At 38.6% G+C, this 112,776-nt stretch overlaps 6 protein-coding genes across 12 annotated transcripts; 4 read left to right on the top strand and 2 right to left on the bottom strand.

Moving 5' to 3' along the window:
- The first annotated feature begins 311 nt into the window (after nt 1-311).
- Nucleotides 312-4,928, top strand: PDCD5 (programmed cell death 5). Its single transcript, XM_065640963.1, has 6 exons — nt 312-405; nt 1,430-1,470; nt 2,646-2,707; nt 3,161-3,252; nt 3,474-3,545; nt 3,941-4,928. The coding sequence occupies exons 1-6, from the start codon at nt 340-342 to the stop codon at nt 3,986-3,988; spliced, it is 381 nt and encodes a 126-aa protein (XP_065497035.1). The 5' UTR covers nt 312-339; the 3' UTR covers nt 3,989-4,928.
- A 1,594-nt stretch (nt 4,929-6,522) lies between these two features.
- ANKRD27 (ankyrin repeat domain 27) lies at nt 6,523-60,753 on the bottom strand. 7 transcript variants are annotated; one of them, XM_065640957.1, is made up of 29 exons: nt 60,689-60,753; nt 40,521-40,648; nt 39,293-39,403; nt 37,874-38,030; nt 36,190-36,344; nt 35,820-35,879; nt 35,668-35,721; nt 35,507-35,572; nt 35,353-35,429; nt 34,874-34,995; nt 33,842-33,920; nt 32,853-32,985; nt 27,909-28,001; nt 26,952-27,079; nt 26,407-26,489; nt 25,505-25,620; nt 24,632-24,724; nt 24,062-24,259; nt 23,691-23,750; nt 23,479-23,598; nt 20,314-20,358; nt 16,111-16,233; nt 14,462-14,659; nt 13,297-13,416; nt 12,538-12,699; nt 11,533-11,641; nt 10,425-10,506; nt 9,803-9,875; nt 6,523-8,488 (listed from the first exon to the last, which is right to left on the bottom strand). In XM_065640957.1, the coding sequence occupies exons 2-29, from the start codon at nt 40,620-40,622 to the stop codon at nt 8,216-8,218; spliced, it is 3,192 nt and encodes a 1,063-aa protein (XP_065497029.1). In that variant the 5' UTR covers nt 40,623-40,648; nt 60,689-60,753; the 3' UTR covers nt 6,523-8,215. The 7 variants fall into 7 exon arrangements, with proteins under 7 accessions (XP_065497029.1, XP_065497028.1, XP_065497027.1 ...); XM_065640956.1 differs by lacking the exon at nt 60,689-60,753 and adding an exon at nt 49,368-49,426; XM_065640955.1 differs by lacking the exon at nt 60,689-60,753 and adding an exon at nt 49,276-49,350.
- RGS9BP (regulator of G protein signaling 9 binding protein) lies at nt 49,542-56,916 on the top strand. The gene is made up of 2 exons (XM_065640962.1): nt 49,542-55,203; nt 55,573-56,916. Exon 1 carries the CDS (start codon nt 50,093-50,095, stop codon nt 50,804-50,806), a length of 714 nt encoding a protein of 237 aa, XP_065497034.1. The 5' UTR covers nt 49,542-50,092; the 3' UTR covers nt 50,807-55,203; nt 55,573-56,916.
- A 117-nt stretch (nt 60,754-60,870) lies between the features above and the next one.
- NUDT19 (nudix hydrolase 19) lies at nt 60,871-65,718 on the top strand. Its single transcript, XM_065641054.1, has 3 exons — nt 60,871-61,630; nt 63,081-63,288; nt 64,403-65,718. Exons 1-3 carry the CDS (start codon nt 60,932-60,934, stop codon nt 64,627-64,629), a joined length of 1,134 nt encoding a protein of 377 aa, XP_065497126.1. The 5' UTR covers nt 60,871-60,931; the 3' UTR covers nt 64,630-65,718.
- A 5,022-nt stretch (nt 65,719-70,740) lies between these two features.
- TDRD12 (tudor domain containing 12) lies at nt 70,741-98,295 on the top strand. Its single transcript, XM_065640954.1, has 28 exons — nt 70,741-70,761; nt 71,967-72,128; nt 72,441-72,577; nt 74,024-74,143; nt 75,515-75,570; nt 76,586-76,671; nt 77,725-77,896; nt 78,512-78,588; nt 80,102-80,206; nt 80,592-80,777; nt 81,471-81,624; nt 83,724-83,851; nt 85,742-85,933; nt 86,982-87,110; nt 88,530-88,647; nt 89,406-89,539; nt 89,636-89,856; nt 90,618-90,717; nt 92,664-92,851; nt 93,161-93,371; nt 93,900-93,992; nt 95,142-95,311; nt 95,670-95,791; nt 96,807-96,861; nt 97,281-97,394; nt 97,480-97,633; nt 97,726-97,792; nt 98,137-98,295. Exons 1-28 carry the CDS (start codon nt 70,741-70,743, stop codon nt 98,220-98,222), a joined length of 3,558 nt encoding a protein of 1,185 aa, XP_065497026.1. The 3' UTR covers nt 98,223-98,295.
- Nucleotides 98,296-101,197: 2,902 nt separating this feature from the next.
- Nucleotides 101,198-112,011, bottom strand: SLC7A9 (solute carrier family 7 member 9). Its single transcript, XM_065641092.1, has 12 exons — nt 111,907-112,011; nt 110,623-110,770; nt 109,422-109,664; nt 108,696-108,821; nt 108,358-108,457; nt 107,123-107,167; nt 106,672-106,795; nt 104,838-104,941; nt 103,950-104,046; nt 102,978-103,127; nt 102,210-102,384; nt 101,198-101,262 (listed from the first exon to the last, which is right to left on the bottom strand). Exons 1-12 carry the CDS (start codon nt 112,009-112,011, stop codon nt 101,198-101,200), a joined length of 1,482 nt encoding a protein of 493 aa, XP_065497164.1.
- Between the last annotated feature and the right edge of the window lie 765 nt (nt 112,012-112,776).

The raw sequence follows: 112,776 nt of genomic DNA, 5'->3' as shown, positions 1-112,776 counted from the left end.
CGTCACCGCTGCGGTCGCCGCGCTGGAGACACCGAGCTGCGTGCGGGGTCACCGACCTGGCACAGCCGGCTGCCGCAGGGAAGAAACAAGCTCCTGGGCCAGAAGTTTGGACGACACCATGAACTACTGCACGGAGCGGGGCTGAGAAGACGCGGGGGTGAGGGGACACCCGGCAGCGCCGCCAGCTGCCCTCGGCCGCTCCTGCGGCCTCGAGGGGGCGGCGGCTGCGCCATGAGGCGGCACCAGGCGCGAGGGCAGCCGCACCCCGCGCTCGGCGGTGGATTGGCAGCGCCTGGCCCGGCCGCGCAGGCGCGGCGGGTGCGCGGCCGCCCCTCAGCCATGGCGGACGAGGAGCTGGAGGCTCTGCGGCAGCAGCGGCTGGCCGAGCTGCAGGCCAAGCACGGGGTGAGGCGCCTCCCTCGGCCGTGCGCGGCGGGGACGCGGGAGGGGGAGCGCGGGAGAGGAGGGGGCGCGCCCTGCGCGGGCCTCTGGGTGAATAAAGGCTTCGGGTCGAGGCCGGGGGAGCGACCCGGCCGCCCCGGGGCTTTGGCTGGAAACGTCGCCGACTGCGGGCTCGGTGACGGGCACCCGGACGGGGGTGGGAAGGTGAGGCCCGGCCGGGCCCCCACGGCCGCGTCCTCTCCCGCTGCAGTCGCGGCCACCGCGCCAGGGCCCGGCCCCGCCGGCCCGGCTGCCGCCGCGGGCAGTTCAGCACCCACTGTCCCTCCCCCGACCTCCTCCGTGCCGCTCGTTGTGGATTCCCGTCATCAGTCTTCTCGGTCGTCGCCGTTTTCAGAGCTGCAGTGTATCAGTCTGTTCCCGTGAAGGGCTCTCCCATACCCGCCATCAGCCTCGTTTACTTTCTCTGTGGTTTCCCGTTCTGCTTTCACACTTTGAAATGTGACCCGTAAAATCTGAGATGCAGATTCAACATAAAGTTCAGCTTGGTCCTCTTGTTTTGTTATTTGCTTCTGAGTAGTCATCTCAGCTGCCTGTGTTAGTTCCAAAATACCATGTTAGGATTGTGGGGCTTTTTTCTGTATTGATAAATACAAAGTGTTAGATTTAATTTAATTTGTTCTTAGCTTACTTTAACGAGTTTAAAATATTTTCATCTGTTTTCTGGGCTTTGGGAAAGTTCGTTATCTTAGACCTAATGGGAAGGCCTTTTAATGTCCAAACCTACAACGTGTGGATAGATCCAGTAGCTCTAGTCATCACACTGGTTTGCGTTTCTGCTTTGTGAGGAAAGCACAGTGTGGCGTATTTATTTGCTAGGGCAGCAGAATCTTATTTTCAGGATCTCGTCCGTGGCCATGCAGTTTAGCAGGCAGGTTTAGCTTACATTGACTCTGCTGGAATATTTACATTTACTGTCCTGTATGTAATGTTTTTGGATGAGTGTATTTATTCTAATCTCATTCTCTAGGATCCTTCCAGTGATCAGTCTCAACAAGAAGCAAAACAGAGGTATAAATGAGAACTATTCTCTTTTGGTCTTACATTTAATCATTGTGAACCTTTTTTTTTTTTTTTTTGAGCATTGAATTTCTTTGAAATACCCACATGATTTTTTGTTGTTGTTGTAAAAAACGACTGACAAAGCAGCTGAGAAGTCAAAGACTTAATCCAAGGGTAGCTAAAATGTGACTGATGCAGATGTGGCCTATACTGGCTGATCTCCAGCAGAGCTGTCAGACAGTCCGAACCCTGACTGGAGTGGGAAGGAGTGGAGGAAAACAGCAGGAGCAGCTCGTTTTTACTTTGGGACTCTGCTGAGTGCAGTAACCTCACGACCCTTAGTGATACAATATGATGGTTTTGGGAAGCATCACCATTCCCATTCTCCTCTGCTTCGGGAACTCGGAAGCCTGGGTTTTTCAGGATTGGTGAGAGTTGGTCATATGAAAATCTTGAGGGCTGGCAGAACTCTTCCCAAACTGGAGTTTTGTCTGAGTGATGAGTAGGGGTTTGGCTCTGTTGGTGCAATGGGAACATACTTTCCTAGTTGATTTGATTTTTTTTCCAGGACATCTGTTGCAGTTAAAAACATGAAACAAAATGATTCATGTCAGAGCTTAGTGCAGAAACAGCATTTTGTATTTGCACTAAGTAGAAAATGAAAAATTTTTAAAGAGCTAGACTTGGCATACAAAGTTTGTATTAACCAAAATGCATAAACTAAAATGCCAGTTTTGCAAATACTTAATCCAATGTTTTAAGTACATGAAGACTAACCGAAAAATTGTAAATAAAGAATGAGCTTTGCTTCTGCCTTGCAATTGCATGGACTGTTCCTTATGCCCACTCTGCCACACACGGCCTTTGGTGAAATCCCCCGTGCCAGATCTTCACCGTGGGTAGTGTGGCTTTTGTCTGTAAGATGTCCTAACAAACAGTAGGAAGGTGTACGTAGTAAAATCCATCTAGATTTCTTGGAAGATGTCAGCTCTGTCACTTTGTCCACATATACAGAGCTACTCATGATAAAAAAAAATGCTGTCAAAGAAATTATGTAGAGTTTGAAGGGACCTCAGTAAGCCACTTAACGTGAATTGAAAGTCTTCTGTAGTTTGCTGTCTTGTGCTTATTGGTTTAGGTATGTGACATCCCACTTTTAATGTGTGGTTTATTTTTAATTACAGGGAAGCAGAGATAAGAAATACTATTTTAGCTCAAGTTCTTGATCAGGCAGCTCGTGCAAGATGTAAGTATTCTGGTAACTTTCTAATAAAAAATTCTCACCTGGTATACTCCACTGCTGACCAAATCAAGCATGTATGTGCTTGTATGGAGGCCAGACTAGAAAAATATTGCTGTTGAGGGGAAGATAAAACTATTACAGCTTTTCAGTTGGTGATGTCAGTGATTGGAGGGGAGCGGTTTACTGACATCTGAATTAAGTTAATTTTTTTTTTTTTATTAATAGTAGGAAGTGTAGTGAGAGTCAAAATTAGTTAATCTAATTCAGAACAAATATTTAAAAGTAAGAAATAAATTGAAAAAGCCATTTTCATTTATATAAAGATACAAGATAGTTATTTCATGACCCTGGCATGAAGAAGGTGGTTTCACAGGAGCATTTGTCACTTTTTAGTTACTAGTGAAAGTATTTGATTATGTTTTGAAACAAAATGAACAGAACCTGTTTTTGTTGCAGTAAGCAATTTAGCACTTGTGAAACCAGACAAAGCAAAAGCAGTAGAGAATTACCTTATACAGATGGCAAGATTTGGACAGATACCTGGAAAGGTGAGTTATGTTTTTCTTTCTCACATATATTCATTTTCAAACCTAATTCACTCAAAAAAAAAGCATGTTTCTAATATCTGTAAATTAAACAACTGGAAAAGGCAATTGAGAGCCTCTAAATACAATTTTATATACACCTTTTGTAAGAAGGGGAAGTGTGATTCAGTTGCTTGATACTAAGCATCTCTCAGAATGCATTTATCTGGCTCTTCCTTTCCTAGGTAACAGAACAAGGTTTGATAGAAATACTTGAAAAAGTGAGTCAGCAAACAGAGAAGAAAACAACAGTTAAGGTAGGCTTTGTTTCCTAAATGTGATTTTAATTTGTTATAAAATAGAGCAGAAAAATTGCATGTATTTGGCCATTTCAGTTCAGGGTAGAATTTAACTTCGTATTTACCACCTCTCTTACCTACACTGGTAAGTGCTGGGATTAAATCTCAGCAGTTCTTATGAACAGTGTAATTTGTAGATAGCAGCAGTGGGGTGTTGGTGCTGAGACAACTGCCCTGTGTCTGTGCTCTTGTGCCAAGCAGGGACTTGGTGGGGGGTGGGTTGTGATGGGGTAAATGTTCTGCACCCATGTAACATAATGTGTTCATTTATCAAACACGTGGAGTTGGAAAGGCTTGCTCTATGTTGGATTTACTGTGACGCTTCACTTTTCACATCATGCATTTCGTTTTAGTTCAACAGAAGGAAAGTGTTGGATTCTGATGAAGAGGATGATTATTGATACTACTCTAAAACTGTCTGCCAAACAAAAGGCCTGGAGAAAGGCAACATACTGTTACCAGGCAGGATGCAAGATCTGAAAATGTTTACGCTTCTTTTACTTCATTTTGTTCTGTTTTATAAAAAGGCCAACAAATGAACTTGTCTTGTAAAATGAATCTGAGGATTTTATAACTTAAACTTTTGTAGTATAAAAGGCCTGAGCAGTGTGGGGGGTCCCTCCTGCTTCATTAGCATGAACTTTTTGTTGCCCTCTACTCAGTGTGTAAGTGATGCTTTCAGCAACTGCACACGTTTAACTGGCTGCTTGTTGGAGATGCCACAACATGAGGAGCTGTAAGTGTAAAGCTGGGAACAGCCACTCCCCTCCAGGAGTTTTAAGACTTGGCTCCAGGCTCTGAATCACAGGAGTGTTAGGAGATGTCCTGAGCCTGAGGGAAGGAGCCTGTTCTAGCAGCTCACTGGAAATTTATAAAATAAAGTGAAAATATCAAAGTAGTGTTTGGATCAGAGGACTTCATATCAGGCAGTCTGTGTAAAGAAATTGTAACCAACATGCAGTTGAACTGTTCCCCTACGAAATAATCAAGCTATCTCCAAAAAAGCAAGTTAACTGTAAAACAGCACTGTTCAGACACTTGGTATCGTATTTTTCTTAAAACTACCTCCACTTTTATCAAATGGCTGGAGTGTTTCTTACCTTGCAAAAAAGACAGTTTTCCTAAACTTTCTGAAACTCCTGCATGCATAAAGTAAAACGGAACTTGTGCTATATGTTTATTCCAAAATATGGTTATGGAAATAAGTAGGATAAATACTGTAATGTGCTGATAAACACTCTAACACCACAAAACCCTTTTCTGACATAATATAACAAGAACATGGTATGATGCCAACTGCAGTGGTTTTTGGAACAGAATAAAATTGTGCACTTAAATTGAGTACTAGTGGGTGGTTTTCCTTTTGTATGAATGTGGTTAAAAAGTATTTAAACAGTTATTTTTGTTTCATTTGGACTAGACTGGGCATTTTGCTTGTCTCTGTCATGTTTTGGATTTATTTTAACTTACAACCTTTTGGAGATTAATCTGGACTGCATGGTAGCATGTTTTGCAGACAACTAGTGTCACGAGATTGACTTCAGTCTATTTGCACTACAGACTGCTGGGGGAAGCTTCCAGGGGTACTCCCTTCAAATCCTATTCCAGTTTAGCCCTTGATCATCATATCTTTGAATATTAAGGTGTTTTTTAATTACAAGCTTGGTTAAGCATGTCAAAGGAAACTCGCAAACTATTTCATCTACCTAAATAATTTGTTACTCGTTATCTTTTCATAATTTAGATGATCGTGGAATTGTTTGGCATTTAAGTGCTTTTTTTTTAATACATACGCTACCCATCCAAAATGTCTGGAAATAAGCTTTATCCTAGACTGAACACTGAATAAAACTGAAGCCTGGCTCAGTCACCGGTTCACAAGGACAACTGTTCTGATACTGTAATAGAAAACTCAGGTTAATGCTAATAAATTTGTACTTTTTTCTATAAAACTCTAAAGAAAAAAATATATTCTCCTGTTAGATGTCTTAAAATACAGATTTTGTTAAAAATACAGTAGGCAAGATGCACCAAGTCTGCATTAAGTTGCCTTAGTAAGCTACTACTTTTTTTTTTTGTTTTCTTGCAGATGTTTTATTTTACTGGAGAGGGGAGAAGTTTTTCAAAGGCATGTGCTACATTAACACTTGGCCAATTCTTAAATTTTAGGAGTCAAATTAACCAATAATTATATAACCATTCATATCAAGGCTGAAACTTGGGAGTGTTGCAGCTGTCTCACCACTTGCATGGAATACAACAAAATACTTCTACGCTGAAAATAAAACGGTATTGAACAAGCTGTTTTCAATAACCTGTTGTATTCAAAATTTGCTTTTAATAGGAAAAAAAAAGCAAGTAACTAAATAACGAGTTCACATCCTGACACTTATCTCTAACCCTTTTCAAAGTTATTTAATGAGCTATTTTAAAATCTGTTTCCAAAGCTCTTTAAACACACTGTGCCTATTATTAAGAATTAAGAAAAAAGACTTGATACTGAACACCTGGTGTCATTGTTCTAACTCCTGGTCTGTAGTGGCAACAGGATATTCTGTACTTACACTCTGTAGCATACTATCACCAGTATTAAAAAGCTTATAAATTGATTTTTCTAATCCATATTGTCAAGGAGGTTTAAGAATCATGTAGTTAAATGCATAGTATAATGAGAACACAAGCAAAAAATCTCATTATGTAGTTTGGACATCAGATCTATGAAAGTTTACTTGTATCTTAAACTCTCTAAGTAACATCTAGGGTAAGTGGCTTACTCTAGGTCATTGTTATAGTGTCACAAGAGGGAAAAAAACTAGTTCATGTCTTTTTCCTCTTGGTCTTCTGGCTTGTAATAGCTGAACATCCATCCTTTTTTTTTTTTTTTTAATGGGAATGTACAGCTGGAGAAGTTAGGTGAAAAGGTTCAGTTTCACTATATGGTACAGCTCTATGCCTTAAATCCAAAACCACACAACCTAATAACAGTAACCCATGAATTTGGGAGGAAGAAGGTCATATTGAACTTGAGAGTAAATTCCAACAGATCTCTCAATTTAGACATACACATAAGGTGACTTCAATTGCCTACAAAAACAAAAGCAAGGAAATGACATAAAAAACTCAACGCTTCGAAAAAATCGCTCAAGGAAAACTGCATTTTCAAGAGTTATTTTACTAGTTTTTTCTTTCAATCATTTGGCACAAATCCAAGGCACATTAGAAAATCAGGTGAACTCATAAATTATTAGAAAAATAAACCCATGACCCTCATCTCCACATGTCCATATGTGCACTTATTGCACATTTTACCTCTTGAATTAAAAAGTTACTTCAAAAAATCACCAGTATGTATTTCAGCCTTGTACTTTGCCAGGCAGCTTCCTAATACCACAGTTAAATACCATTATTCATACTAATAGTTTATGAAATAAAATGCAAGCTGGATGTGATGAGCCAAGAATAAAGAATACTGCACTTAGAAACCTGGCTTGTGCTATTTACGCTTCTCTTACCGTAACTGAACAGTAGAAAATGAAGTCTGAATCTAAGCAGCCATCTCGTAGTAACTTACAAACTTTCAGTTCTTCAGTTATCACCTCTAGGAATGGAGTAATATTTGGCCTATTGCAACAAATGCTTACCCATGTGAGAAGTACTTCTCATAATTGGAATTTCACCTTTTTAAAGAAGTCCAGAGCCACCTCCTAAGCAGTTTTGTCTGCAGATGTTGCCCAGGTTCAGAATCATGAATATTTGTGCATTTTTGCATTACTTGCTTTAGAGGAAGGGAGGAAAAAAAAAACATGCCAGCTTAAAACAATTTGGTGTATCCTTACACATGCTCACTTCTGCTTTTTTTTTTTATTTAGCTGTGAACAGCGAGTCCAAAGTTCAGCTTTGTCAAGGGCTCTGTACTTTTTCCCCAGTATTTTGGCTCCTGTATAAGAACTTGCTCTTGCAGATCCAATACAGGGGAGCATTGCAAAGACGTTAGCAAGGATTACATCCCTTCACATTAATAGCATGTGTACATTTCTAATGCAGCGTCACACATGTTATGGACTATTGTTTTCCCAGCTACTGAAATATACAGAAATATATACTATAAGGGTTTGTAACATTACAATAAAAATAGAGACATTTCAATTACCTCTGGCAATAAATACCTTGTTATCCAATATATCTTTATATATATATAAATATATATATTTATATACTTATCCAATGTAGTGATAAAAACTGAAAAAGCAAAAATTATTCAAAGACTTTTAAAAACAAAGTGGGTAGCTGAAAAATACAATACAGGGTTTCATTTGGTTTACTGTTACATATAATTTTTTAGTAAGTGCTAAGTAAAATAGGAAAGTAATTTTGCTGCCAACATCTCAGTACGTCCCTGTTTGTTGAGATCAGTAACGATCCGGCTGTGCAGTTACCTCCAACATAAACAGAGGATTCAGTCTTTGAAAGTGCCAGAACATTCTGTTTCTGCTGAAGAGTCGCCCTGTGTTCCGCGCTGAAGGCAGACTTGCACGTGTCAACTGAATTCTTCGATATACAGTGAAGGGTTATTGAAAATTACCACCACCTCCCTCCTCAGCTTTTGACACCAAATTTGCACTTCCTTGTCAATGTTTTGAAAGCAAGTCATTGCAGCAGTCTCTTGATTGTGAAATACTTGGATTTCCAGGGCTGGATAAAATATTATCGCCAATGTTCTCTGCTGAAAGTGGCACATTAACAGTGTGTCTTCGGTGCATTAATTTGCTCCTGTGAGGAACTTCTGTCACGTCACTATGTTTCACAAACTCACCGCTGCATCCTGTGTCAATCTTAACTTTGCTCTGGTCCAGCGTTTCAACAGATTTTAACTTGGTTTTATCAAAGCTTTTAATAGCTAGCTGTGAGGATAGAAAAATGGTACGTTAAAAGTACTGCCCACTTTCTCCTTTACAAAGAAGTAAAATGAATATAGTGTTTCTTGAATAGAACTATCCCAAAATTATACTGAGAACACAGCCAACAAAAGTAGCACACTCTGTAGGACAGTAATTATATTTGGTCTACATATGAGGAAACGAGAAGAGGCCAACCTGCCCCAGGCGGCACATAAATCAGCACCAGAACTGAAAAGATAACGAAGGCATCCCAAAACTTCTTGTCACTGGACTATCCTGAATATCATCCTAACTCTTCTGAACACCTTCTGTAACACAAGTCTCGAGGTACTTGAACTGAACAGCCATTTCTTTTACTGTTAAGAACATGCAAGTATTAGTAGAGCCAGGCTCAAGCAGGCACGGCTGAAGGCAAAGGCAGGAACTCCCCGATTCCAGATCTCATCTGCCAGGGCAGGGACACCCGCCCTCCACAGCCCCCCTTCAAGATTCTTTTTGGTCATTCCAACTATTCCTGTCTTCCAGATCTGCTCCTGATTTTTCCTTTTCAGAGTGGGTGGCTCTCCTTGATTACTGACCACTCTGCAAATGTTAAAATAACTAAGAGATAAAAATAAAAAATCCAAGGATGCTAACGGCAGATTTTCTAAGAGAAGAACTAAAGGCAGAAATCAACTACAATACCCTTTCACTGAAATAATGGCAATCTAGAAAATGTTTCAGACTGAGATTATACATGTTTAAACCCACTAACAATTTAAAGCTGTATAACCTGTATATTCACAAAGCCATGACAGTCACACATGATTTAAGTGCTATATATCACGGTCACATATTATATTTTTGACACCTGCTGTACGTGCATGACATACCTTACCTTCAGTGATCCACAATTACAAAATCTAAATCCTATGTTTAATTAAACAAGCAGATTTATCATGCAAACCCCAATTTTAATCTGGAAAATTTCTCTCTTGTACATGCATCTCTGTTTGGCTATCGCTTTGATAAGCTGTAGAGGTTTTCAAGCCTTAGTATAACGCAGATTCTGCTAGACGTGACACAGAAAACAAGACAGTAAGAGGCTTAAGAGGTTTAAAAGTAAGAATAAGATGCTTAAAAGGTGTTATAGAAGCACCATTGAAGTTTGAACAATGATGAAACATTAACAATTTAGCAAATGGGTCAGAACTTTGGAGATTCACTGACCACCACTAATAAAAAAACTTTCCTGTTATATGCATCTATATTAATGGCAGACAAAACAAACAGATTCGCTCTATTATACAAATAGTTCAAGCAACTATTTCCACTTACCTGATGCAATAACTGATAGTCAAAATTAGGGACACTTTTATCTCTTGTTATTGTTCTCCGTAAATGTTTTGCTCTAAAAAATATTTTAAAGAAATTAAATTTAACCACATAAGCCTTTTCACAAAATTCTCAATCACAACAAATCCACAAGGCGGCACTATCTCAACAGAGAAGGCTGTTATCTGACAGCTCAGAATGACAGCCTGCTAGTATTTCCTGTTATTTTATCACAGAGTAGACATTAATGTTTAAAAAGATCACAGGAAAACCCAACCACTGACTGAAGCGCTAAGATAATATTTTACGGCAGTCTGGCTCTGAAATTCCGGATTTATGGCACACCAAGTATTAGTGCCAATGAAATTTTAAATACGTTTGCCTGTCCTCCTTCCCCACCAGCCTTTCCCTCCTGCTGCCCAGCACGTCACTGCTGTTCGCCCCAAAGAACCCCTGCCTGGGGATCTGCACGTGCTCACCTCGCAGGATTCACATCTACTCTCAAATTAGTCACATGTGATTCATTAACAATGCCTGACCCACTGCTGGGCTTTATTAATAGTTGTATTTCTTGTTTGCTTATGGGAAACAATAAACGTACTTTGGAGGAATCTTCTATGCTTACTTGTTAAATCTGTTAATTGATTGGACCAGTTGAAGTTGTCTGCTTATGGGATCATCGGCTTTCTCACATGGCTTAGAATTCACTAGGGGTTTAAAAGAACAGGCAGCTAAAATTACGACTGAGTCACACTTAAGAATTAAAAAAACTCCACAGTTCTGAATTAAAGGAGGTATCTACTAACATTAGATTTTAAATCCTACAGTAAAACTATAATAGTAATAACTTGAATCAGAGTCCCAATTCATCTTTGGAAATTTTAAAGCATTTTAAGTCGCAGGAGTAAGCACTCATCAGATTAGCACAACTGGCCAAGCTTCTGAAGAGACCATGTAATTCTGGACTTTGAGGTCCTTAACTCCAATTTTTACAAGCCTGAACTAAGTACCACACAGATACTGTACCACCTCTTCATTAATATTACTTACTCATGTCTTCTGTTGTTCTTTTAGAACTAGTCTCATGATATCTGAAAGGACTGTATCAGTCTTTGGCATCGGCATACTGTGATTAATTTTGGTTTTGTATTAATGAAACATTCACAATCTTTTCTAGGGAAGCAGGCAAGAGTTACTTTGAAAAGCCTGACTAGAACTCTCGGATGTTGAATGAGCACCCCTGCTCCTCATCCGCCCCAACTCCCGCTTAATGGTTCAGACTGTTACCTTTGTAGCTCTTATTTCTGTCCCGTAATACAAGAGACAGTAACTAATGGATGTGTCACTCCCTAACCTGTTTTAGGGCAATGTAAATGACAACTAGAGGTGATTTAAATTAATCTGGTTTACTTTGCACTCAAATGGACAATTATTACATGGTTAATTACATTATCTCAAATGTAGCAAGTTTTTTAAACTTTAAATGGTTTTGCATATAAAATTCACACACACCCCCTCCCAAAAAAAAGTGAAAACTGAGTTTGTGGAAATATCATTAATATAACACAAAGTCTGCTGCATTTAGTTGTAGTGTTTTAGGAGTTACCTGTAATAAATTTGCAAAACAGTTGTTTGTTCTTTAATTATATGTAAATCTATTACATAAAATATTTGATGCAGTCACACATGAACTCCTAAGTCCCTTTTTATTCATACCAGCAGAAATGACGTACCTTTTTTTCTTATCTTGATAGTAGCATGCTGCTCACACTCCTTTCCTCTCTCTGCTGATATAGGCGCACAGCTGGGTGCTGTTTCCAGCAACTTAATGATATTTGAATTCTTAATTTTAAAAGTTTCCGTTTTCACCATTATTAAAGAAAAAGAAGAACATCAGTACAATTTAAGATTCTAGTCTATGCAAAGTGTGTTAATCAATTGCTTTTCAAATTAATGTAACTGTTAAGTAACGCACACAAAAATACCTCATTATAAATACAAACTTTAAATTGTATCATTTTGAGTAGGGACAAGATCAGTGTTCCACAAGTTGCACTGTACCAGAGTGATGGTTTTGTGGTCTTCACCTATTATTTTAAACTTTATTATTTATAGTTAAGCTAATTTCAGTTTAAATGGTAATACATATACTAAAATTGATTCAGTACAGAATTTTGTGGTCATTATGCTACATCTCAGAGGCCATTTAAGCGCATCAAGATAGGGACCATACATCAAATAATTTAAAGAGTAAAATAATTCTTTATAATTTAATTTACATGTTATGTTACTGCTGTTATTAAAGGGGAAGGTCAGAGTTATTGATGACAAGATAAAGCATATCAAATGGCATGAAGGGCAAAAGAGAGTGGGTGGAACAAAGAAGACTGCTGTCACTCTAACTGATTAGCAGGTGTTCATTTTCCTACATTCAACATTTCTTCTGCTCTCTGTCATTATTAGCATAGATTTTAATGTCATTTTCATTCACATATGTGCTTTCATTCTTTCTAGACTCATCCTTTTTGTCTAGAATAATCTGTTTTAGAAACACAACAGGTTTCACATACAACAGGTATCATAGGGTATGTTGTACAGCAAACAGGCATCTTAGTCTACATCATGTATAACTGTTAAATACAGACATCTTGACAGATACTGTTGTGATAAACAGTTATATTTGTCTTCTTTCCCAGGTCATGCATGTGGAAGTTTAGAAACGAGCTCTGTGCACTCACGGGCTCGGCGCAGTCGGCAGGGGTGCAGTTCCTGTCGTTCCTGACGTGCGTCACGGCGCCGCTCCGCAGCAGCAGCTCCACCAGCGCCTCGTGCTTCCCCAGCACCGCCTCGTGCAGCGCCGTGTTTCCCTTGGCATTGCAGAGGTTAACAGAAGCTCCATGCTGGACAACAAGAGAAAATGAAGTTATAAAGACGGAGTAGCAGGAAATGGAGACAGGACATTGCTGTTCTGTTTTTCTCGCCTTCTATTTTTAATGTATGGATGAGAAAAATGCAACAGAAGCCTTGTAGCTGTATACAAATGCAGAAAGCGTACATTAGCAATCACCAGTTCAACAATAAGCCACCTGATCATATTAGTTCCTCCTCTCAGCCACAGTTTCACAGATCAGCTTATTTCATTTCTGCGTGTATCTACTGCACATTCCAAGAGATATTATTAAAAAAAACCCCAAAAAACAAAACAAAAAAATGCAAAAAACCCTACGTGATAGAATCATAAGCAGGAAAACCTAGCACCTGCCACAAAAACGTTCCATAAAAACAGCTAGCTGTACAACAGTAAAATAATATTTATCTAAATAAAAAAAACATGAGGGGAAGGGATTGAAAGGAGTTAGATAACAAATACTCTTATTTGTCCGCAAGTAGTTTTGAAAGAGAAATGCACAACTAAAAATACTAATCCTGAGTACTGGGTAAGCACAGATATCACATAAGAAATACTATTCTGAGCGTTCTGTTTTCAGTGATCTTACCTGCAACAACAAGGCAGTAGTCTCATACTGGCCATTCAAGCATGCATAAATTAAAGGAGTATTCCCATATATATCCTTTTTATTTTGTTTAGCATTGTAATCCATCAGACACTTTACCACCTATTGAAAGAAGTAACAAGTCTTTAATTTAAGATACCAGCTAACCATAACCACGCAGTGACAGCTTTTTTTTTTTTTAAAGAACTTTCTTTTTTTACGTCTAGAATGAAAAAGAGACGGAAGAAAAAAGGATGGAGAAAACAAGTCTCATCTTTGCCAAACAGACGATAACCACAAGCATGTCTTCCTATCATACTAATTTTCATATTTTACCACACACTTTTTAAAAAACCTTAAGCAACTGGAAGAAAGGCCAGAAAACAAAACTCTAAGTATGTAAAACACATACATAATCAATAACTTCAAACGTCAAAAACAACCCCCCACAGCAGCAGTATCCTTTCCCCCTTTTGAAACTCATCAGAACACTTGGCAGCTCTTTATGTTGTAAACACCTTGTGAAATAACCTCCATTAACCTACAAGTTTGAGTTGTATTCTCATTTTCGTCTTGCTTCCCTAGTGCTTTGTCTCCCTATCATCTTCACAATTCTCTCCATTTTTCCTCTTGCACTCCTCAGCTCCTTATTCTTAAAAACCATTTTCCACATTTCAGCATATTCCCATTTGCCTCTCTGCCGCTGCTTTTTCATGATCATTATTTTCCCCTCTCATTTACTCTCCCTCCTGTATTAATATCCTGCCCTCCCTTGCTCGTGCTGCTCCTTCACTGCTGACACTTCGCTGACTTGAAGTCAGGGCTGAGGTTTTCAGCTGCCCTCAGAGCTGCACTTGGCTTGAAATCGACTTAATGAGTGACTCTGTTGAAGATACAGAGGAAGATTCAGCTGCACGGGGTATTTTTAAAGTGTTTGATGTACGACAGTAGCTATTCACCTTTCATTAAACCATTATTCTAGGTAATTTAGGAAAGAAAAGGTGCCTACTGAAACTGTTCCAGTCGAAAGATCCCCTTTCTGTCTGGAGATTTCAGACATTGAAAAAAAAAAAAAACCAGAATCATCAAATTAATTTTCCCTGTTACTGGTCTGGTCTCGTTGGTAAATTGTTGATAATAGCTGGCATTTATGAAGAGGCTCAGTTACCTGGAAGTGACCTTTCTGGCAGGCCAGATGGAGGGGAACGGCGTGTTTTGCGTTCCTGGCACTGATCCGGGCTCCGTGCTTCAGCAAGAGCGAGACGAGCTCCGAGTGTCCGTGCAACGCTGCCATATGCAACGGTGTAAAACCATCCTGGTTTGAAACATTGACTCCAAGCCCATTAGCAGAGATCCTTCCAAACTTCTGTTCAGGAAAACACACAATAAAACTGTATCGTTAAACACGCTACCTTCTGTTGACCAAAAAACAGCCAAATACCTGCTAAGCATACACAAAACGGGTAGATGGAGATTACAAGAGCTGCTGCTCCAGAGCCTCATTTGAGACCTTCAGGAAAAGAGTCAGTAAACCAGAGCAGCTGGGTAGTATTTTTCAACAAAAAAATGAGTTATTTTTTCCCTCTTCTCTTCCAACATGACAGCTTTATATAGAGAAATTCCAGGCAAAGTACTCATTATATTAAAAACAGGCTAAAGCAGCACAGGATGAGACAGAAGTAAAACTCTACAGCTGTTAGGATGCTCTTACATATGGGGAGTGTTAATACTATAAGTTCCTTTCATTTATACAGACATTTATGCTCTTGGAGACAGACACTACACACCTATTTTACTGCTACATGCTCGAGGTAATGAGGATACAAAACTAAAATTAATTTTATCCATGTGGAAATAACACTGGCCCAGAGAACAGACTCCCCATGAGGAATCAAGATAAGGAACCCACCTGGAACACACCTCACACAGAACATCCTTTTTCACTCCTTGCAAGCTGCATAGTTGCCTAACACAGCAGCAGACAATCTCTCTTTCTGCCTGTCTTCAACGAGCTTTTAAATGTGTGCCTACCTAATACAGGAGTTAAGATTAGTTAACAAATTCCTACTATTTTTCATTCAGGAGGCAAATCCCACAGAAAATGCCATTCCTTCCCCTGTTATCAATAAAATGCACTTAATGGCCTCAGGCTCTGGCACCTTCAGCACGTGATCTCCGTGCACAGGGTACACGGACACACGTCATCAGAGAATAAAGCACGGTGTGAATGTGAAGCATTTAAGGACAAGCAGCATACTCTCAGGGAAAGGAAAAGGGAAAGGAAAAGGAAGCCTTTGCAACTGTACTTAATCTCTGAAGAGGTTTTAGATATAGCTTGTATGAAAGATGTCACGCAATCTAAAAAATACTTTATAAGCATTATATTGATTATAGGATTAGCAGGCACCCCTTGCTAAACTGATTACTAAGGAGATACTCTGTGATAGTTAGCAAAATAAACTAAAAAAGAGAACGAGGAGAAACTGAGGCTTACAAAAAGATTTTTCCCATCTTTCAAAGTTGTCCAAGCCTTAATAACAGCAGTCCACATATTCTAAAATCAAACTGCACATTTATTTCACTCCATTAAGATACTGAGCAAGTCTTTGAACACTGTTGCTGTATCCAAAATTTTCTACAGTTCAACTAAAAAGAGAACAATTTCATGACAACAGATGAACTCTGTTATGATCTATATACATTTGGTTTTTTAGACAGAGATACAGAGGTGTTGGGCAATATAAATGCTATTTCCCTAGAGCTAAAATTACATTACAAGAACATAAATTATTTCTTTTACAGAATGAACATTCCAACCTTTTGTGCTGGCCCACATTTTGAGCACTGGCATAATGGATGGCAGAATTCTGGTTTCGACATACTGACTGTGTCATCCTCATCTTCTAAGTCTTCTTCCATCCATTCCAAGAGATAACGTACCTGGAATAAAAAGCAAGTCCTCCTTTACAAAGTCCAAAGGTTCCGTGTCCCAATAGATTTCCATATGTAGACAAGTAAGATTTTACAAACACAGACTTGTGAATATCTTGGGGAGAGTACACAGCTACCTCCTGGCAACCGCTGCCCACAGGCCAAATTAAAAAATGTTGTTGACAAAGCAGCCAGAAAGTTCACCAAGTAGAGCAGTGAAGTAAATTATAATTGACTTTCTGCTGCCTAATCAAGACTTCAGTGTTCACCCATTCTGAAGCCCTCCAAATCCTTTCAGCTCAGATGATTTGTGCTAGCTCATATCAATGTGAATTTTGTTTCATCTTTTGCTTTAACGAACGTAAGAAGTGACAAGGACGACGACATTTAACCGATATACAGAACTATGCAGGGGCATTGCCTTCTCTGAGGTCTGTCACTTCCCAGGAGTTTGAGTTTCACTCGTTCCTCAATGTACGATGCCTCGTTTTTGAGGAAGAGAGCGGCCCTTCAATGAAGATTGTCTTAGTACTCAGAGCATTCATGTGCAATTTGCAAAGAAGGGTGCTTACTGCATGTTAATTTGACACTAAATTCTATGCAACAAAGAAAAGCTGTTTAAGAAATACATTTTTACCTTGAAATTCATTAATCCACTGTAAACTAAAGACATCTTAGAATTAGCAGTGACTGTATTAAGTCTCCATTATTGCACCACCCGGCAACGTTAAGCCTGACATCTATCTAGTGTATCATTCTGAGCTTGCATTATGGTCAATGAGACAAGTCCTTCAGAAACTCAAGGCAGAAGTGGGAATTAAATTGGTCTCATCATGCCAGGGACAATACGTTACCGGTCACCTTTCTGTAGGTGTGTGAAAAGGGCTGAGATCACGGCACTCAGAAACCAAGACAGACACACACTGAAGCATCTCAGGAAATTGTCCATAATCTCCCTTTGCCAGATAACTTGTCATCTAAAACCTTCTTTACATTGCAGAGTAACACACTTCCAGGAACATCTAGGAGAGCACTCCAGGAGCACTGTACCCTGTATGCCAGACTTTTCACTGCTCCACAGGATTTATTTTATACAAGAGATTCGTTTGTTTGTTTCGTTGGTTGATTTTTTTGTGGTGGATTTGCACATACCCATTCCAGCAGAACAGTCAAGACTAGTTGGGTGGAAGGAATTTCAGAAGAGTGCCCAATCCACTATTCTACACTGAGACTATGTCAGTTCTTCCTTAATACTGTTGGCAGAAGTTTGACCAATCTTTTCTCAAATACTTTTAACAGAAGAGGTTCTGTAACCTTCCAGGTCTGTTCTAGCGTTATCCCACTCTGATAATAAAAGGGGTTTTTTAAATTGGCTTGGGTTTTTTTTTAAATCTAAGTATCTTTGTTGAAAGTCGAATGGTTCATCCATCACAAAGGGGCCATGGTGTACACTTGACCACCAAATCCAGTCACTGAGAATTGATGTTAAGCAGCGTCGACTACTTGTACACCATCCTTTACTGACTTAGAGCCACCTAAAGGCTTTGTTCAAAGCAATACACAATGGGCTAAAACAATTCTTAACAGTCTCCACCACGAACGGAGCTACAATCATCTTCTACCAATTCAGCAAACACTAAACATGTCAAAATACACTTAGGGAACCTCTCTCAAAAAGGCTTCTGCATAACTCTGAAACGTATTTTGGGAATAAAGCTTAATATTTTCTATACAGATATTCCCTCCACACTGCCCAAAATACTTCTTTCTCACTACAGACATCGAAAATTTACCAAAGGGGGCTAAATTTTATTTTCAAAATGTAGAATTAGTTGCCATTGAATCAGCTAATTAAAATAACTCGCTGATTAACACCATTCTCTCCAATCTAAAGCATACTTGCTTTTGAAGTTTGCAGGTGCTACGATGATGACAACGGTTGTTTTCTGGCTTCCTGAACAATCACAGCATAATATTTTTTTTTCAAATCTTCCAGTTTCATAGCACTTTTTTTCAGTGCTTCCTCTTGCAAAGCTCAATTGGCTGTCACAGCGGGAATCTACCAGAGCACTAATGACCCTACTGCTGCTTCTGTTCCTATGGAGACAGAACTCAGGCTGTCAGAGTAAGACAAAGTGTTTTTAAATAACCGTGGTTTTTTAATAGATAAGCAAGCTGTAACTTTTGCCATCCAACTGGACAATTCTCTTTATAAATGAACAGTTTTACATGAACTTGAGTAATGTGGCAAGTAAAGCCACAAAAATAAGGTGATTCTGTCATCTGAATGCACAGATTAGATTTCTATATGCTTTTCATCATTGGTATCTGTTGACCCGTGCTAGATGCTAATTTTTCATCAAAGTATAGCACTATATTTAATTTTCATCAAATGTTTTCATGATGCAGTTTAGATTTTAACACAGTCTACGAAAAGTTAATTGTAACACATTCAGGTTTACTGCTTGCCAGGAAGATGGTAAATACCACCATCGTATGTATTGCTGCTTCTTAAAATGACTTAAGGGCTGACCTGGAAATAATTACTAAGGTTAAGTTATACTGTAAAATAGGACAATGATATTTACTTAACAAATGAGCTGTTCATTCCTCTATCACTTAATAAATTGTTTCTATCATCTAATTGGAATAAAACACGAGAGAATCACCATTAACATGGTACGTATATTGTGATGCACATTATCTATTTTATTCTGACTGTGTGATGCTTCATTAGCATCTGTAACTCCTTGTACACATCACCTGAACACAGTTTTCAGAACACGTGTCCAGCAGAGAAATCCTGCATTCTCACATGGGTTCATGATCTGGTTCTGCGAACTACCAAACAACTAAGACATGTACAGCCTTAGACATCTTTCCAAAGACAAAACTTCTAAAGATTTCTGTGTCGTCTTCCAATTTTTCAGTAGAACGACATTGCAAGCACCTTATTGTTCACATTTTCAGGAATAAAGGGAAACAGTAACTTCATGTCAAGTCAGGTGGTAAGTATCATAAATTACAGTACATCAACTGTGAAACTGGTGTTATTGTAGCCATCAGCTATCTATTTGAAGGGAAATCCAAATTACAGGGAAGTTCTATGCCCATAGGATAACTTCTCTGTACTGACCGGCATCACCTAACTTTCCTCTCTATATGAAATATTAATAGAAAAGTATCACGACAAAAAAATAAGAGCCCATTTTTCATTTATAGTACCTATGCACAATTATTACATGCAGTAAACACACAATAAAGAGTAGACGATATTCAAAGCACTAGAGAACCTGGCAATTTAGGAATCAAAAAGCATTTGTGGATTTAAAAACACTATTACTGGAATACCAGGACAAAAAACCACAAACCATAAATCCTACCATTCCGTTTCCAGAACGGGTGCACAGCACGGCCACTTGAGCACAGGCTTCAATTCACATACGAGAAAAGATAGCACGTACTTCTGTGACGCAGGAACAAGCAACTGGGAATAATAACACTTTCTATTGGATTTGCTGTCAAAAACCAGGTTTACCTGAAAACTCACCTATTTTGCCTTTTTGTTGTTGTTGTTTTGTGCTGACTGCATATCCAGTCCAATATTGTGACATCAGTACATTATCTTTTTACAGTTCTGCAACGCACCATGATCTTTATCTAACAACGGCATTTGACAGTGCAGCTTGAGCATCTGCAAACAAATAAATTGCTCCTTCCCACAATACTTCTTTTCAATGTGTCTGCCCTGTATGTTGTTCTTCCCAAGTTCTCTGCATCTTCTAGAGGTGACTTTGCATACATATCTACATGATAGGCCTTCACAAAGGAATTATTCAATTTAAAGTAATTTCTTTAGTGCGAGGTGTCATGGAAATGTCAAAATAATGGGCCTTAAAGCACTGTGGATAAAATAATTCGGGGACATGGAGTGAATATTCTTTACAGAAATTCAGCTGAATTTGTTCGTTGCCAAAAGAAAGTATTACCTAAAGCATTCTTCATTTAACATTATTTACAAATAACTTCATCAATTTGAATGAGGTAAATTGGAATCCAATCATATTCAACAGCCATGCTAAGACTCACCATTTCCAGATCTCCATCAGCAACTGCTCTTAGGAGTTTTTCCACCTATGTATGAAGAAAACAATTTATTTGCTTTGTTAGCATTGATATTAAGCTGTACACAGAAAATCCTGTGTTTTTTACTAACCTCCTAAGATCACGTGGTAGAATTACTGCTGGCCCATTCCGTATTTATTGATATAAAGGAAAAACCTTCTTCCTTTACGAAGTACAAAAGCTGTGCGATGCCTGTGGCCATTTGATGATCTCTGACTCGCTTAAAGATAAACGGTATTACCTAAATAGAGGACATGTAGTCCACACATAAACAAAGCCAGGTAAGCTTACATAAGTTATGATGCCGCTTCAGCAGCAGCTGACCACGCATTTCTGTTGTGAACCTAACCTTAAAAATCCCTGCTCGAGACAAATTCCTACTCTTATAAGCACTGTTTGGACTCTTGCTGAGCTACTACAGGCTACCAGAAGCACTAAGGACGGTACGTTTTATTTTGCTATTGAAGAAACAACAGTTTAAAATGAAAAAATGTGCTTTCCAATTGTTCACATCTGCAGATTTATTTATCACATCTGCAGGTTTATTCCTATGTTAAAAACCCAAACATTTACAAATCTAATTTGATTCTAAGTACGAAATTTGGTTTCTTTCTTAAAATCTGAAAATATATAAATATCAAAATAGCAAAAATCGGGTCTCCCCAACTCTCAAACATTTTGCAAGTTGCAGATTTCATGGACTAACAGCTACAGTCACATTTTAATCTTTATCTGCAAATGACTATCTTGCTGATTGTGACAGCAGCGCTTGGTAAAGCAAACAAGGAAGCATGAGACTAAAAAGAGGTTGTGTTTTACTGGTCTGGTCTCTTCAGGGTTTTAACAGAAGAACAGGACACATCTACAGGTGAAAGATCAGAGGCTAGATTAAATCCCTCCATCCATTTTAATCTCTCTTTAGTTTTATTTTATTACTACTATTTTATCACTACCTTTCTAACACAAGGTGAGGCTCGTTGAAGTCATGCAAGGCACTCAAGGCAGGATTCCTCTTGTCTAACTTCGAATGTCTAGAAGTGAACTGGCTAAATCTAAGCCAGTCATTTAAACTCCCTCTCTGTTAACCACCAAACAGAATGCAGTCAACAAATGACACTCAAATGCAACTCGGGTCTAACTAAGCATGTTTGAAATTAATTTCTCTCCAGAGGTACCGATTTCTCGCCACTGACTGAGGGAAAAATACATGTCTAAAGTTAAGACAATTGTCTTTCATACATCTGAAGTTAGGTAAACCAAATCCCAATCTCCACACATATACATCTAAAATGGACTATATATAGAAGGGAGATCTGTGCCTCCTCTCAATTTTCCCTAATCACACAGGGTAATGTCACCGGAGAACGTAAAGGTCTTGATTTTCAGTAGCCAGTCTTATCACACACAAGATGCCTCACAGTAACTGCAAGCGGCCCACAAGCTCTGATCATTTCTTTCCAGAAGGAACACCTTCCCTACAGTTTTAAGAGCTGCCTCAGGCCCTAGGAGTGGAGAGGCATACAACATCTGTTATGCAGCTTACAGGTCATTTATTAAGAATACTTAGGGCAAAATGTCTGCTACATGAATTTCACAACTTGCCAGTTTTCTTTCTCACTCCTCCATGGAACAGAAGGACAGAATCCAAAAACAGATGAAACAAATTACTGCAATTAACTCAGAGGCTCAGTTTTTCTGTTGCTGAACAGAAACTGGGCAAGGAGTTACCAGTTCCAACAGAGGAAGCTGCAAATTTACACACCCAGCTCTTTTATGCTCTCTGCTCTAAGTTGTAGACAAGTCAGATACAAGACATACACCATGACTGGCTCATTTAAGCGAAGAGTTTAATTCATCAGCAGTATTGATTAATAAACATCTAACTGCATCCCCACGGTCTAAGCCCTGAAGTCTGGAAAACTGGTCCTACCATCTTCCCATCACTTCCAGAAGCGTTCCCTTCCCTGAGCTCGCTCAGGCCGAGGCCCTGGCCCCTGTGCTTAGGAATAACCAGAGCCGGGAGCACACGTGAAACTGGGCAAACAGCAACGGACTAAAGCCGGATTACAGGACAAGGTCATTCACCCCAACAATCTAAGGTGTAAGCTGCTCGTAATCTTCTTGCCTGGTTTGAACTACAGTCTTAGCTCTTGGGTGTGATAAATTTGTTCCTTCAAAGAAAAATAAATCCTCAATCTATGAGGTGAACTTTTACGTTCATGTAACTCTATGTTAAGACTTTACTTGGAGTGCTTGACTCTGTACAAACAGGGAGGCACACTCCTATGTTGAGGCTCTCGTAGAGTAACTGATAATGAAGTCTGAGGTAATACTTTCCAGTCAAACTTCACATCTTTAAGCTTCTTGAACAGTTTTAGAAACCATAAACTTTTGGTAGGAGAATAATCTTTTAAAAATAGCAGAAAAAATAATTTGAATGTAGAGGTGATATAGAAACAAATATACTAGGGAAGTCAGTTTGGAAAAAATGGAGGAGCAGGACTGGATAAAAATAGAGAAGCATCAGAAGGAGTGATGATACCACAGTCTTAAATGGAAAGTATGGATCTGAGGTCCCACTTGAAAAAAAATTCAGAGGATGGCATCTTGGTTGGTATGGACAGAGCAAAATCAGCAAACACATGTGCAAGATACTTAGTATAAAGTGTGTAGTTCTTCACATGTTACAAAATTGATTTCCTATGCCTATTTTGAAAGCTTGTCTTAACATTCTAGTTTGTTGTTTGCAGTATGCCTACACTAGTCTCTTTTCCCTGACAAATTTTGTAACCTAACAGTGGCATTTAATTCCTGGACAGGACAGCAAAGCACTGATTAATATTATAACTTTGTAAACCTCAAATTATGTAGTTAATTGAAGTAAATCTGAACAACTACTCCAAATACGCTTTCAATTCTTCTCCAGAACTAACCAACAGAGCAGTTGATACTACACAAAAATCAGGGTTTAGATACTAAGATGACAAGCACCTGAGGACAGCAGCATACAATTTTCCAAAGCAGACAGAAGGTTATTGCTGAAGAAGCAGTTTAAAGCAGTGTTGCAAAATATCACTCTTCTAGCTTCCTTCACTTCGCTTATTGTCAAACTTATAACCTCAGTCTTACCTCTTTATAACTATTTTTTACTTCTTCTTGCCTAATTTCAGTTGATGCTGATGACAGGCTTGAGACAGACGATCCTCTGCTGAAGGTTTCTGCTGAGCACTGAGGAGACCTAAGCGGTGACTTGAAGTTGGGGTGGGAAAAAAAGTTATCTATCAGATTAAGCAGGTTAAACATAGGCAAAAAAAGCTTAGCAACTTGCACTGGTTGTTTACCTCGGAAGCACACTGTCCTCTTTCAAACGTTAGATAGTTTAATTCCATCAATGACAAAATCTGCATAAAAATATTAATAAAAACAACCAATGTAACTTCACTTAAAGAAAAATCTACTGACTGAGACACAACCTAATATTAGTAACAGATTATGACTGAGCAGATTAAAAGCATGCATTTACAAGTTTATGTTCTATACCACAGGCTGTATTCATGCTGTTACATTCAAAACATGACCATTCTTCCTTAAAGGCAAACATACATTTTCATTTTAATAGTACCAGACCCCAAACTCCTATTAGCAGGTAAGCCTCTACACTTCTGTGGAATTGTATCAGAGAGAAACCAGGCTGGAAGACAAAGAGGCATACCTTGGAATTTAATGCACACTGTAGGGAAGTCTCTTTCATGCGGTTTTGAATTTCTGGATTTGCCCCATTTTGCAAAAGCACTTCTATGATCCCTTGATAGCCCCAACGAGCAGCTATATGGAGAGGAGTATCTCCCTTTTCATTACCAATATCTAGCCTGCAGGAATGCACATCATAGTAGACTAAAGCTTTGACGCACTGGAAAGAAAAGGAAAGTTATCAATAAATTCTAGTATTGTCTCTCAATTCATAAAACAAGTGCAATCCTAAAAAGTTTTTTCATTGCTGGCTCATATAATCCATTGCCTAAAGAGCAGGCTTTCACATTTCAGTGTCATCGAAGAGTTAAACAACTCAACTAAAATTGCATAATACTAGTATCTTTAACGTGAATACATAATAAAAATTGCTATGAACTACTGAACAAAGTCCTCATTTACAGTGTTAAATATCCTCCAAGTCTTTTTTTATTTACTTTTAAAAATATGTAAGTTTAGTACAGATTTGCATCACAGTTTAATTCCGTTCCATTAGAATGTCCATTTAGTTTGTTACACAACAACTACTTACATCCTCATGACCGTAAGTGCAGGCTAAATGAAGTGGAGTATTTCCATTATTGTCCTGAACATCAGCACTTGCCTTATAGTGCAACAAGAGAAGCTTAAAAGAAAAATGAAAGTAGACATTTAAGTAACTAAAAAATTAATGGACAAACAATTGTTACTCTGTGGATTCCTTTAGGTTTGTAGCATGACGAAGCACTTAATGAAAAACTAGCTATGTCTCTCCTGTTTCAGACACTACCCTCTTCGCATTACAGGACCATTTTTTCCCTGCTCTAAGAACCAAATAAAAGCTGCTTCTTACATATTCAGAGTTGTCAGTGAAAAAATGAATCATCTACTGCAGCAAACACTGCAATACATATACTACGTGATAACTTATCCCATATTTTAAGAGCCTATGTAAGTGAAGAACAGCTTGATTTCAACAATGCTAATCAATGCACCTCGCATATACAAAATTCAAGTACACAATAATTAATGTAGTTACAAAGTCCATCCTAAACACAATGTGAAGTCATTTCATTCATTCCAATGACTGCAATGGTTCTTAAGAGCAGATATGTCAACAGGCTCTCCATTTGTACTGTGTATTAGAGATTTGTATTAACAAAATAGATTAATTATCAGGCATACACAGCTGTCAATTGCTTGGTTATTAGAAAGGGCCGAAAACCTTGCAGTATAGGAAAAAATAAAATATCATGCAAACTACAATGATAAAAGAGCCACAACTCTGTCAATGTACACAGTACTGGTAAAAGCTTCTCAGAAGACCTAAATGAGAGTAATAGTAGAACAGCTTAGTAAGAGTCCTATAATTATCATTTAGGTTAAGTATTGCTTTTTCTTTCTAATGAAGCCTTTTGGTGCTTACCGTAACATTTTGATATCCCTTCTGACAGGCAAGATGAAGCGGAGTTGAACCGTGGTAATCCGTAGCATTGACAACGGCTCCTTTGGCTACCAGTAAATCCACTAATGATGCTTGCCCTTGGAAAATACACAGACATTAAAAGAAAGAAGTAAACTTTGCACAAGAACATAGCTAATTTTCAAATTCAAACACGAACTACAAACCAAGATACCCTGTGTTTCTGCGTACTATGTTTCTATATACTGTATATTCACTTCATTAGTATTTGGGGTTTTTTTGTTACAGATTACTCAAGGTTAAAGCTCCATAAAAGAACCTCCAGCTGAAAGCAAGCTACGCTTCTATCTTATGAGTAAGAAAATAATAGAAAATAAAGCCGTGCCACACAAAGCACTCTCCTACTAAGATTCAAGATAATAATTAAAAAAGGAGATTATTAAAAAAAACACACTAAGAAAATTAATACCATCTTCTAATAAATGTAAGATCAGTAGCATAATGAACATTACAAGACAGGAGCTGGTACAGGTCTACCATGCACAGCCAGGTACAGGAGAGAGATAAGATTCATTTCTCAATATGCTGGTTCTTTAAAACAAGACTAGTTTCTGATGACACACCTTTAATTTTTTCACAGCTGAAGAAAAAACTACTGTGGTAAACACTAAGGCAAGAGCAAACAGCCAGGAAACAAATAAACAATAACTTAGGCATAAGAAACCCAGCTTAAAAGAATATACAATAACTTCAGTCTGCGCCAAGATATCAGTTTACATAGGAAATAAGAAGAACACAATTTAATGTAAAATTCACTCTTTAATGCAAAAATTGGAAAACACGCTAACATAAAAATAAGGAACATAAGGACAGTAAACACTGGTGAAAAAACCAACACCACTCACCACAAATAGCAGCTATATGAAGTGGTGTGTATCCTCGGTCATCTCGGGAAAAGGGAGTGATAATAGAAGGATCATTCAGTTTCCTTTAAAACACAATGGTTTAAAAGCAGCTCAGTTACCTACGCAGCAGTGGTAAGGAGGAGAGAAAGAGAAAAATTGCCAAGGCCGACACAAAATGGATTCTGGAACTTTTTATCCTTTATCCTTTTCTCGTTGACAAATTATTCTACACAGAGTTTTACATTTTGTTAAGAGACATGGTTTTGTCCAAGATGTGTAAGTCAGGTTCAAGAGAAGTAACATTCCACACCACATTTGCCCAAGGACATGCAGCCTCCACCACAAAACTGGCTGGTTCCAAGGCATTCAGTATTCTCCCAATATTTCTTGTGCTCTTTCAAAGCACACAAACGTACACTCTCTACTACATCCCAAAGTGCTACCTATTTCCTCTATAACCAGAAGCAGCTTACTTTCTAAAGCAAACCTTGGATGAGAACTTTTACATAGCTTTTTATGTATTTGTGGAGATGAAGAGTGCTTACCCAGAAACTAGCTTCTCACATTTGTCGCAGTAACAGAGCGGGTGACACATTTTCTGTACAGTGTCCTTATCACTGTCACCTTGACTTAGTAATCGCTCCACTTCCTCCTGGTTACCCGAAGCAATATGCTACAAGAAGCCAAGAGAAGAGAATGAGAAACCAATTAAAAAGCCTCTTTTTAAGAAGAAATTAAAAAACCAAAAACACCTCCCCCCCCAATACACACCACAAAAAAGAGTAATTTTCTGAAGCACAAAACGAAAGGAACTGATTATAAAAGATGTGTATTCAAGCATTAGAAAGCAGAAATGAACAATGTCACAGCACAAAACCCCATAATGGGCATTCAGTATTAAAAAGAATCTGTTCTTGGCTTACTTCACTTTCTATAAAAAATTAAAACAATTCCTATTGTTCTCTTTAGACTCAGTCATGAAATTGAGCTCCCTCTGTTCAAAAACATTTCTTAAAATTACTAAGTCTCTAGCCATAAGCTGTGAACACATATAATTAGAAGTCCTGCTTTGTGTCCTTGTATAGGCAAAATTCTTTTAGAATGACAATATAAGATTAATACACAATATGAAGGAGCTGTCAGGTGATCACATTTAAATTATTTCAGAAACTCTTTCAATGTCAAGTCCTAAAAGCTGAGAGAGACAACCAGATAATATCACATCTGTGCATTAAACAGGCAAATCAACACCAGCAGCATTTAATCCTCATTTGCTTCTGTATTCCTTACAACATGTGCTGAATTCCGTAAGATTATATTAACTTGGTAACGTTTTGGCATAGAAATGCACTAGATTCAAAACACTTTCAGCATCTACTGAAATACATTTCACAGTACTAATGTAATTAACACTGCATTACATTTCAGAAAATTGCTGAAAGGAAGAGATACAGACATGTGGTATGTAAGTACATGCGTATTCTGCCATAAAAGTTGTTAACCTTAAATAAGCAGTCTATTGGAGTAGCAGACATCTGGGACAACAAGTTCATCCTTTGTCTTAAAAGTAGCTTGTCACACAGTCTCTCAGATTCCTGATAATAAAATAAATAGATCAATTATTTACATGCTCATTTACAGGCAAAAGTAAAGTACCTTAACAGTGGAATTTACTTTAAAAATATTAGACACTGCATTTTCCACTTATGAATCATCGGATGCACATAAAACCTAAATCAGTTTCACATTTAGGACTCTGAGACTTGAAGGGCCACACACCTGCTGTTCAAAGATGTAACAAGTAGATGTTCACTAGAATATCCCTTTACTGTAATTCTCCATGAACTGAGCCTTAATGAAATTATGGTTGTACCATCTAAACAAAGAATACAGCAAAACTAGAAAAGACGTTAAAAAGACAGCAAGAACTATAAGATGTGCAATGCAGCTTTCTTATGAGGAGAAATTAGGATTCTTCACTCTGGAAAAGATTTCGCTGTGCTACAGTGGGTCTATAAAAATCACAAAAAGTCCAAAGCAAACATGCAAAGAATGAATATTCGCTGTTCCTCAAAATATAAGAACCAGGATGCCCAACAAATCATCACGCATTAGGTCTGGAGAGGGAATAGGGAGAAAAGAGGGAAGAAAAGACGTTATTGTAGAACTCATTGCCATAGGGTGTTGCCAAAGCCAAAAGTATAAAGGAACCCAAAGAGGCATTAGACAAATTAGTTGAAGACACGTGTACTGGGGAGTATTAAAAGAGATGACCCAGATGCAACTCTGACTCAAAGACTCCGCCGAACTCTTTGTTACTTGCTGGCAAATAGAAGATTGAAACAGGTAAAGCATCACATTGAACATCACAGGAAATAAAACAACGACCTAAAGAAAACGCTTTCTAAGAAAGTAGATGGAAACGCACACAGTTGATTCTGATCAACCACTGCTACAGTTGGCAGTATCATTTCTTCAGATGTTACTTTTGGGTAGCGACCATCTCCCTAGAAATGGAAGGACTCCCAAAATCCATCAAACTGAAGACCACTGCATTTAAGATAGATGCCTACGTATCAGATAAACTTTGATGGTTTAATATCTGGGCTGTAGCTTCTGCAATTAAGTCTGTAAAGACCAGATATGAATAAGTAAAAAAAAGTCCAACTCACTCTTAATATTAGTAAGTCATCATGAAGTTTAAAAACTTGGTGAACTACAAATAAACAAGATCACTTGAACACCAAAAATAAAGGGTTCAGATTTTCTAGAAATTGGATCACTTGTTCCAAAATCACCACAGATGGACTCATAAAGCTCTCTCAGAAAAACTCCATTGTATAGCAAACAGTGTCATTAAAAACATGTTTGTGAAGTCTAGAGATAAAAATTTGGATCTGTACTTCAAAGTAAGCTGTTTATATCTAGATACATGAAGATGATATTCACCCATCTTTTCAAACTGACGTACTCTAGCTAAAGGTATGCATGCATATCTTTCCAGAATTACAAGGCACGTTACACCAGTCCCCTTGGATAGATTCTTCAGCGTGATGAGTAATAACTTCCCTAAGAAATATTTGATCAAAAATTTTATTAACTAGAAAAAACATGTTAGAGCTTTACTGCTGATACAAGTTTCTGTAGTCTAATCAGAACTTCTAATATGAACACTCACAGCTTTATTCATTCACTATGAAAAAAATCTAAGTGACCATGAGCAAAAGACCTAGTGTAGTTTTGTACTGTTCCTTCCACAGTGTATTTTACAGGAAAAGTGTTCCCCAGGAAGAAAAATTATTTTAAAGAGCCACTTGAGACAGTGATCAATATGCAGAGGTATTATATTATTTATTATATAAATCAGAAAAGTGTCCATCCCAGATGAAACTACATATCTTCAAACATGAAATACAGAATGGCAGAAGAATCAGGTATGGGCTGAAGTATATGAACACTTTTGGGCCTTTCAAATACAAAAGTCACTTGTGCCAGCTTTACTTGCACTCCAGATATTTGAAAAAAATAAATTGGTTTGAGGGGGACTCTTGGGTATTTTAAATCTATGTTGTCTGGAAGAATAAACAACCAAACATTAACAATCTTTTCATCTAACACTACTCTACTATAGCAGAGAAATGCAATATCTGTATCTGTAAGGATGTATCTGTATAATGACCTATCCAAGGTGATTTTCAAAGATTACAACTGATGACTTGGTGAAATTACCTCCATTTCCTCCACGCCCCCCCCCCACTTTATTATCCCCAGTTTCTGTTCAAATCTTCCTTTCCAGCTTCTCCCACCTGCCCTTTCTCTGGCTTCATTGCCACCTGCAGCTCTTTCCATACAAGAACCAAACACCTGTTCCCCAGTGGCTGGCTCCAACTCCTACGGGTACCTACTTCAACCCTCGGAACTAGAGGGTCTTACTACACATTAGTTATGCATAGGAACATAACTAAGGTCCAACACTTGTTAACTGGACTTCTAATTAAATAAGGTTGACAACTCCCAGAAAATAAAAATGGAATTTCTCATGCTATCAGTGACATGTTCCTCTTCTTCCCACATCAAAAAAATCCCTCTAAGCCTTGCATGACCTTGGGTGAAGGGATTTGGCAGGTGCCTCCTATGTGCAATTTTCCCACTGCCATAAGGGTGATGATAAGCCCATTATCCCACAGGGTACAATAGTTTCCTGCTGAGTTTTCTTTATATATTTAGCTTCATTAGGGATTGGACAACAGCATTACTCAGCTGCCAGAAACTCCATTTGAAGCCAGCTATAAAATTAAGTGTAGCCACATGAGGGGCTGTAATGAAGCCCCAGGGCACAGCAATGTTCCTGCTCACTTCAATCCCACAACCCCTTCCAGTGCCATCTGGAAAAGGAAACCATGGGACATCAATGTGACAGCTGCTGTTGCTTTGAACAGAAAGATTATTTCCTTTTACCAGAAAAAAAAAAATCCCTTTACCAGAGAACAAAGGAAATAACTGAGTTCACAAAGGGAGAATAGTGCTAGCCTACCAGAAATTCCTACCATGCTCCTCCAGCTCATCACTACCTCCTTCCAATTCCTCTTCATTGTGTGCCACCTTCTCCCTTACCCTAGACTAAAGGGTGGTCTAGTTCTTTCCTTTACAGCTGTGCTAAAGGGCTAGACTTCCTTGTCTTCAAGGTTCTGCTCTTGTCCCATCTCAGGGTGCTGCCTTCAAGCCACAATGACTCCTATGAAAGGCCACGTAGAAGAAAGTTCCTGCTGCACACTCACTGTATGCACAAAGTGAGAAATGTAGAGGCTGGCATGCAAGGGCTGGAGCTGATCCAGCTGAGATATGGATAGAAACACTTATCGCTTGCTCTTATATTTGTGCAGACACTACCGTGAGCAGTACAGGACCATCCTCAATTAGCCTTCTCAAATATGGAGTTCATCTTTCAAGACAGATACTATATTTATTTCTTTGGGAGATATCTTAATAGCAGTGGCACTTAAGTTATAACCCCCCTTGAAGGAAATCACAGTATAAAAAAAACCTGCTATCCTTAGCTATAAAAGGAGGGATAGGACCAGACATTTAATAGGAAACAGTTTTTATTCTGGAAATTTAAGAACAGGTTTTTTTCCAGCTTGCTGGCATTGTTGTGGAAGACAATTCTACTTTGTTTCCAGTTCTCCATGCAGCCTCCCGGCATTGCTGCTTGTGTATCAATTGTTTACGATAGCCAAGTGACTGCAGGAAGTAAAACTGTTTGGCAGGTTGTTTTCCTTTTTAGCATTTATTTTTTTAACATAATTCAATACAGCATTACAGACAAGAAATACCACAGTCTCTTTACACAAAAAGTGTCTTTTTTTCATCTCAAGTGCACAAAAACTTATGCATGACAGGTTCGTGGAAACATCATAGAGAAGGAAAAAACCCCCAAAATATCAAAAGGCTAAAATGTTACTTTAAGTGCTTCTTTAAGATCGTGCCCCAGGTTGTCCCATCCCAAGCCCTGCACACTGAGCCATTATTCTGGCCCCTGCAATTAGATTCCAGTGCTTTGCAGTTGGGCAGACTGAGACACGTTGAATTCACTTTGGTTCCACGCTCACTCCTTTTGATTTCCACATCAGATCAGGAAAACCTAATTTTGCAACAGTAGAAAGTTTTGTAGGAGCAGTAAGACTGGATTACTTTAGTAAATAAGCTACAAAGTTCTTAAATCATAGAAGTGTCTGAAGTCACACCAATATCATCCCTGACTGGCCTGCAGGGATTTGACCTGACTGACAGAAGGTCTAGTTGCTCTGAATGAAATAATTCATGCATCCACAAACTTCCTGCCCCTGCCAGGTTAGAGATCCCGAGAGCCAAATTTGACCTTCACACACCACCGTATCATAGTCCTGCACTCCCATTCAACTATCAGCTTGGTGCAACGTAGTACTCTGCACTGTAAACACATGGAATTTTCAGAGTACAAAGATTTAGTGAGTCATTAAGTTACAGTGCAATCTCCATTCTGCTAGCACAGCTAAGCTTTTTAAAATTAAAGAAAAATCTGTTTAAGCTGTGCCTGTTCTCAAGTACTGCATTGCTTTACAGCCATGACAGAACAAGTAGAAGAGATATTAAGCTTACTGAAGACTCAGCTGCTGAAAACAGCACTGTCATTATTCTTTTAACCATATGAAGAGGCAGACTTGACATTTAGCTACTTGCTCAAGGACTTCACAATAAGCAAGTATTGCTACAGGATTAAGACTTTGTTGTAATCATTTAGATCATTTTAGCATTTGCTTCAGGTATAGTTACCCCAGCTCATTTCTTTAAGTGCAAAGAAGGAACTCTTACATGTTTGTATACTCTGCTTGCATTTACTCCTACAGTTGTACACAATACTACAAGCTTATCAAATACACATTTGACAGACTTTAAGAGTATCTTACTGTTGATCTGTCAGAGAGGTTGCCTTGTCGTATGTATTCTATTGCAGCCTCAATTGAGGTTAGACAGTATCCCAATTCATCCTTCACTGAACTGCAAAGTCTGAAGTTTTTAATGTAACTCAAGTTGGCCATCCTGAAATAAAAAGTATAAGCCATGAACCACTAACAATAAGATGACACTAGCATGCACTATTTTAATACTGCAACTCGTCTTAGGCAATCCAGGCAGAAAATAGGTGTGCGTTAAGAAAAAGCTTCTAGCAAAACTATGGCTGTTCTGAGCTTTGTAGATGGATCAGAACTATCTTTTAACTATTCCATGAAAAGCTATTAATTGGATATAAAGAATACGAAGGACAGGGTAAGGACAGCAGCAGGAGATTGTTTCGCATGTTCCAAACATGTTAATGCTTCAAGTACCTTAAGCACCAGTGTAATGTGATAGCTACAAATTAGAGAAAAATGCTAATCTCCAAGATACATGATACACCAACATCAAAATTCAGTTCAGGCTCAAGTTGAAGGCTTAGATATAGCAATACTGATGAGAGAAACACAACAGCATAGTCTAGCAGCAAGCAATTAAGCATTCAAATCTGGTTTCTCTATATGAAATGGATCAAATATTTCAAACATTTAGAAGCTGCACAAGATTTCACAGCTCCAGACACAGATGGGGAAGGACCAGTCTGTAAAGTCCATATTGAACATACAGATTTGGTACACATATGGCCTCCCATTACAACTTTTTTCTTAGACTGGGAATCAAAACAATAACACAGCACTTAAATTCCTGATAGGTCCTTAATTTAGTCACACTTGGAATATATGTTTGCTGTTTGTCCTACTAAAAATAGTTTTCTGCATTACATCAGCCCCTCTTACACTTCCAGTAAGTTATTACTACATGTTCAGAAACATTTGCTCTTACAGCAGCATTACGTATAAGATATGATGGATCTCTGTACAGTCAAAGTATAGTTACATACCAGTTTGGGATTTCTGTTTTTACAAGTAAATACAGCAAAACAGAGAGAAGATCATCTGCACACATGGTTTCCATGTTAACTAAAAAAAGAATTTACATCTGATGTTAGTCATGTCATGGTTCAAATCAAGAGCAATACCTATAAATGGAGTTCTGCTTCCTAAGACTAAGGGCCAGCTCTGCTAGTAGAAAATGCATTGAGTAACTAAGGCAGCCCTTCAAATGTTCCCAATCTCCCTCTAAAATGGGCTGCCAGAAGCCAAAAAAAGAAAAATATATAGTTTGTACTGTACGAATTGCAATATTTTACTAATATCCCCTCCTTCATATACAGAAAGAGCCAGAGCACTAGACCTCAAGATTTCCAAAATTCTTGAGGGCAAAAACCAGCCCCTAAGTTGAAACACTTTTCCATAACCCAGAAGTCTTCCTATAGAAAGGAAGATACGAAGTAGGAAAAGCACAAGTTCACTGTGCTGCTCCATTTGCTTAGTGGAAGTATCTTTTCTCTCCAGGCTAAATAAAATAAATACCAGCTTAAGAGGTCCATGCTGTCCTATCACAGAATCATTTCTGTAATCCATGGTAGCACTTTGAATGCAGCATACAGAAGGTTTGCTTGTCATCCACCAACACTGCATTTTGCAAAAGATGCATCTCAAGCATATTGATTTCAAGAACGTCAAGGAGCATGGACAAATAGACAAGAATGATCTAGCAGCAATCCTCAGTGTTTAAAATGGATCACCCTCAGTTCTTCTGCATGAGAACATCCTAGCACACGCAAGCTTCTCACAGGCACTAGCTAAAACACATATAAGCTAATCAAGTACCCCACCTCGCCCCATGAGAAACAATGCTGAAGTACCTATCTTGTCTCCATTTTGCTTTGTTTAGATACTTGCAAGACAGACTCTAGTCTGTGTTTAACCCACAAGTTCTATTCAAACAGCTGTTTATATACTGAAGTGCTTTGTGTGTACTGGTTCAGGAAAAAGTTTAAAACTAATTTATTAATTCACTAGTTACTGACCTCTTTGGCTAGGAGATTGCATAATAATTTGTACCACTTTTCGTAGACAAAGTAGCTTCTGTTGAGGGGAAGTACACTTGTTCAGCTGACCCAGTTCTCGCTTTGCACGTGGTATATTAAAACTGTGAAATAATTTGAGAGAAATTATTAGCACACAGTTCTCATGCAGGATGTCCAAAAAACAAGTTTTAACTTGTTCAGAGCTGAAATGGAGAACGTTATTAAAATATTTCCATCTCTGCTCCAGGCACACTTGCATTTCTGTACCCTGTAGATGGAGAGGGAAACGTAAGAATATAAAAGCAAAGGAGATAATGATTTCTAAGACTGCCATAAAACGACACTTGCAATGCGTTACTTTTCCATCTCAAAAGTATGAAGAAAAACTTGCTGTTCTCTGACAAAAGATAAATTGGTATGAGGCCAACCAAAAAGTAAGATCTCAGTGACTCCTCAAAGAGTCCACAATCACTTCTCACCTGAACTCAGGCTTTATTCCAATGTCTTTTTGCTGCAGGTCTTGAAGGCTCCTCGTGATTTTGTTAAAAGCAGCATCCTAATCAATAGAAAGGCAACAGTTGTGGGGTTTTTTTTAATGCATTAATGTAACTGAACTTCAGTAATCGAACTTACCTCACTTGCCTCAATAATACCCACATATTTAAAGACTAGATCATAAATAGCATGGTGGATATACATCTGTCGAAAAAAAGAAAAACACGACAGTACTTTAGGCATGAAAGGGAAAGTTAAAAATAGCTTGCTAATTATTTTCCTTCATTTCAGATGCTTACTTCAACTGCTTGTTTAATCAGATTCATCTGCTCCTCTTGCTTTGCAAGCATCTTCTAGAAAAAGGAAAGCCATACAAATGGTGAAAGAAAGTTAGATAATCTATTGCTTAAGTAACACTGTGTGCTATGTATTTAGTGGAATAAGTGTTTACCAAGTGTGAATCTCTCAAAAGATGCTGGAGACATTTGGTATAAAGTGCATTGACAGAATCCTGGTGGAGAAGAAAAAAAAAAACCAAAAGGCATTCAGGTTAATCTGACTTGAAGCAACAAACCATGAATAAGCAAAGAAAGGAAGTCTTCCCTGCCTTAGAAGTGCGCACAATGATAAGATTCTAAGCTAGAAAATTTGCCTTTACTATTAGATAAGCTATGGTAATTCACAATTAAGAATACTGCTTTCTCTCTTCCCACCTTCCTCAACTCCAGACTACTCTGACATAGCTCAATAAGACAAAGATAACCAAAGCAGTGAAGTGAATTATACTTAGTGAATTAAATACCAAGAAGCAAGATACTGACTATGTAGTGGCGGAGACTTTTCCTTTCATGTTCTTTAAATGTTCTATAGAAAGATCCTATGTATTTATCAAATCTCTCACAGTGCCTTCCCAAGAATTCTCTAACATCTTCAATATTTTTAAGACAATAGGAGTTTGATGAAGCTGTAGATTCACCTAAAATAAAAGAATTAACACATAGATTTAATATGTATGCATGGTAAAGTACTCTGTCCCTACATACACAACCAGCTTGTGTGCAACAGAACACCAATTCAGCTTACCAGACCTTTAACTGAAAGTATCACTTAATTAGAACAATTTAATGCATCACATCTAGAGTAAGCTCTCTTGCCTTTTATGTCAAGTATTTATTTCATATAGCTAAAACTGATTTCACGTGCTTTTTTTATCCTGGAGTAATTTATTGCCACATACACAACTCATAATCTGAGTACAAGTCGAGCTTGAAAGTAGAAGAAAAGCACATTACAGTATTGACTGAATGCCCGTGCAGGAAGTCTGTGTGCTGCAAGTGAGCTGTAAAAATCCCATCTCAGATTTTTACATAACCTATTATTTATTTAGATGCACTTTCTCTGAATGGGAGAGCAAGGTTGCTTCATGTAAACATTAAACCAAATCCACTTTCCTTCTAAATAACACAATTGGATCCTTCACTTAAAATTCATATTGCTTTTCCAAAACTTTTTCTAGGCAAGTCTTTCATTTGCAAAAACAGCCAACTAATAACAGGCTTAGATCTCATTCATTTCAAATTACTTTTGAAATTACAAGTTACCTCACTTCTGAAAGACTGCTATATAACTACATTAAGTGATGGCCAAAAAAAGAACAACGGAAGAATAATTTTTTAGATTTTGACTAATATTTTTTAGATTTTGACTAATATTTATAGAATTTAAGCCTATATGTATGTCAGCTATCTTTTTCTCCAGAACAACTTTCATACTTCCCTCAGAGTACTATTTTCATACTACCCTAGTATTACTTCACTTTGTCTTTTTTTCCCCCCCTCCAAAGAGATATGTATTTATGAAGACTAGATGTTTTTATTTCAGAAAAAGCCTATGTTTCAAAAAGCTTCTGTTCCTTTTAATTAGTAAACACAGATTGATATGCAAATTTACAAGAAAATCCTGTTACATTCACAGCTTTAATAGTAGCCTTGGAAAGTGTTCCAGCCTTACCAAGAGCACTTGCAGTACTAGGACAAAAATTAACACATTCAACTTAATGACACAGGCTACCACCCACCAGAAGAGCTTCTACATAACTCTGCTACACAAACTCCAACCACCAATGAAGTCATCATGAAAGAATTAGCCGCTCCAGTTTTCTGTGCATCCACCTTGTATCTCAAGACATGTCACATTTAAGACTAAATCCCTTTAAGCAGTCAGCACTAAACTCAGCATTGCTAAAAAAGAAATCATGCTGGATCAAGTGTTCTGCAGATGTTTAGTGCTGAGACTGGGGCACAGACCCTAGAGAACTAAGTTTGCCTGGCAGCAATTTAATATTTCTCTCCAGCAGCACACCAACATCCACCCCAGCAGGTTAGTAAATGCCAAGAGCTTTCAACCAAGCCAACGCTTTTCAGAATGAGGAAGCGCATTAAGCACAAACCTACTAACTTGCTCCCTGTGCAAACAAGACCACAAAGTTAACAGTTCGATACATACTTGAGCTTTCTGTTTCTTCCAATGGGTGAGCTATGCACAATATACTAAAGCTTTCTTCTTTTTCATTGTAAAATGTTTCCTCAAAAAGAACAGGTACTGAGAGGTGATAATTAAAACCAGTTCCTAAAATGATGAGGTTTCCTTGTATGAAGATCTCCTGAAACGAAACAAAAAACACATCAAATGTAGAACTCTGCCAGAATAAAGTTACTCTCTGGCTTCTACACTGTATTGTTACATTTCCAGGAAAGGACAGAATCTTGCAAGACAAGAAAGCCCCACATTCAAGAGATTTCATGTTCTCCTGCTGTATTGGCACTAAAACAAAGACTCCTTCAGTCTACAATGGCTAAACCTCACTTATACCTACTTTCCTTACAAGTCTACTACTAGAGGAGGTTTCAGACAACCTGCAAGGTCAAAGTGACTAATTTGCAGATTTTAAAGCACTTTCAATAGAATGGAAATGGTAAAACAACTCAGAATTGGGGCGTAAGTCCAGCTTCCGAAAAACACCACACATCTTGTCTCCATTTCTCACGCTCACCTTTATCTTCTCAAGCAACTCAAGTGAAGACACCTGCAGTAGGAAGATGTAGAGCAGGGGTGTCAGACTCATTGTCACCGGGGGCCGCATCAGCCTCGTGGTTGCCTTCGAAGGGCCGAATGTAATTTTAGGACTGTATAAATGTAACTACTACTACGTTTATACAGTCCTAACATTACATTTGGCACTTCGAAGGCAGCCGCGAGGCTGATGCGGCCCCCGGTGACAATGAGTCTGACACCCCTGCTCTAGATGACAGCCTGCAAATGGGTGCAGGATCCCAGACTACTGCAAAAGCACAAGTGAAAAAACCATGACCCTATGCAGTTAGCGCTGGTATCAGGGCTCAATGCTACATTAGGCAGTTTCTACTCACTGAACTAAATTAATACATCAGGCCTGTTACAACCTGATATCATCATAATTTTGTCTTAAGCCCTGATGAACTCACATCTGCATACAATATGGGCAGACTATTATTTGCCTGAAAGCTAGAGACACAGTTCTTAACCAAGTGATAAAGGCCCTTCTGACACAAAACAAAATTGCTCACAGCCACAAAACAGATAAATTGACAAAGTTGCTTTGCCAAAGTAGTAAGTTGAAATCAGTGGCAGTGTTACCATCTGAACAGAACAACTACTGTTGTGTACATGCCAAAAATCAGCTCTTTCTATATGTAAGCAGTATATCCCTGAAAACCTTGGCTTAGATGGGCAACATACTACTTCTGCCAGTTAGCGCTAACTCCTGGTGACCTCTCCTGTAACCACACTGTCACAGTCACCAACCGCAGTTCACACCACCAGTCACCAACCACAGCAAATCACTTGAGTGTCCCCAAGCTACATTCAGATATCAAACAGAAATACCTTTCCATTTAAGGTCTGAAAGTTTTCTTCTAGCGGCTTCAGAACATAAGATTCAAACTGGCAGGCAGGCAGACTGCTGCTTGAAAGGCTCCCTTTGCATGGAACTAAGACCTAAAAGAGTCAGATCACGCTTTAGAGAGAAATGCCATGTATGACCAGCTACACCCCAGTAGCTTTTGCCCTTTAGAGGCAAGCAATTTAATCTGGTTTATGAACATTTACTTGCAAATGTATAGCAACTATTAGTGCTTTTGTTTTAATAAATAAAAAGGAAAGGCCATTCATAGACACAGTCTAGTGATTAACCTAGAAGTTTCATTTAGTGACTTATCTGAAAAAAGATGGCAGACGTAACTGAAGCAAACCATACTAAGATGAGGTGAAATCTTAAAGTTACTTAGCACCAGTCACCTGAATGACTTAAAATTAGGTAGAAAGAAAAAAAAAACCTAAGATACAAACATCTTGGGTCTACTGCATGCCAACAAAATGGCAGTTTGAGACAAATTCTTAATTATAAAGCAATACATTATGAATACAACAAACTGTATACATGCTGTAAAGAAATACATCTCATTGTCAAGGGAGAAGCATGAAGCAAGTGGTTCTTTCAGTACCCAGCCGCTTTCAGAAATGGTGTTAGAATATAGACAGAACCAGTGAACAGATATTAGCATTTCAGCTGATCACATCATAAGAAATACACAATTGAAAGAACACTGTCCAATTTAAGGCTTAATCTTACAATCAGGTAACAATCTCTGAATTGAATGGAGTCTCCACACACTGCATTTTGGATGAAAACTAACGGCAGAATAACCAGATCGTAAGTCTTAAGGACTGGAGTTTTTATTCCAGCTCAGTTTAATGGCTTTATTCTGCTACATAAAATGCTGTCAGAAATGAGTAGTTGTCTGTCCACCAAGGATTTCAAACAGTTAATCCCATTTTAAGTTACAGCAAGTGGGAGAATATGTAACTTTAGTTCACAGCAAATAAGCTTCCTGTGAAGTTTAGAAACAACAGCAACTTTGGCCTTTCATTGCCATGCAATATATCAGAGGTCCATGACAGTAAGCAACAAGCAAATTCAACTAAAAGTTGCTGTGCTTCACTTCCAAGTTTTGTAGGCTTGCACTAATCTTCAAGTGTCATAGCAGTCTCATGGCTTAAACTTGTACAGCTACTATTTATTAAGCAGCTTTTAAATTTAGTTATTTATACTTACAATACCATGGAGTTCTGCAACTTTGCTGCATAGATCAGGACGCCGCTTCTGAATGGCCAAATAAAAGGGATTTTTCAAGATATCTTCATCATACATAGCCATATGGACTTCAGATATTCCAAGATTTTCTAAAATATATATGGAAAACTGTTAGTATATCATACATGGTATCTGTTGAAATATACTATATTTGGGAGTATCTAGGGGCAGTTTGATTGTCTAAAAGAAAAAAGCAGTTTCAAGTCTTGATGTAAGCAGCCAATGGCACGCTGAACTAATAAGGCAACTACAGTTACTCAGAAGTTATTTGGAAAGATTATTTTCTGACCATGCACTTCCAGTTACATAATCATCCTCATAACATCTCCACAGGCCTTCCAGGTTTTAGAGTCTAACAACACACGGTATGTTTGGCCAAAACTTAGAGGAAGAGGAGAGACGATTACATTATCACTGCTTTGATATACAAGCTAACTTACACTGCTAAGGTCTAAAACAAGAGACACAAATTAGCAGCTTCTTTACAGCAGATTCTACCACACCACAGCACAGCACTCAGGCAAGTCTGCAGACTCACCTGTGTAAGGGTTACTGACCAACACACACCAAGGAGACACCCAGAGAGTGTAACAGGAATCCTTCTGTAAGGCAATCCCCAACTTTCCAGGGAAAGTTACAGGAAACAGTTACACTAAGGAGATATGAATACCCATGTCATAATTAAAAAGCCAGCGTGAAATGCACCATTTGCAGTTATCTGCTCCCATGGAAAAAGTCTCAGTGACCTGAGGCCAGGCTGAAGCATAACATTTGGCAAAACACCGAGCGAAAAAAGTGACTGGAGACAGAAAGCCTAACCTGTAGGCATTGGAAAAGCTGTCACTAGGTGTGTCACAGGGAGATGATCTCTAGAGCCACCAGAGCCTCGACTGCTTGCTTCCTCAGTTCTAATTCTCTATTAAAAACTGACACATCCTAGACACGAAGGCAGCACACACACCAATAGGTCCATTCTGGAATAATTCCATAATTATTTTATTCAGAAGAATTTAGATTAATAGGCTTACAAGTGCTTAGTTAACTAGTCTGTTCTATGTCTTTTGCCCTCATCCAGCTTCCCTTAGGAATCAACAGAAGTTGCACAATTTCCTCAAGCAATTTCATCTATATGCCCTAGGAAAGGGTAAGAACAGCAGCAGAACTTTAATGAGAGCAAGCCACCCTTACACAATCAGTATTCCCCGTTTTCTTAAATGTAGAATTATATCTGGCACATTATTTGCTCAGGGTGAGCTTCTTATGCTTGTTCTGCAGCACTTGTAGTATCTTACTACCTGGTGCTGTACGGGTACTAAAAACACCTTTGGAAGAGACATGAAACCACTGTACGGCAGCTTAATAGAAAAACACACCCCCAGCTCCCACCAATTTTTAGATAGCCTTTGAGTTTCAGCTGTGCTGTTAACTGATCTACCAGTCTGGTAACTGATCTACAGTCTGGCCCCTCCTTATAATTAAGCACAAGCAGAACACCCTTAGCTAAACACAAACACGATCAGCTAAAGCTGCAAGCTATTTCCACTCTAAAGTTATCACCAGTTACTTACAGCTTGGACAACCTCAGCCCAAACCACTGAAGTCTGGCAGCAGCAGCAAACTGCCTCAAGCAGAGTTTTCCTGTGAAGTTCCAGATAAAACAGTTCATCCGCTTTCAGAACATACAATAAAACTAAAAATACTAATTCAGCAGACCCAAACCAGTCTTCTTTGGAGCATGGATCTTAAATTTGCTTACACAAAGGGAAAGAAAATATTTGCTCATTGACACCTTCAAAAGACTAGTCAAGTTCAGTAATTACGAGACTTCAAGCCTAGAAGTACAGCTTTGCTCCAGGTCTGTCCCACCACAGTGCCTGGGTAACCAGGCTGATCACCAGTAACTCCACCACTGCTGACCGCTGTAAACATTTCCTGCAATCCAAGTTCAAGCTGTGGGTTCCCTCAGCCATGGGGGGGAGGAGAAAAGGCAACACAAGCCTATCTCATCACTGATCCATAGAAAAACAGGGCTAAGACAAACCATAATAAGCAGGACTAATTAGCTACAAAACAAATAAACAAACCTGCCTGCTGAACTGCTGGCTAGGCCATAATTCCAAGGAGGATCTTAAGTGACCACAGCTTACAGTCTAAACATGAATTGGTACCAATTTATTATATATAGTAAGTCAAGCACCAAACGGGGTTGTATTATTGGGGTCCTACATCCTTTTTTGGGTGCTGCATTTCAGAGGAGATGAACTGACCACAAGAGAATCTTAAGCGAGAAAGGTGAGAAAGCTCCGGAAGCAGAATCCAAAACATGAAATGCAGTGATGTTGTTTATGCTGAAGAAATTGCATGGAGCAAGTAAGAATTTTCTCCCCAGACAGATCAAGCTCTCGGTTAAGGGCTTTTTTCCCACATTTGTAGAAGAAACAAGCCTTAGCTGAAGAACAGAGACTTAAATTACAGATCAGGAACACCTTTCAGAAGAGAAGATAAACACATTTGCTTGGCAAAGATCAAGTCTCTCACATAGTAAATCTTTAAGAACCTGTGAGACAAACCTCTACCAGAGGTGAAAAGGAGGCTAGGGGACTAGATTATATGGTATCTCAAGGTACTTTCCAAATCAAGCTTTTGAATGTAGTTGGCGCACTCAGGCATCTTCATTTGCCTTTTTATTTGGTGAATTCATGTTCAGCATCTGGTCAAGTGGTAGATGAGATTACGACCCTTCCCACAGCAGCAATGGAAAAGGTGTTGCATACCATGTCCTGTGTCAGGGCAAAGAGCATGTTGACATAAGAAGGCAATCAAGCATGAGACTGCAGAGAAAAGCTGCAGTGCACAAGTGTTTCCAATTACTATAGCTATATTGCCATTTTTTCAGCTGGACAAATCTTTAGAAGTTCAAAGAGTTCTTTCCATAATAGGAAGGGGGAAAGGAACACATTCCACAAATCCTCCTTGCCTAGAAACCTCTATCTCACCATCAAAAAAAACCCCCACCACAAACTACCAACCACACACCAACTGATAAGGTTTGTCTACAAATGAATTAAAAACATTTCATCCCCTGGCAAAACAGGTAGAAGAGATCTACGGGAGGAGGAGAGCTCCCACAGAAAACCTGAGCTTATGAAGTTCACTGTCTATACAACTGCTGTAGCTCTTAAATCATCACCTGCACTTGAAAATAAAAACACAAGCAACTAGAATACTTTAAGAATAATTTCAATCAACTGATTATCACAGGAAGAGCTTGAAATTATAATTTTCAATTCCTGGCTCAGGAGTTAAACACCACAAATAACTGGTTTTAAAACACTCAGTGGCAGCCATGTAGATTCTTTTACTACAGAACTACTGACGGGGCTGAATCACACTTGAGAGCTCCAGCAAGAAGTGAAAAGAAACCACATTCAAATATTGAACTCTGGCACTTCAGCTGCTGTAACACAACATCCACATGCTGTACCTCAATAAGGAAGCTAAAACCTCTAGTTCACACGGGTATTTGTCAGCCACCTTGACCAGAAGCAGACTGAATTCCGAACTGCTCACCACAGGCATGTTCTTCCACAGCAGGAAATTGCCACCAGCAGCTAAATCGGTACTGGTTTGAGAATCACAATTCTGAATTTCCTTCCCTTTTCTCTCTCCCTTACCCTTTCATCTGCTCAGTGCTGCATTAGCGGATGGCTGTTGCATCTGATTAAAATAAGGCTATTAAAAAAAAGGGTAGAATACTTACTAATCAAAACAGTTACATTAATATATTCACTTGAACCTCCTTCACCTATCCACAGCATTAGTCAGAGAGACAACTGTGGATGTATAAACCATCTACAGTTTAAGTAATTACAGAAAAACAAAGGACTTTATACTAAACTAAATAGATTAAGTTTACAGAATCAGAGTACATTAAAGCTTCCACAAATTTTGGCTCAGTCATTTTTGAGATGAAGTCAATTTCTCTTGCACCCCAAAACATTAAATACATCTGAAAATACTGGCTAACACATTGCTGTAATTCTAGGAACACATTAAGAATACTCTGGTTTTGCTGCCAGAACACAACATCCAACTTCAACCTAATTTAACTGGGGGGGTGGCACTAGGTGGATACAGACTTATAGTTGCACCTTGGACAGCTTTAGATTTACTAACACTAAACTGAAAGTGTACAAAACCTTATATACATTGCCAGATTTGTTAATGCTTAACAGAGACCCACTAAAAATTGTCATAAGCCATATTCACTAAATTCTATCATGCTGAGCTGTTCAAGTAATACTCAAGTACTACTGTTATATAAAAAGGTTTAAATGGAATCACTTAAGTGTGTGGCTTCGTGCCTGTAAACACAGAAATAGCTCGAATTGCTGGAAGAAGAGAAGCTAGCTGATCAGAGAATCTAATAAGCATTACATTACCGTTTTCAAAAAACAGAATCATAACCTCAAAACAGCCAAATCCTTTCTAGATTAAGAGGAGAGAGATAATTCTGATGATACAACTCATTGTACAAGAGACAGCTAAAGCGAAACACATACCGTGGAATTTAAGCACGTTACCGTTTTCTCCAAAACACTGGAAATGAAGACTTATGACCTTTGGTACTAAAAACAATGAGCCGGATTTAACTGACAGTTTATCATTGATGATGTTTTTCTTTAGAGATGGGTCAAGTGGGGTACCTTTGACAGACCTATCAGGTTTCAGTTCCTTTTAAGAAGCATTTTGAAATTTAGACAAACAGCAACTGAAGTAGAAGATGTCATTTTATTTGCATTGTTACTTGGCAGTTACATCATGTCCACATTCAAATTATACACTATTTACTCAATTCTTTGGCACATCATTTTCTGAATGTCCTGCTATACCACTAAAGACCTAACAAAACATACTGCAGAGAAAATGCCCTTCCTAACAGAATTAGGGATTCTGTATACAAACTTCATATTCAGTGTTCAACAGTGTAAGATTTTGTATTCTCACATAAGCATTTTAGTAATACTGTGGCAGAGCAAAGACAGTAAAACAGCTACCACGGTTGGTAAAGATTATTAGCCTAGCTCAGTAACCTGAAATCTCTGCAGGAGAGCCAGTTGGGATATCGCACTGGGATGCTAACATCCAGTACATCAGCATCCTCTCTGCAAAAGTCCCACTACAAAGAAGCAGAATGCCACATTCTCCAAAAACTTCAACACCAGATCCATTAGCATGTCACATTCAAGCAGCACAAATTCACTGAATTTTACTTGCGTAGCAATGTTGTGAAGTTTCACACATCATCAATTTCACCTCAGCCTGCAGACTCTACAACAGTAGAAACTACAGCTTAGTATCCCAGTAACTAGAATACCTCTTGCTGAAATGGTCAAAATAATGACAGAATCAGAACAAGCAGCAACTTAGTCAACTAAAAGATGCTTAGCTCAGAGTAGCAGACAAACATTTCTGATAAAGTTTGTACGTATCTTTGTCACACTAGCAAACTGTAGAGCTCTGCAGAATAAGAGGAAGCAATTGTTCCCCAGTTCTAAATGACTTAATTTTTTTTTTCAGCTGAAGCTAAGCACATCTTTGCAAGCAAACCGGAATCTAAGAGCGGAATTTAACTAGTCTCAGTTCAAATAAAAATCTAGTTACCACTTCAGCCAGTTTTACCTGCACTATTACTCCTCAATAACCCCATTTCTGGGTAAAAGCTACAAAAGCCGAAAGTGAGCCCTCAAATCAGCATTCACATCAAAATAAAACACAGAAGATCCTTTTCTGTTTCCGAGTGCAAAAAGAAACCTTGTTCCCTCCCCTAAGGGATGAACACTGAGCATCTTATGAACAACAGCTCTGAGACATGTTCCAGGGCACTTCGCTCACCACAGGGGTGCAAAGGAGGAAATAATATATTTCTGTGCCTCTTCAACACAAGCTGCAGCTGAATCTATTTCATGAAAGTGAAGTATGTCAGAGTAACACCTCTGAATTATTATAGAGTGCTGAACGTGCATCAGTCAGCTCCAGGCTCCCTAGCAACCAGAAAAAACAACCTAAGTTTTATGAACCCAGAACATCAGCCTGACAGCAATGGAACCAGCTCTGGAAAGGAGGGGCCAGCAACATTCCAGGAAGATCCTAATTTCTCTCAACCCCTCCCCTTCAGACACACATTTCTTCCAGTGAAGGTTTAAGAGCTGGCATGGGATCTCACAATTTTGGGTCTGTCTCTGCCCAGCATGCCCACAGGCTCATTTTAGGCCCAGCAACTCTGGCCGTCCTGCCGCTGCTCCCGCCCTTGTCAGACAGGCCTCTCCAAACCCCCAGCGGCTGCACACCAGGGAGCCACCGCGCAGACCGCTCCTGTCAGCTCCTCACACGGCTCCTCATTCTGAACTCCACCTCAAACCCTAAAACTGAGCACGTTCTTAAGAAGCAATACAAAGTCCACCCTTTGTATTTTAACAGTGTACTGGCACCGTAGTTTGATGTGGACACATTCCTGTCTCAGACTTGAGGCTTGATTCGCCACGGTCACTATTTCTTTCCTCCAGAGAAACTACATTTTAACAGGAGTGGCTTGTCCTTCGACAGGCAAGTCTGCTTTTATCCAGTCACTTCACTGATTTTTGAGATAATCTTGCTTGGCATTAGCCAAGTATTAGGAATAAGCTTCATTCTCCTCTTCACAGCAGAATAGAGACTAGACTGCCAATTCTCAGTTCTTGCAGGTTTAGAAATCCACCAGAGCATCTGCAAAGATTTTTCATGCTTTTGCTCACTACTATGAAAGCTACATTAAACTCTCAGATCCCTGAGCTATTCTCAAGCCAGCCCTGAAACAGAGTGCAGAGAGTGCTAATCAGTGAACCACATAAACAATTACAAGAAACACATTTAGAGGAAAAACATTAACAGAAAGTACAAAGTTCCCCAAACAGCTTCTCAAATAAGGTTACTTTCTCCAAATATTAGTGAGTTATATTTAAGGCCGCCTCCTCAGGCTTGCAGAGGCATCAGCACATGTACTTTTTGGGGGAGATGGAGCAAAAATTAAGGAGTTGAAATACAATTATAACCAGTGTTTTACTTAAGCCAACTATTCAGATCCTTCAGTTACTGAGGTACAGTGGTCTAATTCCCAAGCCTGTGCATTGAGGGTGCAGTGGGTCTGATTGTGCCACAATGAACAGTAACTTTAGTGCTATGTGGCAGACTTTAAGCACAGCTATTATACACACACAAATATGCATAATTTAGTTAACAATAAGCTTAACACTCAAGTCACACAGGTCTCCAGATTCAGACCCAGAGCTAATCCTCTTTCCACCTGACAATGATTAAGCAATTATAAGACTTCACTTATAATCAGGTCAAAATCATCCTCTGTTTCTTTATTCCTACAAGGAAACAGGAATTAGCAATTTGCTGCTTCCAGGCTACCAATACACAAGGTGGTAGAGAGCTACTCAATTTCCTCTGTAGTAACTTGGCAACCTACAGAAGCTAAAAGGAACTTTCTTCTACTGGTGGCAACCTGCAGCAGAAACTACACGTGGCTTCAATTTGGGCCAAAATTAAGGCAGAACAACAAAAGCCACTGGAGTCCAAGCTAGCAAGATCCAGAATACAGTCTAGACAGACTCTTCAGGCTGGGCTCAGCACCAGAAAGCCAGCCTGGGCTCTGCTGCTCATCGCACACACTGCACTACAGAGGTGGCATGGTAAGGGAAACGGTCACGCTCCCCCTCCTCACAGGACCGCGGCTTCACATCTTTTTCAAGTCACTATAGCATCAGAGGAAAAAAAAAAAAATTAAAAAAGAATCACTCAGTTACTACATGTGCCTCAATGTTTGTGGGTAACATATGTTATGACAAGCAAGCTCCCCAGAAGCCTGCTCTGGCAAAGACACATCACCGCCAGAGACAACATTGTTTAATTTGCTACGTAGCACTCAACATCGTGATTTCTGTTCTTCTAGAAGATTCAGACGTACATATAACCACAGACTAGTGTCTGTCACTAGTGCCTACCCTGTACTTCAGCACATTGGCAAACGCAGCCCGGGAGGCGCCGTTTCTGCCAGTGCACCCCTTCCTGCACTGTTTCGTGTAGAATTACTGGAGCCAACCGCAGACATTCTGGCTCTCACACCGGCCGCCTTAAACACCCCGTGCGAAGGTGAAACCACTACGAGCTCGTTCCGCGGCCCGGAGCGCTGCCGATGCCCCGGGACACCCGCCGCGCCCCGCAGGAGCCCGACGCGGCTGCCCGCACGGAAACACCCTGCGCGGCGGTGGGCAAACGAAGTTCAACAACGCGCTAAACGTTTCTGCGCCTTCCGCGCGGCAGAGGAGCGGGGCGGCAGGCAGGTGCCAGCGAGTCCGCGGGCACCGACAAGCGCCGCCTGTTCGTGCGGCCGGAGGTGCCGCCGAACCGCACGGGACCACGCGCGCCCCGAGCCCCCGCCGCAGCCGCAGGCCGCGCAGCCCGCGCCCGCCGCCCAGGCCGCGGCCCGCCCGCTCCGGGCACGCGAGGGCGCGCGCGCCCTGCCCCGCTCCCCGTCGCGGCGGGAGCGCCCCCGCGGCGGCTGCCCCGCGGCTCCCGAGAGCCGCAACCGCACGCTCCCTTCGGCGCCGCGGGAAGCCGTCCTGCCGCCGAGGAGCAGGCCGGGGGCGCCCGGGGCGGGAGCGCTACTTACGCCGACAACATTGTCTCCCTTCCTCCCCGGCCGCAGAGAGCCGCTGCCGGCCCACCTCCCCCCCACCGCTCCGCGCCTCCGCCAGGCCCTACCGGGATCCAGGGCGGGCCCTGCGCGGCGGCGGCGGCGCCGCACGAAGCCAATGGCCGGGCGCCGGCGGGGAGCGAGCGAGTAGGCAGGCAGCCGCCGCGGGGTCGCAGCCTGCGGAGGCGGAGCCTGCGAGGGCTTATAGGGCCGGGCCGGGCGCGCCCGGGAGGCCGCGGGCGCTCCCCGCGCGGCGCCATGTGACTGCGCGGCCGCCCAGCTGGGACGAGTTAAGCGCGTGTGGCGGCGGCGGGACACGGCAGCTGGCGGGGACAGGGACAGCGGCAGCCAGCTTCCTGGCTCTCGTTCTCGAGAGTTTTAACCGTCGCGTATTTTTTTTTTTCTCCTTCCTCCCTCCGCGGTGTTTGGCACTTTTCAAAAAGCGGTGCCCGATCGCTGGAAGTCCCCGCTGCCGTTCAGCGCGGTGCGGAATGAGCCGCCCCGGTTCTCCTGCACGGCGGCAGTAGCAGGCGGGGAGCGATGCTGCCCGCCCCCCGGCGCTCCCCGCAGCCCGCCCGGGCTCTCACAGGCGTCGGCGCCGCCTGAGCAGCCGGCGGGGACGCGAGGCGGGTGAGAAGGCGCTGAATGCAGGCGCGGCCCGAAGCTGCCGCTTGCCATGTGTGCGGGTAGTATCTGTCTCGGGCAGCTCCCTGGTGCCGGTACCGGGTAGCCGGGGCGGAGCGGCAGCCGGGCAGAGCGGCGGGGACGCGGCCCCAGCGCCGCCGCCGGGACCATGGTGAAGGAGGAGTGCAAAGCGCTGCTGGACGCGCTCAACAAGGTGACCGCCTGCTACCGGCACATGGTGCTGACCATCGGCGGCACCTCGGACTCCCAGAACCTGCGGGAGGAGCTCAAGAAAACCCGGCAGAAAGCCCAGGAGCTAGCGGTGGCCAACAGGAACAAGCTCACCACGGTCCTGAAGGACAAAACCGTGAGTAAGGAAGATAAAGCCGAGTTCGAGAGGCTATGGGTGATTTTCTCCACGTGCCTAGAGATCCTGGAGATCGACATGAGGAGAGCCCTGGAGCTGGGCCACGAGTTCCCGCTAAACGTCCCCAAAAAGCACCTGATCCAGACAGGCATGAGCGGGGGAACCTCTGGTGTGGCCGCCAGAGCGATGAGCGTCCAGAACATGAAATACGAGGCTGAGCACAATATAGACGTGGTGGATTTGAAAGACCTCGAGAACGAAATCAACCAGGTAGGAGAGATGATGTACGAGATGGAAATGAAGGTCAATGTCCCCCAGTGGACAGTAGAGGCTAAGCAAGACCCAGGGGCTGAACTAAAATCCACCATCAGCATGGGCGCTTCTTCTATTGGCATGATCTCTGTGGAGGAAAATAAATCCTTCTGCGATATCAGCAAGGTTCTAGCTGGGATTATTTTCTCCGCTGTGCTCATTATCGCTATAGTCCTGGCAGTGTGTGTGGTAAAACTCTCTTAGGGTGGTGCAGCCTCTGACAAGAGCGACCCTCCTCCATCTGTCTTTGAAGCGTTTCACGTCTCACCTTTAATTTCAAAACGGGTCACTTGGATGAGCTGAGAATTTAAACCTAGCACTTGAAAAAACAAAGCAAAACTTTTGCCTCTCAGTATCCTAAAATGCACGATTTGTTTCTTCTTGAAGAAAAGAGATGCAAATCAGCCTGCAGAATAGGATGTTTTCATCTGCTGGACTTGTAACGGTTAACTATGAAGTATCAGGGTATTATCTCTACTGGCTTTAACAGGGATTTGTCTGCTATTAATAGTTCACTGTTCTCAGAAGCCTGTATTTTTTGTTCTTGAATAGGCTCTGGTGTTTGCTGCTGGTCACTGTTTACAGTATTCGTGAGTAACACGAATTTGGAGGCTAACACAGGTATTTTGTCTGACAAAGTCAACAGAATACTTTTTATTTCATCGAATACACAAAAATTTATTTCAGTGGAGGAAAAGAGGAAGGATGAAAACTCCAATAAAAGAATGTAAACAACCCTATTTTAGATAAGTTAATGGCTGGGGAGGGAGGAGATGTGGAGGAGGATGGAGAAAACAGAACAAGCAATGTTTGATACCAAATCCTGTTTGTTGATTTAAACTGATTGTACAGAACCCGGTTGCATGGGTTGGCACAGCAAATGTGAATGACTAATCGCTTTTTAAATCCAGAGAGAAAAAACAGGGAGTTGCGTATTCAGAAAAACACCAGGAAGCCTCGTGGTTCTCATCCACATTTACCATTATTTTGTCTTCTCCTGCAGACAGGCTGGTTCTTGCCACTGGTTCAATTTTTTTTTCTTTTTTCTGTAGAAGCAAACCGCTTGCACTTCACAGTTAACTTTGAAAAGAGGAGCAATGAATCTACCCACAGCAGAAGCAGTAATTTTTGAAAATAGATTTTGGCAAACAAAAATGTCAAGTTAAAGCAGCCCTTACTAATAATCCAAAAAGAGATCCCCTCTCATGTTGACGGGCAGGGATGGATACCTGTAGTATATGTACAGTCACATTTCTGCAAGCTCTTGAATTCTTTGTAGAAATCCAGATAAAGCTAAAAATTATATCTCATTCATGTCTGATCAATCATGTGGGAAACAGGAATCAGTCCCCTTTGATACACTGCAGTTTTGGGAGGTAAATGCAAGAGCAGCACTGCTTCCCTGTAAAATTGTTAATGCTTAAATGTAAAAGTGGGGGGACGGACACTAACTTTGCAGAGAAGTTGTATAACATTTTATGAAAGGACCTATGTATTATGGTATTTATTGTGTAACTTATGGAAATGTCTTCTGTCACTGTGAACACATATTATCCATTCAAGAATGCTCAGTATGTACTTCATAGCGCCATAGGTGGAAGAGGCACTCCACAGGCAAATATAAAGACCTGTAATATTGGGGTTTTAATAAGGTATTATTCTTCTGCATTTGTTATTATGGACAAATTATCAAAGAATAACAATCGGACATGTTTTGTGAAGTTACTAGACGACAGTCTTCAGTCTTGTTAAGTAAAATTATGTTGATAACACTCAAACACCTAATATTTTTGAATTAAGAACTAAACACACTTTGAAAAACTGCAGCAAAGTTTATTCTTTGAAACTTATGAGGGCTGGATTTGAAGAGAAAAGGTGTGTGACAAATTTGAATATGGTCACTTGTATGTGAGAAAAAAAATAATGTAGGTGAGGAAAAATAGTAAGTGGAGGCCTGAATCAAGTTACAGACTGTCGTTATGTTGAAGGATAATGTGGTTCTGCACATTGATCCAGTCCAGCTCCATTCTCATGGGAATTCACCTTTTTATGAGATGACTCCACATTCCTTTCTATTGTATTTCACTCATTCCATAGGATGTGTTTCATACATAGTTAACCTAGCTTTGTAGAGATTCGCAGCAGCATTCTGACAAAATCAAGCCTGTATTTATCGGTGCTACTGTTTCAGTCTGACTAGACGAGGTGTAATCGCTTTGTGTTGACTTACATGAGATCTCCTTCACAATCATATTAACTAAACATATTTATGGAAAATACTGCAAAAGCTGCAGGAGAATGTACATATTAGGACTGCAAACACTAGTCACTAAGGATCTGCAGGTATTTTCACTTTTTGCACTCTCCTTTTCCTTAGTCTGCAGGAAGGTGGATAAGAAGTTGGACTCTGTTCTGTACTTGTTGAAAGCTCCATGTTCCTTTTGAAATCAGATCGTTTAAGCACATGTTCTGAAAATGCAAGTAATGCAAGTCTGGTTTCTGGTGGATAAGTAAAAGATGCCACCTACAGCATTCATTACCTTGGATATTGGTATCCTGAAGCAGGTATACAGTTTATCCACGGTTAGCATGTAGAAGAACTTTCAAGAATAGTTAAATCTCATCTTCAAAAGCAAGCCTCAGTGAGTTGGTGAATTGAAAATTTTCAGTCCATTGCATTTTTTGGAATTTGGATTTTTGGATATAGGACTCAAAGAATTCATATAAGTAACCTATAATTATGTAAGTCTCGCTTCATTACAAATACACAATTAGCATTTAAAGGATTGGACTTTGGAAAAATAAAGTATTTTCAAGTCTTAAGACAAAGCTAGCTGGAGATTTAGTCATCATTTGTTCATTCCTAAAAATCTGTATCATCTTATATTTAGGATACCTGAAATTAAAAGATTAAATAGAATTGTAATAGAGGATTGGCACTATCTAAATGGATAATGCTCCTGCCATTAATCATCTCCACTTGATACAAGTGCACACTCAATGTGACACACTTCAGGTGCACAAGCGCACAAAATGAAAACAACATGAACACATCACCGCCCAAAAGTGCTGATATTTCTTTTAAATTAAGAAATAAAGAGATTATGTAGATTTACAGTCTTCATTTTTTCCCCACTGGAATGCACCTGGAAGGAGACTGGAAATACTATTTTTGTAAGTGAAAAATGGGAAATCAAACTTCAAAAAACTCTATATTTAAATAGCACAAAGAAAATGCAAATACTCTCATGCTGATCAGTGAATGAGAACGTTATTGCATTTTCACTACAAAAGAGGATGGTCATTGCTTAATTTCAATGTTCTATTTCAGTTCTTTTGTCTTTATTCACAGGATATATGTTACATTTCATGTATACGAATATCTTATTCCTGACTTGAATTATACTGGTTTTGCCTGTGTACGGGTGGTATTTTTCTATACTTTGAATAATTCAAACTTGTTACTGTCACTATTTAACTTAAAATACAGTACATTCTTATAACTTACTGGTTGGCTTACAGCAATAGTTAAAACCAAATAAAAACTAGAATATTAATACAGTTTGTCAGTAAACTCTTCTAAACAAAAAGTTCCTATTTCAACTACAGGAATAAAAGTAACATGCTAAGCCCTCTCATTACAGTTTTCTTTACATAAATGCACCCTTCTCAAGCTCCCAAAGTTGAATATAGTGATATATCTTTAATTTATACTGCAAGGGAATCAGCAGTCAGAAAAGTCAAGAAATCCCTGCCTTAGGAAGCAGCTACAATAACATTTAGGATGACAGGGCTGGCGTTGCCTTCAGCACTGCTTGTTCAGTCTTCTTGAGTAAAGTACAGAGCCCTTGGCTTGGGCAGTTAAAAACTAGAGAACATATTAGACTAGAGGAATGTATTAGACCCTCGGTGTTAGGATCCAAACTCTGCCCCCTTTCAGCCAGCAAAGCTTGTACTTAACTTTAGCAAACCTAAGGAGCATGAAATTTGGTCCATTAGTATTGATAGCAACAACAATAGATGGTTGTATCAAACTATCAGAACTGAGGCTGTAAAATGAAGTAATTTGTCATTTTATTCCAGGACTTCCAGTCTATCACCATAAAAACCCTCTACACTGTTTTCTTAGTTTACTAATAAAATGGACAAAGAACCATCTCCTTATGTTGCAAACAATGTAACATCAAACTTCAGCATTATGAATATGAAATAAAATTAGTTTCAAAATTCTTCATGAAAATATTTTTACGTGAATGCACTTATTTAAGAACATACTAAATGACTGATGTCATTAGTTTTGAGATTAAAAATTAAACACATGCTTTTTTGTAGTCTGAACAGATTGGTTATGGGCTTTCTTTTCCTTCTAAGGTTTCTGTTGTTATGTAAATTTTCCAGAAATACCAAATATATAAGTGCTAATGGAACTCCTGTTCAACATATTTACCCTTCACAGATTTTCATTATGTAAAAAGTCATTCAGTAAAACCAGTGGATTACAGATCTCTAAGTGCTTTCTCTCAATACGATTATATAAGTCTTTCAATGCCGGAGGAGATCTGGACAAAACAGCAGTCTACACGTGAGCAGCATTTGCTGTGGTAAGCATACAATAAAACTGGGATTAGATAACAATGTCTTTCATATTAAATTATCTGCATGTGTTGAGGGAAGGACAAGAGAAGGAAGGAGATGGATGTATGTAGTAAATATGTCTCAGCCTATGTTAGCAAAGTATGCTTTTTGTTAAATATGATATTATAGCATCACCGTTAAACTACAGCTTCTCTGTAAGAAGGTAGCATCTTAACACCCAGTGGGACAAAGAATATAAAATATCCCTGAGTGGAACCGACTACCTGTTCTCTGAATAACTCAATACAAAATAAGAGTAAAATATTTTGATGTGCTACATGATGATATCAATTTTACAAAAGCCAACCCTTTTCTCTCTGTGTCATGCTACAAAGGACTTCCTATTGGATGAAGGTGGCCCCAGGAGGCTGGATTCTGTCACCCAGCCCAAGAGCCTCCTGCTGCAGTACTGTGATGCAACTGGAAATGCAGCTTAATCAACTGCCATGGATTAAACCTGTGGAAAGGTGAAAAGTCACATGGCATTTAAGCAGCATGAAGGCTCTTCTGCATCTTCTCATGCAGCCAAGCACAAGCATTTCAAGCTGGTAGCAATGTGACTAGAAGCCATGTAGGGAAACGCAAGTAAAATGACAGCATCTCTGAAAATCTGTCACCTACACAGGCTAGCTAGCAAAAACAATTATGTTGATTGCTCGATTCCAGTAATTTTGTCAGAATATCTACTGTGGTTTTCCCAAGTGTCAGAAATTGACTTCCTGAGCCTCCACAGGGTCAGGTGGGGTGTTTTGTTCTGGTTTGACTGATTGATTGAAGCGTATGTTTTATTTACACTGTATTGCATGACATTATCATATACTTATTAGTAACATCTCCACCAAATCACACAAACTAACATCCTCTAAAAGCTAGTTCTAATTCGAGTGCACAGAAATGTCACAATCATAGTAGAAACGTGTGGTCTGTTATTTTGGTCAGTTTTCCACTATACATTAAAATAATCACTAAGGTCTACAATCAATCAGTCAAGTCTGTCTCTTGCACACAAATATTCAAAGAACATACACACTCAAACTCATTGATATGTCACAGCATTAAGGAATTATATAGCCTAAAACACGACTTCAAAAATCGTGGGGTTTTTGTAGGAATAGTAAATGTCAGGTCATACAGCCATGTATAAATGTCTTGAGAAAAAAAAAAAACAACACAACAAAAAAACCAAAAAAAACAAATGCAATTGCTTTGCATGATCTTCAACAATTGATATATAAATAGCATAAACCTCAGGAGAAAAACAAGAGAGAAAAGTGGAAATGAGAAAAGATGACAGAAGAAAATATTTAACTATCTATACCATATAAAATGACTGAGGAGTACCTGACACACCAAACATGATACTCCCTTAGCAGCTTAATCTAATATGTTAATTGCATGTGTAACTTTATATATAAATAAACATTTGAGTTCCAGGTCCTAGAGGGAGTGGTCTGAATCATTACTCATATGAGCCATCACTACGCAGTTCAGTGAAAAATTACATGTGCAAAGACTATTCATGTAATTAAAAGCTGCAGAATTACAACCATGATTTTATTTTGCATAAAACATGTAATCCATGATGCATCTGTTGGAAGTAGAACATTTCCAGTTGTTAATACTATCTGTAACCTAGTTTTCTGATCTGCTTTGATTTGTTGGAATATTGTTTTGTTTGAAGGTGCTATAATCATAAACCTGCTTTTCCTAGATTTGATATTTATTCACATTTTGGATACAATACTTAGAAAAATATACAGTGATTAATGTATTTATTTTTTAGATTATTCATTAAGTCTATTTATTCATTGATATTATATGAGCTAAACAATGTAAAAACTTTAGAATGTCATTTTGAATTAAGCCAGTTTAAGAAGTAGTAGAGAGACGCAGTGAAATCTCTCTAAGTTTTTGATACTTGAGGTGGTAACAATTTGTTCACTATAGTAGACACTACATCTGCATGGGGACAAAACTTTTACCAGATGCATATAAATTAAACTAAGAACTTAGTATAATCATCTCCAACTCACAGGACAGCATGTAAGCCACATCAAATTGTGAAATAACGGTAGACCTTGTTTTTCAACTGAAAATTATTACAGTGATGTGATCTGCACTGATCTGTATGTGCAAAATAATGTATGTAATGATGTGAGAAAAAGGGATGAAATAGTTCTATTACTAAGTATTCTCATCACACACAAAAAACCCCAGAGAGCTAATTTTACAATCATTTCTATATATGTAGTGACCTGAATATTTTTTCTTTAAACAAACTAATGTTTTCTTTTTCTCATAAGCAGTAACCAAAGTGGAAAGATGAAGTTATCTCCACATTGCTGAAATATGATCCCATAAAGAATTATCAATGTGATAATGTTATGGTTTTTCATTTGACAGAACTTCTGCATCACTTCACAAGGGTTTATTTTTCAACACAGCACAATCTGTTTTTGAAAACAACCTGAAATACAGAAGTATTTGGGCTTTATCAGGTTAACAATTGTATGTTCTGGCATACAAGAAGCATGAACGGCAGTCAAATTCTTAATTTTTTCTCAAAAATACTTTTTATAATTATTTAATCTGGAGAGGACTTTGGACTCTCCAGCCTTCTCTCTTACACTTTACTGAGTGTCACGTATTATCTCCAGCTAATTCTTGCTATGGAGACACTTTTCTCCAAACTAAAGTCTCCTGTATTCCCAGCTCACATGCTGCTCCTTGAAGGATAATGCCAGAGCTCAGCTGAATGTAGAATGCCCTTGTGCCATAACGCTTATACTACAGTAAAGGAATAAACTAGTATGCTCAGTTTAAGATTTGCATTCCTGAGTAATAAATTTTTCACAGATTTTCCATTCTTTCTGAAACCACTCGTAACGCTGTACAAGTTTTAAGTACATGTGAGATGAGCTCTGCATTTTAGCAGAATATATGGGAACAAAAAAGTCATCTAAATTGGCAATGAAGAAATTAAACATGCTTTATAACCTTGCACCTAGTTTGGATTTAAGACATTTTCTATATTCATTTGAGCTATCTCCAGCAAGTTAGGTATAGCTTTGAGAGAGCAGATCTATGCACATTCACAGCCCTTAGCTTTTGTTTTTCCTAGTAGGAAACTGGAAGGGGGTAATACCCCCCGTTTACGCACTTGATCTTTGCTCACAGAGTTTCTGAGAGTTCATCCTTGGAACCTACTGCCACCTCTAGTCCTTACAACCAGGTCAATTAAAGGCTCATATGCTCCTGGAATTTTGCATGAGATTACTTCAGCTTCAGTGAACAGATATTGAACTACTCTGCAAAACAATAATGAAAGGAAAGATTTTAAAATTGCCATCAACAGCATGAATATGCTGACCCTTGGGTAAGGAATGTCATCCTTAAGGGGAAGAGCTGCCTTACATACAAAAATACAAACATGTGGGAAAATGCAGCAATGGGAGAATAATGTTTGTCTTAACTTGCACTTGGCTGTGTTTGGTGCCAAAGGACTGCTTCGGGTGCTGAGAACGGTCATGAACAACACTATAACCACACAACTATTTCTCTACCAACAGTGCTGGTATGCTGTGTATGTTTGAGGAAAAAAACAGCAGCACCTATGCCAGCGACACATTCGATTTCCAGCCCCCACACAAGAATGCCTGTGAAATTAGATCTGCTAAATTTAATACCTGTGGATACCACTGAAACCAGAGGAATTGTTTTCCAGGATAGTCCTGCTTTACATACTAGCAGTTGAGAGACTTTAGACTGCACTAGGTAAAAAAACCAAACAAACATCCCATTTAGAAACTTAATAATGTAATCAGCACTGTTCTCTATTATCAGATTCTCCCCAAGATGTTCTGATATAATGTTCCAGGGATGTCAGACATTGCATTTTTGTCACAGTAAGACAGTTTTGTATATGTGCTGGTATTACAACTGATTTGGAAATGATGCTGTTTGTTCTTGGTACGTGAGTACTTTCTACTTAAAATGCCTTTATGCTGAAATGATCGGACATAATGGACCTTAAATCTTTTTGATCAGCCATCAAGCTCATTGGATGTTAAGTCTTGAAAAACCTCAGTAGTTTATTAATATTTCACCAGTAAAGCAGCTTTTAGGCAATGCACATTCCTAATAAGATGTACACTAAATACAATAAAATAGGTAACTAAGACTGAAAAAGGCAAACAAATACATGGTGAACATCATGATTTTAGGTTCAAAATACCTTATATTGGGAACAGGCACATTAGTGGACCTTATGCTTCTATTGCCCAAGACAGTAATAACTGCTGAGCACTAGTGGTTAAATTACTATGAAAGAGGAGGCTAGAGTTACAAGATGTCCTGGTTTTGCTTGTCTGTTTGGTCATGAGGAAGGAAAGAAGAGGGAGAACAGACTCATATATTGTCTGGCGAGAGCACAGCTGGTGTCCCGCCCCAGTTTTAGTATAAGCAGCTGGATGGCTGACCTGCTCTCTGCCGGCTGCAGCCTCGTGCCAGGATGAACTTATGGCCCAGCTGCGTCTGCGTAGACATCGACTGAATTTTCGGTTTTGTCAGCTGAAATATTCTGGCGTCACACTGGTTAAATTGCCTCTAAACATCATTTCAGTTAAGTTGAGACACATCTCACGGGCATTAAGTACATGCTCAAATAGAAAATAAAATGGAGAAGTTATCAGAGGCATGTGCGGGTATGTGAGTGTTTGCCAAACAGAATCTAGTGAGAACGGTGACAAATAGGAGGATTCTCCATGTTACATGCAAATAATATTCTTACAAAATTTCTCAACCTGTGTCATCATCTTAAACTCCTCACAAATTGAAAAAAAATTTAAAAATCTGTTATTAAATTGGGGAATCAAAATCAAATGTTAATAAAATAAAATGGTTCCTACAGTAAAATATCTGTTCAAAGGGCTTTTTCAAGGTTTTGCTGTCTTGGCTGAATGTATCTTTTTTCCAGGTAATAGCCTCAAACCAGAAGAGCTTTGTAATAAAAATTAATTAACATTCTACATACTCCTCCCCTTTGAAGTCTACCAGAACAAATTCAAACAACTTGAAGCATGACACGGCTAATTAAAGACCTAAAATGATTTCTGCTATCGACAATACCTCGATGTGGACCTGAGATAAGGAGGTTTCTCCGAGGCCGGCTGGCGGGTCAGCAGCGCTATTAGTTGCAAGTGCCCCTGCGCTGGAACCACAGTGCCCTCGGCAGCACTCGGGAGGACTTTGGGGTCCGAGGGAGCTATTCGACATTTACCTCTTGTCTTACTGTAAATACACTCAGTGCTACGAAACCTCAGGAACTGCAAACCACTCCATAATTTTCCGAGTAAATTGAAAGTCATCGCCTCGTTTCTCTCTGCCATTCGCCCTACGCCTGTATACCCTCTGTATTTCCTTAAGCTTTTGCCCTTTGAGGACGCTACTTACCGGCTTAAGGCTGACCGGGACTGAGGCATTACCGACTGTTCCTGACAGGCCCCCATCCCACCGCGTCTCCGGGCCGGACAGGCGTTCAGCCGGCGGAGGTGCGCGATGACCGGCCCGGCCGAGCCCGCCCCGCTTTCCCGCCCAAGCGTCCGGCTGCAGTCGCTCCTCCGGGAGCCCAGGCGGCGGTGGCGCCCGGGTGGCCCCGCAGCGCGATCGCGGCCGCCGCCTCCTCCAGCCCTCACGATGAACTGGCGGCTGCGGCACTGGAGGGAAGCGGCGACGCTGCTGCTGGCGGCGGGCACACCGGCGCGGCTGCCGCGCCGCCCGCTCGGCCCCTTCGACTATGAGGTGCTGCTGCTGCAGCGGAGCTCCCGCAGCGGCTTCGTGCCCAGCGCCCACGTCTTCCCGGGCGGCCTGGTGGAGCCGGCGGATTTCTCCGCTGACTGGCTGGGGCTGCTGCCCGCCTCGCCTCAGTGCGGGCTGGGCCTCGTCAGGCCGGCGCCTCTCGGCAGCAGCCGGGCCCCGCTCTTCGCCACCGAGCGGCAGCGGCTGGGCTCGCCGCTGCCGGGGGAGGTCGCCTTCCGCATCTGCGCTATCAGGGAAACTTTCGAGGAGGCGGGCATCCTGCTGCTGGTGCCGGGGCGCGGGCCGGCGGCGGACAGCGGCCCCGCATCCCCGCTGCCCGCGGAGCGCCTGCCCCCGGCCGAGCTGAGCGAGTGGCGGCGGCGGGTGCAGGGGGACCCGGGCTGCTTCCTGCAGCTGTGCCGGCACCTGGGCTGCGTCCCCAACATTTGGGCGCTGCACGAGTGGAGCAACTGGCTGACCCCCGTGGGCAGGGCTGAGGCCGGCGGCCGGCGCTACGACACGGCTTTCTACCTGTGCTGCCTGGAGCAGCGGCCGCCCCACGCCTCGCAGGACGAGCAGGAGGTGACGGCCGTCCTGGTAAGAGCGCGGCCAGCCCGCGGTCCCGTGGCGGCGGGCGGGGGGGACCCCGGGCAGACCCTCCTCACCCCGCCTCAGGAACCGCCGGCCTGAGCCCGGGGCGAGCAGAGCTCCAGCTCTCGGGCCGTCCTCATAACGCTCCCTCAAAATGTGAGAGAAGGGGAGTTCGACCTGCACTTTAATCCCCTCCCTTGCACAGCTCTCCTTCCAGTCAGTCACCGCCGCCCCCGTTATCAGTCGTGCAGCTGGAACTGCTGGCAGAAAAGGGTGTTTCTTTAAGTTCATTTTACACGAAGTTTTGTGGCACAGGATGCGTGTCACATCAGATCATTTCCACCGTGAATTACTGTATCTTTCAAAGGTGGATGACAAGAAATCCCTTTTCACTCGTGCAGTATCAACGGAGTATTGCTGTTACACCCTTAACATTCACCACGCTTGGAGAGATCCTGGGGGCGTGTACAGTGTTCCAGGGGTGCAAGTCATTTTTGTCTTTTGTAGTTACTTGGAATATTTTAAGTAACATACTAACTTGTTGAAATAGTGTATTATTAAAAGCATTTTTGGAGCTATACTTTATTTTACTTTTTTTTTTTAATTGGAGGGGGTAAAAGTAAAAAAAACTTCATGAAGAAACTTCTTAAAGATAGCTCAGGGTCAGGCACATGAGAGTCTTCAAGTTTTTCTAGAATTTTGAAAAGTCTGAAAGCAAGTTAGCAGTAGATGCGAAAACACACAGTTCTGTAAAAGTTTACCTAACAATTTTGGTATTAGTGATGGTTTGATATTTATTTTGTAATCTATCTTGCTACAGAACTTTAAAAGTACCTGAGATCTTATCTTCAAAAAAGTTCATGTTTGTTATAATTTTTAAGTAACAGCATAAATCTACTGCAAATGCTTATGCACACGTTTATATTATGAAATTCACCATGTGAGGTGAAAAGATTAGTAATAGTTTAAACATGTAGAATAATGCAGTGTTTAAGCATAAATAGCTGGGTGTTCACGCTCTGAAAACAATGTGTGTAAGAAGCAGATGTTTAGAAGTACTTTTAATTCTTTAAGCATCAGTAGCAACCTCTGTTAACTGAGTTCACATTGAGGTTAAGGTTTTCTGTTGCTTCAGCAGACTTTTAGTCAAACCCTAAAACCAGTCTCAGTTTTAGTTTCCAAAGTTGGTATGCCTCTCTGTAAAATATAAGTTTATTTTTATAGGAAAAAAGAGTAATTTTTATCGATTGCTTTTATTATGCTTTCTCAATTTTTAAAAATTTATTTTTGTTGCTATTTTGGTGTAGTTTATACATGGTTTTTATTCTGTTCAGAATACACGGACTGTTGAAAGCTCTTTTTCTGTAAAGTCTTTCTTGCTAATGGCTTTTAAAGTTGTTTATACTTTCTATCTGCTGGTGACACTATTATTTCAAGGCTTGTTTTCATCTTACAGTGGTCATCACCTCCAGAAGCCATTGAACGCCTTAAATCTCAAGAAATATGGTTTCCTCCCCCTCAGTTCTATGAATTTTGTAGGCTGTGCAACTTCTCTTCGCTCTGTGAGTTACACAAGTTCAGCTCCGATCGAGCTCTGGAGGGGTGTGAGCGCTGGATGCCGGTGATATTAACTGCTTCTGACGGCTACATCCAGATATTGCCAGGTAAGAACACAGATCAAGGTTCTTTTAAAAATATAAAAGTTTAGGAATTGGTACATACTCAAGCCACATGACATAAACCACTTTATAACTGTAAGAAAATTACTGTTTTAAGTCAGGTTACTGCATGCTTTTTCTACTGTTTGGCTTCCTTTTTAAATACAGTTGATAATGGCTACTCTCAGAGACAAGCTGCTGAATCAGACAGCATCGTTATTTCTGTACTTACTTATCATCTCATTGTCTCGTATGGTGGATATTAATACATTTATTTGTGAAGAAATTCTAGCATTTCAATTTTGTTGGTTTGGTTTGGTTTTTTTGTTTTGTATCTGAAGGATGTACCAGAACTCCTCCTATTTAGTCATTTTCAGTGGGAATTCTCATTTACTTCAGTTACCTGTTTGTCTGTGTAAGGGCAAGTGGGTCAGGCACAGCTGCAGTATCAAATCATCACAAATGGGCAGTGATCTAAAAAGATAAAACTAATTCATTTTCCTCCTGCCCTTTCTCCTACTTAAGCCTCTCTCATTTCATAATCATCTACTTTTTTTCCTTCTCCTTATGAAAAGTTGTATCTACTATTTATTATTTTCTGCTTCTTTGATTTTCATTATGCTTTTGCCCTTTTTTTTTTTTGGTGACAATGAAGCTCTACAATTTCTGTATTGGTGGTGCATTTGCACTCTTGCACAAGAGTAACATGCATTTATATGGCAAAATACTGTTTTCTTCAACAAAACAGAACAAAGTAACTACTTTCTATTCTTAGTCCTACTGTTTTAACACTTGGAAAAGTATTGGTCTTGTTCTCTACCTATTACATAAAGTCATATCTCACCAGACTGTGATTATAGCATATTAATATTATCAGGAACACTGGAACATTCAAATCAACACCTCAAATGGGTGCTGCAGTATCACTGACAGATACTTCAGAAATTAATGGCCCTGTCTTTAAATCTGAAGATGTTTAGGGGCAATTTACTTTTGTATTATGAAATACATTCGCACTGAGTTTCAGGTCCTGATAAATATTTTTAAAATAGCTAGTGTCAATCAAAAGGGTGAAAAATTAGGTAGACAATGTATAACTAAAACCTTTTTCTGCCCCTAGGAGATGAGTTATATCCAGAAGATCCAGATTATACAGGAGAAAAGAAAATAATCATGTCAACAGATAAGAAGGCTGAAGATCTCATGAAAGAGGGTAGTGTATTTCACAGGATAGTAATAAAAAACATCAACAATCTTGCCGTCTATGTTAATATTCCAGCAAAATATAAACATATTAATCCATTGACAATAAACTCTGATTGTTCAGATTACAATAGCAAGTTATAATATCCATTTGATTTAAAGCTAGAATGTTTTTAATTACATTCACTGTGGTTTGGGTCCTTTCTAACCACTGCCAAATAGTCAGGAAAATATTCCTTTGTCCTGCCAAAGCATTTGTGTGTGCATGGTTTGAGATTTATGTGTACCTAATTCTTTGAGTCTTTGAAACTGTAGTTCTGCCAGTTACGATGTTTAGAGGCTACTGAAAATTTAACATAACCATCAACTTAATTAATAATTAACTTAAATGCAATTTGATGGTAATTATACTGAGCCATTACCACCTTATTCTGTTTACAGACTGATTGCAGAATATGCTGCAACACTGGTCCATTAGGTCACACAGGTCCTTTTCTCACTGAAAATTTAAATATATATTATGTTCAGAACAATATGTTTTGACTTGACAAATTCTTTTACTCTGTGTCCCAAAGTTATCTGTTACACAACTATAATGTGTGTCTAGGAATGAATGAAATCTCCCATTCTGTATATGCGACATCTCCCAGTCTATTCTCTTTCATTTTTGGGAAAACCAGTGTATGAATATATATTTGTTAGCTAAAATTCACTTTAAAAATTATTAAGTTAATGTTTAATATACCCAAATTCTTACTACTAATGGTATTCTATTCAAAACTTTACAATTTTCAAAGGTAGAGATAATTTAGACAAACTAAGTCATCAGATTGAGTGCGTTCTCAATGTTCTTTTTATTCATGATAATTTTTATCTTCAAGTTGTTAGCAATTTAAAAATTAGAAAAATTAATTATTTAGCTTCAAAAAGATACCAACAACTTCAGGGAATAATGTCCTACCTTGGAGACACCCACTTCCATATTTCAACATCCCACGTTTTGCTTCTCAGCTACTTTACTAAATATATCTGAGATTTAAGAACTTCAGAGGAAGCTGCTTGCTTTTTTGTTTGGGATTTTTGGTTGGTTGGTTTTGTCTTTTTTTGTGCAATAAGTGGAGTAAATGGAGCAGTGACATAAATTCTTTATCTGGAAAAAGAATGAATGATAACTTGAGATTAGCTAGTGAAGTTGTTCAGAAAGCTTTGTTTCAGCTTTTGTTCTGTATTTTAATTAAAATTTTCTGCAATATTTTCATTAAATTGAATTGGTTTGTAGCATTCATTTGGATTGGAAAAAAATGCATGTCTTTCTTCTCTCTGAACATGCTCAGACTGTTCTTGCATTTGCAGACCTTGTTGAAATTTGTATACCTCTGCTAAACGTGGATCATGTGAAGCAGTATATTATGTATACTGTATATTATGCAGTATAGTGTCTCCTTCAGAATATTCTGGCTAACTCTTCTGAACATGAAGACAACAGAAAAATCAAAACTGAGAGTAGAGGAAGCAAAGAAAGTACCTTGCATTGCTGTCTTACATGATTTTTAGCTTTTTGAGATTAACACTGGCCGCTAGTACTAGGAAGACGAGGGAAAGGCATGTTTATGATCATACTTGTGATGTCTATAGTAACAAATATCTTTGCTTCAAAATGATTCAGTTATTTATTCATAATGGGTAAAATAAGCCATCTGAGTAGTTGCTAGGCTGTTTTACAAGTTACAAGAAGATACACAAATCTACTAAGACACAGCATTGATAAAGATGTATACGTTGGGCTCTCCTTCACCTTCTGTATAGGACCAAGATTCCTTATTTTGAGCTGGCGGACAGTAATGCAGCAAGTTAAGGTTATTCTGTCAGCCCAGGAAAGGAGGACAGAGAAGCACTTGCAAAACTATTCCTATTTGATTGTTGTTTTGTAGAAACAATGGTAAGCTACTCTATTCTCCTGCAGATAGAGGCTTAAAAAAATAGCCTAGCTGCAATAACTGGTAACAGAATCACAGAATGGTTTGGTCTGGAAGGGACTTTTTAAAGATCATCTAACCCAGCACCCATGACATGGGCAGGGGCATCTTTCACTAGATTAGATTGTTCAAAACCTCATCCAGCCTGACCTTGAACACTTCCAGGGATGGAACATCCACAACTTCTCTGGGTGACCTGTTCCAGTGTCCCACCACCCTCACTGTAAAAAAATTCTTCCATATATCCAATCTAAATCTAATCTCAGTTTGAAAGCATTACCCCTTGTGCAGTCACTACAGGCCATGGTAAAAAGTCTCTCTCATCTTATAAGCCTCCTTTTAAGTACTGAAGTTCAACAACAGGGTTTCCCTAAAGCCTTCTCCAGACCAAACTTCCCAAATTCTCTCAGCCTTTCTTCACAGGAATGGTGTTCCAGCCCCCTGATCATTTTTGTGGCCTTTTTTGGACCCACCCAAGCAGGTCCATGACTTCCCTGCACTGGGAACCCCAGAGCTGGAGCCAGCACACCAGGTGGGGTCTCAACAGAGCAGAGGGGAAGAGGAGAATCACCTGCCTCAACCTGCTGGCCACGCTGCTTTTTATGTAGCCCAAGATATGGTTGGTTGGTGCCTATGTGGGATCATTTGAATCCACTTTTCTCGCTTCATGCTTTTTTACTGCTGACTTATTACTTGCTGTTTATTTTATATTTATTTTAGACTATGGCAATGATGTTAGACAAAAAGCAAATTTGAGTGATTTTCTTATTTGAGTTTGAAATGGGTCGTAAAGCAGCAGAGACAGCTCGTAACATCAGCAACACCTTTGGCCCAGGAACTGCTAATGAACATACAGGGCAGTGGTGGTTCAAGAAGTTTCACAAAGGAGACGAGAGCCTTGAAGATGAGGAGTGTAGTGGTTGCCATTGGAAGTTGACAATGACCAACTGAGAGCAATCATCGAAGCTGATCCTCTTACAACTACACGAGAAGCTGCTGAAGAATTCAATGTCGACTATTCTACGTGCGTTTGCCATTTGAAGCAAATTGGAAAGGTGAAAAAGCTCGTTAAGTGGGTACCTCATGAGATGACCAAAAAACAAAAAAAATCATTGTTTTGAAGTGTTGTCTTCTCTTATTCTACGCAACGACAACAAACTATTTCTCAATCAGATGTGATGTGTGCTGACAAGTGGATTGTATACAACAGCCAGTGATGACCAACTCAGTGGCTGGGCTGAGAAGAACCTCCAAAGCACTTCCCAAAGCCAAACTCGCACCAAAAAAAGGTCACAGCCACTGTTTGGCGATCTGCTGCTGGTCCGATCCACTACAGCTTTCTGAATCCCAGCAAAACCATTCCATCTGAGAAATCTCCTCAGCGAATTGGTGAGATGCTCTGAAAACTGCAATGCCTGCAGCTGGCAATCGTCAACAGAAAGGGCCAAATTCTTCTCCACAACAACGCCCAACCGCACATGACACAACCAATGCTTCCAAAGTTGAACAAAGTGGGCTACGAAGTTTTGCACCATTTGCCATATTCACCTGACCTCTCGCCAACCAGCTGCCACTTCTTCAAGCATCTTGACAAATTTTTGCAGGGAAAACACTTCCACAGCCAGCAGGATGCAGAAAATGCTTTCCAAGAGTTTGTCAAATCCCAAAGCATGTTTTTTCACACTACAGGAATAAACAAACTTATTTCTCTTTGGCAAAACTGCCAGCTGTAATGGCTCCTATTTTGATGAATAAAGATGTGTTTGGGCCTACTTATAATGATTTAAAATTCACAGTCCAAAACCGCCATTATTTTTGCACCAACCTAACAGTAGCTGGAAGCCTGGCAAGATCTCTTCCTCAAATGAGATATGTCTGTTGAGGCACGGGAATTGCCCCCCTGAGGCTGAACAAGTAGGGCCCAGAGGGGAGTTTCCCAAGTGCTGAGAGGTGGGACTCCAGCGATGGCGTGGTGATCATCTTGAGAATGGGAGGAGACCTCTGAAAGAACAGAGTGTAAGGGTGCATCCGAGCAATGGAAGCAGAGAGGGAATCACATGAACTGGCCCAAGGCCTTGAAGTGCATGAGCATTCCTGTTTTGGATGACATTTCTCCTGAGGTCCTTTGACTGTTCTCGCTCCTGCTTCCACCATGATGCCCTTAGTGTGGCCCAGTTTCTTAGAAGTTATTTTTCGAGGCTTTATTTGGTGTAGAGTGTCACATGTTGGAGTCTGGTTTTCATCTTTTCAAGAAAGGCTGAAAAGGACCAACCCCTTCAGTGTCTTCCAGAGAAGCTTGGGCTGCCCCGTGGCCCCGCCCCCTGGCCCCGCCCCCCGCCTTGTGGCCACGCCCCCGCCCCATGGCTCCGCCGCCGGGATTGGCTGCCCGGGCCCCATGGCCCTCCGTCTTGCTTAGAGGGGACGGAAGTTACCCAAGGCCTGATCGGCGAGCCTTGCCCTTCCGAGCCCGGAGCAGGAGCAGCACAACGGTAAGAGTCCCATTTGAGGCTCATTTGCCACAACAATACACCAAAGGAGCCGAGAGCGCGCCACCGCAGGGCTCTAAGCTCGCTCCGAGCGCCCGCTCCCGCCATCCCCTCAGCGCCGCGCGGCGCATGCGCAGCGAGCCCACGGCGCAGCCCCCGAGCGCGCACACCGCCCAATGGCAGCCCGCGGCCCGCACGTGCCGGAGCTGCGCGTGCGCGCTGCGGCGAGTCCGGCGGCGGGAGGTTCGGGCGCTTCTGGAAACTTCTGAGGAGAGCGGGGGAGGTTGTGCGGGCGCGACTGAGGTTAGAGGGGTTATTTTTATGAGGAAGATCATGAATATGAGGGAAACTGGCGGGAGGGGGGGCAGGTTGGGTGGATAAAGGAAAATATAGTTTCTTAAGAGTCTTACTCTTTACTGTGCTCTTTCCTTGTACTGTGTCTATTAGATGTGGGTTTTTAAAATGTAGTAAGACTGACTAGTAGGGGGAGGCTGGGATAGTGAGTTGGTTGATACTTGCAGGAGTGTTTGTACCAGATGTGTTGCTGGAGAGGAACCTTTTCCCTTGTGTTATGTTGTCGATGTGGCGGTTTGGAGTGAGGGTTTAGCAACATTTTGATAAATATTCTTAGAGGTGGAATTTGAGCAAATGTTTGAGTTCTCATTTAGTTCTTAGTAACAAAGCAAGCGTGTTGTTATTAGGTTTATGTGAGGAGAGCTAGTCTTTTACCTGGGTGCGCTTTATCCTTGATACTTTGACAGGTCTTTTATTGTTTTTGCACTTTTCAAACTGAGAGATTAAGAGAGGTTATTTATGTGTCGTACATTTTATTTCTGAAATAAAAGTGCACCTAAGGCGGTACTGTGTTATAGTGCACTGTTAGACACTTCCATTTAACTGGGGTGGGATGCTTGTATCATATATTAGGTAAAGCTTCTAAAACAGTTTCAGCTGTTTCATTGTGGTGCCAAAAGGGGAATAATTGGTGCCATCTCTTAGCAAAGCACGTTGCTCGTTATGACCACAGTGTAGTCATATTGCTGCTTACTCAGTGCTGATGTGTTCAACGCTAATGGAGGGGGTGGAAGGCCCATGTCTTGATTTTCCTCTTCCAAAACGTTTTATTAGGCATCTGTTTCCGGCGTGAATTCTTTTTAAGTGGTAAGATGGACACTGCATGGACACATATGATGTGCTTCCTTTGTGCCAAAATGAAAGGCACATTACTTCAGTCTGTAGGTAGTTTATTATTCTGTTGTAATCCCTAAGTGGGATATGTACCACTGCAGATTAATGTAATGTGTAATACTGGTAAAAATCTCTGTTAAAATTGTTAAGGTTGGGACAACTTTGTGTTACGTTTGGGATTTTTTTAATGATGTAAGCATTTCTCTGTGGTGTTTCTATTTATGTGGTCATGTAAATAGGTTGTAGCAGCCCTTGTGTTCAATCAGCCTGTTTCTGTTGGCCTTTGAATGTAAAATAAGCAGCTATATACTGTGAGTAGGTTGATGATAACAGGTATGTTTTGGTGTATTAAAAATTGATGTGGTTGTATGTACATAAGTGTGGATGGCAAATCTTAATTAGGCTTTAGCGTAGTGCATCATTAAGAAGGCTGGTTTGAACCCTTTGATACATGTAATATTTCTGAGACATATAGCAAAAATCTATAGGCTTGCTTTAGGTGTATGTTCTTTAGATATGCTTCAAAATAAATGGCGGCTTTAAAAATGCTGAATCAAATATTTGTTCTTTTACAGTAGTGTTGAGGAAGACTCTACCTGAGAAACATGGAAGTCTCAGTATTAGAGGTATGCTGGCTTTTTTAACAGTCTAAAGGATTGCTGTTCGTTTATTTCAATGCAGCTCTCTGGAAGTCAGATTTACAAGTAAGATGGTGCCTCTGTATTTCCAGCAGCACTTTTTTACACATGTGGGATCATATATGGATTATATATGTTTTGTCATTTCTTTTAGGGGTTTATATTGGTCTCATCTCAAAAGAGGTCAGCAGGGATACAGCTAAAATCTAAAATGGAAGATGTGCAACATAAATAGAGTGTAGTAGTACTGCTACATGCTACTGAATTCCACAAGAGATTGTGGAAAAATCATTTTTCCAGAATACACCCAGGACAGCTGACCCCAACTGACCAAAGGGATATTCCATACTGTATGATGTCATGCTCAGCAATAAAAGCTGTGGGGAGAGAGAAGGAGAAAAGGGGGAACTCCGAGGTTACCCATTTTGTATTCCTAAATCAGTGTTATGTGTGAGGAAGCCCTGTTTTCCTGGAAGTGGTTAAACATCTGCCTGCCAGTGAGAAACAGTGAATACATTCCTTATTTTGCTTTGTTTGCATGTGCAGCTTTTGCTTTACCTATTCAGCTGGTTTTATATTAACCCATGAGTTTTCTCACTTTTACCCTTACAATTCTCTCAATCATCCTACTGCAGGGTACTGAGGGAGCAGCCGTGTGGTGTTTAGCTGCCTACTGGGATTAACCCACAGTAACTGGGGACCCATATCAGCTGAAAGACTGGGATATAAATGTTTACAAAGGCTGAGCAGAAAGCTGTGGCCTCATTTTAAAGAAACTGACTGTCTTGTAGGCTATCTGAGCATGAGGAAAAGTCCATTGGTGGTGTTTGTTATGTGTTTTTGGGCTCCTTATGTGTAGTTCCTGAAGACAATACAGAAGTAAAAAGATTTATATCTTGGCTAAACCAAACATTGGGTAAAGTGCAAATTTTTTAGATAATGCTGCTACCTTTTAGACTACACATTCCATTAATTGCAGTGCTGAAGAAACGTGCAAGCTGAGAAGTCATTTAACAAACTAATGGTATGAAGTTGAAAGATGTTTTGCTTCTTAACAATCTGTATGTTAAGTATCAGTCCCCATAATTTTTAAGTTTTATTTTTACATTTGCTGCTCAGATATTCTTAAAAACATCCTATTATTTTACCAGGAGCTAATAGTATTTGTTATTTTTGTCTACCCTTTGCCCCAGATTGAAGATCCAGGTTGCTTTTGGGTTACTATGAAAGGATGTGCACCTTACATAGTTGACGAAATAGAATATAAAAACCTGAATGCTGAAATGAATCAGTTCTATGACAAATCTTATAAAGATGTGGATGAAGTAAAACCACTAGTGGTAGAAGAGGGCCAGGTAAAATCATTGCTATATTATGTAGATGGAAATAACGTGTTATTTGCATTGGTTTGGGGTGCAGTATCCAAGATATGCATTAATCTTTTTTGTTTGTTTGTTTAATATTGCTATGTAGAAAAGTAGCTAATGACATCCATACGAGTTATATCTTCTTATCAGTAAACTTCGTAACTACATAAGCTGCAATGCTTGCATGTTAAAAATAAAATTGAGGGCTCTATAAAAAAATACTACAGTCTTGCCTCCAAAAAATGTGAGTGTAATTCATTCTGTTTACAAGAACCTGCTGTCTTGTTCTTTCTTTTTCAGATTTGTGTGGTTTTCAGTGAGGAACTCAAATGCTGGTGTAGAGCAATTATTAAGTCAATCATGTACTGTAGAGATGATTATCAAACAGAATGTTTTCTTGTGGATTATGCCAAATACATTTTTGTTGAAACAAAGGAGTAAGTGTTTGGGCTTTTTGACACTGTCACTGAAATGTATTTGTTAGTTAATGCATACAAATATTATTAACATTTATTTAGATTGATAGTGATGAGGCTTTGGTTTAGTTGAGGTGTGGGCTGCGTCCGCAGGAGACTGCCAGCCATGCGATAGGCCCTTGCAAGTGTGGATGCAAACCAGTCTTCTGTGAATTTTTAAAGATGCTTTTTATTGTAGGTTTTGTTTTTTTAAAGATTTGAAAGGGAAATAACATCATTTTGTTGTGACTGAAATGTATAGTTGCCAGTTAACATTATTGATACATACTTTCCTCCATTATGAGGTGGTATATACTAAAAAGATAAAAAGTTATAACCAGTGAAGATGATTCACAAAGCGTGTATGGAAGCAGAGTTTCACTTGCTGAACCAGCTTTTGACATTTAGATGCAGGTGTGTGGGTTTCTTCCCACTACAGTTTACAAGCTTGTTTACTAAGAGCTGACAGTCTGTCTTGGCATGGTGCAAAAAAGGTGAGTTTTCACAGATTCCTGGTTTTTTAATAAAACCCTATGAAACCTAGTGTTTCTGAAATAGTGAAAAATATGGCTTTTAAAAATAACTGTTCCAGTTTTTAGCTAGATTTAAAATTCATTTATATAGTGAAATATACAAGTATGAGTACAAGAGGCTTTACCAAATTTTTTTTTGCAGTATTTCACAAAATTAAGAAAGCTTATTTAACTTAAGATTTATTTCAAGATATTTTAAATAATGTTTTTAAATTGCATGTTGCTGTATTGGAAAACAACCTGACTGCCCCAAGTTTAAAATACATTCAACTTTAGAAGTAAATGTGTGATTTTACTGCTTTTTCATGGTAAAATAAAAATTTGAACAATAGTGTTAAATATATGGGTCTTTAAAATGTGTTATGTATGGTGTGTTGCTGGTTATTAATAGTCTCCAACCAAACCAAGTGTAAAGGATAAGATTAGCATTCTAGTGATAGTTTGATAAAGAAGAAATTCTTTTTAGGAAAATGAGTATAAATGCAAAGTAGTATATTTAATAGATTTTCTTCTTGCTGATGTTAATCATACCTGGTTTCTCACACAGAAGTAAAAATTGCCAAATGGAATATGTGGTACCAGGTGGTATGTGTGGCAGTATGAGGGCTAAATATCATGAAAAGACTTCAAACTGTAGTGGCAAAGGATCAGGAAGATTTCAAGTAAACAGGAAGTGTGTTCATATCCAGAGTGAATCTGTTCACTAGTCGATACTGGTAGCAATTCTCTTGGAGAGAACAAACAGTGGTTTCAGGGTGTTCCACAGTGGGAGCCAGGCTTGTGGAGGAACTGTGTTGTCAGATGCAGGGTAGCGGAAGGATGCATATGAGACCAGTGATGTCTGGAGAGTAAAATCTGCCCTGTAAAATGAAATTATTTCTGCTTTGTTTTTAAGCATTCGAATTGCAGCGGAAGCATTTCTGCAGATCCCATATAGAGCAAAAAAGTGTAGACTGTATCGCACAAGGCCAGTGACATTGCATATCGACTTTTGTGAAAATACTGCAAAAATAGTGTAAGTAGAGTTTAAGAAATGTATTCTAGTCATAGATTCCTTACGTGAAGTTTTATTGCAGATTTTTTTTTTGGAAGATGTTATGTTTCAAGAAGAACATAGGAAGTTAGTTTTGTAAAACTTTCAGAGGAGCAGCTCTTAAGCAGAACTGTTTCCTTAATGATTCTTCCTTAATGATTTGGTTTTTAATATTCGCCTGTTTGAATCTTCCGGTATTTATTTAAAAGCCTTAGGAAGTTTAGATAAGCTACTGGCATTTTTTGCCCTTTGTCTATCATCCCAGAGCTGTGTTTCTTAATTCCTAGTGTATTAACTTCTTTGCTAATCTGTCCTTAACTGCTGTTTCTTACAGATGCTCATCTTAATCCCTGTACTTTTTTGTGGTAGTTACATGCTTGGCTGAACTGAAGTTTAATAGCTGTTTATAGGTAGCTATTTCCCCATCTGTCTTTTTTCTTGACATATTTTTGATTCCTCTTTTGCTTTCCTTATATTCATGACAGTTTTTTCTCACTGCAGTTTTGAAGGACACAAATAAGGTTTTCACAGGAGTCTGGTGGTAAAGAAAAATACTTTAGTATCCTTGAGTTCCAGGATGCTGTTGTCAAAGATCCTACAAATTTGAGAGGGACATGATTAGATCACTGTGGAATATGGCTCCACAGCAAGAATGCTACTTTGGTTTGCGTTGTTAAAGAATATTCAAAACTACATTTGGTCAAGCAGTTTATTTTTTCTATGCTATCGTTTGGCAGAAGAAATTAGTATTTGACTTGCAGTATTCTGACAGAACAAACAGTAGCATAGTTTGGATAGGAATAGCATACATCTTGTGTGGGCCATCATTGAGAAGAATTTAAAAGTAGTAGATTTTCGCATTGTGTTTATAGCGCTCTTCATTTGATTATTTCTTTATTTTATACTTAAAGTTGCTGAAGATGGTAAAGAGCGAACTGGATTTTCTGCTACGTACCTTTCAGTCTTCAGCACTTCGGTGTTTCTTAAGTGTTTGTTCAAAATTGCTCAACACCTGTTTAATTAGTATGTTCCACAAATGGATTCTTGCCTTACTTTTGGTTATTCTGTTTCACTTCTAGCCATCGTATTTTATGTTGGATATAAGCTATCATACCTTGACAAAGCAATATCCAGTAATTTTTGATCAGTTTACGTTATTGATGAGCTGAAACAATATTATCAAGACCAAAGTTACATTCTAAGTAGTAAGATGCTGCTCATGTGTCTAGTTGGTGCACTTCTTAAGATTTGTCATGATGTGAAATAATGTCTCTACACACATCCAAAGCTTTTTTCCGAAATTACCATTTTAATTTTTGATGACGTGGGATAACTGGTTGTTTATTTTCCTAGACCAGCCAAAAGATGGGACAGTGCTGCTATTCAGTATTTTAAAAACCTTCTCAAAGGTAAATAAACATCCTGCCAAAATCATAATTGGCACTTCTGTTTTGGGAAAAATAAACTGTTAGAGGAATGTAGTACTTGAGCTTATATATGTGATTATATTTAAGAATGTCGTATGTTAAAAATAAAGACAGGATCTATATAAGGTTTTTTGTATGGACTGGCTAAGGTAAAAATATTTCTGGAGCTGAATCTTGAGCACTGTGGGCTTCCGTACTGTGTAAATTTTGATAGTTGACTAGATGATGTCTGACTCTTGGACAGGCTAAAGAAGGTAACATGTAATATTTGTTTTGAACAGTGGAGCCTTTCTGTGTATTTAGTTTTAATCTTTGAATCATCATCACAGCTGTATTTTTGTAGTTTTGTGCAGAGATGACAAGATTTGGCTTATGAGTTTACCCTTTCAGTTCTTGTACCCCAAACCTAACTCAAAAGAAGAGTTCCAACCTTAGCAAGCAGTAGTTATTTAGTAAGATAGAGCTGCTTTCCTTCTAGTCTGTTCTTGTCCCTTCCCTTGCTTGGTGTCTCAGTAGGTCATCCAGTCTTCTTCATGTCAGGCCTTCTATTTTGGTATTACACAGCTTTTGGTCTTACTAGAAAAGCAGCTCTTTACTGAGATTTGTCTAATTTTCTTGCTTATGTTCTTCCACCTCAAAAATTACCTACCTGCTTACTTAGAAGTGTAACGAACTCCACATAACAGGTATTTGGGGAGGAGAGGATGCGTTTATGAAAGCAATAAAGGGTCTTTGGGCTGGTAATTTCACCGACTAGCTCTCAATCTTCCTTCAAAGACTAAGGACAGCTTCATTTTTGTAACTTAAAACTTTTATTGCCTTGTTACTTTCTTGTTTCATTTAAAAGTTATTAAATTTTTACTAGCTTATCTGAAGAAATAGGTTACACATCTAACTGTGATTTCTGTCTAACTTGGAAAGTACCAAGTGAAAATATCTGATAATTTGATAAGGGTTAAATATTTTTACTGCTTCTTGTGTTTATTACTACATTTAGCAACTACGCAAATGAAAGCCAATATATGTGCTGTAGAAGACAACACATTTGATATTTTTCTTTATGTGACAACGAGAGATGAAAAGGTGAGAGACTTTTATATCTGCAAACCTGTTTGTGCACTTTGTACCTTATAATTCTGCAATTAAGACTGAAAAACATTACTTGCAAGTCAGTTTTGTAATTTCTGTCAGATACGAGAGAAGCTAAATCATTAACTTATTAGAGGTTTTGTTTTATATTTCTGTTGCTTGTAAACTTTTGGAGGAATGCCAAAAGGCAGAAATCCCATTTTTCTTGATGGTGAGCCTCTTTTTGAAAGGTATTGGCAAGCATGTGAAGTCCAGCAAGTACTTCAAATGGACAACTAGGTGAACTATTTAATGCACTTTTCACCTTTTTGTAGTATCATATTTAAAGATGTTTCAATAAGGCAGTTGCATAGATTACAAAAATGAATAGAAGTTAACACTTGTTTCTGCATAAGACTGAGTTCTCAAACCTTTGGGAAAAAACAAAACAAAAACAGATGAAAAAAATCCCTGCTTCCACTCGCCAAAATGTTTAGCTTGTGCTAGATCTGCTGTAGCTACTGTCAGACTTAAGCAGCTGTATGGTAGATACAAATGATTTTATTTGCATACTGCTTCTACTTTGGAGTGTTTTACCAAGGCTTTTAACACTGAGGCTGTGGTCTTTGCTGTAGAGAGTAGCTTTGAAGGTATGTATTAATTTGAGGATCTTCTCTCAGTTTAGAATCCCAATTGGCAATATTGTCACTGATCTCTGAGCCAATGGAGTTTAAGAAGTTTTAGATTTAGTGTTGTTTTTTTCTGCCAGATTTTAGTGCACACTGAATGAAGAAGAAACAAACCAGATTGGCTTATTAACAGTTTTTAATTTTTAGGGCTTATAGAAAAAGTTGAGTACAGAATTTTAGAAGCATGAAACTGGCAACTAATTAACACCTGTTTAGAGAACATAAAGGAAGATACATTAATAGTCTTCAGAAAGCATTCACTTATACTGCTTATGTCTTAACAGCTGTTGTTTAAAGCTTGAAATAAATTCTAACCAAGTATGTGGTGGTGCAGCTTATTGCTTGTTGATACTGGTCAATAAAGATCTTGGTTTTTTAGGTATGCGTTAATGATGATCTTGTCGCAAAGAACTTTGCCCATCTTGAGAATGATGATCAGGAGAACCAAGCATTATTAAATGCTGAGTCACTTCCAGCGAAACCTGTTAATCCTGCGTTTCCCTTCAGGCCAGTGCTGTGTCAGGATAAAATATCAACAAATCCTGAGGCAGGTGGGAACCACGTGTATTGGGAACAATCATAGGTGCAATGCATCATGCGTCTGTCATTGGATGCACTGAACATGAACCTGCTGTCTCTGTTTAAATCCAAGAATTGGATCAAACGGTTTCTTTCTAACAAACAATGCTTATGTATCAGACTTTACAAAGACCCATCAAATCACCAGATGCAGGAATACTGAAGGTTTTTTGTACTGTATAAGGTGAAGGCTGAGGGTGGGTTACACGGGCATTTGTTGATATGCTTAATAGCATTAAATATTATTGAAATTATTTGTGTTGTTCAGTAGTGTGTTACTGTTCGTTGAGTTTGGAAGGATTTATTTGAACACGGATACTTTTAACTAGGGCTTACCAGGAGTTGTCTCATTTGTAGTGATTCAAGTCTTTTTAAAAGTGTGCGATGTTCCATCCTTGTTCACTCAGTTCATATGCATAGTTATCTTTATGTAAAGATACCTGTTTCTTTGGTGGTGCTTTTTGTCATTAGGAAATGATAATACAAGCAACTAAACAAGTCAGTCACAACTCACCGTAAATAAAAATACTGGGTTTTTATTTGTTCAGATAATGAGAAATGTATTTCTGCATTTTTTTACTTTCTAGTTCTTGCTGTTTCCAGTTCCTTTCTTGAAGAGACATACCGAAGGTCAAGCACAGATTTAAATGAAAATACTGCGTCTGTAAGTATTTTGTATTAAATTGTGAAATATGAACTAAATAAACCTACGTAGGACAAGTTAGGAATACTGTAGGCATCTAGCTTGTTCTTCTGTGTAACATACATCTGGGGGACTGAGCCTATTTTTTACATGGTCTAAAAAGAACATTCTGCTTCAGTTTCTTAAGTTGCAAAAAATAAAATTATAAAAATGCACTACAGTCCTTGGAAAGATTGTGCCTCCTTTTGCATTCCCTTGCTATAGTTTTATGCAGAAGATAGCTGTTTACTTGACAAATATAAAAAAATGTAAATTTTAATGTTTCCCTGAAAACAGAATAGTCCTATGTTGTACAGCATTTGTTGCAGTCTCTTCTCATTTGTTGAATCATCTAATGCCTGAAATACCAAATCTGGTTTCTTGCTATTTTCTTTTTTTTTTTTTTCTTGGTGTTTTTCAGTGAAGCATTTTCAGGTGGTCAGTGCTCATTCTTGAGTGTCAGACTGTGTACTGAATTGAACAATTAGAGCTATTGCAATGTATATGGGAGGAAAGGAAAATGAACTGTTAGATTCTAGGCAAACAATCACTGCTGAGTGTATCCAGTCTCAGCTCTTTTAAAGAGCACACGTGCTGTTCATATCCTCTTCTGCCAGATGCTTTAAAGGAGAAATTTGCTTCCATGACAGTAATGGAACTACTTCTTCTGTGAGGTCAGGGGAAAAAAGGAGTTTTACAGAAGTTATTTTTTAGCTCTGCTGAGAATTGAATTTAAACTATAATACCTTATTATACCTTATTAACATTTTTTTGAAAAAATTTTGATGAATGTAGTAGTATGGATTGTTACTGAAGCAGGATTACCTTTATACCCTTCTGCAAAGAGTCAGCTGAATTACCTTTACCAGGCACTTGAGTGATGTGAGTCTTTAACCACATCATGCAGGGGTGATCTTTGGGGAGGTCAGGGCTGATTCCAGCTGCATTGGCATGATCCACTGCAGGCCAAAGCTGAGCCAGCCAGCTAAGTTGGTGGTGCTTCTGTGAAATCATGTTTAAGAAAGGGTAAAAAATGCAGGGCAAGAAACAAACAAACAAAAAAAGGTGAGAAATGGAAGCAACGCCAAAGTCAGAGGAGCAGGAGGTGCTCCATGCCCGAGCAGGGGTTCATAAAAGGACTGCAGTCTGTAGGAGACCCACACTGGAGCAGAGGAAAGAAGTGAGAGAGAAGGAGCAGCAGAAAGAAACTGCAACATTCTGACTGCCGTCCTTGCTTTGTGCTGCTCGGTGCTTCAGTGGTGGAACTGAGTGTAGCCTGCGTTGACTAGAAGGGGAGAGGAGTTTGGGGTGAAGTCAAGCCTGGGAATGGGGGGAGAAAGGTTTTTCTGAAGTGTTTGCTGCTTTGTTTTTGTTTCCCAATGATCAAATCAGCACTCGTATATATTAGTTTGCAACAAATTAAGTTAACCTGAGATTGAGTCTAATTTGCCTGCATCAGTAATTGTTAAGTTACCTATTTGTTATATGGTTTCAGAGTTCTCAAAATCTTAGTGAGGAACAAAACTTTGTCTGTCTTAGCAACAAAATTGAACCATTTTCAGCTCTGGAAACAGCGCCACTTTTTGATGATCTGAAAAAGGTAATTCTAATGTAATATATTACATTGAATATCTTTTTAAGGCTAGTATCATACCCCAACGTTAGATACTAAACATTACAGTAATACCTTTTTATGCTTGAGGAATGTCTAGGAGGTTGTTCATGTGGTTGACTAAATGAAGCTTCAGAGAGATGCTTTAAGAATTGTACACATTTTTTCTGGTATATCAACCACAAGTCTTGGGATTTGAATTTTAATAATTTAACTTCTCAGCCCAGAAGAACTTTTTCGTATTGCATGTTAAGAATATTTATTATGTAGTGGATCAAAAGCTTTTAAATCACTTGGTGTTGTGTTTTGTCCTGTTTTGTTAGTCTTTAAGTACACAGTTTTCATGTGGAACTCTTAATTTCTCTTTTTGTAGGAACTTGCTCAGAAAAACTTTTTAGGCCCTAACTTCACCGAATCTTACTGTTGGCCTCCAGTAGCTCGAGGATGTGATGTAGTTGCCATCTCATATCAGGGAAATGATCCTTCTTTATATATTCCACCAGCTCTTACATTTTTGCAGTCGGAAAGTTACTACAAAGCCTTGCCAAACAGGAATGGAGTATGTATATGTTATTAGAGTAGTAACAAGTTTTTTGTTCTAAAGTGCAGATCTAGAATAATGATTCAAAAGATAGTGGATTTTTAGAATGTATACATTGAATGTGATCTTCGTGTATCTTCATGATGCTGGCCAGTTTATATAAGCCTTTTGCTTAGAGGCTTACAGAGATGGACTGTATGAATGTGGGGTTCTAAAACTTATTTATCAAATAATATCTAACAACTCTTAGTGTTGTATCACTTTGATACTTGACAAAGATTTGTTTCTAAGGGGATAGTATGTAGTCATTAAAGTAACATTTGTATTAGCTGTTTTAAATATTGTAACTAATTTTCTAGCTTGCATTAGATCACAAAAACATAGAATTACTGAGTTTGTAAGGGACTTCTGTAAATTGCCTAGTATGACTCCAAGTAAGACAAGATGCTCCTGCTTCTGTTAAATTTTTGGACCTCTTACTGAATGTTGCTGTGTGCATCCTTTGTGTGTCTCCGGGCAGCTTGGTGTGTGGTTCCTTAGGTCTGTAACATCTGCAGTTGGGAGATGATATAGTACTAAAAGCTTCTGTTTTGAACTAAAGGCCTGTGTTGCAGACTTTGGGTTTGCTCTAAATGCTGAAGTAGTACGATTCTTAAGATTCTGAACTCTTGTATAATACTGTGGTGTAAAATTTTATACATATGTGTGTAGCCACTAGCACTTATTTTATGTCCTGGGCGGAAGAAGGCACAGCTTGTTTTTGAGCTACTGGAAACATACGAGCGATGCTCCAGAAAGCTTCATCCAATGCTGATAATACTTGGCCAGAACAAAGAAGCAGCGAGCAGTGTGAAAATCCAAGGATGTAAGAATACTTTCTATCTTCTTAATTATGCTTGAAAACAACATGGGCTGCCATAATTGCAGGGAATTGTGGAAGAAGCAATTTATACTTCCTAAATTTTTTGTTCTCTAATGCGGTAATTCTGTTTCTCTAACGCTGTATGTCTGTAATGATGCATGAAGTTTCAGTAGTGCCATTTAACAGTGAATGGTATTAAAGCTCTTTGAATGTCTAAATGTTCAGTATCTTTTTTGTGAGCTCTATAACAGTTATTTTTAAGCCTAATTAGTGGTAGGGATTTGGTGAAGATCACACCGAATTAGGATTAATCGTGAAATTTCTTGATTTAGAACCAGCTTTTATAAGAGTTTTTTTGATACATGAGCATCCATCGCAGAACAAAGGTGCTGGGTCTGTCAGGGAATGGAGTTAATTCTCTTCATTGTCTGTGTGGTAGCTCATTCTAGATTTGTAATGGGAACAGTGTGGATAACGCACCAGTGTTTGGCTCTCGCTGAGCATCACATTCACAGCATCAAGAATTTCCCAGCCTGCCACCCAATGAGTAAGCCAGGCATGAGCAAGAACCCGGGAGGTGACGTAACCTGGACAGCTGAGCCAAACTGATCAAAGTGACACACAATACTGTGTAATGTCATGCGTACATAAAAGCTCGAAGAGTGGGGATGATCTGAGGAGTGGCTGGCCATCTGTCTGCTGGTGGAATGTTGTCAGTGATTGCCTTTCTATTGCTTTTCCTCCACCCTTCATTTATTAAACTATCTGTTTTCTCAACCCATGAGTTTTCTCACTTCAGCAGTTCCTGTTCTGTCCCCTGCCCCACTGGGGACGAGGGCAGCGAGTGAGCATCTGTGTGCTGTACAGCTGCTGGCCGCAGTCAGCCCACTACAGTAATGCACATGTGTATGTTCTTAAAAAATATTTTAAACAAATATGTAAGTATTTCAAGTATACGTGTTCTGGTTTTTTAAATTGACAAATATTCGAGGGACATGTCTGGTGCTCTACTGCTTATATACACTTAACACAATTCTTTGCTACTCTTAATTTAAAATATTGGAAAAGTCAAGTATTAAGAGGTTAAAGTTCTCTGCAGACAATGTTGCATAGATGTCCAGTTTAAATTTTAGTTTGAATTTCTTTTTTAGTTGATGGTTTCTAGCTTTCTTGTTGCAATGAATTCTGATTAATTTATACGTATAACTTTAGTAGTATGCAGAGAATACTTCATAAAGAAGAGGAAGCATAGAACTACTAAAAGAGCTCTTGGAAGATTTGCCCTACTTAAGTGTGTTTACTTAAAACACTTAGTTTTACTGTTGTTTGTTTTTTTTGTTAAGCCTGAATTGATAACTGCATTTTTAAAAGTGGCTTTTTTTGGCAAGAAAACAAGAAATATGGATAAAACTATGAAGGATTGTGTAAAATGTTCAGTTTCAGCAGTTTGAATTCTTAAATCTGTCATTTAAGAGCTTGGTGGATGAATTCAGATCTTTTATTAGTAGAGCTGTTGGTATATTTGCACAGGTTAAGATTAGTGTGGTTTTAGATACATGTATACCCATAGATGTGCACACACATGTGTAGATACCTAAGCTATAATGTGTGCTTTATTCAATTTTAAAAGCTGAACTTTTCTGAAGACTGCTCTTGCACATGTTGAAATATTTACTTTCTGTCTATCTGGTTCTGAAGTTATCTCTGCTTCCATTACCTTATTGGAAAATGAAACGGCATCCTGCTTTGTAAACTTGTTAACATTTAGACCTTTCACTCTTTAAAAAAACTCAGTTTTACCCTGTCAGATTTCCTGATCGGAAAATCCAAGCAAACTAAAAATTAATGTTGACCAGAAGTCAGAAAATTGAGTTCAGTGTTCTCTATCAGGGAAGCGGGGGGTAGGAAACACCACATGCACCAATGATAAAAAGCCACACACCACACCCCAAACTAACCAACCAGAATAAAGCCAACTTCAAGATGATGCATCTGAAATGCAAATGAGGCCTTTTTAATAAAATTACCGTGTCCTATGATATCTTATTAGTATTCTTTCAAGTTTTAAGTTAATATTAACAGTCTTTTCTTCCTACTTGTAGGTGAAGTAATTGTGACTACACCGTATAGCTTCCTGAGACTGTTTGAACACCACAGTTTATTATTTTGTAGACTTTGCCATCTTGTTCTTGATGAGGTTGAGGTACTGCTTTCTGAAGCTCCTGAACAGGTACACGGCTTATACGTTCAGATGGTAAATTGCAGTTCCAGTTGTGCACCTGTCTTGAACTATCTGCAACATGCTGAAAAAAACAACCTTCTTGAACCCCTGTGGTAGAGTTGAGGAGAGAATGGAATTAAAGGAATCACATCTATATACTTCTGGCAGAATGAAACACTGGAAAAGTGGAGCTGTAATGTATTAAATCTGACGATCCATGCTCGCTCTCCTCTTCCCCCACCCCAAATCAGAGCGCTCTGTCCTGTTCTGTGCTGCTGCTCCTTTATGCTCTCTTCTATTGCTGTGAGTGGTTTCCCAAGGGCTTGTATTTTTTTCTACTCAGTAGCAGTAGTTTCAGTGTAGGGATCTTTAATCTACTCTAAAGACTTGGATTATCTGTCTGTAAAGAACTTCCTTTTCCCTTGGTGCTGTTTGAACAGCTTCAGTTCAAGAACCGTCTTCACTGGAAAGCTCCTCAGTCTCTGTAGAATGAAAGGCAGAACTGAGTGATCAAATAGTCTTGGAAGCAGTTGTAAAAAACTCCCCTTGGGCCGTAATGTCAGTGCAGGCAAAAGGAGGAACTGATCCCAACTCAGAAAATCTTGGAAGAGGAACAGCATTAAGTTTCATGTTAACATGGATGTATACTTTTTATCAGTTTTAAAATTATGATTATAGTTTGAGAATATTCCTTAGTTTTTTTTATTGCTGCTTTGAGGCTTCACAGTATATTACATCATCAGTATGCAAAAAACAGCTTACAACACATTTTTATCACTGTCATAGATACTTTTTTAAAAATCATTAACTTCCTAACATTCGCGGTTTAAAATTTGGTGCTAGGACTAAAGGGCCATGTTTCCAAGTGTGAAAAGCTAGAGAAACATCTTAATGGAGATCAATTGTCCAAAATGCTGTATGCAAAGCTGTTAAATGTGCCTTTGTTGCAGCAAATATAAAGTCAGAAATTAGATGAAATGTCATCCTTAGCCAGCGGGACATTCCTGTTTCTATTCAGACCGTTCTTTCTGTTCTGGTAGTTCTGAGGCAGAGCGCGGGTTCACCATAAGAGGATTGTTGAAAGGTAGTTTGTAAAATACTGTGCATGTGTCTGCAGTTTTTGTAGGATCATCTCAGCTTTTCAGAAGTGTCAGTCTCAAATAGAAAAAAAGAAGGGATGCTCTTTTAGATGGTAGTGATAATTTGATAATGTTTGGACTCTTGCAGCCCTTCTGAAGCATTGTTACAGAAATGTTACATTGTTAAAAATATTGCTGCTATGGGTAAGTTTAGTGCTAGGTGGAGGGAGATCTAGAATTAATCTCTTGAGACAGAATCTCTTAGAACATCTCTGATTCCAGTTGTGCCAGAGGCATCGAATACTACTTAGTATGGGACTGTTTGGCCAGAAATCCTAATGTCATTCCACAACTGTACTACTCCTCACTTACGTAAGGTAATTTCATCAGGAATACATTCATTCTGTCTTAAGTATCTTTTTTTTCTTTTTTTCTTTTTTCTTTTTTTTTTTTTTTTTTTTTTTTAAGATCTGCTTTTGCTTAGGCTTAGTTTTTCCCAGATTTGAACAGATCTTTTCCCTGAGATTTCAGTCGTCTCTGGACAGAATCCCATGTTATGATCCTATGATCCTATGTGCATGCACATGCAGTTCCTTCATGCTATCCTGTCGCTTTCTTCTTGCTTCAGAAGCTGTTCAAGCAATAGGATGAAAGTGTACAAACCCAACACTTTGTTTTGGGATGTGACACTTGTGTTTTGCTATGGTGGTGGTTTTGTGACTGGATAAAATGGAGTGCTGAAACTGTACTTTTCACTGCTGTTAAGTGTTCATTGGAATAGAATAAGAGGATAGAAAAAAATTTTTTTTTTTCTTTACAGGTTTTTACTATATTAGATTGTTACAATAAATCCATTTTTACTGAAGAGTGGGAGTATTCACCGCATCAGATTATTGCTGTTGGAACTCGCTGGAATAAACATATAGCACGCTTGATAAAGGAGTTCATGAGCGATCCCTACGTTGTGATAACGGCTATTGAAGAAGCTTCCATCTATGGAAATGTGCAACAGGTAAAATATTGGGGATGATTTCACTATTTGTTTACGAAAATATTTTGCTGTTTGTACTGATAAGAGTATGTATATGTGGCGGTTAAGTGGGTAGAACTACAATCCAAACTGAGACTGTTCAGGGGCACCTCCCGTGTATGAACTGAGGTGCCTCCTAGAGGACCTGTGCAAGTTAATCACTGAATGAGCTGAGGGTCTTTTACCTTTGTAGGACTGAGGTGAAGATACTCCCTCCAGTATTTAATTGTTAGTGCAAATGAATCAGAATTTTATGTGAAGTATTTGCAAATGGTATAGTTTGTGAGCAGAATTTTATCAGAATGTTTTTGCAATTGTTAATTGCGAATGGCAGAACTACAAGGTAACTTATCCTAAGACAGAGTTGGTAAAACGCTTGTTTTACTACTGTGTGTCACACAGTACAGAACTTAATTTGACCTAAAATTTCCAGAAAGTTATTACACATTCTTAGGTGTCTTCTCATTTAATTTCCAGTCAATGTGGTTTAACCTTTAAGAATAATGCAAAATGTTGTAATTATGATCTGACGACTTCTGTGTCTCAAAATATAATTATTTGGGGATTGAGAATGTTGGGAAATCTCTTAAGCCTAGACATTCTCAGCATGACATGAAACTAAAAAAACTTTTTTTGAGAAGTCTAATTAATGGTTTGGCAAGACTGAAAATGTCAGTGTTTTGATGCTTTAGTTCTTAAGAGTATTTCAGGTGGTGTAGTCTGCTTTTGGAGTGCAAAGTGGTACTTGAAAATGCCAAACTTAAAAATTGATAAATCACCTAAAATTAAGTGAATGAAAAATCTTAATGTGGGATTTTGTGTTGGATTTTAGTTATGCATCTGGAAGCTGTCCTAAATGCATGCCCTTTGTGAGAGTTACATCTTCTGTAAGTTTAACAGAAGACCTACTGTTTCCTAGATTCTCTTTGGTATTATAACAATTATAACTGCTTATTAAAAGGAGAATTATGTAGTAAAATACATATAGATTACACGACTTATCAGCCCTATGCGTTGTATCTACTTCTAGGTCGTGCAGCCGTGCACGAACAGTGAGAGAACTGCTGTGTTACTCAAAATACTGGATTTTGCCCCCAATAATCTTCAGAAGGTGCTGATATTCACTGACTCAGTAAATGAGGCAGAAATGGCTTATCAGGTAAGATAGCATTTAAATTTACATAGATAAGTGATTTTTACTTTTTAATAGTTAAGATATGACAAAATAAAGTATCTTGGCTTCTCAGAAAAAAAGGGGTATGAGTTTGAAAGATAATTATTTCTGTTAAACATAACCTGAACACCGCCCTTCTGCCAACTAGAAGCAAGCCCAACTGACAGGAATGGCTGGCATAGAATGCATTCATTACTGAATTCTTCACTACATTCTGTCTGTCAGGTTGGAATTTTGAGTTGAATCAAACCGACTTTTTTCCAGTAAAAGTTCTGTTAAGTGGGTTTTTTTGAGGATGTGGCTGGTTTTTTGGTTGTGGTTTTTTTTTTTTTTTTACTTTTTCCAGGAGTGGCATGGGGAGAGAAAACTTAAGCCCCTGTGTTAAGAAGTTCTATTCTGTTGCTTTCTGCTCCTGAGTATTTGAAATCTTAGAAGGCTGTTTCTCTGATTTGAAAGAAACATTTTCTGTCATCCTGTGAAAGTCTACCAGAATTCAGTTAAGCTTCAGGTCATAGGGTATGGGGGGAAGATAGCATGCTTAATATATGTTTTCTTTAAAACTGGCATAAAACTGTTCTGAAATTATTTGCAATAGAATGTGTTCCAGTTTTACACTTTTTTTTGTGCGATTGTGTACTCAGCATTTTCAAGGTGGAGACTAAGGAGGAGTTTTCTTGCAATAGTTCGTTCTTCAGATATTATAGCAATGGATATATATATATCCATATATGACTTTCTAACACATTTCCCTTGAATATTTGAGGGTGAATTTCTTGTGTCAAAACCAACCCCACCACCACTTAAAAGGAAGATGCTAAATTGATGCTAAAGCAGCATTGAAGCTGTTTGTAGTAATCCCTGTGTACACCAACTTCAAATATCTTAAAAGATCTACAAAAATATTTTAAGTGTTAACTTAGTTCATTAGACATGCCAGTATACCAAATAACCAAGGCTTTTGTGAATCTTGAACTTGGCAAATATATAAAGCCTTTTGAGAACACTACATTCATGCAAGTACAGGTAGATCGGTGAAGGGTTTTTAGTGCTTTTCTGAGAGACTGAAACGTGACCCTGCAAGTTGTTAGATGATGGAATCAACTTAGACTAGAGACGACACCTTAATGGTGGGAAAAGCTTCAAATGGAATTTGTACTTTCTTAAACATCTGCTTAATGTACTAATCCATAGGAACCTGAGCTATTTTAGTTTTCTTTTTATACAGGAAATTAGTGAACTTAATCTCCATAATCTCAGTCTTTAAAATTTCATTAACTCTTTCCCTTGGCTCTTGCCACTAGCTAAGGTATGCTAGATACCAGTAAGATATACTATTTATTAGAGTTTGTTAGAGCAGTCATTACTGTATTGGAAGAATGTGTAACTTTTTACTCTGTCGTGTAGGCACTGAAGAGCAGCTCAATATTTTCCTTGAAAATACATAAAGAGAGCGAGTTTAATTTCACATATATCTTAGAGCAGTGGACAAAAACGTATAGTTCTGGCACTCGTGTTGTGTTAGGTGAGTATTTTCTTTTTATCTAGTTGTGGTTATGTCTTCATGGTGACTCATGTTCTACACTAAGTACTTATACTAGGTTAGCACTTCCACACTTATCCCTTTATTTATTATTAGGTCTCAGGGTTAAGTGCTGCGAGGGAAAACTGTACTTATTAGAGAGAACATAAATGAGGCTTTTTGATGCGTTAAAGAACTACTAGTTTTTTCAGAGAAATTCTGTGATTTCACAATTGTCTCCTACTACAAAAGACACTTTCAATTTGAAATAATTTCGAAACTTTGAAGACTTATTCTAATAATTTCCTTTATATTCTGGCAGAATTTAAGTTTTCAAGTCGTTTGCAGTAGCAAAGGTTTTTGCCCAGTTTCGAACTTTTTTTTTTTCCATTTTGTACATCAAAAGCAAAAAGATTGCTAAATTACATCTGCTTTAGAGGTTCATACAAAGGTGTTAGCATTTCTACATTACTTCAAGTATTTTGTAACTTTTGTGAAATAATTTCTGTGGGCAGCTCTGTTTATTCTGTGATACTGCAGTGAGATATAGAGTTATGCTGAATTACCAGAGACTGTTTCTGCCATGTGCTTATGAAGTGTATTGACTGAATAAATGCCTTATGTAAGTGTTTTGTGAAAGACCTTTTTCTCAGTTCTTAAGTCAATGGATAGGGAGAATAAAACAGCCATTGCTAATGGAAGGTAATACTTCACATGCTTAAAGTATTGCAGTTATATGTGTGTATAAAACATGTGCTTAGTTTTAACAGATGACTGCATGCAGCCTTTGGGAATTACAGATGCAACTTGCGTTGTACACTTCAGTTTCCCCTCTCCAAGAATCTTTGGTCAGCGTCTACACAGCCTGTCTGACAACTTCTGTAATATGATAAAGGTTTGAGTAAATCTTTAATGAGTTAATATTAGATTTTATTATTGAGTGGTGGATGTGTAAAAGCTTTTTAAAAATGTAATTTTTTTTTTTTTTTAGGATTCTTCTGTAGATCAGGAATATACAAAGGCAAGGTCGGTCATTCTGCTAACAGAAGAGAGTGCATGTCATGCACCTGGTATCCTGCACTATTTGCAGCACGCAGAAGCTGAAATACCACCAGAACTCCATGATATTACTGCCAAGGTACTAGAGGCTGAAGAAGAGAAGAAACTTTCAAGGCCACTGTGTGCCTATCTTAAAACATTTGGGATTTGCAAGTAAGAAAATACCAAGTTTTCTTGACACACATACTTATGCAGGAAGGCGTTGTGTGCCCTAAATGATGGCTGCTTCTACTTCCTTGATGAATTTTCCTGTTGCACGCTTTTATTCAAACTGGGGTTTGCTCATGATTTTTTGTTGTTGTCGTTGTTCACTGTTGCATCTGTTTCACTCTTCTTAGGTACTTTTATGAAAACAAAATAACCTTTCTATGGAGACAAATCATACATAGTCTGACATAGTCGCATAATTCATTACAACTCCTGCCTAGATGTTCTTGAGGGAACTTTAAGCCATTGTTTTGATTAGTATTGTAACCATAACTGCACAAGGTTTGTGCTTCTCTCTCTCCCATATCATCTCCTGTCCCTCCAGAGTGGGTAAGTAGATGATGACTTTTCAGAGCTGTGTGTAACTGGATTGTAATTAGTGCCTGAAGGAGGAAGCTTAAGTGTTCTCAGGTGTGACTTCTATTGTACATAACTGTTATTGCAAGTAAGAAAAAAATCAGTATTGGTGTGTGTTTTTATTCTGAAACAAGTTTTCTGGTGTTTTCTGTTTTGTTGTGTAAACTCTTCCACCAAGAGCTTTTTGGCCATTGCCGTCTAACCCCCAGAGGCACTGGTGCTATTTGAGACAGAAATTGAATATGAAAGGCTGATGAAATGTTAGTGTTTAAAGCTGTTGTAAGTCACATCAAAATAGTTTTCAACTGAAAACAAAGGACTCTTTTCTAAAACTTTTTTTTGATATGTAGGAATAGAACAGTGTGTCCAGATCGTCATCAAATTAATTTACAAATAGATGTGCCCCAGAATATACCCGATAAAATTATACAAACACCTGGATGTGTGACAGTAAGTTGTTATTATTTACCTTGGCTTTAGGTACCAAGAAGACAGGTCTTAAGTAGCTACTTAGCGTATTACTTATTTTTTCATATTACATTAATATAACTGTATTATGTACACTGTATCTCTTGGATATTTATTTTTTAGCTTTTTTCCTCTTTGCATAAATAAGTGTGCCATATTTTCCCTTAATCCTCAGCTTGAATTGAAATTGTTTTGTGGGTGATTGAGTTTACCTGAGATTTTCTTCTGCATTGAAGATTCCCGTTCTGTGGGAAGAGGGTTTGTGTTCTTTCTATTCCTTCCCTCTATAAATTGAGACCATATACTGAAATTAACATAGGTTAAAGTGCCTATAAACTTCAGTTATATTTATTGTATAGGGAACACAAACTAATATTTTGAAGTGAAGTGGAAGATGATGCATGTTTTGTTGGAAGTGAGGATTTTTAGTTAGCTGACATTTTCATGCAACCTTGCTGAAAAATGAGCATATTCCAGCCTTGTCATTTGAAACTAGTATCTTCATTTGCAGTATCCACAGAAAATAGGATACAGCTTCTCCCTTATCTTCTATATTGAAACAGTTATTTCCTACTAAGGTATCAATGCTTGTTTAAAATTGTTTTCGTACAGAGTGCTGTTCTAATTGTACTTTTTTTTTAATAATAGTTTCAGAGTCATTAAACCTTCATAGTTATTGAGTTGACTTTGCTGTGGTAATTCTCCACATCCCAGTAACAGTTTGTATCTCCAGCTCCCTTTGCCTGGCTTTTCAGTCCCTTCTATACTGGAGTGTCTCAGCAGTATTATAGTGTCTCTCTTGTCTCCTTGTTGGATGGTGATTGCTGAGGGCGAGTGTATAAACATTGGTGCTTCCTTCCAAAGCTAGCACGTGGGTCTAAGAAGCGCCGGATGCCCTCTGTTTGGATGAGCTGCTGCTGCCTTCTTCCTGTCCCGTCTTTTGCAGAATTCAGGTGCCTTCAGGTCACATAGTTAAAGGGTGTTACCCATTCCCAAAAGTCATAGTTTGTGAGAATGGAAAATAAAGAGAACTGGGTGGATTCCTTGGTATCACTCCAGTTCTACCTAGTAAATAAGCTTTTGTTCGTAGGTGTGAGTTCAAACCCGTTGACAAACTACATGTATCCAGTTTCAGTGCCTGAGACTGGGAGAGATTTCAGGACACTCTTGTTAGAAACTTGCACTCCGGACCATTTCCTCATCTACTTGTGCTTCTGGGTGTGTGTCTTACAAATCAGTTATCACTTTGATAAGCATTCACTTTCATTTTGTTTGGAACCCAGTGTGTTTCTGCCTTTAAGAATCTCGAGTCGCATTGTGCTTTTTTAAGCTTTTTATTAAGTGGAAATTATCTTTCTGGTTCTCTTACTATCCTGTCTGGCCTCATACACCTGGCTGTATCTCAGTACGTCTTCCTGCTGTGACGCTTTGCATGGAGTGCACCCCGTATTTTATGCATTGGTCTTGATAGTAGTGTACTCATAGTTTTTTATTTAAGTAATTTTAGTGCAAAAAGAGTGAAGGCCTCATGCTTCCCCAGCCAGTTCTACGGAAACTCACTGTAAGGTTGGAGAACACCTAAAATTAAACTTGAACAGTGTGGAAAGCCTTCGTGGTTCATAGCTGGACAGGTAGTACTATAGTTCACTGGTGTTCATTTAAGCGGAATACCACCGAGACCCAGCAGTTCTTGCTCTGTAAATCCATGTCCACTGTTGACTGGTCTATGGGCAGTTAGTTTTAATTAGTAGTCTTTTGAATAATTTAATAATAACTCACAATCTTCTGAAATGTGTGTATGCAGCAGCATCTCTCTCACCTCTTTGGGCTAGAAAGAGGTAGGTCATCTTGAATATGAAAACTTACCTGTCATTAATTTAAATAAATCATCCAGTCCTCCTTTTTTCTAATGTATTTTATTTTTTCAGATACTGCCTCTCCACATTGTAAATGCAACAAACTACTTTGGTCGAATAGTAGATAAACAAAAGGACCAATATACAATTCTTGCTGAAGAAATTAATCAGTATTTTAAGAAACCTGGTAGTAAGATTTCTGTTGAAAATGTGGAGAAGCTAGCGTTGTATGGATTATGTGAGGAAACGCTTTTTCACAGGTAAAAGTGTTATTTTTTAAAATATTATTTGCGTGCGCTTTTTATATAAATTAATGTAAAACTTCCACTGTTTAGTTTTAAAAAAAGTCAACCCACACCCAAAGCCAGCAAAAAAATCACTGCTATCCAGATCACTCTTTAAAAAGCAATCACATACTCTGAGTTACTGAATGGAGAGCAGAATGACTACCCACATGCGCACAGTTACATATTTTGGTATGAAAATACCATTTTTTAAAGAGTAATTTTTTTTTTCCCCAACTGATTATATGAATAATAATTCTGTGTTTCCTTGCCTACTGTTCGAAGGGTTCAGGTAGTAGAGATTTCCCCAAAAGAAGAGGAAAATTTGTTCTTTAATGTCAAAATTAAATATATAGATGAAGGCAGAACAAGTCAAGTTCAGAACTATCGACTGCTTCACTTACCTGCAAGGTTTCAGTGTCTGCCACCTCAGGCTGTGGAATTTGTGGTTTGTAGAGTGAAACCCATTGATAATGAAATAGAATGGAACCCAAAGGTAATATTTGTCATGTTTTTCATGGTATTTGCTTTAACTTCTTTAATTTCTGTGTGTTATTTTCTACAAGAAAGCAGTTATGAACTGCAAATTTAGTTATCAAATTTCATTGCTTGTTAGTATTGCCAATAAATATCTGCTATTAGACCAGATTCTAAGAAGTCAGTGTTGTTTGTTTTCCTACAAAATGATAAAGTGAAATTTTGGGGGTTTTCTTCTGTGATTTAGATGGCTTCTTCCAGAACATGTTATTGCTGCTTTTGAATCTGTGGGGCATAGCAGGGAAAGGGTAGCCTCTGTATATTGACCTATGTTTGAATATTCTACCATTCAGGAAGCTCCTTCCTTAAAAGCTAATTCTATTTTAACCCACACTAAAGTGGAAGTATTTCACTAGTTTACTCGAAACTGGTTTTATTTGTTGAATACCCTGTGACTGTTAAGCTCAGATCATTTCTTTATAATTAAAAGAACTGTAGAGTTATGTTGGTATACTTCTCAAGTGCAGCAAAAAATTCTTTTTCCTAGGTAACTCATTATATTGATTACAAAATTAAAGGAAAACTACACGAAGCAAAAATAGTACTTACCTTGGGAAATACAGCTTGGGTTGACCCAATGGTAGGTATAGAATTGTAGCATTACAAAATATTTGTATCTAAACTCCTTTATAACAAGAGCACCCATTCTTCTCTTTCCTTCTGTCTGTTCCTACTTTAGTTTTTATTCTACATGGTATTTACGTAATACTGTTGGTTAATTTACTGTGATGGTGTCTGAACGCTGGAACAGGTTGCTCAGAGGTTGTAGTCTCCATCCTTGGAGATACTCAGAAGCCATGAGGAGGTGGCCCTGGGCAGCTGGCTCTAGGTGACCCTACTTGAGCAAGGGGGTTGGACAAGATGATCTCCAGAGGTCCCTTCCAACCTCAACCATTCTGTGATGAACATGCGTGTTTGTATATAGATGGAATACATGACTGAGGAAAACTTGAACTTGAAATCTGAATAGGCACCAGTTACAAAGCACCACATTAATTATAAGTGTCATCCAGCCTATTCCACAAAGTTAATAACAAAAGTATATTTTGGAAGTACTATTTTTCAGGGTTTTGTCTTGTAAAATCAGTTCTGTAGTTTGTCACACATTCCTCTGAAAGACTGAAACTTTGATCCTGCAAGATTGTTTGCTGATATCTAAGACCTCTGATACTAGGCTAAATTTATTCTGTTTATATTTCTAAGTCTTTGCTGTCTTTTATGGTTCTTGCACTAGTTTAGAGTTAGCTTTATCCTAATTTTTCCTGCAAATTAAAAAACTCTTCTAAGCTTTTTTCCTTAACTTTCTTGATCAGAATAATAGAATTGTTTAGGCTGGAAAAGACCTTTAAAATCATGAAGACCAGCCGTTAACCCGGCACCGCCAAGTCCACCACTAAACCACCACTAAACTGTGTCACTAAGCACCACATCTACGTCTTTCAAATGCCTCCAGGGATAGTGACTCAACTTTCCTGGGCAACCTGTCCCAGTGCTTTATAACCCTTTCAGTGAATAATTTTTTCCTGATGTTATCACAATGAAACAGATGGTGATACTTTGAAAACAGTTAAATGTGGGTAGGTTCCTGTTTGAAAATCAGAGAAAACTAATTGCTTACAGGTATAAATAAATGAAGGTATGTTTAAAGTTTTATTTAAAGAACAGCTTAGAGTTGGAGAGAGGCAGTTTATGAACTGTGGTTTCCATTTAGTATGTTTTGTAATTCAAGGTCCAGGTTACCAGGCTTCCAGGTTTGAAGATATCTGTCAATGAATACAACGTTCGGTCTGAGATTTTGTCTACAGGTCTGGGAACTGACAATCCGGAACATATAACGCAACTTCAGAAGCTGTGCAAACACATGAAAGTATTAGATAATGCAAAGTACTTGAAACCTTTGTAAGTGTTTGACAATTTTTTTTCAGCATATATATTATTAGAAAAAAAGGTATTTAATTTTAACTGAATATTTTTGTGATTAATATTACTGAATGCGATTTTCATTTCAACACAGAGACAATAGTGTTTGTGATACGTCTGCTTTCCTTTATGCTTTAGCTACAGAACCATCATGGAAAGAAAAATACCAATTCTAGGAAATGTTGCACTAATACTTGATGCAGATAGTAGAGTTTATCATAAAAATATGGAGTCTGAATTCAAATTCCGTTAAATTTTATTATCTATGATTAGGAATCCTTTAAATATTAAACATATTTAAACCTGTTCTTTTAAAAATGTCTCTTTCTGTGTTCAGAAGCATAAAGGAGAATACAGCTGGTCCAGAGGATGCATCCAATCCACAGAATATGTCAATACAAGAAAATTCTACCGAGAACTGTAATTCTTCTGAAATTACATCTGGGAATCATCCATGTGGTAAACCTTTTCATAATTTAAAAAAAAAAAAAAATTTGAAGCTTTAATTAAAGTTAGGTGCTTCAATGTCACCCTAAAAATAAATTTTACCAAATGCGGTCTTCTCTGAGTATACAGAATAGCACCATATAGCTCATGTTTGCAATAAGCCACAAATACCTTATAGTTAGCAGCCTGCAAATGGCTGGGAGAGTAAGCCCTAGCAATATAGCTGAATTACTATTTGGGAAATTCTGTCCTTGAGAGACTTGAAATTGTTTGGCTGTGAACGGAATGTGTGAGCAGGAAATTTCTCCTGCAGAAAGGGTGAGCATTTTGCTGTCAAAAGCCATAGGGTTTAAGGAAGTTGAAATCTCTTCAAATATGAGGTAATGGCGTCATTGTCCGGGAGGTTTGTTTTTTTTTTTTTCCCTAAGATTCAAGGTGGTAGAAAATGGCTTTCTTTTTTCCTTTTTAATCTAATGGTCAAGGATGTTGTCAGCAGAGGCTTAAAAGCACGTGGCTTTGTTGGTCACAGAAGGGGCACAGAGGATGATGTGGCAGCAGTTGGCACGTGACTTTGGAGCAATGAAAGCTGAGGGGTTAAAAAGCTGCAGCAGACAGGAGTCAAATGAGATCCTGCAGTGCTTGTCATGGGAGGCTTTTTGTCCTGGTGTAGTAGAGTGACTGTCGTGTCATCTTTCAAGCTGTGATGGTAATATCAATATTATTTGTTTCTTCCCTGTCTTGAAACTGGGAAAACCTCTGCCTGACCTGGAAAACTTTGCATTTTTGGTGGATTTTTAAATTTTCTTATACCAACTATAATACTCTTTTTAGTTAAAATTCTCAGTTTAATTGTGGACTTTATTAAATCTTTCCAAATAGGAAGTACCAATATAAATTCCAAATACAGTCTTGCAGTAGTAATTTGATTGTGAGCAAGTTATTTTTATGATGGTACTGGGGTATTCTAGAAGTATCTGTTTTCTATAGTAGAGATAAATATAAGATTTTCTGGATTTCTTATTTTTAGATGATGTAGCTCAAACTAAGGAAGCAGAAGACTCTACCCTGCATCAGCGTAAATGGTACAAAAATTCAGAGTGATTCGTTCCCATGCTTGTTTTTGAATGTGAACTGCCAAACCTTGATGAGAAATGAGTGTTTGTGCCTGTGGTTAGTTTTGTCTTTCAGAGGTTGGTCTTGCTACTCTTACCTTTCCCTTTGTCATTACAAAATCAAACTGACACCATCCTTAAATGAGGAGTAGGTTTAATCCCTTTGGATATAAAAGTTAATGTAGTGTGTGTCCCCACGTGAACTAGTAGATGTGCTCCTCCAACGACTGAGATCACTGCACTTTTGCGGCAAGCTTGGCTGACCTCCTATCACGTGCTTTCCTGACACTGCTATTCAGTGACAAATTATTGTGGCTGAGTACGCCTACAGATGTTGAAAATCAGTTGTCTATTTTGGAAAAAATCCAATTAAACTTTCTTTATTTTAGCTTTAATCCAGAAATAAAGTGGTTTCAAAATGAAGAGACTGTTACAGTGAAGGTAAAAATAGCAAGTGTAGCTGACTGTAAATGTGAGTTCTCTGAAAAGAAGGTAGTTTTCAGGTAGGTTTAAGAAATGTAAGTATAATTAACAAAATATTCGACTGTCAGCTTGCATTTAATTTTTTTCAACTTTTTTATAATGTAGTGCTTGTTCAGGAGACAAACATTATTTGGCTTACATGGAGCTACATCGAGATATACTTGCAGAAAAGTCTACCTGTGTGATTAAGGAAACGGAGGTTATTATTGTTCTTGTGAAGGAGAATAAAGGAGTGTGGTGCAAATTACTGAAGAACAAGGTGAAGTGAAAATTAATTTGAGAATTATTGAATGTTCTGAACATACTGACTTTGCGTCAGTACGGATATTTCAAACTGTTTTTTCTCAACAGAATCCTCATGTGTCTTTTGATTTTGAACACTGGGAAGACTTCGAAGATAAAAGCCCTTTTCCAGTTGGTAAGGGATGAATGAGTCAGTGTTTATCATGAGTAAAATTATTAACATCCTCATTTTTGCATAGGCTTTATCTGAAATACTCATTTGTTTGAGATACGTGACACTTCGCTGGTGTGCTCAAATTCTCTGAAAACAGACAAGAAGATCCTTAATAGCAAACTATAGGCAGCACGGTATTTTTTATCAGAATAGCACAGACAAAAAGTAGTTTTTAGTGTTTTGGTCTAGTTTGTAGTATAAAGTGTGTGGGGTTTTTTTGTTTGTTTTTAATATTGCTACATATTTGTTCTGAAGCTCTCTTTTTTTCTTGCTTATATACATTACACTTTGCTAATTACTTCTAGGTAATAAAAAATTGCATTGCACTGATGCAGTGACTGAAGAATTGGTTGACTCCTCAGAAGACAGTGGAACAGAAAGTGATGATTAATTCGGAGACAGATCTTTTTCCTCTAAGAATTATGCTTCAAAATAGTGTCTCTTGCATGAGTATTTCCACTAAAATTGATAAAGCTAAACAAACAAGTTACAGAACTGTCTTTAATTTTATGAGGATAATAGTGAACCAACTACTTACCTTATGGCTCTGAGAATCTGAAGAAATACTCCATAGATGAACATTGTGCATGTTTTCCAGTGCCTGGACCTCAAAATTATTTGCTGTAATGATAATGTGTACATATGTATGTGTGCCATCCAAACAGTAAAATCTAAAGATTAAATTTGAGTTGTGAAGCAGTTGAGTTTATTAGTAATTAGAGAGCTTCTAGATAATTTTATCTGAGTGAATTTGCTGTGTTAGCAATACTAAGTTTTGAAGTTTCTCAAATCCTGATGCCCTGTCAATTGTTCTGCCATGTCTCTCATGTTCATACAGTGTCAGTTTGTTGGCGATCATCACGTTTGTCAGTTCTGCATCAAGAAATGATGCCTCAACTCCAATGGCAATTTTTGTTGCTTGATTAGAAATAAGTTGATTTGCTATGAAATACTGTACAGTGCAGCTCACCGTAGTCACTAACTGCTGTGCAGCTGGTGCGGAACAAGCCCTATGATAGCAGATTCAGGATTTGTTTTCAGTTATAGTTTTTCTAGTATTAGCATATAATAAAGCTACACCTTTCTGAATATTTAAGAATATTGCTGATGCCAGTGGAAAACCACCATGTGACAAACAGTTGCAATTGTTAATGTATGGTTAAAAAAAAATGAGTGCTGTTGAGAACCTGACTACAGTGGAGGTCAATTATAACCTTCACCTGAGTACAGGTACTTGCAAAGCTGTAATTGTTGTAGAAGTACTTAAGGAAATAGCTAATGTAACTGTATTTTGGTCTTGCTTTGCATTGTGATGCAAATAGAAGATTGTCAAATCACCTAATTGAAAGAAAAAGCGATGGGGCAGGATGTTTGCCTTTGTGTTTTGTTCTTCTTTCACTTACCTGCTATCTAAATATAATGTAAGATCATTTTTCTGCTGGTAGATAAATCTAGTGGGTTATTTAAAAGACACAAATTATCTGTAATTTTTGTTTGAAAAGACACCTTATATGAGGTAGAAGCAAAAGCTGGTTTTAACCATATGTTCTTAGCAGTCTATAAAGAACAGTGTAAAAAAATGTAGCAATAACGTTCCAAGAATATTCTTCTGGCCTCAAGCAACTTTTGATCTTGAGTTTTCATGAGCAAGAGATTTTCTGTGGATTCTTAGCTGAATTAGTTTAGTTGTATTTTGAAACTGATGTCAACTTCTAACATGGCTCCTGCACTAAGGAATTCAGTGGTCAGCATTTTTTGTTAAGAACCACTATTTCCTGTGTTTTGAGGCCATCTCTGCTCTGTCTGCTTGAAATCCTGTACCCTCAAGATATAGGAGAAATAGCTTGCTTTTTCCCCTTTTCTTGTCACTTTAAGACTTTGCCTGTGCACTTTTATCATCATTTTTCCTGTCGTCCCCCAGTCAGGTATCTCTATTTCAGCCTTCAAAACAGTAGTAGATACTCATTCTTTATACAAAACTATTCTATTCCTTTGGTCTTTCCCTGAACCTTATAGTCCTTCTCTTTGAAGTGATGTTTCTACTAACTGGGCTGGGGGAGCAGCAGTTGTAATAGTGTGACTGAGACAAAACACTGTGGCAAGTAAGCACTTTATATGTAATGACATAATTACTTTTTTTTTTCCCCCTCCATTGACTTCCTTAGATATTCTTAACTTTCTTTTTGCTTTTGTTTTACCCTGGTTGCACGTGGAGCTGATATTTTCATGGATCTGACTATAATAACAAAATCATCCTCAAATGAATCACAACCCATCATTTTTTTAATGCATCTGTGGGATTATTTTCCATGTAGGTAGATGCAAAATGAAGTATATGGGAGCTAAAGTTCTATCTTATTTCTTTGAGGCTGCAGGATAATAGAAATAGCTGCTTTAGTTGAATTTGCTATGCTAGAGTTAGTATGAACTTATGATCTTAAGCCAGTTGCTTATTATTCTTGTGTTATATATTTAGGATGAATGTGCTTAGAAGTTGTTGAGAAGACTTTGTGCTTCCAGTATAAACAGTCTTTCTCAAATTAATCACATTAAAATATTGACAAGTGACTTGATAAAATTCCTTTCTTTATGCATTTGCACCAAGGGAATAGTAAAGAATGTTACCCAGAATCCATAAGTTTCTTGGGCAAGGAGAGTAAAAGCTGCTTGCATCTATATGTTAATGTAGTATCTATTTCTTGTATTTAATTCATCAGTTAACAAATAGAGTGTTTCTAGGATTATGATATTACTTCTGTAAAGTCACATTCATGCTGAGGATAATTTCTGCGGCATTTGCTCATTGCTTTGTAACTTGGATGGTGTTGGAGATGTATAATCTTGTTTTAATTAAAAAAAATATATCAGCCTTGTCCCATCAACTGTGCTTTCCATTTTCACTTGATTCTCACTTCCACAGTCTTTCATTTTTTTGATAGCTAGTGTTTGGTCTGAGCAACTGAGAACAGAGTTAGCCTGAGTTTGTGTTATTTTTGTCCGTTCTGTGTGGCCTGTTGAACATGATGCTGTAAATAAGAGCTGCTTCATTCTTTTAGCAGTGTGATCAAAAGCATCTCGACAGTGGTGCTGGTAAGTTTTGCCGTCTTCATAATTGAAAAGTTCCTCTTGTTTGTTTTGAGGAACTTTAATGCAGAAAACAAGATACCATAACATTAGCAAACAATGAAAACAGCTCTGCTGGACTCAGAAATCTTTTATTCTTATTTTTCAAGTACTAAAGTGTTTGCGAAAATAATACACCAGTATGAACATAACAACTTAGAAAGTATAAATGTGTGCCAAACTAAGTTGGATCTCCTTCAACCAGTATAGCACTCAAAAACAACCTGGTACATAGAAAATGTTTTATTCAGGAACATCCTCTGCTGGAACAACTTCCAAAAGCATCTGAAGGTGCATAGTGATGGGCTCTGAGAAAAAAAGTCATTGTTAGAGGCTTTATGAGAGAACAGTATTTCTATTGAGACTTATATTATTTTTCTAGGTGAGAAAAATATCCTTGTGAGTAGTCGTCTTCTCTGTGTTGATATCTCAAACTTAAAAAATAAGGGGTGGAGAGTAAAAACAATCTTAAGATTCAAGCTGCAACATGCCAGGGTTTCTAAACTTGCTTTTAGCAGAGTACAATGCTGCTAATTGGACAATTATATATTTAATAATCCCAGGGGGCACGAGAAACAGATGATGGATCTATTTCATGTCTGTAGAACTAGTAATACTGTTTTCTTCAGCTGACTCCACTTTCCCTTTTAGAAATATCTGTGTATCCTGTTTTCCCTGAGATAATTGCCAAGAGTTTCTCTTGAGACTCTGCAAAACCGTTTTATAAATGGTCACACTGGGTTCTTGCAGCTTTCATTTACTCAGAAGCACTGTGGTTATTTTTGGTGTTAATGCTGTTAACATTTTCTTTAGTAAGTATAGTAAAATCGATGACCTGAGCTAAAAGCACAGTATTTTGTGGCATAAGAATGTATGTCTGCTAATCTTCAGTTGATGGCTGAAGTAATGTTTTGAAATACGGGCAATCGGAAAAAACCTAACTTACAGATAAAATAATTCTATTCATCTTAAAAGTCCGTTTCTCTGTGCTACAGCAGTGATGTAGTGCTTTTTTGTGAACTAAATTTTGTTTTTCCTGAAGTCGGACACTTTTTTTTTTTTTTCCCCTAAGGAAGGAGTAAAGTACAATCTTTAGTAAAGCTCGCTATATGCCCTCTGGGAAATTGCCTCCCTCCACACCCTGCTCATGGGATTTAGATGGGATGGAGCATATAATGAGCTTCATTATGGTAATTAATCTAAAGCTTAGCAATGTTCTGTTGAATCTGGAGCTGGCTGTGTAAGATATACTTACTTGATATTTTTTGGGGCCAGTTGAATTTAAAATGAACAAAAAGTACATAAACTATAAGTCCACTAAGTATAAATAAAACACAGTACAAATAGGCCAGTTCAGGTGTGCTGATGATTGGTGCCAACACCAGTAAAATGGAGACTAATGTCACTAAGACTGGAATGATGATGGGTATCTGCAAGATACAATGCACACAATTAGTTGGTCATTCTTTTCCTGTTCTTACAGAAGTTTCATACATGAAAGGATATTTTCAGTGCTTTACACAGTTTTTCCTTTTAAAATTTCTGGAATTGGATGGGGCAATTGAAAGAGTAGCAGGAATATGGATAGGGAAGAACTGTTCTGCTAAATCAGTGAGCAAGACCTTTTTGTCTATACTACAAATTGCGTGTAAAAATTTGCATTTTAATGATGTGGGACCTGACTACAGTGTAGTGAATCTGGGTGTTATTTTGGGTGCTCTGTCAGTGGCAGTCTGCTGACTGCAATGTCACATCCCTGAAAATCTGGCTTGTGCCCATGGTCTGTGCAAGTAAAAATAAACCTTGTGTGATCTTCTCCCAGTCCTTGTGAGCTCTGTCCTAGTGCAAAATTGGAACAAAGAGGAAAAACTGCAAATAAATGGCTAGATTTCAGGTGAGGGGGGGCAGGGAAAAAGGAGTTGTCTGCCTGAGGATGGTGTTTAAATATCCAAATAGTTAGGATGAGTTCCTGTTTCGGTGTTTATGGGAGTGGAGGAAAAACTGTCCCGAATGCTGAACTTACCCTGATTGGTCTCTTGAGTTCCTTTCTGGTAAACCTCATAACAATGAGTGCAAATACGGTTAAACCATAAAATATCCAGACTGCGAAACTAAAATAATTTATGAGTGTGTCAATGTCACCAGGGATAATATAAATAATAGCAACGGCCCCCTAAAAATGAAAACAAAAATCAGTATGGTCTGTTATAAAAGACGGGTGAATGTTACGTGTGTCTCAGGATGGGCATCTGGTCACAGTGTCCCAGAGGGCAACCTGGGAATGCTTTTTCTGAAACGTTTGTAAGTGTATTGCAGGACCATTAAAGGGGGTGTCCACATCCTGCCAACATGCGTTTATTTTTGTGCGCAATCTTAATTCCAATTTAAGTCAAAAGACTTAAAATATGTATGTGTTAATCTGGTTTGTTGTTGATGTAGTATCTTGGAGAAAGTGAAGATACTAAATGTATTTTTAGATTATTAAAGTTATTGGGAGTTGACAGAGCAATTGAATTTTGAATTGATTATGTTTTGCCTTGAAGATAAATAGGTAAAATATATAAATATAATAAGATTCTAGATCTGTTTTTAAATGGATTTACTGAATGGATTTTTTTTTTTTATGAGATGTAAATGCATTCTCACAGGGAGGAAGCAGTGTAGTGAAAGCTTGCTTCCAGGCATCCTGTGAAATAAAGGATTTACCTAAGGCTTATCAGTAATTTAATTTTTTAAATTCATTTAATTTTTTTAATTTGTTTTCATGCTGTGGATCCTTAAAAACATTTTTATTTTAAAATCCAGTTCTGGAATGAAACTGTTCACAGGGAGAAGTTGGGGGGTTTTTATGTAGTCTTTTTTTCCTAGTATGTATGTAGCAATTTTCTTGTCTCGATAGTCAACGATATGTGTCAAGACTGCTGGTAAGAAATTGTGAAAGCATGTATTACTGGAGAATTTTTGTTGATAATTTTTGTGTACTTAAAATACTCACATAAAATATGATAGCAGGTGCTGGTGTTAAACGCTTAACGCTAATGTAGGATAGAACCTTTAGCATGTGCCCTTCACGACCTGCAACATAAACAAGTCTGACAAAACAAAAACAAGGCAATCTCATTAGTGTGGCACCTAGATTTAAATTGCATTACTAATTAAAAAAATATTTTCAGGTTTGTTTTATTATGTGGCTACATCTTCATCAGTATTTCCTTTGATACGTAGTGGGATTTAAGGAATATTGTACTAGACTGAAATAAGGGAAATAACCAGTATTAAAGCAGTGAATGTGAAAATAATTTCAGAAACATTAGTTTGCACATTGAATTTTAAATTTTTTGGGAAAAAAAAAAGCTGCTGTGTCCCTTTTAATTAAATATTCTCTTTTTAATTTGCTTCATATCAAAAAGCTACGTTGCCAACTTTCTGTCAAAAAAATCGGTCTTTACAGCCCTATCATATTCAGATGGAGCTGAAATTTTAAATATTTTCAATAGTGAATGGAAGCATTGAGCAACGGATAGAAAAGAATTGCTTATCTTTCCAGTTCTTATATTTGTCATTACTGTGTAGTCACGTTCTTTCTGGTAATTTTAACTGTTTAATTCTTAGCTTTAAAGTTGATGAGAGGTGGAAAAAAACTATTGTGCTATCCCTGCTTTGAATTAAGAATGAGACATTATTTTCTAATTTTTCAAGTTTGCATAGCCACTGCTTCTTTTTGAAAATAAAACATTATAGTTAAATTTGCAGGTACTTTTTAATTACATTTTGTACATTTGGATCAGAAGAACGTCTATATGTGTGTCAATACATAAATGTGTATATATAATTTTTTCTATCCTTTAATTTTTTTAAAAAGATAGTTAGAATGGGAGCTTACCTGCCTGCAGTAAAACAGGTCCCATTGGCAGATCCAATTGTAGAAAAGGCCACAAATAGAGGAACTATCCAGGAGGCTGGATAAAGGATTCTATCTCCAAATGTCTGGGATAGGGGATTAAAATGAATAATTTTTGTCACTTTGGCTACCATTTGGTATATTTGGTAATGTTAGAGCCTCTTTGAAAGTACAGTGAATGGGTATCTAAGGTATGTTACCAATAAAAACATATGTTGTATATTTTGCATACTTTTTAAAAGAATGTTTTACCAAATGAAGGGTCGGATTAATTAATGAACTACTCTATAAAGAGTGGAATATCGTTTTCATGGTGTTTGCGATGCAGCATCTGTAGGAAACATTGGGAGACAGATGTAAAAAATACACAAAAATTAAGTTCTATTAAAGACCTGTGGTTTAGGGACGCATCTGCAAAACAAAAAGCGAGATAACGTTGCAGCAGAGCGCCCCGCGTTCCCCAGCTGCTCTCAGCCTGCGCACAAGGAGCAACAACCACAGTGACGGCACCGCAACCTGCGCCACGGGGTGAGAGTCAAGGACACGCTACGGTCGTTCAGTGCCCTTCAGATGTCACCTGTACCGCGGTACGTCAGCTGTTACTGCAGGGCGGATTGGATCTAATGTAGGTATGTTGATGTACTGTAAATAAATCTGAATTAAAACTTTTTTGACAGGCAGGTTTTGGATTTTTAGTTGGGAGAGTGGTTACCTTTTTTCAGCAAATGCACAAGCAGAATATCAGTGGTATTTCTTTGTCCAGTAGCAGGACACTCATCAGTGCTAAGCACAATGTCTGCTTAGAGACGTGCAGGCCTCTTTACACAGCGCTCTCCTCTTGCCACGCTGCCTTTCTGCCGCGCAGTGGCAGTTCGCAGATTTTGATGTGAATTTGGTCTGATGAGTTGAGTGCCAGCTGATGGGTGCTGTGCACAGATTGTAAGTTTAGGGGCACGTTGAAGAGAACTGGTTCTTAGGATATAACATGATATACATTGCTCTACCTCTTAATGCAAGCAAGATGCTGAAAATGCACCAAAGTTCTACATTTTAGAAGATTTTATTTTTTAACATTCTTAAGTATTTTGCTGTGAGTGTACTTCCTCACTGTGCTACACTGTGTTTTGCATCCATGTCATGTACAGTTTGTTTTCCCCAAAAACTAACATTAGGACACATTCTGCATGACCTCTCAACAGTTGTTTCAGAGGCACGTGTCCCACGGAAAACTTACTGAGTGGAACTGAAGGGGCAGGTGTGTTTGGTAAGATTTTTAGAAATTTATACGATCTTTAATTTTGCCTGTACTAGTATGTCTTATAATAATGTAGAAAGGATCTTCCTTAGCTTTGTGAAGCAAAAAAGCAAGAATAAGGAGGAAGTGAATTATGGACTATTTGCTGTTATCTCCAGAACAAGCAGCTTTGATCTACTGCTATTTTGCTTGTGCTTATTTCTTAGAAATACTGGAAACACTGAAAAGGGCAAAGTGGCAGTCACATGTTATTTTTCCTTCCGTCTTTTCAGTACCTATGGAAAACACTCTGAGCTGCAGAGTTTACAAAATGTTAGCTGAAGAATACATTACTCTCATTTCCACTTTTTTTCCTTGGGGTATGACAGAACTATTGTTTAAATTAAGCATTACTGAAATAAATTTTAGATTATGGGGGGAAAGGTGACACTGGCAGCTTAGACAGAAATTAATTGTATCTTAAGAAAATTTACAGCTGCTTTTTTGGTCCTGTTACTGCTGAAGATATTTTAATGCACACAGCCTTCTCCAGATGCTCTATTACAAAATAAAGTGGCTTACCACAGCAACTGCCTGGGACTGCAGGAGTTCTGTTGAAGTCATTACGGTGAAATACGAAATGTTTATCAGAACATAACAAACTGTAACCAAGGGGATTCCAATAATTATAGAGAGCGGTAGGTTTCTGAAGAATGCAAAAGTAAGACTCTGTCAGCATTGCCATATCACTCAGAGAGCTGTCATAGTAAACTGTGGTCTCTTACTTTTCCCCATATGATCTTTAGGTGTATTTACATTTTTTTATTGTCTAACCATGGAAAACAGGATTTTAAAAAGGAAAACTACAAACTTACGCAAAGTTAAGTAAAAGAGGTTAATTATCTTTGTCAGTGCTCAAACCTTGAATAACCATTGTTTTTAAAAACAAACCAAAATATATGCCTGCTTGTACAAAAATATCAAGTGTTTGATTTTTGTCATTAGAAACACTGCTTTCCTACATAGTTTTTACCTGTAAGGATTTTTAAGTTCTTCTGTGATGTAATTGAGTTGATTCCTGAAAGGAGAAAAAACTATCATACAATGTTATTAGCAGTCATGTGTTGAAATACTAATATATTATGGAGTCAAGTGTTATTTCTTGTGTTATTGTTTTTTACCTTTTCAGTTAAAAAATGGTACAACCAATCTTTAAGTGGTAAAACTGCAGGACAAAAAAACTATGAGCAGCTTATCCAAATGTCAGCCTCTTGATTCACCACCTTTTCCTCCATTATCAGGTCCTCCTCACAGTTTTAGAAGATCCGAGATTTTGAAATGAGATTGTCTTAGTTCTTGGATAAAAATATCCCGGGATAACAAAATGAAAATTTGGCAGACATTTATCTCAAATTTACAGGATTGCCTTTGAACTTCAAGCTTTGCAGTATCTGAGTCTTTTCAAAGAAAGGCACAAATGTGCTTGTTGCAGGGACTAGAGCAAGTCTGCTAATGTTTCACAGTTGCTCTGTAAGTCATATTGTCTAGAAAACTAGTGAAAACCTTCTAAAGTATTCCGCTTATCGGAACTATAATTTTTGCTAGAGCACGTAGATCAGATTGAAACAAGATTGGTTGGTTGGTTGGTGTTTTGCTCATCCACTTCTGAAAATGTGAGGAGGAGTTTAGTATTTACAGTTCAACAAGCTGATTTTCAAACATCGGTGCCTGGTGGTTACATATTGAAATAGTTATTTAGGCACCAGCTTCCCTGCTGCCATAGAAATTCTAGGTGAGCGTCTGAATTGCAGACTTGCATGCCTGAGGTGAGACACTCAAGCTTGGAAATAGAACCTGAAAGAGTAACACATTTAAAAATAAATTCAGTTTTAAGCATCTAAATGGAACTTGCTGTGTTGTAAATTAAGATTTATATTCTTAATTCCTTCCGAAATATGACTCTACATGCAAACTTCTAGAGTTTGAACATTGAAGAATAGCATTAATGGATCAGACTTTGATATCAAATTTGTGCCAACAGAGCTGTAGACCAACTGATATTCCCTCTAGTTTCAGGAAATGAAACATGTAAATTCCTTAGTGGAATGTGGCAGAGATTAAGGTAAATATTCCTGCCAGTAACTAAGTTTATTCTTAGGAAAATAATTCTGGAAAGCACTCTTCTGAGTGTTAAATATAAATGTTGTATGTGGAACATAAATGTAAATCTAAATCTGTCCATATTAGTGATTAGTAAAGATACTTTACCATCCATCGTATGCCCAGAGTCCGTTATAAAATGCCAAAACGATAGAACTAATAGAAATTTTACTGTCTTTGAAAGAATCTTCAAAGTTTTCAGTTTTTCCTGCAAACAAGATGTAGATCACTGATCAGTGTTGCAATTAATTCCTTTAATCCCCATCAGATGAAGAAACATTTGAACATCTGTTTCATGTTTTGAAACATCTGTTAAAATCAGTTAATACCAGTTTTTATTAATTGTTCTGTAGTGTTGTATTTCCCACCCACCCCTCAGTGGAAAATTTTATAGTTGACATAGCAGAAGCTAAAGTAATTTTTGCAAGTAAAGTATTTCTAATTACCTTGTGCAAGGAGAACAATTCCACTTACAATAATGATTATGACAATGATCATTTTAGCAGCCGTGAGAAGATTCTGGAGATAGCTTGCCAGCTTCACACTCAGTGAATTCACTATTGTAATTATAACTAAAGGAAAGAAATCTATTAATTTCTGTATTGAGTTTTTCAGAATTGAAGAAAAGTTGCCTCTTAAAGCCTCTTTCCCCCCGCCCTTACTGTACTGCTTTTTCCTCCCACTGTTTGTCCATATTATTGATACAGGTTTTTAAAAACACTAGATAACTTTTAAAATAGTGAGGAAAAACAGTTTTCCGAATTAGATTTTTATAGTACCTTTAATAAAAAAAAAATATTGAAGTTGCACAGCATTCCGATAAATACAGAAAAAACATCTCCACACTTAATTTTTCTTCGTTTTCTGCTAGAGATAAGCATTCATTACACAGCTGTATCTGTCTTAATAAAGAATGAAAGAAACTTAGACTAGGAACAAACCATTTTTAAACCTATCCTTCTTATGTGTTATTGAATTAGTTCTTGTGGGAGGGACTGGCTGTCCCATCTTCCAAAGTTTACTGTTGCTTTCAGTGTAGGGTCACTGGTGTCTTAATGACAATTCACCTACTGAAGTTGTAGTGGGCGGAAATGCACTCACTGATGGGGCTGAATGGAAATCACTTTGCAATTAGGGATCTCGCCTCTTTCTTTAAAAAGGCCGAATCTTACCAATGGCAGCTGCTGCCAGGCACTTGATGACAACTTGGGGTGGATCGCAACCTGGATAAAAAGGAGCCGACGCATATTCCGCAAAGCTGAGACAAATGATGGCAAACGAACTGGGTTTTGTGACGATTAAGCTTGTCCAAGAGAACAAAAATGCTGGAATTGGGCCAAATGCTTCCATAAGGTAAGGGTATTCTCCCCCGGATTTTGTGATCATTGTGCCAAGCTCAGCAAAACAAAGTGCACCTGAATAACAAGAAGAGCATTTATTATTGTTTTAGTTTATAGACTTCTTTAGCTATCAGTGACTAGAACAGATTGTCACTTTTTAATAGGTAGAATAGTTAAGGAAATAAGTATATGCAATGCATCATTAGTCTTATGTTTCTGTACGTTTTACTGTATATGCAAAATTATATTTTGTTTACTTGTGAGCAATTGGAAAAAATATAATGAAACTATGAAGTTACAGTCCAGAATTAACTACAATTGGTGTTTCAGACTTCAGAAATATAGTACAGACATGCTGGTTTCATATTGGATTTCTCGTTACGAAACCAACACTGTAAGAAGCATCCAGGTGACAACTGCAGTGGCTGACCTGCCTTTTGGAAACCTGAGTAAAAAAAATGGACTTGCTGCACAATTTTGAGGTAAAACATCTACTAAGCTCAGCTTTAAAGTACAGTGGCATTTCTGGATTTATTGCTGTAGCTGGCAACTTGCTTAAAACATTGTTTGCGTATGCTGTGTATCTGACTCAAGGCCCAAGGAATTCTGGTTTTGTTTACTTCATGAAATATTTTGAGGTGCTTAGTGCTAAATTTTCAGGTGATAGAATGTTAGATTTATACAATTACACAAGCAGAAAAATAGTATCATTACCAACCTCACTACCAGTAAATTTCACATTTTGTCTGTGATTTAAGTAGAAAAGTATTCTCTTTATTGCAGTTAGTGGATGAATAAGCAAAACTAAAACTTGCTTTCAAAATGAACTGAAAATGTGCTTTACGATTTCAAAATTTTATCTTTTATAACCAGCACATATTTAAAATTTTTGCCTGAGCACTGCTACACTTACCAGGATATGATAGATTTCGGTCTAGGTGCTATTAGCTAATTTGTGAAATAAGAGTATTATGCAGAAGCAGTAGATAAAAAGATTGAAGCGAAGATTCATATTGTTTGTTGTCTCATTTACCTAATGTTGCAAGCACTCCACAGGCTGCCCAGATGGTTAAACAAGGACCCACAGCTCCAGCATTGGCAAGAACTGATTTTGGAGAAACAAAGATACCTGAGCCAATGATTGTACCGACAATCATACAGATTCCACTGATGAGGCCTACCTGGAAATCAAAGGAGACATTGTGGTAAAGCAATTTCTGATAATTCAATAATTACTTACTGGTTTAATACAATGACAGTAATTATCATTACCGATTTTATTTTTTCGGCTTTCAACATGTAGCTTTTACTAAGTAATACATAAAACTATGTGAAGTTTCTCTTTCCAAGATGCGTACCCACCCTGCGGCATGCTCCTGCTCTTTCAAAAAGTACAATTATTTGGACTTTGCCTCTCAAATCTAACCTTGTACAGGTGAACATCCCCTTTCCACTCTTTGTTTAAACTCTGAAATTCATTTATGAGCACTTGAGGAATGCTGAATTTTCTAAGCTTCAAAAATTTGCTTTCTTGGATGGAGTTGTGTTTTGTTTTGTTTCTTTTAGCAGTTGTTTTCCTCTCCTAGTTTCAGGTACTTTTGCACAGGAGTTATCTTGATAGTGCTAGGCGGCAAAGAGATAGTAGTTTCATGTAACACATAGGTCATTACAAAGTCAGAAAAACACTAAAACTTGAGGCATCTGCTGAAAAAAATGTGGCATGGGCTACTTACTTTTTCTTGTTAGTTATGGCTAGTCTAATAACATCAATTTTTTGCCACTCTTTGCACCACACTGAAACCACACAGAGAATCTTTTTCCAGGCTGTGTAAAGAGGAGTTCCACTCCCTCCTGAGCGACTTGTCAGAGAGCCAGTGGCACACCTGTTTTCTAAACAGCTGTTATTTTCTGGAGGAGACAAATTTCCACTTGTCTTTCTGTACTGGTGACTATTTTATGGCCAAAAACGCTAACAAACTTCCCGAAGCAACGAGCTGAACAACCCACTTCAGCTTCTGAGAAGTGCATGTGGAAAGAAACAAAGTTTATCAAGTGTCTCACTTAATCAACTTCGAAGTTATCAGATAATTCAAGAACATAAATACATATTCTTACTTAGTAATCGTGTTTATATCAGAGCTATTTAACTAGGAATTAGCAGTTTCCTAAAACATAAACGAGCCACACTGTCAAGATATTAGTACATGGGTGCTAAACCGGGGTGCGGTTGCAGTTGTACGATGTGTGTGCACAGATACCCTGCTCTGCCAGCCCCTCGGTCGCACACAGACTGACTGGGGGGAAGGAAAAGTTTTGCCTGTTTTTGTAGGTTCGTTGTTTGGGGTTCATCACTCTGAATGGACTGGCCATCCTCTTGTCCGTTGTCCTCTCCTTTTCTTTTCCTCAAGCTTTCTTCACCCATTTGGTTTACTTGTTGAAATCTCTAAGGAAGTAAAAACAAGTATCAGTCCAGCGTATTGTTTGCTTGAGTTTCGCCAATATATATAGGTACAAAATATTGTAGTTGAATATCACCAGAAACTATACACACACACACAAACACACTGGCTCACAGGCAGAGGAATTCCATCTCCTTACCTACCTGGAGATTAAACTGGGGAGGGGTTAAGTCTACTTCATCTCATCCGGCCTATTTACTCTGTATTTTCTTCATACCCACCTGGCAGCGAATGTCCTTGTATCTCAGGTTACATCCGGAGAGGATGTTCTTACTGGAACGGTCTGGGGTTTGTGGCTCGTCCCTCCTTTGAATTCCTCCAGAGGTCCAGACAGATTTAATCTTTCTCCCAAGAGCTGGTCTGTTTTCTTATCTAGGAGACCTTCTTTTTGATCTTCTATAATTAGGTCTTGCCTCAGTTCCTTGGGAGATGCAGGTTTCTGCTAAACCAAGAGTTGTCTCCGGTAATTGTCTAATTAGCAGCTCTTTGCCTCAAGGAGAGTCACCGATCGGTGTTGACTAAGGGTGAATGTCGTCTACTGAAGGTTTTGTTCTGTTTAGAATTAGAATGTAAACAGTTTGTTTTCAAATTGAAATGTAGACTCGTGATATTTTTGTGAGGATTTTGCTTGTTTCCCATAGTATTGGAAGAAAATCCAACCTGAGATAGTGACGGAAATTGCCCAGGTCAGGTCTTGATTATAAAAAGCCGGTTCAGTCAAAAGTCTC

The sequence above is a fragment of the Caloenas nicobarica genome, chromosome 9 (genome assembly GCF_036013445.1).
Source record: "Caloenas nicobarica isolate bCalNic1 chromosome 9, bCalNic1.hap1, whole genome shotgun sequence".
In the NCBI taxonomy this organism is placed as follows: Eukaryota; Metazoa; Chordata; class Aves; order Columbiformes; family Columbidae; genus Caloenas; species Caloenas nicobarica.
The sequence above is the reverse complement of the archived record's forward strand: the minus strand, read 5'-3'. Positions and strand labels throughout refer to the sequence as shown.

Coding starts and splice junctions, on each gene's coding strand:
- PDCD5 (XM_065640963.1), top strand. CDS start 340: ATGGCGGACGAGGAGCTGGAGGCTCTGCGGCAGCAGCGGCTGGCCGAG. Junction 1,471..2,645: donor CAACAAGAAGCAAAACAGAG/GTATAAATGAGA, acceptor TTTTAATTACAG/GGAAGCAGAGATAAGAAATA. Junction 3,546..3,940: donor AGAAGAAAACAACAGTTAAG/GTAGGCTTTGTT, acceptor ATTTCGTTTTAG/TTCAACAGAAGGAAAGTGTT.
- ANKRD27 (XM_065640957.1), bottom strand. CDS start 40,622: ATGGCTATGTATGATGAAGATATCTTGAAAAATCCCTTTTATTTGGCC. Junction 23,751..24,061: donor AGTGTGCATTAAATTCCAAG/GTATGCCTCTTT, acceptor ATTTTTATGCAG/ATTTTGTCATTGATGGAATT. Junction 11,642..12,537: donor CTGCCGACTGCGCCGAGCCC/GTGAGTGCACAG, acceptor TTTAAAATTAAG/AATTCAAATATCATTAAGTT.
- RGS9BP (XM_065640962.1), top strand. CDS start 50,093: ATGGTGAAGGAGGAGTGCAAAGCGCTGCTGGACGCGCTCAACAAGGTG.
- NUDT19 (XM_065641054.1), top strand. CDS start 60,932: ATGAACTGGCGGCTGCGGCACTGGAGGGAAGCGGCGACGCTGCTGCTG. Junction 61,631..63,080: donor AGGAGGTGACGGCCGTCCTG/GTAAGAGCGCGG, acceptor TTCATCTTACAG/TGGTCATCACCTCCAGAAGC. Junction 63,289..64,402: donor CTACATCCAGATATTGCCAG/GTAAGAACACAG, acceptor TTCTGCCCCTAG/GAGATGAGTTATATCCAGAA.
- TDRD12 (XM_065640954.1), top strand. CDS start 70,741: ATGGAAGTCTCAGTATTAGAG. Junction 90,718..92,663: donor AAACACCTGGATGTGTGACA/GTAAGTTGTTAT, acceptor TTATTTTTTCAG/ATACTGCCTCTCCACATTGT. Junction 95,792..96,806: donor ATCTGGGAATCATCCATGTG/GTAAACCTTTTC, acceptor TCTTATTTTTAG/ATGATGTAGCTCAAACTAAG.
- SLC7A9 (XM_065641092.1), bottom strand. CDS start 112,011: ATGGGTGAAGAAAGCTTGAGGAAAAGAAAAGGAGAGGACAACGGACAA. Junction 108,822..109,421: donor CCTGGCAGCAGCTGCCATTG/GTAAGATTCGGC, acceptor TCTTTCCTTTAG/TTATAATTACAATAGTGAAT. Junction 108,458..108,695: donor AATTGTTCTCCTTGCACAAG/GTAATTAGAAAT, acceptor TCTTGTTTGCAG/GAAAAACTGAAAACTTTGAA.